Source organism: Myodes glareolus, chromosome 4 (genome assembly GCF_982192425.1).
Source record: "Myodes glareolus chromosome 4, mMyoGla1.1, whole genome shotgun sequence".
Classification (NCBI taxonomy): Eukaryota; Metazoa; Chordata; class Mammalia; order Rodentia; family Cricetidae; genus Myodes; species Myodes glareolus.
Genome location: NC_142029.1, coordinates 100882465 through 101025557, shown reverse-complemented (window position 1 = coordinate 101025557; position 143093 = coordinate 100882465). Strand labels below are relative to the sequence as shown.

The 143093-nt window shown below is 38.4% G+C and overlaps 2 protein-coding genes and 2 pseudogenes across 2 annotated transcripts; 3 read left to right on the top strand and 1 right to left on the bottom strand.

Moving 5' to 3' along the window:
* The first annotated feature begins 33603 nt into the window (after positions 1-33603).
* Septin7 (septin 7) lies at positions 33604-97451 on the top strand. Its single transcript, XM_085689799.2, has 14 exons — positions 33604-33964; positions 34697-34698; positions 53608-53710; positions 66785-66891; positions 76015-76115; positions 77483-77617; positions 79352-79469; positions 82394-82486; positions 83958-84054; positions 85608-85659; positions 90279-90404; positions 93730-93865; positions 94956-95095; positions 96386-97451. The coding sequence occupies exons 1-14, from the start codon at positions 33619-33621 to the stop codon at positions 96423-96425; spliced, it is 1596 nt and encodes a 531-aa protein (XP_085545925.1). The 5' UTR covers positions 33604-33618; the 3' UTR covers positions 96426-97451.
* A 21399-nt stretch (positions 97452-118850) lies between these two features.
* Positions 118851-119618, top strand: LOC148122411 (ubiquitin carboxyl-terminal hydrolase CYLD-like; annotated as a pseudogene).
* Positions 119619-119958: 340 nt separating this feature from the next.
* LOC148122409 (ubiquitin carboxyl-terminal hydrolase CYLD-like) lies at positions 119959-142888 on the top strand. Its single transcript, XM_087905762.1, has 16 exons — positions 119959-120056; positions 120513-120815; positions 121018-121123; positions 125363-125461; positions 129314-129430; positions 130447-130871; positions 131673-131838; positions 132633-132774; positions 133898-134020; positions 134401-134492; positions 135358-135424; positions 138172-138304; positions 139111-139219; positions 140003-140121; positions 140380-140596; positions 141938-142888. Exons 1-16 carry the CDS (start codon positions 120054-120056, stop codon positions 142120-142122), a joined length of 2406 nt encoding a protein of 801 aa, XP_087761888.1. The 5' UTR covers positions 119959-120053; the 3' UTR covers positions 142123-142888.
* LOC148122410 (small ribosomal subunit protein eS7 pseudogene) lies at positions 127088-127753 on the bottom strand (annotated as a pseudogene).
* Positions 142889-143093: the final 205 nt, after the last annotated feature.

The following is a 143093-nucleotide window of genomic DNA, read 5'->3' as shown; positions in this document are numbered from 1 at the left end:
CTCACCTCGGAGAGCTGGTCACAGCTGATTGCGTCTATGTCAGTGCTGACCTTGAAATCCTCAGAGAAGGTATTTAAGAAATAAAGATTGCGGTGAGAGTGAAAAGCCAACGCGAGGAACTCAGAGGGAGAGACCAGAATCCACATTATCTTTCTGCCCTGAGCCTACAGCTTCTAGAACCTGGTACTTTGGGGAAATGTTGGAGTCTATTAGAGTGCCTAATACATCTCTTATGGGAGGCAGAGAAGATGGAGGTGCTACCATTCCACCATAGGGTGGAGAAGGTAGACAGGTAACAGCATGAATGGGCTCCAAGAACACACGTGGCATGCACCAGCTCCCAAGAGTACAGAGAAGGCAGCTCGTTCATTGCTGTGACTGTCAAGAACTCACATGTGAAAGGTCCCATATGAAGCCCATTCCAACCCGCAGGACACAAAGAGGGGAGAGCTGGAGGCCATAACCTCAGCTGAGCTCAGCTGATACTCAAATTCACCAGGTAAGGAGTCCTTAACCTCTGATTAAGGGCCGCTGACTGCATAAACAACAACAGAGATCCACCCTGAAAGTCACACTTCGAAGTTAGGGATAAAATGTATAGCTTTGTTAAATATCATAAAAGTTCATGAAGCCTAAAATTCTGTCAGTTGGGAAGAAAAATACTTCTTTACTTCAGAGCTGTGGCAATGATTGAACTAGGGGTAGAGAAGAGGAAGCTCAGATCTTCCAGACCAAGGTGGGTGGGGGTGGCTATTAACCTCTCTAATATTCAGTTTATTCATCCATAAGAAGGACTGACAGTAACTACTGTGCAGAATTCTGTGAAGATTATATTATAATGGCACCCACGAAGTTAAAGTATACAGTGTCAGCATATCATAAGTGCCTACTAAACTATCAGAGATGTTTTATAGCTTCTCAGTTTAAAAATCGTGTTGAGACCATAGATTCGCAGAATGTTTCTGGACAACCATACCAGGCAAAGACTGGTTAAGCTAGAGGCTGGAGTTTTCAGAACCATCAGCTCAAGTCCCCTGAAACCAGAGTGACCCACGTCCTTGAGCACGAGTGGGGCACAAATCTGATCGCCCTAATTGCTTAGCTTCCAATTGATCCCAATCATCGCTGAAGGCAGAAGACAGTAGCCAATGAGAATTATGCTCCACTGCTATTGAAATTCATTGTTTCCTGAAGGCAGGTTCCTCCTTTACAGTTCTTCACGCCTGAAAGAGCTGAACTGACCTGGGAATCATGGGAGCAAATAAAGTTGTGAGGAGTGGGGAAAGGTCATTTCATTCTATCCTAATGTAATTTTTTTCTCTTCCTTCTCTTCCCTCTGCTTCCTTCCACTAATATATAACTTAAGGATCACAAATAATATTTATGGTCAAAATGCTCCTGGCTTTGAATGAATTAAAACCGCGCTTTTGACAAATACAAAACCAAGCCCAACTAGCTGTAAACGAACAGATACACAAAATAGGAGGATAGAAAGAGAGAAGATGGGAAAGCAGAAAGGAAAAAGAGGAAGAAGGAAGAGAGGTGTGAGGAGAAGAGTAGGGATTTGTTCTTTACTTGACTCAGCAATGTGTATTCTGGAGAAAACGGACTCTGGATTTTACAGATACAATACAACCTCTAGGTTCTCTCTCTATGGCCCAGACTGTCTTCAAGCTCACAACCCTCCTGTCTCATCCTCCTGAGTGTTAGGATTATAGGCATGCACCAACCATGCCTGACCAAGTCTGAAATAGATAGCCCTGGATTTTTTGTCCCTGCAGAATATGACCTCTTCTAACTGTATATACTCAATAAACAAGTAAACAAACTGTGTATCCACCGGCCCACTCCCAGCTTGCAGCACTTTCTATTACTCTTCCCTTGTCGACAAACCTCCGCGGACTCCCTCTGTCTATCATGCTTCAAAGAAAGGCTAATGATGTTCTCATCACTGGATTCTGTGAAGTACAATGGTGGCACGCACGAAATGCAATCACACAGTGTACCTGTGACACTCCGGTGCTTCCCAGATTCTGCGTTGCTGTAAAGAGATCATACAGCACACTTCTTTGCCCTACAAGTCTATCAAGTTTATTTATTTATTTTTTTTTAGAATATTTGAATGAGCGGCAGAACTGCTTTCAAAACAAAAACAGCGCTTACACTAGTTCAAGATAAAACTCTCCTCCCCTGAACGATTTAAGATAGTATCCGAGCAGCGTCTGCTGTTTCAGTCTTTAACAAAGGGTCTTTTTTTTTTTACACGGCAGCGACAGCTGGGGAAGAAAAGAGGGAGAAAGAAGCTGGCTCTGTCGTCCTCATCTACCATCCATAATGGTCTTTTCACGAGGACAGCCGATACAGAGGAGAGGGAAGACAGAGCATTCTGGACTCAGGACTGGAAGAGCAGTCCCCTCCCCAGCATTCTTGATTTAGGACTAGAAGAGCAACCCCCCCCCCCCCCAGCATTTTTGACTCCGGACTGGAAGAGCAGTCCCCTCCCCAGCATTCTTGACTTAGGACTGGAAGAGCACCCCACACACACAGCCGCCCATGTCTGGTTCAGATATGCAGAGTGGCGTTCTCAGGTCTGTGCCTCTTGTGAATTATGAGTCTCTCTTTTCCCCCCGCCCGGCTTCATATTAAAGACAAGATGCAGCTGCCAGGGCCTCCAGAGACTTCCTTGCAGTCTACTGTAATGAAATAAAATACCATGCTATGCTAGCTAGCCCTTTCTTCACAGGGACTGTGTTATCTCGAGGCTAGGACAAAAGATCCCAGGCCTTGCTTCTCTTGAGACTTGTGCCATGATCTATATACAACCCTCGTGTATTTTTAATGTGTTCCCTGATGGTTTATTTTTGAAACTGGATCTCACCATGTATACTAGGCTGGTCTTTAACTCGTTATGTAGGCAGAGCTAGCCTGGAACTTACAACCCTCCAGTATCAACCTCCCCAGTGCTGGGATTACTGGCATGCACTATCATGTCTGTCCCTGTAAGACAATGGTAATTATCTTCCAGAAAAATCGGATATACATTTGTCTGCTACATAGGTATTCCTTCTCCTTGGAATTCTGTCATGGGGGATGACAACTCTTTTATTTTCAACTGGAGAGATGTTGGGGACCCGAGTGCTCTAGCCAGTTCAGCACATCGGTAGCTTGAGAACTTCCACTTTCATCTTTTGTATCATTATTGGTAGAGGATCACGTCACATCCACGGGCTGGTGGATCTGCTTCTGCTGTTGTATGCTCAGCTCGATCCCCATCAGAGAAGAATAGACCTGGTGAAGTAGAACTGTAACACTACATGAATATCTGATGTAGTAAAATGTTGAGCATGTGTCAAATTGGGGGTGCTCTCTAGTTTAAAATGTAGTAGAGGTTGCTGTAATTCAAGTATGGAATGTTCCAATGACTTGTCCTTCACGTCAGTTCTACCAGGAGGATGAGGAAACCTCAGTAGGTGAAGAGTATGGGGAGGAAGATGATGGTTGGGGCTGTACCCCGGAGGGACTATTGGGACCCTAGCCCCCTTCTCTCTATTTCCATTCTGCCATGGTTTGAGCAGACCTTTTACCTTGCTTGCCCCCAACCATGATATTTTCCCTATCACAGACCCCACGTCATAGTCCCGAGTGACCCTTGACCAAAACCCCTGAAACCACAAGCCAGAATAAATCTTTAGTTCTTTACATTGTTTATCTCAGGATTTTGGCACGGCAACAGAGAGCTAACTAACCGAGAATGAATTAAAAGAAAATGAGATGTCCCATCCTCACATCTTAATTTCAGTCTTTGGACATACCTCTTTTAGAAATCTTTGCTAGAATACAATCGTCAGTTGCTAAGAAACAAATTATTTCTGAACTGATGACTTTGGGGATGTATTTGAGACAACTGGCAAGGGCCTAATTCATGGTACAAGACAAAATTATATGTTCATTCATATATATGAGTCTCCCCAAGCAAAATCTGAAGCAATAGAATTTATCAACTGGGGGTTGAAGGTAGATTCTTATTTTTCTTTCTTTTCTTTTCTTTTTTTTGATTTGTCAATTATCAGGGAACACATGCTTTTAATAAATACAGTAGAGTTAAAATAGTTGATTGAATATATCTATGTCCATTTTAAAGAAAATAATTCAAAAGGGAGTGACCAAATGCAACAAATTATTAATTATATCCTGAACAACTTCCTTATTTTTAATTATGGTAATTTCCAGTATCAAATATGTTCTTTAAATCCTCTGAGGTTTCTGTGGACTAGGAAACCAATCCTGTCACAGTTTGATTTGGTCCTCACAAAGATATAATTACGTAAGTATTCTTTTAATATCTTTGTACAAATAAGGAAACAGAGACCTAAAGAGGAAAGTGACCTACTTTGAATGAGAGAGCTTGAAAATGAAGATTTAAAATCAAGCCCAGCCAAGCTTGGTGGTATACTCCTGTAACCCCAGCACTCAGGAACTTGAGGCATGAGGTTGGCAAACTCTAGGCCAACTTGGGGTACAAACATAAGGAGAGACCCTGCCTTGCTCTACTGTCCCCCACACCCAGCCTCCAAATCATGTCTCTTTGAATCCCGGACAAGGTATCTTCGAGTCTTTCTCTGGCTCTTGTCACTTCCTCTCTTCTCTCTACTATTCCCTCCCTGTCCTTCTGTCTTTCTTTTCTTTTCTCCCTTCCCCTTCCTCCTTCTTCCTCCTCTTCTTCCCTGCTTCCCTTTCTTTCTCTTTTCCCTCCCTCTTTCCCTTTCTTTCTCTCTCTCTCTCTCTCTCTCTCTCTCTCTCTCTCTTTTTCCCTCTGTTTTCTCCCTCCTCTCTTTTCTGTAGCAGACATATTTATCTATGTATATTTCCCGCATATTCTCTAAGGCGTCCATGAACCAGTAAACTTCCATTGCCAGAGAGCCTTGCCAGTCCTACACAGCCAAGATAAGAAGGATGACTGAGGGTCATGCTACCAGGCAATTATAAGGTCATTATCAGCTGCTAGACTCAATCCCAAACTTAGACTGTTCAGGCTGGAGCTGTACTTGCATTTTGTTACTTGGATGTATGAATGGCAATCATTAACTTAAAGAGCAATGTTGAAATGACTGCAACTTTGACCAACTAGTTTGTATAAATGTGCTATTGCTGTAAATAATTTGCATCAGAGATTTGTTTTGATGCTTTTGTAGAAGCACTCTTTACATTCCAAGCATTATCCAGGTCACAGTTATACTTTCTCCTTGATTTAGCACAGGCATATAAACTTCTAATCACTAATACTCTTGGCTCTATAAACACACTGCTCCGTGGTTTTGCATACGTTATCTTCTTGGCTTATAGAAACCAGACAGCAGCCCCACGGTCATACAAGTCACTGGCAGAGCCAGCTCTCCAGTATAGGTTGACCTTATGTCAGTTCTAATTCTGAGTCTCCTGCTCTTAGTGCCAAGCCTGTGGCATCCTTATAGAAAATAAAAAGAAATGACTCTGTCAAGGAATGTGGAATCCAGTAGCAGATTATTTTAAATGTTCACAGATGAATTAATAAAAGGCAGAATGAAGCCTTATATTACTCTTTCCAGCCAATAGATAAGGGATTGTAATGATTTCTTAAAAAAAAATAGACATTTAATCTGTGTGCAATTTTTTTTTAAAGAACTTGGAAAAGAGGAAAGCACAGAGCATGCTCTGAGATGGGCAGCCTTCCAACATCAGAATTTCTTCTGTGGAATAGCAGAGCCAGAAGTTGGGGTGGGGTGTCCAGAAAGTCAGTGACTGGGATAGATTTAAAACTTGTACGTGCATCTGGAGATAAAGGGGTCAGAAGGGCCCAGGGAAGATTAGTGCTAATGACCCACAGGACTGAAGATGGGAAGCTGCTTCTATCAGGGTAGCACAGACAGTAAGGATTCAAGAATTAACTACTAGCATGGTAAGGCCCCCGAAGGCCAAGACCTTTTGGAGGGTCTATTTATTTTGCAATAAATAATTTACTTCATAAACCATAGTTTTCAGGACAGCACATGTTGTATTAACATATGACCATTACGGGGTTGAGAAAAAAGAAAAAGAAAAAAAAAATCTTGCAGGTTTTTTTCTCTGTATTTGTGACTTTGTGAGAGACATTAATGCCAAGAGTCATTTGTCTGAAAGGTGGGATCACTGTATCACTTGCACAACTCCCGCGGTTTCTAAAGGACCTCCCAGTCCAACTACTCTGGTGACAGACTGGCCTTCCCCTCCAAAACCACTTTTCATAAATGTCTGTGCATCTTTACCTTTGGGTGGATTAAAAAACGTTGGAGGGTACAGCTATGGAGTTCAGTAGGTGGGTGGAAGATAGGCAAGATCCTCCAGCTGCCAGCACTTTGTCATCTGGTGATTCTCCCAAAATAAGGAATGCATTCTACCATGAGCTGCTTGCAGTCTCATGGAATGGTAAAAGTGACAATGCAAGAGATCTCAGAAAAAGTAGCTCATTTGTGTCACATGAGCCCTTTAATGGTTATCAGATTTCAACTATCTTTTCCCAAAAAGTCTTGTGGGAACTTGCAGTGTACTAACAGAAATTAGTATGGAAGAGCCAAGTCCAAGAAGAGTTTGTTTTTTTTTAAAAAAAAAGGGGGGGGGGAAGAATCTTGACTTTGAAAAGTATTTACATACATTCCAGAGCATTCCAAGAACATAAAGAATAAACTCAGCAGAGAAAAGCATTCCATGCCCCAGACTTCGTCTTTGAAACTGGGATTTGTGTGGAAGAAATACATTCTGTTTCTGCTATATGGAGAGAAACAAAACAGAAGTCAAAGGCTCAAATGAAGTGTTCTTGGAAAATTCGTGAGAGAGAAGGGCAGACACCAAGGAGAAACTTCGCAGAAGGACATGCTTTGCAATTTGAGCATTTTTGAGCTTGCAGTGGAATTTTAAAGCCATCCAGAAACAACAGACGCTTGAACCCAAATGCTTCAACTTCTGGAAGCCCAAATCAAGCCTCTGACAAGGAATGTTGGAGCTATAACATAGGAAGAGTGATTCAGGCACTCTTCTCCGGGCAATCTGGTCAGACCCTTCACTCCCTGACCGGCCTGCCTCTAATCCTGTGACCTGCTGGCCCGCCCTCTCAGCAGCGCTCATCTATATTCTAAGTGATAAAAGTTTCTGACAAATGGGAATGTTAATAACTCAAATCCAACTCCTTCTTCTGGGTTCGGCTTCAATCTCCTCTCTTCTTGCTCACCCTCCCTCTTAACTGCATTGAAAGGTCAGCAGTAAGACCCCTCTGAGAATTACTAATTCCCAGGATTTTATGTGCAGAAATGCTTCACAGATTAAGGCTACATGTGCCAGAATTGCCTAGCTAATTGAATTTCCATTAGCAGCCAAGCTAGGCACTGTGAGAACGCAACCAAAACCAAACTAATGCCAACTCCTACCGGGAACTGATAAGCAAAGTCCACCCTGCAAATTTGTTTTTCCTGAGTAAATGCTATAGGTAATAGATACATGTCAAAACTGCTTTGATTTAAAAATAACATATCTTTATTATAAAACCAGATGATTATTATTTTATTAGATTGTCCAACCAACTCTGTCCTTTTATGTCTATTCAAAACAAGCGCCACGTTGACTATTGGTTCACTCAACTCTATTCGACTTCCAGAGAAATGTCTTGTATACCTCATTTACCAAATAAACTTCTCAGCGAGGTAACAAGGTTTATTTACTTCCAGAAAGACAATTGAAATAAAGATGTGTCATATTTTGCCACAGAAATACTGTCAAATAGCATCTTTGGGAGAAAGTGGCAGTATGGTCACAGTTTTAAAAGGCAGCGAGGAACTCAAATTGCGACTATACTTTAAAAATAGACAGCTAGGATTATAACTTAGCTCCCCAGCACGTAAGCATGGTCCGCACAGGAAGTGGGAGTGCATCTTCTAGCCTGATAAGAATCTCTAATGCAAGACATATGCTTGCTGCTTAGCTGGAGAGCCAGGCCTAGCCAGAGGAAGAGCAGCACATCGATTCATCTTAACCTAAAGATCAAACCGATAAATCTTGGAAGAGTTTTAAATTACTTTCGAATAAAGCTACGACATCAAGAATGTATGGCACAGGCTCAATTCTTAAAAGATTTTTATTTGGAAAAAATTAAATATTCGAAGTCATTTCCAGAGGAAAATTCATTAAGTTAGCTAGGCATTACAAACCTATGTCATCTCAGGGCAGCCTCAGCAGGGCGGGGTCGGTCCTAGAGAAAATACTGCTAATCAAGAAGGCATGCCTACTAACAACAACAGTGAACATCTCATTGTTTATAAAAAGTCAGAACTGAGCTCTCTAAGGATTTTGTGTTTCAAGAACATTTTACAATATCAATAACTATTCGTAATTCAACTTAGGCCAAGTAAAAATCTGACAGAATGCATTTTAAGTTATTCTGATGTTTTAGGAAGAAGCTGATCATTTCTAAACTTCCAAAAGAGTATTTTAGAGAAGGTAGAAAACAGAACAACTTGGTTCAGCACTGGTCACTTAATGGTACATCAGTGTATAGACAGACTAATCAAATTGTTCAGTTTTCAATTCTATATCAAAGATAATGAAAAGAAGCCAATATTTGCTGGGCAGTGGTGGCGCACGCCTTTAATCCCAGCACTCGGGAGGCAGAGGCAGGCGGATCTCTGTGAGTCTGAGGTCAGCCTGATCTACAAGAGCTAGTTCCAGGACAGGCACCAAAGCTACAGAGAAACCTTGTTGTGGAAAAAAAAAGAAGGCAATATTCAAAGCCTATCATCAAATTCAAATGGGATTCCTTAACCTGTGATACAGTTTATAATAAGAAAAGTCTGAGACATGTGGGGGGAAAAAGCAACAAAAAAGTAATTTTAATTTTAGCTTCTATTCCTTTACAAACAGAAGTTTAGGACATTTCTCTGGTTATTCAGGATAAAAAAGAGTTCATTCATTCAACAAATATCATTTCTTGTACATAAGGTTCTGTTGTACTTGCCAGGGATCAGGCAATGAGAAAGGTAGATGAGGTGACGGCATTCAAGCAGGGGTTGACAGTCAAGAAGCAAGCAAAGAAAAGGAGCTCTTCAAGTCTTCAAGAGTGAGGTGTTGAGGAAGTCAGAGAGGGGGCTGTTTAAAAGGCTGCTCAAGGAAAGCTTTGTATGAGATAAGACCTGAACACCTAGAGGAAATCAAATGACCCCCCCTCCCTCCCTGTCTCCCTCTCTCTTTTTTTCTCTCCCTTGTAGGACTCTTAAGAAGCAGGTACAGATGCACAGATCCCGAGGCTGAAGAAAAGCTAGCAAAGTTGGAACACGGTGACTGAGAGAGAGGAAGAAAGGAACCTGGAGGAGAAGGCATAGACCACATCAAATGAGAGCTAGCGTCCCTTGGTAGCATAGTTCAGATAAGCATCCCCTCAAAGGCCCATGTGTGAAGGACTAAACCCCAGCTTGTGACACTATTGGGAGTGGCAAAACCTTTATGTCTACTTTGGTGGTCTACACAGTCCACAGTGAGTGGCCCTGCTTGGGGAGGCTGAGGGGTAGCCTTGCTGAAAGGAGTATGTCAGTGGGGATGGACTTTGAGGCTTAAAGCCCTGGCCTTCTTCCAGGTCCCTCTCTCTGCTTCGTACTTGTGGTGGAGGATTTGAGCTCTCAGCATCCTCAGCTCTGGCTGTCACGTGCACCTGATACCAGCTTTCCCTGTCCTTATAGACTCTACCCCTCTGGAAATGACAACCCAAATCAACTCTTCATTCTATAATCTGCCTTGCCTTGGCCAGGATGCTTTATCACAGCAGACACACCCAGGAATGGAAGCTATGTTATTGGAGACATGCCTTGGATGGGGATATTGGGATCCTAGTCCTTTCTTGTTCCCACTGTTACTTCCTGGCAATCAAAAGGTAAGCAGCGAGCTCTGTCCACGCTCCCACCACATGTACTCTTTGGCTACAGGCCCAGGAGCAATGTATTTACCTATTACAGGCTGAAATTTCCCAGACAAGCCTTTAAGCTGACTTTTCTCAGGTAAATTTTGTCATAGATGGAAAGTTGATAAGTAAGGGAAGGTTGCACTCCTTGGAAAAGATGGCCTAATCTAAAGAGATCAAATGAGTCAGGATTGTGACATTGGACAGACACCAGTCTTCCACAATACTCTTCACTTTTCCTTAAACATCATCTTACCTATAATTTCCTATATTCTAATATCCCCCCACTTACTTCTGTGTTCCTCCTGACCCCTGTGAAATCATCAGTTCTCTCCAGGGCTTTCCTTGGTATGTATATTTTTAATATCACTTAAACATAAATTTGTTCTGGGCAGTGGTAGCGTACAACTTCAATGCCAGCACTCAGGAGGCAGAGGCAGGCAGATCTCTGTGAGTTCGAGGTCAGCCTGGTCAGCAGAGTGAGTTCCAGGGCAGTCAAAGCTACACAGAGAAACCCTGTCTCAACATCCCACCCCACCAAAAAAAGTTTGTGGGTTTCCTTCATTTAAGTATAACTACATCTAGAAAACCAGCAGTATATTTTAGTGTTTTTTGCCCTCGGAGTGCATACTATTGTGTTATATAATGTGAAGCTCAAAATAAATTACTAGGCTATTAAATTAAGGAAATAGGAAAAAGAAGTATTTTTCTTTTTCTTCCATCCTTGAAGACATGACTTGGTTATCGACTACATTTAAAAGTTTATTTTTGAGATCATTGATAAGCTCTTCCTAATGACAAATGACTTTGCTCAATGGAGATGATAGAACTAGGCAGTGATCCTTCCAAGTATTTCAGATTCATTCTTCAAATTCATTTCCTTCTTTGGGAAGTTATAATGTATTTTTCTCCCTTCAGTGGTTGACATGATAACATTTCAGTGGTGACTCCACTGCAGATATGGCTGCAGCATGTTTGTGACTCACTGTTAAGGTTATTTTCCCATTCCTGGGTGCTGACCTCTGCTCTCCACTGAAAGACTGATACAGTGGTGCCGCTTTTATCTACCAATGAGTGAGATGAGTATGTAGCAGGATCAGTGGGCCGCTTCCTGCCCACCTCCCAGCTAGCTTTACCCGAAATAATTACATGGAAACTGTATGCTTTTAAACACTGCCTGGCCCATTAGTTTCAGCCTCTTAGTTATCCACGTGGGCGCCATATGTAACATGAGGGCCGGTTTGTTGGGTTTTCTGTCCTGCCCAGTACCCCACAACCGGCAATTCCCAAGGAAAATCACACACAAGACTCCATAAGATTATAAACTGATTGGCCCATTAGGTCAGGCTTCTTATTAGCCCTTGTAACTTATATTAACCCATTATTCTGATCTATGTTAGCCATATGGTTTGGTACCTTTTCCAGCTATCAGCTCACATGTTGCTTCTTCAGTAGTTTGGACAGGAATGGCAGAGGGAGCTTCCTGCTTCCCAGAATATTCCTGTTCTCATTGCCCCGCCTCTATTTCCTGTCTGGTTGACCCACCGATACTTCCTGCCTGGCCAATCAGCGTTTTATTAAAATACATGATTGACAGAATACAGATAATTCTCCCGCACCACAAGTACAGAATGGCTGAAGATGCATACCACAGAACATAATTCCTACTGAGAGGAGAAAATGTAACCTTGCTTGGGCAATAACTTTTGGGAGTAGACTTTGCCTAGATTGAAGCACGATTAATAAAAACTTAGAGTCAGAAATTGAGTTTCTATCTGAAGATCTGAAAAAGCAAAACAGCTTCCAGGAATCTCAGAATGAGACTGTCTTTGAGAGCTGTTTCCTCCCATTTTATAGTCCTCTTTAGGGCTGGGGTTAAAGGTATGCACCACTGTGATTAAAGGCATGCACTACCCGGTTTCTAAGGCAACTAGTGTGGCTACTGGGATTAAAGGTGTGTGTTAGCATTACCTGGCCTGTAACGCTGATATCAGATCTTCAGGAAAGCTTTATTTATTAAAATACAATTGAAATGCTACTACATTAGATGAAAGTCAATCTGGTAACATGTCGCAGTTGGATTTTCTTAGAATCACCAGCTTCCAAATAATGACACGGAGACTTTGTACTAATTGTGAAAGCTTGTCCTTAGCTTAGACTTGTTCCCAACGAAATTAAAACTGAAATGAATCCATTTATATGACTCTACATTCTGTCACGTGGTTTGGTACCTCTGCACAGTACAGTATACTCCACTTCCTACAGGTCTGTCTGGCAAATCCTCTGCTTCTGAGATTCTTCCTCTGAGTTTCTTTCTCTCTACCAGGAAGTCCTGCCTGTCCTCTACTGCCTAGCTATTGGTCATTCAACTCTTTATTAAACCAATCAGAAGGTGTTTTGGCAGAGACACATCTTCTCAGTGTATAAAAAGATTACCCCACTACAGTAATGCATACTGCATTTGAAAATAGGATTCAGTATAATGGTAAATCTTAACATGGAAGTTTATGGCAAATATCTCTAAGACACTGGGCTGAAACACTGACAAATTAATACATGCAAATCAAGAATCTTTACATACAATGTAAATCAAGAATCTCCACATACACGAAATTGTTTAAAATATAAAGAAAACTACTCATAATATACAGTAATAAATATAACATATTCCTGACTCATTTTATGAAATTCATGTATCTACTACTTGACTAAACAGGCAAAGTCTGGAGATTTTTACAATACGCTGTTTTCCTGGCTTTAGGGAAACAGGTCCTCTCCAAAGGCATAAATCACCACACTCTTTATGGATGACAATTTGACAACAGTGTAAGTTGCAAATAATTTCCTCTTTAAGCAACTAGTGCACGTGAAGCACTGTCATGCTGTCATAATTTTAGTTATATGAGATGCTTGAGAAAAGTTCCTCAAGGTTTAGTTAAAAAAAAAACACAAGCAAATAAATAAAAAGCAGTCATAGATGAGGATGTTGGTCATAGTCTGAGTACTGACCTACCATGCACAAGACCTTGGGTTGCATCCCCATCCCTGGGGATGAGGAATGGGTAGGAGTTGTACAAAAATTTGACAGATCTATAAAACATTGTTTAAAATGAAAAGTAGGTATGATAATATGTTGTTTTGATGAAAGATAAGAAAGTCAACCTGTCCTGTGCCTCAGGGCAGTATTCCTTCATTGACCACTTCAGTGATAGATATAGAAGAGGCACAGAATGACAAGTCAGAAGTTACTCATGAAAACAAAGCTACAGGACAGGAACAATGGATCAATGGCTCAGCAGTTTTCAGAGTATTCACTGCTCTTGCAAATGACTCTATTTGGTTTCAAGAACCCATGTATACTGATTCACGATTGTTTGACTCTCCACTTCCAGGGGAATTAGACACTTGTGGTCTCTATGTGCACTTGCACATAAACACACAGATACATGTGCATATACATACACACAATCCTCAGTCTCTTAGCCTGGGGATCCTGTGACCTATTCATCATTGGACCATATGAGCTAGGAATTCTCCATTGTGGTTACCCTGAATGTGACCTGATATGGTAACAATGACTTTGTGTGGCAAAAGCTACTAACAACACAGACTTTTACTCTATGGAGAGAGCAAGGCCTGAATGAGAACTTCAAAATTTCAGGTTTTAGGGTTAGAGACCGTCCTCACTTTGCCCTAAGGTTGACATAACTTCAGCTATTTCTTGATAATCCAGCACCAAATGAAGGAACAGACAGTAAAGTTTTCACTAATGTAAGTTTTAGAATATTACTCTGCTCTATTAGAATTAGAGCAGAGAGGTTAAAAAGCAAACAACTGCAACAAAAGCAGGGTTTCATGAAGCCAAGGCTGACCACAAACTACATTTGTAAGAGAGTCTGTCCTTGAACTCCTGACCCTTCTGCCTCTGGAGACCTTCCAAATGCTAAGATTATAACTGTGAGAAGATATTTCTGTTAAAAGTTTGATATGTAGATACACATTTAAAATAGGGGTAGAGAGATAGCTTAGCAGTTAAGAACACATACTGCTCTTCCATTAGATCTGAGTTCAATTACTGGCAACCACATTAGACAGCTCAAAGACATTAATAATTAATTCCAGCTTCAATGTATTCATGACTCTGGCCTCTACATACACCGACATTCATGCACACAAACACATATAATTAAAAATAATAAAAATCCTGGAGTGTGGGGCATACACCTTTAATTCCATTTGAGAGGGAGGAGCAGGCAGATCTCAGTGAGCTTGAGGCCAGCCTGGTCTACAAAGTGAGTTCAGCCAGAGCTGTTACACAGGTAAACCCTGTCTCAAAAACCAAAATAAATAAATACATAAATAAAAACAAACAAACAAATAAATGCCTCCTTTAATATTTTTTTGTGATTTTACATAGTGTATGAGTTGAGAGGAAAATCTCTAAAAGGAGAGTTGGAGATAGGAAGAATAGAAAATAAGATCTAATCATCAGTTGATGCCATTCTGACCTGGATTTTAAAAATACAACATAGACAAAATGAATTTACATTAATAGACCAAGAAATTAAAGTTTTTAACAATCCTTTAAGTAAATACAGAGTTATGAATACAGCATGGAATTAGTGGGAAGTCTTCAGTCCACAGAAGAAACATGCCAACACAACATATTAGATAATGGGATAAATACAGAAATTCTATCTTTCCTTGATGGCAGCATGCACATCTGAAGCAAGCTGTCTTTAGGAAACAGTTTGCTTGAGTTGCCCAGCTTAGCAGATGTCTTTGTTAGGAATGTGACAATTACGGTCATATTTATTGCACTGAATATCAAGTGGGAGAGAGATGCCAAATCCTCATCAACAGCTCGTGATTAATCCCATCAAGCAATCCTTGCATGCTCGACTCTCTACTGCTTGTTCTAAAAATTATCATAAAATGGCATACGTGACTGACTCCAAACTAAATCTAGTTCAGAGTTCTATCAACGATCATGCAAACTATGTAGACTACATAGGGAAAAGGGAATTACTGTTCCTTTGGCGTTCCTACATAATAATGCTGAATAATATTCACCATGCATTTACTCTGCATCAAATTATGAGTAAGTACTCTGCACTCATTATCTCTTACAATTATACTCAGAGATTCTCCTGGTGTAGGAGGTTCTTCTGTTCACGTGTTACTTTCATTGGTTAATGAATAAAGAAACTGCTTTGGGACTGATAGGGCAGAACTTAGGTGGGCAGAGAAGACAGAACTAAATGCTGGGAAGAAGGGCAGAGTGAGAGACTCCATGGATCCGTGGCCAGAGGTAGATGTGGCGGTATACAGATTAATGGAGATGGGTTAAACTAATATGTAAGAGTTAGCCAATAAGAAGTTAGCGCTAATGGTCAAGCAGTGTTTAATTAATACAGTTTCTGTGTGGTTATTTTGGGTGTAAGCTAGCTGGGCGCCCGGAACAAACAGGTGCTTGGAAGAAGGAAAAGAAAATGCAGATGGATGCTTTTTTCTTTTTTTAAATTTTATTTGCTTTATTTTTAAAAATTTATCTTTTCTCATTTTCTATACCAATTCCAGTTCCCACTCCCTCCCCTCCTCCTGCTCCCTCCACCTTCTCCCCATCCCATCCCCCATCCACTCCTCAGAGAGGGTAAGGCTTCCTGTGGGGAGTCAACAAAGTCTAGCACATTGCTTTGAGGAAGGACCAAGGCTCTCCCCACTATATCTAGGTATAGTGGAGGCATCCCTCCAAAGAGAATGGGTTCCAAAAAAACAGAACAAGCAGTAGGGATAAATCCTGATCTCATTGCCAGTGACCCCTGCAATCTGCCCCAGCCATACAACTCTCACCCACATTTAGAGGGTCTAGCTTGGTCCTCTGCTGGTTCCTTTCCTGCCAGGTCAGAGTTGGTGAGCTTGCATTAGCTCAGGTAAGCTGTTTCAGTGGGTGTCCCCATCATGGTCTTGACCCCTTTGCTCGTATTCTCACTCCTACTACTCTTCGACTGGACTTTGGGAGCTCAGTCCAATGCTCTGATGTGGATCTCTGCATCTGCTTCCATCAGTTGCTGGATGAAAGTTCTATAGTATAAGTTCTATACTTAAGATAGTCACCAATCTGACTACAGGGCAAGGCAAGCTCTGGGCACCTTCTCCACTATTGCTTAGGGTCTTAGCTGGGGTCATCCTTGCGGTTTCCTGGGAATTTCTCTAGTGCCAGGTTTCTTCCTAGCCCCATAATGGCTCCCTCAATCAAGATATCTCTTTCCTTACTCTCTGTCTCTGTCCTTCACCCATCTCAACTATCCCATTTCTTCAAGTTCTCCTCCCCGCTCCCCTTCTTCCATATTCCTCTCCTTCCACCCTTCCTTTTTTTCCCCACTCCATGCTCCCAATTTTCTCAGGAGATCTTGTCTATTTCCCCTTCCTAGGAAGATCTATATATGTTTCTCTTAGGGTTCTTTTTGTTTCTTAGCTTCTCTGGGGCCATGGACTATAGGCTCCTAATCCTTTGCTTTACAACTAGTATCCACTTATGAGTGAGTACATATCATACTCATCTTTCTGGATCTAGATTACCTTACTCAAGATGTTTTCTTCTACTTCTATCCATTTGCATGCAAATTTCAAGATGTTATTGTTTCTTACCACTGAGTAGCACTCCATCGTGTAAATGTACCACATTTTCTTTATCTGTTCTTTGGTTGAGGGGCATCTAGGTTGTTTCCAGGTTCTGGCTATTACAAATAATGCTGCTATGCACATAGTTGAACAAACATCCTTGTAGCATGATTGAGCATCCTTTGGGTATATACCCAAGAGTGGTATCATTGGGTCTTGAGGTAGGTTGATTTCCAATTTTCTGAGAAATCACCATACTGATTTCCAGAGTGGTTGGACAAGTTTGCACTCCCACCAGCAATGGAGGAGTGTTTGGCAATGTTCCTTCTGTTTCTATTATGTGGAACAATTCGAGGAGCACAGGTGTTAGCTCTTCTTTGAAGTTCTGGTAGAATTCTGCGCTGAAAGCATCCAACCATGAGGGGTTTTTTTGTTTTTGTTTTTGTTTTTTTTTTTGGTAGGTTTTAGGCCTATTTAAATTGTTCGTCTGGTCTTGATCTAATTTTGGTATGTGGTACCTATCCAGAAAATTGTCCATTTCTTTGACATTTTCCAATTTTGTAGTATGATCTAATGATTCTCTGGATTTCCCTGGTATCTGTCATTATGCTTCCCTTTCCATTTCTGATTTTGTTAATTTGGATGTTCTCTCTCTGCCTTTTGATTAGTTTGGATAAGGGTTTGTCTGCCTTTTGATTTTCTCAAAGAACCAGCTTTTTGTTTCATTGATTCTTTGTATTATTTTCTTTGTTTCTATTTTATTGATTTCAGTCCTCAATTTGATTATTTAATGTCATCTACTCCTCTTGGGTGAGTGTGCTTCTTTTTGTTCTAGAGCTTTCAGGTGTGCTGTTAAGTCACTAGTGTGAGCTTTCTCCACTTTCTTTATGTAGACACTTGGTGCTATTAACTTTCCTCTTAGTGCTGCTTTCATAGGGTCCCATAGGTTTGGGTACTTTGTGCTTTTATTTTTGTTGAATTCTAGAAAGTCTTTTATTTCTTCCTTGATTCAGGGGTGGTTTAATTGAGCACTGTTCAATTTCCATGAGTTTGTTGGCTTTCTGCAATTAGTGTTGTTGAATTCTAACTTTAAACCATGGTGATCCAATAAGATATAGGAGGTCATTCCAATTTTTTTATATCTGTTAAAGTTTGCTTTGTTACTGAGTATGTGGTCAGTTTTAAAGAAGGTTCCATGAGGTGCTGAGAAGAAAGTATATTTTTTTTGTGTTTGGGTGAAATGTTCTGTAGATGTCTGTTAAGTCCATTTGGGTCATGACATCTATTAGTTTTCTTATTTCTCTGTTAAGTTTCTGTCTGGTTGGCCTGTCTGTTCATTGGGGAGAGTGGGGTGTTGACGTCTCCTACTATTAGTGTGTGGGTTTGATGTGCGATTTAAGCTTTAGTAATGTTTCTGATACATATTGGGTGCTCTTGTATTTAAGGCATAGATGTTTAAGATTGAGACTTCATCTTGATGGATTTTCCTGTGATGAGTATGAAGTGTCCTTATCCATCTCTTTTGATTGATTTTAGTTTGAAGCCTATTTTGTTAGATATTAGAATAGCTACACCCTTTTGTTTCTTAGGTCCATTTGACTGGAAAATCTTTTCCCAACCCTTTACTTGGAGGTCTATCTTTGAGGTTGAGGTGTGTTTCTTGTATACAGTAGAAGGATGGATACTGATTTTGTATCCATTCTCTTAGCCTGTGTCTTTTTATAAGTGAATTGGTTCAATTTATATTAAGAAATATTAATGACTAGTGATTGTTAATTCCTGTTATTTTTCAGTGGTTGTGTTTGTGTGTTTCCCTTCTTTGGGGTTTGCTGGTGGGAGGTTATCTGTTGCCTGTGTTTTTGTGAGTGCAGTTAGTTTCCTTGGGTTGGAGTCTTCCTTCTCATACTTTCTGTAGGGCTGGATTTGTGGAATAGGTATTGTTTAAATCTGGCTTTTGCATGGAATGTCTTGTTTTCTCCATTGATGGTGATTGAAAGCTTTGCTGGGTATAGTAGTTTAGGCTTGCATCAGTGGTCTCTTATTGCATGCAGCACAGCAGATGGATGCTTTAAGCTGTGAGGGAAATTGGCTGAAGCAGAGATTGACTTGAAATAAAAATAGTGGGTCAATGGGACTGGAGAGAGGGCTCAGTGGTGAAACATGCCTGCGGTTCTTGCAGAGGACCCAGGTCTGCTTTCCAACATGGCAGTAGAAATACAACTATCTGTAACTCTAGCTCCAGGTGATCCCACACCCTCTTCTAGCTTCCAAAGCCACTGTACTCACATGTACAAAGACATACATATGTACATATAACTAAAAACTAAAACTAAAATCTTTATTTAAAAGATAGTAAGATACCATCAGGGTGCAGTTGAAGCACAGTGGCATAAATTTTGCCTAAGATGTTCTTTTATTATGGGGGAAGGGACTTGTGGAAGCTTGCTGGATGGAGGAAGTACAAAGGTATAAGCAAGGAGTGAGACAATAAATAGCAAAAGGGAGATAAGTAGTCTAAGGTCTCCAGTATGGAGAAGTTATAGATAATAGTGAATACTAGAAATCTATTATTGGCTTGCTAGAGGGGATTTGAAGCAGAATGATGAGGAAGAGAAGGAGAACAGAGTTAAGATGATCAGGATGGATTCTGAATTCAAAGAACACTTTGAGTATAGATTTTTTTCCCAATAAAGCAAAAGCTATATTTATGTGGCATTTAAAAAGGACTTAGAAAAATATTTAGAAAGACACTCAGTCTTTTTCATTCAATAAATAATGTATATTGAGTGTTATAATGTGTCCAATGTGAAACCATACTTAAAAAGCATGCTTTATGGAAGGGTCTTTTGTACAAGATGGCTTAATTAGCATTCAGATATTAGTTCCTGATGTCTGAAGTGATGAGTGACCTTGTATTGAAAATAAAAAGTACAAAGAGGTTACTTTGAAGAATGGAAAGCAATAAAATAGGAAGGCTGTACCTAGTAATCATGAACTATCACCCTACCAAAAAAAAATAGTTAAATCAAGTAAACAATACTGATTCTTGAGAAATTGCCTGTGCTCATCGTGAAACAGTTATTTCCTTAATGTTTTCCCTTAAAGTATAAGCTTTCACATTTCATATTAATGAACCCAGAAAGGCAACTTTTCTCAGCAACACACCTCTGTGTTGTCATAAGACTCTTTTGGAGATGGCACATCTGGAGTCACTGAACACACAAACCACAACAAGCTGAGCTCACTGGCGCTTTGTACCCAGGATGGGACAGAGCCACAATTTTCTAAAGTTTGAAAAATAAATAAGTTGTTTTTGTAGAGACAAGTACAGTGACTCTATTATACGCACTCATCAGGACACTGTGCAGAGTTGGGGATGTTGTAATCATCCAACTGAAAGAGGAATTGTTAGCCTAGGGTTGAAAATATATGTAAACAGCTCTGGGAGTACACACTATCTTTGATTAAACATGGCAGCATCTCTTTACAGTTTTCAAACACTGTTTAAAGAAGATAGGGAAGTCCTATTTTTGCATTACTTGAGGTGAATATAGACAAATATGTTAATTATGAAAGTTGTGTGGCAGATAAGAAAGTTTATTGTACTTTTCTTGTATCTTTTAGATATGCTTGAAATTTCCTTTAATAAAGAGAAATGAGTAAGAGAAATCTCTTTTTTCCTCACTCTGTAGCTCACACTGCCCCCAAGCTCACAGCAATCCTCCTCTATCCAGCTTCAGGGCTGGGTTTGCATGCTGCACCTGGCTTCACGTCTATGTATTGTGCTAATGTAGCTAGAAGATGTGAAGTTCCTTCTTTGCTTTGCTCCTGCCTGTTGACATGCACTGCAATCTGAAGAGTTGCTTACCTCACTTTCTTCTTCTCTAGGACAAATTAGATGACATGAACACTAAAATTTGGATGGTGTAGTATCATTACTATTGTCCCCTCATAGCTAACTCTTGCATAGGCTATTCTTTTGTTATTTCTATGGAACTTAAGTATTCACGGGTATTCTCCCAAATAGGTGCCCTACCAGGATTCAGAGCGAATGACACAGATTTTAATTACTAACCAACCAATCTTAAGAACCTAATATACATCATTGTTTAACATTATTTTATTCTTAGTGACACACAAAATGCAAGGTAGTAAACAGTACTCAACAAACGGCCTTGAATCACTCAGTAAAATTTGATTAAAAACCTACCATCTTCAAGGCCTTGTTCACAGAGCGTGATTGGAATTTCTGCAAGGAATCAAGAATGAGTGAAGCACATACAGAGCTTCTGAGTGAGGGGTAGTGACATTTATACAATTTATAAAAATTCGAATTCCCAGACTGAAGAGAGAGAGAGGTCCCAGGAGGCCTTGGAAACTACTGTTCTATGTTATCAAGTCTCAGGGGCCAGTGAATCCCAGTCCATCCAAAGCTGGAAATGTTTTCCAGTTGGAGTATAGTTTGCAGGATATGTGTCTGAAGTCCATCCTGATGCTAGAAGGCATACCCAAAGAGAGCTAAGGCCTAGAGAAAATTCAGCAGGACCCGGGCAAGATTCAGAACTTGGAGCCCAACGGCCTGAGGATCAAACAGGCACTTTGGACCTGTTGAAGTACTAATTAGAGACTGTATAAAGATGAGTTATGCATTCTGTTATTTTTAGTGTATTAGATATAGTGCAAAGCTCTTCACTCATGTAATCTCATCCCATCTTCAAGACAATTTTATGAGACCGAAGCTGATATTTTAAGATGACCAAGGAAACAGACTCTTCAAAAATCATCAACTGCCAATAGCTCTCCAGCCAGAGAGGGGGGATTGTGAGCCCTTTCCCTCTTCATGCTGGGGTGGAGACTGTCTTGACCTTGTGCAATCTTCTCCAGCTTCACAGCTGCTGTGAGGTTTTGAGTACAACAGTCCTGCCGCATCCACGAGACGCTGATCAGCTCCAGTCCTCAACCTCTGGCTCTTACACTCTTCCTAAGCACCTCTTCCTGAATGGACCCTGAGCCCCAGGGAAGGGATTATGATGTAGATGTCCTCCCTGCAGCTGAGCACTTCATAGACATTTATTTCCTGCACTTTGGCTAGTTTTTGAGTTTCTGCATTAACTGCTGTCTGCTGCACAAAAATCTCTGGGGTCTGAGAACAACCCTCATCTGTGAGTATAGAGATATTGATTCAAAGGCAATTCGATATCATGTCCATTTAGCGAGATAGCGACAGTAAATTCAGTGCTGTGATAAATAATCTCTACTAACACAGGTTCTTGGCCAGAGTTACAGCGTTAGGTATATATTTCCTCCTGCGGATCAGGCCTTAGTCAGTGCCACTACTTCACCCATGCTGTTTTTTTCTTTTCTTTTTCGCCCATGTTATATCTTGCCAGGCTGTTTGTTACTGTAGCTGACAGGGTTCATAGATAGATAAGACATTTATGGCTTTACCTCTCAGCAGCCTGCATGGCCCTGTCCAGTATGATGAACGCTAGCTAGAATGGGGAAAACTTCTAGATCAGGACCAACTTCATGCTGGGACTGAAGTCCTGTGGCGAAAGTGCGTGATATTTTCATCCATAGAGTCTTAACATCAAGTTCTCGTGTTTAGGAAGTTTATAAAAGAGCTTCTTCAAACTTCCTAAGAGCTGGTTCTCCTCCCTGCTCCTCTATGCTAGCCTCCCCTCCACACCACTAGTTAAACCTCCCTTCCCATTATTCAGTCAGTCCCCTTCCTATCACCTAGTGCTCCTCTTACAGGAGACATCAGGCATCTGGGAATGTTCATACCACACTCACAAGCGGGCAAAATAAACTCCCATTAACTTCTAACTGCCAAGGTTCTCATTATTTCCAGACCATGGCTCAGTCAATGCTGGGGCCTTTGTCATTATGCTTGCCATAGTTATCGGTTATCTGATTCTGTTTTGCCCAGTACCCAAGTGGGGGAAGGGCTGCCTAATGATCTTCAGCTCCATTCACAAGCTATAGTGTCTGCTGACAGATTCAAGAGGGCTGTGCATTGGGAACTACTGATTCTGAATAAAGATTGGGAGCTTGAATGAGTGCAGGCCCTGTGAGGAGAGCAGATAGGATGGGCTTGAAAGGTATGCTGAATTCTGAGCTCACACACTTTTGGATAAGCTGGATGCTAAGTGCTGTCTGGAGAGACAGGATAAGATCTCAGAAGATAGAGGGATTAAGGGTTCTGCTGCTTCAGAAATTCTCTTGAAGTACTTTTCCTACCACTGCACAAGCCTGTCTGTACAAAGTCCTCATTTTCTAATGGGAACAATAAGTATGTGTATACTTTTCACAAAGACAGTCATTGGTGGCCATTTATCAAAGCCCCTTTCTTTTTGATAACTGAGGTTACAGGGCCAAACTCTGCTATATTAGTATCCTGAAGGCCAGTGCTGTCTCGCCTGCAGTAAATGGTAAAAAACAGCGTCTCTCCTGGTACCCACCCCTTATTTTAGTTCTACAGGAACTCAAGACTAATATTAAAAAAAAAAAAAATGACTGGCCTTGGGCTTTGGCACCAGATGAATGAAAAAAAGTAAAAATAAAAAGAGAAGGCTATGAATGGTCCTAGGTATTGGCACCAAATAATAAAAAAAAAAAGAAGAAAAAATAAAAAAAGAGAAAAAGTAAAAGAACATGACAAGTCCTGGAATGGTAGAGAAGAAAATTTGTTATAGATATGTGGGAGAGAATAGTCAGAGGCAGGGACATCCAGGAGAGTCCAGAGTGGACATGAGCCATGTGAGGAGAGGGCAAAGGAGAGGAAGAGAGGGGATCCAGGTTCGGCCACCAGAAGGCCCAAAAGAGAGTAGACAAAAGGACTAAATAATCAAAATGGTTAGATATACAGGGAAGGGCAGCCCAGGCCCCTGGCATGAAGTTTAGGGTAGGGGGAAAGGTTTGTCAGCCAGGAGGGCCCCACCTTAACAGGCAGGGCCTGAGGGTGCAGGAGAACCTGCTTTGAGATGTTAAATAGGCACTCTCCATTTGTCCCAGCTTTGAAACCTAACAAAGACAACAGAATTTTTTCTACTTAACAACCACTTTTGAGCTCTTCATTGCCCTAGCAAATACCTACCACATATATTTATATAATTTAGATTTAGAGGTGGTGATTTGCTTGCTGAGGAAATATAGTGGTAGCCAGTGGTATTACTGGCGGCTGCTGCTGATACTCAAGAGTTAATGCCAAATTATATGATCATTTTCTGTTTCCTGTGTATAAAACAGAAGTAATTTTACATGTCAACAGTAAGAGTTGACATTGTGATTTATTTTCTGCAAATTTTGAAAGATCACATGACTTTTCTAAGCTGTGTTTTCTACCACGATGCAGCAGAAATATTAATACTTGCCTTGAGAAGTTCTTCTAAGAATTGTACGAGGATGTACTATCTGTGAAGTGTTCAAAGATCATGTTGATGGACAGGCACTTGATGCTCAAGAGGTGAGGCTTTGGAAATGTATTGTCAAACTTCAGAGACTTTAAAATAAAACCCTCTACCTAAGTGCATAGGATAATTTAAGAATTATCAGCTTTAGTTTAATTCAAAACAAACATACTTATTGCAGAAATTCAATTATGTAGATGGAAAATAAAAGGGTGAAGGCCTCATTCCCAAGTCCATACCTTGGAGTTAGTCATTCTTGGCAGGTTGACATATATTCTTTAGACATCTTGCTAGGTATCTACAAGTATTTAATTTTAGAACACAAGTTTAACTGGGTGATGGTGGCACACACCTTTAATTCCAGCACTCGGGAGACAAGGCAGACTGATCTCCGTGAGTTTGAGGTCAGCCTGGTCTACAGGGTGAGTTCCAGGACAACCATGGCTGTAATACAGAGAAACCCTGTCTCAAAAAACAAAACAAGAACAAAAACCACAAGTTTGAATTATAAACAGTGTTCTGCAACTTGAAATTTTGATTTAACAGTGTATTTAGACCTAGAATTCTATTTGACTAATAACAGATTTATATCATCAATTCTAATTGAATTGATAAGAATTATAATTATAATTGATTATATAAATCTGTTATTAATAAATAATTGGGCTATTTATTATTTTTTGCTATTGTACTGAACATTCTTAAGTAAGCATCTTTTGGCATGTGTAGTAGGTATTTTTTCCTAGGACAAATTCCTAGAAGAAAAATTGATAAGTCAAAGAATACTCACACGGACCAGCCTTTGTTAACTTGCATGGAGAATGTTGCAGTTTGGTTGGGTCCCTCAAGAATTTACATATTGAAGCCTTTGATTTACTCAGTGTTTCAGGATGAGACTGTATTTAAAGATAGGGCCTTTAAAAGGGAGATTAATTTATTAATAAAACGAGATTGCTACAGGGGCCCTAAATCCACTGTAACTTGTACCCTAATAAGACAAAGAAGTTTGGATGTCCAAAGACATGAACAATGTGCACACAGAGGGCAAAGGCCATGCAAGGAGAGGACGAGCGTCTGGAAGTCAGGAAGGAAGCCTCAGGAGAAAACAGCTTACTAACACATTGTTTTTGGCCTTTCGGCCTCTGTGACGGTGAGAAACAGACTACAAATGACACCCAGCTTGCAGTATTTCTGTGGCGGCCCTCACAGACGAGTGTGAAAGGCTTGGAGAGCCTGCTTTGCTGGCTACTCTAGTGGTTCCCTCCGCTTCTCACTGCTGTGCCTGCTCAAGGGACCTACTGCCCCGGCGTGCTGCACTTTACCTAATCAGCTTGCTTACTATAATCTTGGGGAAACCTCAAGGATCTTTGGAGGTTAGTGAACAGAATTTCTATTTTTAGTTTTTTTTTTGCTATTATTTTTAGGGTGTATGTGTAATTAGTGTGTATGGGAACACACATCATAGCACACAGGTGCTGGCTCTCTCCTTCCACCATTTGTGTGGCCCCCAGAAATCAAACCTACATCATAGGCTTGTGTTTTTACCTGATGAGACATATCTATGGCCACATTTTTTGTTTTATTTTTGCTTTTGCTTTGTTGTACCTCATTCTGGCGAAAGATTACAGGACAAAGTAATTACAATACTTTTCTACTGAATTCTTCCTACTTTTTAATATATAATAGTAAGAACAAAAGCAATAATTTTTTCTCACAAAATCTCTTAAGTGTTTCTTCCCTGGGTTGATGGGAGTTCACGTCTCACTTCGGTGAATGACTGTAAGTTTATTGAATACACTGTTTTGCAATACAGAGGCTTAGACTTAGAGACCTCACATACTAGGCAAGCTGTTTTGTCACTAAGCCACATCACTGTCCCTTTTAAAATTTTGATTTTTATTGTTTTTGAGACAAGGTCCTGCCAAGCTGTTCAGGCATCCTCCTATGTCAGCCTCCAACGTAACTGACACTACGGGCCTGTGCTTCCAGGCCCAGATAAAGCCACCTTCTGATTCATATAGTTAAAAGAATCTGGACCAACCTCATAGCTAAAGGCAGCACCCTTTCACACAGTCCTTCTTCCTGATCACTCCACCTCCCTAACCCTTATGAAATCTGATGTGTGTGCTTCTTGGAGAAGCAGGAAGGAAATCTGAAATTACCAGAAGCTGTCCTATGGTCTACAGCCTGTCAGCAACCTTTACATACTTGACATTCCTCTCATTTCCTAAAGAAGTGACTCACCCGGAACTCACAGCCACACTACCTGGAAGACTTGCTCTCCACTTCTCCTATTAATTTTTCCCTTTTAACAATTTTTTAACCTTTGAGATAAAAGACTGCTCTCCTAGATGTGACTGCACGTTGGTTATAAAAGCAGAGGTGAGTGTCAGTGATCTAAGAGATAGTTTTTCTTTTCTGATCACTTTCTTGCTTGTTCTTTTTTCTTCCTAGAATTCATTTGGGCTGTTCAAGTACCAAAGACCTGGAAAGCCTGAGTTTATTTTTCCCTAACAGATAAGGAAGCCATGGGGGACTTGAGTCAGACCCTTCTCAGCTAACTGGTCAGGATGGCCTAGAAGCAATCTGGCTGAAGCAGGAGGTGAGCACATTGCCAATACAGTCAGCTGGGCCTTGAGAGAGGCAGGGTGGGGGTGGGGGCTGTCATGCAGAATTTACAGGAAGACTATTTAAGAAAGGATCTTTCTTACGTGCTTGTTTATTTTTGCCCTAATATATTTGCATATATGTGCAAAGGAAGTTGGGGACAAATTAAGAAACAAAGCCAAAGATAATATTCTCCCTATTTGTAATATTCACACTCTACCTTTTTATTCTTTTATTGTATTTCTTGGTATTGATTTTTTATTTTTTAGTTTATTAAGCCATATAAGAACCTCAAAATATATGCAATTATTCCCAATAAACTTAAGTAACCACAAGATGCTCAATTTATTGTGCTAAATTCTGTACCAGATAGCCCAAATGTAGTCTGCCTCAGGGCCTTTTGCTCAACACTTTACAAAGACAGCTAGATTTTACAAAAGAAAACATTTTAATTATGTGAAGGTCAGTGAAAGAATCTAAATATCACTTATATTTAGCTAAAAGTGCAATAGTATTTGAGACAAGAGCAAGCAAATAAATACTTTTTATCAGAACCTGATTTCATAAGTGTTCATTTGTGTGTGATAAATTACGAGAGGGAAAGGGAGCCCTGCCCATGCCATATGTGCACTCCAGAGCTATAGTAATATTGTCATCTGCAATACAGCTGCTTCACTTAAATTCTCACATTCACAACTTCAATAGTTTGTAGCATATGGACCATGAAAAATACTACTTGAGCCAGTTCTGATTTTGGTAGGTAGGTGATTTAGAGTATCAGGACTCCTCTAGCCTTCTAACTCTAAGACACTAAATGAAGGAGTACACAAATATAGCCTTGGAGACAAGAAATTGAGTAGAAAATAGTAGTGAGGTTTCTAATTGGTCTTAATAAAAAACCAGAGTCAGGGCCGGGCGGTGGTGGCGCACGCCTTTAATCCCAGCACTTGGGAGGCAGAGGTAGGCGGATCTCTGTGAGTTCGAGGCCAGCCTGGTCTACAAGAGCTAGTTCCAGGACAGGCACCAAAAACTACAGAGAAACCCTGTCTCAAAAATCAAAAAAAAAAAAAAAAAAAAAAGGAATTAAAAAAAACCAGAGTCAGATATTAGGGGGTGAAAGCTTAAAGACCAGAGAAGCAGAGCAGCCAGCTGCTAGTTCTTACCTCTACAAAATCCTCAGACTGAATAGGGTATCCTTTCTCTGTCTCTACACATGAATGCCTTGAGTTTATCTCCTACTGCCTTATATTCCTCTTTCTGCCCAACCTTATCCCTTCCTGTCTCCACCTCCCTAGTGCTGGGATTAAAGGTCTGTGATTCCCAAGTACTGAGATTAAAGGTGTGAGACACCATGGCCTGATTCTGTTTCTCTTTTAGTCTGAATCAATCTCGTGTAGCCCAGGGTGGCCTCGAACTCACAGAGATCCTCCTGCCTCTACCTCGTGAGTGCTGGGGTTAAAGGTGTGTTCTGCCACTGCCTGGCCTCTATGGCTGACTAGTGACTAGCTTCACACTCTGATCTTCGGGCAGGCTTTATTTGTTAGAGCACAAACACAACATCACCACAGCAAGCACTAGTGCCAACAGAGAGGTTACTATCCTTTTGGATGAAAAAGATGTCTACTATTTTCACTTCATGAAGTCTCTTCATCTGTGGATAGTATTTGACTGGCATGATGCTATTATTTACTATAAAAATTTTGGAAGTAAATAAAGAACAAGCATTAACCAAAACAAGACAAGTCATTCGGTTTCATGGAATGAAATGACATTCTGAGTAACACTCACAAATACTATCATTTGCACTCTTGTTTTTTTGTCAGGTGCTGAAGTATCTCCCTAAGATAAGGTCCAATCAATATGAAATGGTTAATGATGTAGTAAAAGAGTCTCTGAGTTGGGGATGGTAGATACTTCAGCTGGTAAAGTGCTTGTCATGCAAACTTAGGGACCCAAGTTTGATCTCTAGAACCCATGTTAAAAACTAAGTGTGGTGACAGGTGGTGGTGGCTCACGCCTTTAACCCCAGCACTCAGGAGGCAGATCTCTGTGAGTGTGAGGCCAGACTGGTCTACAGAGTGAGTTCCAGAACTTGCTCCAAAGCTACAGAGAAACCTTCTCAAAAAATCAAAATCAAAACAAACAAAACAAGCAAATAAACCTAAAACAAACAACAAAAAAACAAAAATGAGGTGTGGTGACATGTGCCTGCAATCCCAGTGCTGGAGATGCTGAGACAAGACAGTCTCTGAGGCTTGGAATAATTGCCAGGGTAGCCAAATGATTCAGTGAGAGAGTATACCTCAAGAAGGTAAGATGGAGAAGAGACTGAGGAAGATGCCTTCTGTTGACCTCTGGCCTCTGTACACACACATGCATGTGAGCTCACAGGAACACACAAATATGTAAGTGCTTGTGCGAGCACTTGAGACACAGACACACAGACAGACACAGTTTCTGAGTTGTTAGGACCCTCACAAAGGAGGGTAGCAATGACACAATATCTTAACTGTTAGTAAATTTTTTACCTGTCCCAGCCAATCTCCATGGTACTTCAATGCAACTGCTTCACTTAAAGCAGCATCAGGCTAGGACAATCGCCAAGGTATTTGCTTCCTCTTTAAGTTTCCTCTTATCCTGGATGTGAGTTCTTTGAGGTAGACTTTCAGAAAACTCATCAGTCACTAATCAAAGTCTGCTAGAAAAAGGGCACATAGGACCAGGCTAGTGCCTACTGCTTATAAAATGATGCTCATGTTCTAACCTATTACATCCATTTAAACTTAGTTAAGTTCAATTCAGTTCACCTTTGTATAGCAGGAAGTATTCAGTCATTGCCAAAGTCAATATATTAAGCCTAGTTGATGAAGGCAGCTGGTTTGTCCCTATTTCCAATTTCAGCCAATTTCTGATTCAGTAGTAGGAAATGCCAAAAGGAGTTTGCAGCAATAGCCTTTTCCACTTGTATGAACTTTGGATTTTTCTCCTGGATAGTTCTAAAATTAATGTCAAACAAAACAAAACGAAATGAAATGACAAGGTACACGGTTTCTTCTCTTTCCTGGCCCAGAGGCAAGTGTACTGCCAGTCTATTGTCAGGGATGTGGAATCCCCAGGGAGAAGAGGGGCTCTCATAAGTATGTGAAATAAGTCTGTAAGAAAGCTCTGGAATGTGAACATTCTTTCAGACTCCAAAGACAGCTTGAGATAAATTTGGACTTCTGGGACATCCTATTTCTGTTCTACGTCTTCACCCACTCCCTTGGCTTGTGGGAAAAAGAGGTAAAGAATTTAAGAATGGGAGGTATTTATTCTGATTTTTTTCTGTTTGTTTAAATCTCTGGGCTGAAGCTGCAATCTCCCTCCCTTTCTTTTCCTTTCCTTTCTCTTTTTCTGCTGTGTGTTTTAACTTTTCTTCTGAGATGTTGGATCTTTAAATAAAGTATGAAGTTTTATTTTTCTGTAGTTTTTGTTCATTAACCTTGCAAATGTCATAGTCTAGTACTTTGTAGATTCTTGATATTGATAGGGATATATCAGTATATATTCCCTTTAATTTGTCAAATATCTCAATTTAATATTTAAAAAATAAGCTTGTTTGATTTTCAGAACTTTCCTCTGGCAACTATGGTATTTAATCACGTACATTTAAATCACATGCAGATTTCATGAAAACTTAGAGACTTTGTGGATGACAGACATATTAGTTACTTTTCTGCTGCTGTGATAGAACACCATGACAAAAACAACTTAGGAAGTAATAGTTTCCTTTTAGCTTCCGAGGAACAGAGTTCACCATGGCAGAGAAACAGGGAGAGGGGAAGGACGGAGAGAATCCCTGTGCACTGGATATGGGGATGCACACCTGTAATCTCAGTGCTAGCAAGGACGGGCAGGAGGATTGCCTCATTGGTTAAGATCACTGGCTGATCTTCCAGAAGGCATAGTTTCCATTCCCAGCACCCACATGTTCATATCCATCTGTAACTCCAGTCTCAGGGCATCTGAAGCCCTCTTCTGGACTCTTTGGGCACCATGTACACACATGGTACACAAACAAGCATGCAGACAAAACACTGATACACATATAATAGATAGTATGTGTGTGTATGTATGTATACATACACACACACACACACAAGTGAGATAGGAACAAATCAGTTTGAACAACTTCTAGGCGCATCGCATTTAAGTGATGGGCAGATAATCCTAGAAGGCAAGATTAAAAAACAAGCTAGAGATCTCGGAGAAAACCAGAAAACTGTGGTTTTACAAATCAAAAGATGGAAATTTAGGAAATTATGGTTACTAATATCTAAGGCTTCAGAGAAGTTGATTAAAACAAGAAAAAGTTCTACTCTGTTGAAAAAGTAAGTACTGATGACGTTATGAAGAATTTAGGTAGCATGATAAGGGAAAAATCCTGAAGCTTATTGACTAGAATGACAAATCTATTGAGAGAAGTTCCTGAGAAGACAGAAATGTATGCTTGAGAGACGGTAGAGGGGGAAGGAAACACTTTATCCATAGCGCCAAGTCAGATGTGTGTGCAGGCAGGCTTGGGAGTGAGAAAACAATTCGTGGTTAATAATAATTTGTTTTCTGAAAATAAATGAGAGATGGCTTGACAGTAATGCAGAAAATCTGAAGATGATGTTGTTGAAAGCGGGAAGAAGAGTTAGCTAGGGTAAAAAGCATTGCTTGATGAATTAGGCAGTTTACTTGATTTGCACACTGTAAATATATAGAAAAGAACCTACACAGTAAGCCCAGGATTTTATATCAATCTTTTCAAAGCTTTTTCTGAATTAGGTTAAGATCTAGGCTTTATTTTATGAGCAAATGTAATACTGAAGACAGCACAACAGAAAGATTATAAAACGAGCACAATTCTCACCTTGTTTACTTGCTTACGTATCATTTTCAACATATACACCGTATATAACATCAGCTACTGAATCTCTTTCTAAGAAAGCTCCACATCGTATAATCTCATTTCCTGTAATCTCCCAAGAATTTTCAATGGAAAGCATTAGTTATTATATGAGGTAGACTTGGTATAGCACAACTATATCTTTGACATTATATTGAGAATTTGTCCATTTTCAGGAAATGACGCAACTCACAATTCACTAATCTCTTAATGAGAATCCGATCTTACTTTCAAAGCTCTCCCCAAGGAAAGTTACTAACAGAAACAGAGACAAATATTTTCTTCTTTATAGATTATTAAATTATATCAGTAATAGTATTTTGTTTAATTTTACACTATAACCATTATAAATTAACTAATGTAAGAAATATTAGTAAGCTTCTACTATGCACAGGACATGCATTAACTTGCCTATTGAATTCTGACAGAAACCTTGTAAGTAATATCTTCACTTCTATAGGAGGAAACTTTATCACAGAAAATTAAGAAATTTATGCTAGACCACACACCTAATATTCTAAGGTGGGATTTGAACTTAAGCAGTCTAATTTTGTAGACCCTGTCTACAGTGTCTTTTTCAGGTCAGAAATTTAATGAAGTTTCCTAAAGTAAAATGCTCACTTGAATTTTAGCAAATTTAACAGAATGAATTGATGGGCAGTTAAGGTGGTATAGACTTAAAGAGCAGTAGTAAAAATGTAGACTGAGGAACAACATGGACCAAGATACAATATAACTGCTTTTCTTAGATAAAATTTCTTTCCTTAAAAAAAGCTACTTGGAAATATGTCAAGTACACAGAAAATAGTTGCAATTGAACACTCATGTATCCTACACCTAATTTTAACATACCTTAAGTTTGAGCTACCATATTTTCTACAGATTACCTGTCTAGAAAATAGTAATAGGTACAGTGGAACGCTTCCTGTTACATTCCCTTCTCTTCCTCAGTAAAAGTGGCTATTATTTTAGATATTATATGTGTCATTTATGAGGCCTTTGCACTTTGATTCCACGGCTTCTCATTTAAAAGGCTTTATTTATAATAGAGCATCTCTGCAACTTGCTTCCCCCTCGATATTCTGTTAAAGTACGTATCTATATTAACGCTAGTGGCTTCCCCCTCGATACTGTGTTAATGTACTCATCCACATTAACGCTAGTGGCTTCAGTTCGCTGAGTGTTAAAGTGTAAACTCTTTAACAACAGTGCAACTTATCGACTTCATTAGTACTGTTTCACGGACACAACTACGCAGCTCGGAAGATTTCTTTGGTGCTCACAGTAACTTTGTATACAAAATTCTTTAACCCGCTCAGCTTTCCAGTCAGGGGAAGCCATCGATTTCAAGAAGCGAACTGAAGACAGGAGTGACTCCTAGCAAATTGCGAAAACTCTCACTAGGATGCTCGTGAGGGAAGGTTCCAAAATGACACTTCCCGCCTTCCAACAACACCCTCAACTGAGTTCCACACGTGTCCATTCATTTCCTCCCCCAGAGAGGAGCGGGGACCAAGGTGAGTCAACAGGAGTGCGGCGGTGCACAGCCCGCAGGGGAAGCCGCACAAGCCACAAGCCGGCCTCTCCGCTGTGCCAGACCACCAGAAATGACCAGAAGGAGGTGTGGGGCCAGCGGGGCCTAACCTCACAGTCCACCTAGAAGGTCCCCGACGCGAGGGGACGGGGTGGGTGGCGGGACAGACACCTGCCTCCGTCTTCTTCACAAAGACGGCAGGTCCGCAGAAGGGCCTCTGCGGGCCCCCACCCTGAGGGCACTTTTCCAATAGCTGACTCTAAGCAGCGCCTCCCTGCCTTACGCCAACTCCGTAACGAGCCGCGGAGGCCAACCCCGCGGCTCCCGCTGCTCCCAAACCTGACGTGAAATCGCGCGGGGCGGCACTGGCGGCGGCCATCTTTAGTTCGGGCAAGACCCCGCCCTCGCGCCCCAGCTCCCCCACTCCCACTTCGAAGTCCCTTGGATTTTCAGTGACAAAAGCAGCGCAGTTCATCTTGGAAGCAGTGCAGAAGAAACATACAAAAGACCACACTGTCCACGACAACGGAAGTGTCCAGGCGCGGCCAATGTAAACATGGCGGACCAGGAGGCGCAGCGAATCGGCGGCGGCGCCAGTGAAGTCATGCTCGACGCGAAGCTGGGCGGCAGGCGGCGGAGGTGGGTAGTCTCGCGAGAACGCAGCCGCCTCGGCTCGGCCCGGAAGCCTCAGGGCGGGCGAGAGCCAGTGGGGCCGTCCGCCTGCTGCCGCGTGCGTAAGTGGGGCAGCGACGCCGGGCGGCTACGCCGCGGAATCGGCGTAGGTGGCTTTGGAGAATCCGGCGGCTGCGCCGCGCCGGGGCTGGTCGCGGAGGGGGAGGGGATGTCGGTCAGTGCGAGATCCGCTGCTGCCGAGGAGAGGAGCGTCAACTGCAGCACCATGGGTGAGCCTCAGCCCCCGGCCGCCGGGCCATCCCGGCCTCGGCTCGGGACGCGCGGACCCCCGGCGGCCTCCGGCCGAGTTGGGGAACGCCCTGGGGGCCAGAGGGTCGAGCGGCGCGGCAGAGAGGCGGAGGGCCCGGGGCGCGGCGGCCGGGGGGGAGGGGAGGGGAGGCGGCCGCGGTGACAGTTTGAATTGAGCCGAGCCGAGGCGGCGGCGTTTCCTGCGCCTTGGCGAGCAGGCCGGGGGAGCGGGCGGGCGGGCGGGCTGGCGAGCCGCGGCCTCTGAGGCCGGAGCCGCCGGAGCCGCCCCGTACCAGCCCAGCCCTCGGCCGCCTCCGAGGCCACAGCCTTTCCTGCGTCTCCTCCGGTCCTCGGCCCCGCGGCCTTCCTGCCCTGATCTCCCGCCGGAGCAGTCCGACCACAGGTCCCCTTGCGGCTGTGGGGGCCAGACGAGCAGGGTGGGGATCCGTGAGCGAGCTCGGTGCCGGGTCTCCGTGGGCCAGCCGGGGAGGGAGGAAGAGGGATGCGCGGGGCTGGGGTGGAGGTGGAGGTGGCGGAGGAGGCTGCAGCAGCTCCAACAATCGTGCTGCTGCTCCCTTCCCCTTATCCGGGCACATCCAGAAAGGCTGGTGGATGGCGAGCGGGTCGGGAGAGACGCATCCCGAGCTTGGCTTGGGTTTAATTTTTAGGAAAAAGGGAAAGAGACAGTCCGGAAAGGGCGCCCCCCGGAGGAGGTGTAAAGGATGGGAATGGTGCCTGGAAAAGAGGAGGGGGTGAGCAGACACGGACTGGAGAAGTTTAAGGAAATTATTTTTTGAAAATAATTTCAGTATTCTGTTTTTCTCTTAAGCCTTTTCATTTCCTTTCCTCCCCCACATGCTGGAAAAAGAACAGGCCATTTCATTCATATTTTCCACTCCAGAGTTCCATTCCCTGCTTTTATGTAGTATGAAATAAGCAGCTGAGTTATTCTTACACATTTCTTTTTGCTGAGTTACTTTTTAGAGTACACTGTTGCAAGTCTGAGTTCTTTGAGTTGAAGGGATAGAGTCTGTGATGACCAGATGCTTGCTAAGTTACCAAAATCATTACTTAACTACTTAAATCTTGGCAAGTTTATTGCTAAATATTTCAACTTTAAGAGTTACTTATTTTAGATCTCTAATTTTGATGAAAAGGAAAACTGTCTTTCTGATGGCCTCTGAGCAATCACTCTAACCTAGAGTGACAAGCACTTTTTTTTTTAAATTTATGAGCATTCATTCAGGTTGTGAGAAGTTGACGAAGCTCTAGGTTTCATGAGTCCAGCAGAAGTACAGCCTGTGGAATCCCGGGAGACTGAAGGATGGACGTAAAAGTTCTTCCAGGAGTCTTCATTTCTCCAAACAGCACTAGAGGAAGAGTAGGGAATAATGGGAGAGTGGAGGCAGGAAACACCCTTTTATTACATCCAGTTGAATGGGACTAGAGTAGATAGGGCTTGAACGGAGCTGTAAAAGAAGTGTGGAAGCTACTTTGATAGTTTACACGATAGCAATATGTCATCAGTGATAGAGCAGTGTGATGGAGCCTAGTCCTCATTATACTGTTAATAAATTATCACAGATGCACTCAGGCTTACAGAATTAAAAACAAAGTTTCTGTGTGTTAATGGGAAGTTGATGCATGTTTTCCTAGTTTAGCAATTTATAGGTACTTGTTTTGCTTTAGAGATAAGATAATTTGTACATAACCACATGAGAAATCCTGGTATTACTTAAGAAGTTAAGTAGAAAATCTGTTATGTGGGTTTGTGTGTTGTTCCCAAAGACATATTCTATTGGCATATTTGAGCCGCTTTGGGATCTTAGGGAAGTTTAAAGGTTGATGCTTTAATAACAAAAGTGTTGAGGAGAAAATAGGAAGGAGAGCTAGATCTGTGGCTTTTGTGACCAGTTGGACTGAAGATAGTTGTAGAGCAGGTTGGTTTCTGACATATAATTATATATATGTATAGATATAGATATATTCATTCATCATGGACTGTGTATGACTGAGGCTGTCCAGTAAAGTAGTGTTGCTTGACTGAATTGTCAGTAGAAAGCCTAATTTCATATTTTGACTTTAAAAGCTGTTTTCAAGTTTTTGTTAAAGTTGAAATTTATTAATGCATTTTATCAAGCATTGAGACAGAAATGTGTAGACCTCATTCTCTGCATTGTGTTAAAAAGTCAGCGGATCAGGGGTAAGGATTTTAAATAAGGAAAATAAGACAAATAAAGGCTTTACATTCTTATTTTGGATTCAGTTATTCTGCACACCAGAAGCTAGTAGGGCTAGAAAGGCCCCACTTGTAATCTCTAGAAAAGGTCACCTAAAAACTAGAGAGAAACCAGGATGGGTCCAAAAAGAAGATAGTAAGTTGCCAATGACTGATTTAGATTTTGGGAAGAAGTAGTTTTTTGTTTTCTCTTGACCATTTTTGTCATCAGATTTCTAGGGAGTAAAGGAGGGCTCTGTCTGGTTCAAAGTCTTAATGAAAGCATACCTTTCCATGGCCAAGAACTTTGATGTCAGACATCGATTCAGATCATTTGCCCCTTCTGCTGATGTATCTGTCATATTAAGTTAGTGCTTCACAAGCAGGTGAATGGTTTTTCGCTTTTCTCCTCCCTACTTAAGTCCCTTCCTTTATTTCCACAGCACTGAAAATCCAAAGTACTGTAAATATCTTTTAAATAAAAACAGAATGAGAAAGACCGTGAAAGTTCCGACTTTATTATTAGGTCCAATATACAGAAAATGGTCCTGTTGTTAAAACAAATTTCCGAGAGAGGGGCTACAGTTTAGTTGCAAAGCATTATTAGCCTTGTGTCTGTGAGGCCCTGGGTTTGATCTCCAGCTTCAGTTCCCACAAAGTTGTCTTTCTTTGTGCTTAAAATTTCTATACTTTCTATACATAAACCTACTTTCTTTCATACACTGGTCCACCTTGCTTTCAGAATAGTTAGCTGGATTAGGGTGTTGTGTGGTAATTTCTGGGTAGCAAAAGATGGGATTTTATCAGTTGTATTAAAGATTATGTACTTGTCGCCAGTAACTTTACTATGTAAACTGAGAAGAGCAAAGTATACCTTGTGTTTGAAAGAATGGCACGAGGCTGCTGCCATTTACATTATTTTGAGGGTTTTAAGACTTGCATATTCATGTGTTTGTGTTTTAGTTTATATTTGTTTTACAGAGACTATAATAAGGAGGATGATCCTCTTCCTCATTAATCCAAAAGTTACAAGGCATCTCTTTTTTTATTTTTAAATTTTAAAAATTTGTATATGAGTGTATATGTATGCAGGGGCATGTAGAGTTCAGAGAACAGTTTGTTGGAATCAGCTGTCTCCTTTCACTGTGGATGTCACAGAATCAACCTTAGGAGGTCAGGCCCGAGAGGCAAGTAAGTGCCTTTGTACCCTCAGCATATGATGTCTGTTTCATTTTACATCTGGAGCTGTAACTGAATAATTTTGGTAGTTTTACTTGAGATGTGTCTCCATTCGGTTTCTCAACCTTAGAAATATTAACATTTAGAGTTTATTTTTGTTATGTGAGTACAACCTGTAGGTTCATGTGTGTATATGTGGTGTGTGAATGCATGCATATTATATGCTTAGTATTTCTTAAATTTGAGAATTAGGATTATCTAGGTAGCTATTTTGCTTGCTTCCTTCCTTTTTTCTTCTTTTTTTTTTTTAGTAAGTTTATTTTTGATTCACTATTTTTTTTTCTGTTTTGGTAATTAGTTTCTAGCACATGTCTGACATTGTGCTAGATCAGTCAATAGATTCAGAGTATAATTTGTGATCCTCAAATATATAGAGTCAGCTATGGCCTTGTGTTAGAAAGTGCAGATTATCTGGGTCCTAGAAATATTCCTTGACTCACAGTATCTAGGAGAGGAGCTTAGGAGCCTTCATTCCCAAGTGTTTCCCAAATTAATAACTTTTTTTTAGGTATAATTTTTATACTTTAAAATTTGTAGGTTTTAGGCACTTACTTCAAGGAACCTTGATATAAACACATATGCATCTATAACCTTACATACCAGTCAAAGTAGTGAATGTTTCTAATGTCTCGGCATTTCCTTGTGCATTTTCTCCACCCCACGCCTTAACCTTGTTGTTCCAGGTAACCACTGGTCTGATTTCTGATAGTCATTGATTAGACTTTTAAAAGTAGTTTATTTAGATACATACTTATTTTGTATTGAAATGTTTTTTTTCTGAGTGGTTTTTAAAGTTTTCTTTCCTTTTTTGTATGCGGTGTTTATATATTTACTTGTGTGCTTGTGTGCACGCATTTGTGTGTTTTGTATCCTTTTTATGTGTCTGTCCCTCCGTTCATCCAAGTATAGCAGCCAGAGAACAATATTCCTTCCTCTGTGGTCTCCACCTTAGTTTTCTTTTTGGTATGTGTTTGTTGTGCTTATGGTTTTGCACATTACTGTGGGAGCATATGCCTATTTGTTTGCTTGCAGGAGGCAAAGGAAGACATTAGGTACTTCTGAGGCTCACTGTTTTGGGATCCACTTGTCTTTCCCCTCAATGCTGGGGTTAGAAGCATATACATCAATGTCTAACTTTTTTGTGTGTGTATGTGTATGGGTGGGTGCTGGAGATGTGAATTTAGGTCCTCATACTTTTAATAAATGAGTCACCTTCCCAGCCCATTCACTTTTTTTTCTTTTCTTTTCTTTTCTTTTCTTTTTTTTTTTTTTTTTTTTTGTGGGGAGACTCTCACTGAACCTAGAGCTCATTCACTGATTGAGTAGACTGGCTAGCAAACCCCAGACATCTGTTGCCTCCATCTCCTGCCTCTCAGCACCAGGGTTGCAGATGCCTGTTGTCACATTGGGGTTTTATGGCTTATACTTGGGTATTGGGGATCCAAACGGATCCCCTTATACTTGTGTGGCAAGTACTTTACTGAATACGCTATCTCTCCAGCCCCTTTCTTTATTTTTCAAGTGCATAAAAAATTTTTTAGAAGTTCAAAGATAACTTTCTAGAATTATATAAACAGACTTGGGATGGGTCCCTGGAAATCTGATTAACTTTTTCAGGGCTATAAAAACTGTTTTTTAATAGTCTCATCTTTGTAAAATAGTCTTGTAATGGCAGTTTGATATTTTGTAAGGTTTTTTCTGTTTTATTTTGTTCTTTTGGTTTTTCCAGACAGGGTTTCTCTGTAGCTTTGGAGCCTGTCTTGGAACTAGCTCTTGTAGACCAGGCTGGTCTCAAACTCAAAGACCTGTCTCTGCCTTCTGAGTGCTGGGTTTAAAGGCATGCACCCCCATCGCCCAGCCTTTGAAAGCCGTTTTCAAAGATTTAACAAACATTGCCTTGCATATATTATTGTATTTGTATTTTTTCTTCTGGAATTGATTTTTGTTCCTCCTCATACCGTGTGTGTGTGTGGGGGGGGTGTTTCTCAATGAGTAGTCTGGGCAGACCTGGAACTCTTATGTAGACCAGGTTGGTCTAGTTCACTCAGAGATCCACTTGCCCACTTGCTCTGACTCCACCTGGGATTAAAGGTGAGCACCATCATGCCTAGCTCCTCCCCCAATCTTTAAAGTCATTCAGTTTCCTACTCTTCAGGTCACCTACTTTAAAGTTTCTTGTATGTACTCTGAAGAATTTTTAAAAATATGGAATTAAAAATCATATATACGTCCTGTCCTATGAGATCTCTTGCCTCATTTTCCCCAGCTAGTCTATTTTACATTATCAGTATGTAAAGATAATTCTTATTTTGTACTGCTGTGTAAATTTGTTATATGGTATTTTAGTCTGTCTGTGCTGTGATAAAAGCATACCTAAGATCGAAACAATTATAAAAAACAGAAACTCGGTTCTTACAGTTTTGGAGGCTGGGAAGGTCAACTTCACATGCCAACAGGTTCCTTAGCAGGTTATAGCCAACTGTGTTTCTAAGTTGGTGCCTTAGATGTGGCTTCCTAAGGAGACAAGTGCTCGTCCTGTGGTGGAAGGAGCTTAGAGTAAATAACTCTCTTGCACCTCTTCGCAGTAATACTTCTATTTTTTTTAATCCTAAGTATAAGATTTTTTTATTTTTTGAAATTATAATTACACCATTTCTCCTCTTCTCTCCAACCCTTCCCCCATGCATCCCACACACTTTCCTTCAGATTCATGGCTTCTTTTTCTTTATTGTTACAAACATACACACAGGCACATACACCCCTAAATATATAAATACAACCTGTTCTGTCTCTATAATGTTATTTCTGTGTGTGTTTTCAGGCTGGTGGCTTGTTATTGGATAACCATTTGGGGTGCTCTTCCTTCACTAAGACCATTTCTCCTGCTCTCAGCATCCCCTAGTTGCCCCATAGTTCCTCATGAGGCTTGAGACCCTATGAGTTTTCCCATTACATTAGCATGCCCACTGATGTTGTCATTGTTTAGGTCTTGTTAAGGCAACCATGTTGATGAGACATATGGGTGTAGCCTGACATTTCTAGGAGATGCAACCTCACAGCAAACTCCTTGTTACTCTGATTCTTAACAAAGTTTTTACTCTCTCCTCCAAAATGATCCCTGGGTCTTAGGTGCAGGAATTGTCTTGTAGGTGTATCAGTTTGGGCGGGGAAGTCACACAATTTTTTTGTTTTCTGCATTTTGATTGGTTATGATTTTTTTCTTTTTTTTTGGTAATCTTTGTTGCAAAGAGAGGTTTCTTTGATGAAAGATGAGAGCTACGCCTGTAGGAATAAGGGTAAATATTTAAAGTGTAGTTAAGAACTATTCTGGTTTAGTAAGAGGGCAATTTTAGGTTTTCCTCCAATATCCATGACTTTACTAGCCCTGGGGCCCTGGCTTGGTTTCCAGTGTCAGTAATGATCCCTCTTGTTAAGTGAGTCTTAAGTCCAGTTAGAGAGTGGTTGGTTTTTACCAGGTTATGCTTGCCACTACTGCTTTAGGGTTATCAGGCCAGGCTGGTCCTTGTTGTGGGTTTATAGCTGGGTAGGACTGTTGGTTGCTTCCCTTCTTTGAAAGCTGACATGGTGTCTTCTGGTACCATGAAACCTAGTTCTCATGAAGGATGCTTTCAGGTCAGATCCAGCTCAGGTTCTCTAGGTCCTGTGTCTGAAGTGAACGGTGTCTTCAGCAATAGGGACTTAACCTCAAAGGGAAGCAGCAATAGCAATATTTTGGCAGTTTCGTGGACAACCTTGATTGATAACTCAAAGGGGGCTCCTTTTGCTTGGTGTTGGGTGTTTTTAAATTTATTTATTTATTTTCAGATAGATAGCCAATGGCTCTTGGGAGGAACATTGTGAGTCCAGATGGGGAAATTTCATTTAAATAGTGTATGTCTATGTATACACGGACTTATATGTGCTGTATTTAATTTTAGATAGATAGATATGATTCCTTATGATTTTTATTCCAGATAGCTTTACTGTTAGTTTGCCCTCACCCTTTTTGGATTCATGCCCCTTCCCTTCCCTTAATTGAAGCCCCATGTTTTCCCTATTGAACTTACGTGTACTCTTCTATTCCCCTCTCTGTCCTGTCTGCCTACCCTTTTTGCTGAAGGTTTCAGGTTCTGATTTAGGTTAAGACCCCTAGTTTTTTGAATGTATTATTAAAGTGTTCTTTTGTTGTTGGGTTTTTTTTTTCTCCTCTTTGCTCTCTTGGCTTTTGGGGTGACCTGCCACCCAACTTCCAAAAAAAGACACACGGAGTCTTGTTTTTTTCTTATAAATGCCTGGCCTTGTTTCTAGCCAGCTTTTCTTAAATTATCTGGTCTGTCTTTTGTCTCTGGGCTTTTCCCTTTCTTTCTTTCTGTATGCCTTTTTTCCTTCTTTCTCTGTGTCTGACTTTGTAGCTGCGTGGCTGGCCCCTAGGATCTTCCTCTCCTTTTCTTGCTTCTTCTTCCTTTTGCTCCTCACAGATTTCTCTTCCTGTTTATTCTCTCGGCCTGCCAGCCCTGCCTATCCTTCCTCCTGCCTTACTATTGGCCATTCAGCTCTTTATTAGACTGTCAGGTGTTAGGCAAAGTAATACAGCTTTACAGAGTTAAACAAGTGTAACATCAGAGAATGCAACACATCTTTGCATCATTAAACAAATGTTCCACAGCATATAGAAATGTAACACACCTTAAAATAATATTCTACAACATTCTTTATTAAAATCTGAACTGGTACATTTCAAACTAAGGCTTACGTTAGTTTTGTTTTTTGGGGGGGTGGGAATGACTTTATATTATATACACAAATTGTCTTAAGATTATAATTAGAGTTCTTTTGAAGAAAAATTTTTCTTTTTTGTCAATTTTAGAGAATATTTTAAGTCATATTATTTGTGTAAGAGGAAAAAATTGTAATTTATCTTTATGCTTTAAATTTATGGTACTTAAAAAAATAACTAGAATTCCACACTATTTTGAAATATGAGGTGATTTCTATAAGGAAAATTCTCCAGTAACTAATGTACTTTCAATTATTGACATTCCAAGCCATTCTTAATAAGCATAAAAGTTTAACAAATAGACTTTTATAATTAGATTAAATAAATTAACTAGGAATGGGGAAATAGTAACTTCAGTCATTGTAAATTCATGTTCATTTTTAATCACTGTAATTAGTTGATTTTATGCCCTGCTTTGATGTTGGAAATATTTTCAGTGTTAGAGGTTCATTAATTTACTAGGTGAGAGAAAAGAGTCCGGAAATTTGTATTTTAAGTATCTTAGGTGATTCTGATGGAAAAACTATGGCTAAGAATCTTCCCTATGTTATGGGGCAATATATGTGAAACTATTTTTTAAATGCTTATATGAAAGTTAGGTGTTCACTTAATGTAATATTTTGGTCTCTTAAGCTATTACTAATCTATTTTAAATATATATATACATATATATAGTATCCTAGTTTTAAAATTGCTTAACTATTTTTTGACATTTCATAGCTTCAGAATTTTAAATTATAAATACCATTTTTTAAAACAGAATGTTTAACAAACCTTCCCCTCTCCCCCCAGTTATACTTGGGGTGTTTATTAGTATTTTAAGTTTGTAATTTACATTTCTTATGTTTTTGGGGAGAGTTGTTTGTTATATATAATCTGACTATTCCCTGCTTTTAGTAGACTGCACATTTAAAAGCTACTGTCTGGTATATTTGGTTTTGTGCTATGAAAATATATAGCATGAATTAGTAAATAATAAGAATTTTATAAGTATATGTATCTTTTTACATTTTCTGCTTTGTGGATATATCTGCTTACCTTTTGTTCTTATTTCCTGGTTTATTTCTTGAATAATTCCTTATTTCTTAAATAATTTCTTATTTCTAACTATTATCTATCTTTTAATTCACTGAATCCAATTACTGCTGCCCATGTGCACTCGGGTGTGCGGTTATCCACTGGCATATGGGGAAACCTTGTAGTGCGCCTTCCCCAAGTGACTTTCTCAAGCAGTCATCAGTTCTTCGTTTAGGGAGGGTCTCAGGAGTCCCTCCCCAGGAACTTCATGCTGGAATTTTTGATTCCAACTTGCTTGGTCTTGTGCAGGTAACCACAACTGCTCTGAGTTCGTGTGACCAGCCATGCCATGTCTGACGGATATCATTTCATATCTTTCCTGCCATCCTTCAGCTCTTACACCTCCACCCCCACTCCGTGGTGTTTCTTGAGCCTTAGGTGATGGTGTGTTGATCCAGGTCCACAGCTGAGCATAAAGTCACTTACTCTCAGCACCTTGAAGACTAAGGAGTGAGTGCGTGCATTAACCACTACATATTGTAATAAGAAGCTTCTTTGACCAAGTTTGGGAGCAGTACAAATTATATAAACAGAAATATTTAAAAAGGTGGTTTAACAGCATGATTATTTAGAAAAACCACATCAATAGGTTCTCCCCTAGGGCTTAGGACTTCTTTAGCCATGTTTGACCATGTTTAGTACCAGATCTGATTTTACTTGCGTAGATCGAGGCCTCAAATCCAATAAGGTCTACTCTGTGACTGTTAAGCATTGAGCTGGATTTACATGTTTGGTTCTCAGTTGTATCCTATAAAGTTGAGGTACTGGGTGAAAGGAAAATCAATTTAAATCAGAATAACTCTTGTTCTGTGGATGTATAAAATAATGTACAAATAAAAGAACTACCAAACCCTTTTAGTCTGTTGACTGAATATGCTAAATCAATTTATTTAAGTTTGGAGTAATGAAAGGTTGACATAAGTACATGGAATTAGTGAAAGCATATAGAAACAAGTCAGCCTTATCTAGGGATTTTTGTTAGAAAGCAAACGTTGGTCAAATACAGAGTAATTATGACTTGCTTCAGGGAGATGATTACATATTCTGTGACGGAAAGGTAACTACAATCTAACTACTTAGCTGGCGACTAGAATCACACACAAAAAAGCCACTTCAGTATGTGTTAGAGCATTGTGGTAAACTGCTTGGAAGCTGACTGTATAGTGATAGTCTTTTTCTTAAAACTTTGAAATAACTTTAGGTTTGCTAAAGGGAAATAGCCCCTCTAATTTGGAAAATTAAATATTTGGTTAACATGTGGAAGTAAGAACAAGGACATGCAAGCTGGGTGGTGGTGGCGCACGCCTTTAAATCCCAGCACTCAGGGAGGCAGAGACAGGCAGATCTCTGTGAGTTCGAGGCCAGTCTGGTCTACAGAGTGAGTTCCAGGACAGGCACCAAAGCTACAGAGAAACCCTGTCTCAAAAAACCAAACCAAAACAAAGCATGGACATGCACATATAGCATAAAATGATCATCTACTTTAGTATTGGCCAGGATTAAAGGGAATGCCAATTGAACCTTTGGTATTTGATAATTTTTTTAAAATACGATATTATGTAACTCAGGTTTTTCTTAAAAATACTACATAGCAGAGACTAACTTGAAGTCTGGATCATGCCCGGCAGCTTAATGCTGGGATTTCAGACATGTACCATCACCCTAGCTCAATTAATAGTATCTTTTAATCTGTTGATGAACATTTTTTAGTACAGCTGGGGAGTTTTATTGCTTGCTTGATTGAAGGGTGGGTTTTCTAAGTCTAGTTGGTTCCTGGAGATTGTATTTAACAAATTAGAATCTAGCTAAGATAAATTTGCTAAAGTGAATATACAACTAAGCAGCTGTTTATCTGCCTGACTTTACTGATATTATAACTTTTTGCCTTTTGAGACAGGGTTCTTCTGTGTGATCTTGGCTATTTTGGAACTCTCTCTGTATACCAGGCTGGCCTCAAACTCACAGAGATCGTCCTGCCTCTGCCTTCCAGTGCTGGGATAAAGGTGTGTGCCACCACCGCCCAGCCATCTGATAACTTTATTCCTCTGCTTTCCTTGTATTCTCATCATGGTTAAGCTGAAGGTTTCTTCTTCCTTTGTAGTCTAATGAGTTTGTCAAAATAAAAAAAAGTCTGATTTACCTGTTAAAAGGTAAGCTTATGGTGGTTTTTTATGTACGTGGCTTCATTTTCTTTCACCATGAATTTTTAAAAGTGGAGATGCTTCTGATTCTTTGGCAAAAACTTGGGAGATGGCAGAAAAAAGAATTGTCACTAAGTCCAGCTAGTAAAACAACACTGGTGTTAAAATTGGGGTATTTTAGATTGTTATTATTTTTTTATTTCATTTTTTATATTAGTTTATTTATTGTGCGTATAGGCATACTTGTGGGGGCCAGAGGACAGCTTGTAGGAATTGGTTCTCTTTCCACAATGTGTGTTTGGGGATTAAGTTTATTTCTTCATGCCTACCAGCAAGTACCTTTACCCACAGAGCCGTCTAGCTGGCTGGCTGTTAATTAACTTAAAAAAAAATGCCACAATGATGAATGCTTATGGTTTTGTTTCTTTGGTCTGACTCAAATATATTCACATGTGAACATACACACACATTTAATTTTTTAACTTACTACAAAACATTTCCAATTAGAAGCAGCATTTATATTCCTACCAGGAATTTATGAGAGTTAGGGTTTACTGTGTACTCACTTACAGATTTATAGAAGTAACCCTCTCCCCCCTTTTTTTTGAGGCTAGTTCTCTTTATGGAATCCTGGAACTTGCTTTGTAGACAGCGCTGGCTCCCAGCTAGTGACTCCTCTTGCCTCTGCCTTCTGAGAACAAAGTCAATCATACAATATGTGTGTAGTGGGAAACTGAGGACATCCTGTATGCTGAGCGCACACTACCACTGAGTATGTCCTCAACCTCATCTATGATTTTAGAGGCCTTATGTGTTCTGGAGCTTGTGCTTCTTTTGTTAAACCTTAAAAAGATTGTACCTTCTATAGTTTCCTCATTGCTCCATTTGTGGTCCCTTAATTCAGCTCTAAGTGCCAGTTCTCATGAGCCTTGTTCTTTTGTATGTTCTTTCCAGAGAATAGTTTCAGATAAATCCTAAATTTGTTATCTTACACTCAAGTTACAGGTTGCTATGGGGGGGGGGGGGGAAGAACACATTACTTCAAGTTCACATTCAAAGATTGTGGTCTTCAGCCTTAATTAGGTGAACAGATTGCTTTACTCTCACTAGCTGATCCTTAAAATAGGTTTTGTTTTGTTTTTGTTTATTTGTTTGCTTTGGCATTACTCAGGATTGAGCAACGGCCTTGTGCATACTAGGCTTTCCACAGCTAACTTGCATCTTATTCAGCCTTCTGAACTTTTTATTTTAAGATAAGGGTCTCACTAAGTTGCTGAATCTGTCCTTGAATTCACTTTAGCCTAGGTAGACCTTGAACCTGTATTCTTCCTGCCTTAGCCTCCTGAGTAGTTGTGCCACCAGACTGAACTCCTTATCCTTTTTCCTGTTCTTGTTTCTGTTTTCACATCTTTGTCTCTTAAAAATCTAGTCTTTCCTCTCTTAAGATTAGAAGGTGGTTTTATTCCAGGTATTAAGGAAAACCACTTCCTTCACTGTATAAACCCCTGTGTCCTTACTTAGCCTCTTCAGTCACTTATATTCTTTGTCTTTTCTGTAGCATTTAAACAGGTACAAATGATCTGCCTTTCTTTTTTGATGTCTAAAGCCCTCTCTTGACTTGGGCCATCCTGTACCTTTAGGTAATGATGGTCTGATTTTGGTATTGGTTCTTGTCTAGTTTCCCACTATATTTAGATTCATACCTTTCATACCATTTACACGATGGCTTAAAATGCTAATATTTGCCCGTTCTTTTAATTCCTAGGTGTTTTGTTTTTCAAGGCAGGGTTTCTCTGTGTTGTCCTGACTGTGCTGAAACTTGCTGTAAGCCATGCTGGCCTCAATCTCAGAGATCTGCCTGCCTCTGCCTCTTGAGTGCTGGGATTAAAGGTGCGTGCCACCAGTGGCCAGCTACAGTTTTCTCTTTTTATATAGTCCACTGCCCATCTAGAACATATGTCTTCCATATAAGGTCCAGTTGGTACATTAAATTCAAATGATTTTTGCATTTACTAATTTGTATTAGTAATGGTATTAGTATTAATAATACTACTTGTATTACTAAATGACAGCTATTTGCTCAAACCTGAAATCAGAAATCCAAGACTTAGCACTCCTCCTACAGGTTAGTTATAGAAATTCATCAGCTAGCTCCTTGGTATATAGTCCAGTATACCATCCAATAGAAATTTAATGCAAGTTGGGGCTGGGAGAGTACTCAGTGGTTAAGAGCACTTTACTGTTTTTTCAAAGGATTCTGTTTACTTTCCACACTGGGCAGTTTACAACCACCTGTAACTTCTAACTTCAGGGGATTTAAAGCCCTCTTTTGGTAGCTGTGGGCATGCATGTCCATGTGACATGTACACACAGACACACATAGGAATGAGAAGAAAAATGAATGTTAGTTCATTAATACATCAGTTATATTTGTAACCCTATCACTAGCCTAAAATGTGCAGCAGAAATGAGAGAGAACCCACGTCAGCATCATGGAAATCAAGAACTGACTCCTAAAAGTTGAATAACGTGAGAGGCATGAAATACACGTTTGTCCTCACATGCACACAATAAATTTACAGTATTTTAAAAAATTGTCCATCATAGTAAAAACTGGAGTTGGAGATATGCAAAATAGCACACAAACCCGTAAAATACTTGAGGGTAGGAGATATGCCTATATAATCCTGTAATATTTTAGTGTTTGTGTTGTTTAAGTTTAATATAGGTATTTGTAAATCATTTATATAAAAATATTTACACCATTTAAATGGTGGATGAACATTTTTTTTTTAACTTGGCTATATGACCTTAGGAATTGACTAAGCAAGTGCCTGAAAGTTGTAGTTAGATGTATTATGTAATACTAGGGGCATTAAGTAGTAGACGAGTAAATTTCTGTGGTAATATTTTTATAATCTATGATTGGTTTTCATAATTTAATTAAAGAGTTAATTATTTTTTTAGTGGAGGTTTCACTGTGTGCCTAGGCTGCCCTTGAGCCCAAGTGCTGAACTGACTGCTGCTGCTGCACTTTCCTTAGGGACTAGGACTGCAGGTGTGCTCCTTTGCCTGCCCCTTTTTTCATATTTAGAATTAATTTAAACTTTTGGAGGTAAATTTATTTAGTTTATCATCGTGTAAAACAATATGTAATACACATATATGCTAAAAATCCAAAGATTGAATTTAAAACCGTATAGGAAAGAGCAATATTGCTGTGACCTTTGCATCTTTGTAATGTGGTATTTTTTTCTTAACTGCAATTGCAAAGGGAGAAGTAGAATTCTGGGTATGTTATGATGCTTTGGGTTATACATTGTTGTTATTAAACATTTTAGGTTTTTTTTTTTAACTGAAATTCTCTCTCTCTCTCTCTTTCTTTCTCTCTCTTAGACAGGATTTCTCTGTGTAACAGTCCTGGCTGCCCTGGAATTCACTTTGTACCTCAAGGCTGGCCTTGAACTCACAGTGATATCGCCTGTCTCTATGTCCTGTCTGTTTTGTTCTTCAAGTATTTTTGATTCCTAGAAATAGAGTTAAGTAAATCCAACACAGACATATGCAGTGTTGTATTTTATTTCCATCAATAAACAGAATTGTTCATTTTCCCTTTAATAAATTTGATATAGAAATTGTATATATGAACTAAAATATTTTGAAAATACAAGCCATTAGAAGAGATCTGTGTTGCTTTTTATATAACTGGCCTGAGATCAATGAGTACCTTCATGACCCCACAGTATTTTGGTGGAAGCCTAGGTGAAAAATAATGTTTTTATATTTTCATAATTCTAAATTTCATAATTTCACTGCTCACGCGTGCATACACACCAACACCCACACCTGCCCACCCACGCACCATTTACTTGACCAGAGATTGTATTTCATTCTGGCACAGTGATTATGAAGACTTTCAGAGTTAAAAACTAGAAATTGTTTTTAAAGTTCAGGGTAAGGAAAGAGTCTTATGAGATAAAAAGTTATCTCCCTTAGTTAGCAAACAGTTATACTGTTAGCATATCCTCTAAACTGTATTTGGTGCCAGGTTTTCTGTGCTGGAGTCAGGTGCTCCAGATGGTAGCTTTTGTATTTTTCTGGGATGTTTACATGCAAATTCTGAGAAAATTTGTTTGGCAGCAAGTAGCCAGACTACTTTGTCATTTATCTTTGGACAAAATTTCTTCTGAAGAAATTTGTTTTGAAAGTGTGATCATTCACATTGTTGGAGGCTATCAGTTGTGAATTCGTATTTTGTTAGGATTGTAGAGAAAATTTGTCTCTCAGAAACTAGTCACACAGGAACTAGTAAGTTAAAGGTTCTAAATAATTTAAATTTAAAGCTAATCATATGGATAAAACGGTATACTTTAAATCAGCTTAATCACTTTCTCACTGTGTTACTAAAACTCTCCTTGTTAAAAGGTAACAGTAAAATTATTTCCAATTTTATGGACATATTTTTTCATTGGGTGCAACACAGTTAAAAGGGTCCCCCCCCTTGGAGTCATCTTAGTTTTCTTCCCATCTTCCTGGCAGATCTTTCTTCCCATCTTTCTCAGCCTTAATTGTCAGCCCAAATTGTTAATAGTGCTCCGGTTCTTTGCCCTGGATCCCCTTTGCAGACCAGACTGACCTTGGACTCACTGAGATCCACCTGCCCTCTGCTTCCCAAGTGCTGGAATTAAAGGCATGCACCACCACTGCCCTGCAGGATCCTCTTCTCTTTATTATTTATAGTTTCTTTTGGGGAATCCAATCTCTTTCCAGTGTACCTGTGCAGATAACTTATTTTCAGCACCAGCCAACCCTGGAATTTCCGTTTACTTAAAAGTTACGTTTAAGATTGTGTACTGGACCTGTCTTCTTGAATATAGTAGACAGTTCAAACTTAACATGCTTAAAGCTATTGTTGATTTTGGCTCTCACTACTCAGTCTTCCTCTTCCATTGTACGATTTTCATAATTGCCACCAATCATTGAGTCGTTCAAGGCAAAACCAATAGTTATTACTCTTGGTTTCTTTTCCTTTCACTGATGTCCAATTCATTAGCAATATTCCACCAACCCAGCTTTCAAAAATATATTTCTAGTCCTTAAAATCTCTTACTGCTTCTTAGTAGCTTAATTTACTCTTTGTGGTATTATTGCAGTAGTTTTCATAGTTCTTAAGCCACTTTACTTAACAGTGAAAGCTATCTTTAAAATGCTAATCAGGTCACTTTCTTGTGCAAAACCCTCCAGTGGTTCTGCCCCCATGTCTAAAATAATATTCAAACTTCTTACTTTGACTGAATCCCACATGGTTTGGCCCCTGCCTGCCTCTCTGACCTCATTTCCTATCCTTTTGTCTCTTTCCTGTGTTATAGATCACATATTTTCTTTTTTTGTTCCTGAAAGTGCCAGATTTATTCCTAGTTTATGATCCTTTCTGTTAGCTAGAATGCTTCCTGCCTTTTATTAATTCAACCCTAAAACAGTACTGATTATGAACCAAAGACTTGAGGAAAAGACAATGAATAAGACACAGGTACCTACTCTTAGGTGTTTTATGCCTTTTCGTCTGGTGGGTTTCTTGAAATGGCAAAAGAAAGGGATGGTTGTGAAGATTTTTCAGTTCTGCACGTGCAGTGTGTGTGTGTGTGTGTGTGTGTGTGTGTGTGTATGTGAGAGAGAGAGAGACTTTTTTTGACTGTTTTTGAAATTGTACTTTCACTTATTGCGAATACCTTACCTGCTAAAGTTGTTTGAAGTCCGCTGCGCAAGCATAAGCTTGTGTCTTTCACAGGGAGTTTACCCTACTGTTGTTTTCTTCTGCACTCTTTCAGTTTTCACAGCCTACAGTTTCTCTAATTTCCTCATATGGTATGGCATATCATTTTTTTCCCTATGGTCTACGTGTCTTTTAAGTCTGAGTTCACAGAATTTGAAATACATCATTGTATGAAAAGATTTTAACTAAAATGTTAAGCTGGGTTGTTGACTGACAACACAAAAGTTGTATGAAATTTATAGTACACCTTTCCAAACATATGTCTACTTATTTTGCGGCATTTCCTCTTAAGACAAGGTATAGTAATTGGCCTTAATTCAAAGATAGGAGGTCTTTTTATATTTCTAAGGGAAATGTAAAAACTACTAAAAATATGAGAACATTATTGGCATGCATAGGAAAGAATGTCTTCAATTTATTTTAATCTCTTTTATTAATTTACTTTTAAGTCATTGAGTTACATGTAAGTAATTTTAACTTTTTTCTCTATTTTGCTGTGTTCCAATGGATTTGTTACTCCTGCTTGAACTGAATGTGCCACTACAATTTGTGGAATTCCTCACATGCTGTCTTCTGTGAATTTGATGTGCTGGACTCTGGGACGCTGGAATGATGGACATGTTTCCATTACAAAGTAGCTGTGAGTACACCACATAATTTATACAAAACCTTGTTAATAGTCTAAATTTATCTTGAGATTAGATGAAATATGACCTTTAAGGAAACATTTAACTTACAACATTGCTTTAGCTCCACTCATAATAGGCTTTCAGATACTTGACTCTGAAATACTGTATTATGGTCAGTTTGCTAATCATGTTCAAAATTAGCTTTTAATTTAATTGGCTGGCTTGACTTACAACATTAGGCTTAAAAATTAGTTAATTTTAATGGCAAGGATGAAAGTTGTGACATAGCTATAAATGTGATATGTAGTAGGAGGAATGGGCTGCTTGTCGTCCTAGCCGGGCCCTTTGTTCTGTCCTGCCTGGCTAGTTTACACCCGAAATAATCACACAGAAACTGTATTCATTTAAACACTTCCTGGCCCATTATTTCTAGCTTCTTATTGGCTAACTCTCACATATTAGTTTAACCCATCTCCAATAATGTTTATCACCACTTGACTGTGGCTTACCGGCATGAGTCTAACCAGCATCTATCTTGGACAGGAGAATCAAGGCATCTGCCACACTGTCCTTCTTCCCAGAATTCTGTTCTGTCTTTCCGCCTACTGGAGTTCTGCCCTATAAACTAGACCAAGGCAGTTTCTTTAATAACCAATGAAAGCAACACAAATATAGAAGGGCCCCCTACACCAGTGATACCAGTGAAGAGTACAGATTCTGTTTAAACCCAGATGTGCTGGAGTAATACTCTTCTATCACAAGTTGTTTTATGACTAGGATTTAAATGTATCAGAGACTTAGGAGACATTTGTGCCTCTTGAGAGTATTTTGCCACAATATTTAAAGATGACTATTTCTAAAGTAAAATTAAGCAGTAAACCATCTTACACACATGATGTAACTGAACAGTTGTTTTCACCAGTGAGTCAATTAAGAATCAGACTAACTTTACCAATGTAGAATTAAATTTAAAAAAAAGAATTACTCTTGAAATGATTGTTTGGGTCATCAAAGAATCAGAACTCCTTGTAGAAGATGGAGGCAGTAACATCATGGTAACCTTGAAGTGATCCAAATGAGCCTGGGATTACTGCTGGAAAGACACGTGCCTACTGACATTGATTTTGAAAATCTTCAAAATTTACAGAAAAGAGCTTGAGTGGTGGTGGTGTACGCCTTTAATTCTACCCCTCAAGAGGCAGAAGCAGGCAGATTGTGTGAGTTTGAGGCCAGCCTGGTTTACAAGAGCTAGTTCCAGGACAGACACCAAAACTACACAGAGAAACCCTGTCTCGGAAAAACAAAAACACCAATAAAAAAAGATTTATAAATTTTTATTTTATGAGTCAAGATCAATTTCAAGAAGCTCGTGAGGGTGGAAATTAGTCAGTGTAAAGAAAGGTTCTTAGTGTACATTTAGGGGATTGAATTTTTCCATAGTTGGAACTTGTCATTTTGTTCCTTGTTACTAGATTACTGTCAAATGAAATCTTTGCTCTGAAACAAGTTTCATTAATTTTTCATTCTTGGGTTTTAAAAATCATTTTGTTTTCAATTCATGTTCAATTTATTCTGTACATTCTGCAATTAATGTTTTTATTGGTGACGATATAAACTTTGATTTGCTGTGAATAATAGTTTATAATTATAATTACATAATTATATAATTATTATAATTTTTAAAAATAGTTTGTATAATTAAAAATTTTTTAAAAAGAATGAGAGAATTTGAAATGTTTATTGGTACATGGTTCTTTTTACCTTCCTCAGCAACCGAAGAACCTTGAGGGCTATGTGGGATTTGCCAACCTCCCAAATCAAGTGTACAGAAAATCTGTGAAAAGAGGATTTGAATTCACACTTATGGTAGTAGGTGAGATAATTTTTACTAATCTGGAGTTTTGGTCTTTATCAACTTTGGATGAATTTAAGAAATAATATCTCAAATAACTCTAGTGAATGTATGTTGTATTTTATCTTATGTAGAAATGTTTAAAAACTTAGCTTAGTTGCATAATAGAATTTGTATCTCCTCTTTCTCCTTCCTTTTCCCCCAACACCTTTGGTAGAAACTGAAAATTGAGAAATGATGGCAGTTGTGATGGATTAGAACAACACAATGATTCTCTCCAAGTGATAATAATAAGAAAGGAAGGCATCAAATAGCTACTTATTATTACAGTATATGTTTGCTCTCTGGCTAATCACCTTCAGTGAAGTTATGTCACATGAGCATTTAAGTTAAAAGAGTATTTGCTTTGAGTTTTGCAAAGAAAGGTAGGTTAAAAGGTAATAATTCAAATGATTGCTTTTAAAATTGCACTAGTGTGTGCATGTTGCAGGGAAATGTGATTCTCCTTGTTTTCTTTGTTTATTTTAATTTTATTTATATTTTATGTATGAGTGCTCTGCATGTATGCCTCCATACCAGAAGAGGGCATCAGATCCTATTATAAATGGTTGTGAGCCACCATGTGGTTGCTGGGAATTAAACTCAGGACCTCTGGAAGAGCAGCCAGTGCTCTTCACTGCTGAACCTTATCTCTAGTCCTCTCCTTGTTTTCTAACTCATCTGTGAATACTTTGCTCTGCTCTATAATCCGTTTGAAGATATTGTTAAGGATTATTTTGCATATAGGTTGTTTAATGGCATTATTGTGTATAAAGAAACAGCTTGTACTTTTATGACCTGGGTAAGATCACTAATCTCAGTGACAGTCTTCTTCTTAAGTGATGATTTTCATTGGTTACATAGGCTGACTTTAGACTTTAGTAAAATCAGAAGTGTAAAGAAATTTTACTATATTTTCCTATTACTTGTTTTAAGAAGGTAAAAGGATAGTGAATGAACTGTTTTTGACAAAATTGAATCCATATTTAACTTACACAGTGTATATTGTTTTGCTAATCATGTTTTACAACAGTTTTTAATTTGCTATTAAGTTACTAAATAACTGAAGCACTCTTTACTGAGGGGTACAGTGTTTTTCTGTTTTGATTACCACAATGTTTTTCAATTTCCTCTTGGTTAATTTTTTTTTTATTTTGGAAGTTGCATTCATTATAACAGTTCATGTAGTTAAAGCAGTGCAGTTTGCTTGTTTGTTTTTTGAACGTAACAGTTTTTTACTCAATAATGTTGGTGTAGTGGTTTGAGTGAAAATGTCTCTCATAGGCTTATATATCTGAATAGTTGGTTCCAGGTTAGTTGTATGGTACTGTTTGGGAAGGTTTAGGAGGTGTGGTCTTACTGGAGGAAGAAGTTGTTGGGGACAGACTTTGAGAGTTTAAAGCTTCACAGTTTGCTCTGTATGCTGTGAAGCTTGTGGTTAAGGATGTGAGCTCTCAGTTTCCTGCTTCAGCTGTCAGGCCTCCCTGCCATGATGGATTCTTAGGCCTCTGGAACTGAAAGCCTTTCCTTCTGAAAGTTGCCTTAGTCGTTGTGTTTTATTACAGCAAGATCAAAGTAACTAATACAGTTTAGTTAACTTGATTGATTCTGGTTGGGTAGAAGTATTGTACATGCAGCTCTGGAGCAGAGATGAGACTAGGCAGATGGGTTGAGTCTACCTTTTCTTCTGTAGGTTGGCAACTTGATAATTATATATGAAGAAACACTACATCTTTTGTTTGAGATGTCGCTAATTTTAAAAAGGTTTTATATTAGAATTTTAGTTTAATGAATAGCTTTTGAACATGTGTTTAGTAGAATAATATTTGTGGTCATTTGAGTGAGATGTTCCTTACAGTCTCAGGCATTTGATCTCCACTTTATGGTACTGTTTGGAGGAAGTTTAGGAAGTGTAGCTCCCCTGAGGAGCTATGTCACTGGAGGCAGGCTTTGAGAGCTTAAGGTCTTACCTGCTCCTAGTTGCTTCTCTGCTTCGTATCTGTGGTTCAGAACGTGGGCTCTCAGCTTACTGTTCAACTGTGCCTGCTGCCATGATTTCCCTTTTATCGTAGACTCTAACTTTCTTTGACCAGAGCCCAATAAACTCTTTAAGTTACCTTGGTTATGGTGTTTTATCATAGCAACAGAGAAGTGACTAGTATATTCAGCTTGCTTTTGTTTTTTAAAATAAGCACCCGTCCACAGGTGGCACTGCCCACAGTGGGTTGGGCACTTCCATACCATCTGTTAATCAAGAAAGTGTCCCACAGAATGATGGCAGCCTTTTCTCAATTGAGGTTCCCTCCTCTCAGATGACCTCCCCCCAAAATGAATAAAACAAAAAAAAGCTTAACAAAATCTGATGGTGAAGGCCATATGGTTGATATAAAATTTGTGTTATTTTTCTAATTTGGGGTAGGTAGGTTGTTGGGTGGGTGAGGAGGCTAAAGTCATCTGATACTGATTTTTTTTTTTTTAGAGGAAATATGCATTCTCTTGATGCATCTTATTTATGAGCTTTTCTGATGAATCCTTTAATGAAATTTACTTTGTTTGATTTTCTTGTTATAGGGTCTCAAGTATCTGGTCATGAACTCAGTCTGTAGCTGTTCTAGTTTGTTCTCTATTGCTTTCTATAAACATCATGGTCAAAAAAGAAAAAACTTGGGGAGCAAAGGGTTTATTTTCATTTTCGCTTACAGCTTATAGCCATGAAAGGAAGTCAGGTCAGGAGTTGAAGTAGAGGCCGGGAAGGATTCCTACCTACTAGATTGCTTCTTGTGACTTGTTTAGATTGCTTTTTTCTACAATCCAAGTTCATCTGCTAGGGTTGGTATCACCCACAGTAGACTGTGTCCTATATCAATTATTAATGAAGAAACTGCTCCACAGATTTGCCTATAGGACAGTCTGATGGAGATCTTTTCCAGATTAAAATTCCTTTCTCTTCCCCAATGATTTTAACTTGTGACAAGTTGACAAAAAGTGAACTGAACAGGACAGTAACAGAGTCTGGTCTTGAGCTCATTCTCCTACTTAAGCCTGCTGAATCCTTGGGTTGGAAGTAGGGCACCTGTGCCCAGCTGGAATACAGTTTTGTTTTTCTTTTTCATAAGGTCTCTCACTTAACATGCCCAGAGCCATATCTCTTTTTTGATTTCAGATCCAATCAAATTGACATCTAAGGTTAACAGTCACACTGCCTTTTCATCATTTATGTTTCAGGCATATGTTTATTATATATGTTAAGTCATTATCCTGTAGTAACCATTGCAACTCATTTCAGGTATGAAATTAAGGCGTTAGATTAGCTTACTTGCTCATAGTTGCAAATCCAGTTTTTTCCGTAATTAATATCCATGAAGAGGCTCATATAAGAAAAAGGAGTATATTATTAATGCTCAGATGAATACACTAAAGCCAGTATAGCTGTAGAATTCTTTTTTGCAAGTCTTTGTTTAAAAATTAATTAAAAACCATTATCAGTTTTATCATTAGCTGAGTGTGGTGATACACTTGAGATACAGAGACAAGAAGATTTCTAAGTTTGAAACCAGCCCAGACTACACAGTGAGACACTGTCTCAAATAAATAGAACATAAGCAAAATACCACTACCATCAAGAATCAGTGCCAGGTTTGTCACATAATGAAGCAGTGCAGGTCAGTGTCCATTGAGATGTGTCTTGTTCTCGATGGCTGTGGGGTCAAATAAATTTATGTCTCCCTAGACAAGTGGCTGGACATAAGGGCATCCACTAAACTGAATTCTACACCTCACTAAATCATATTTAGTAGTAAATCTCATATCTGATGGAAAAAAGAAGTCCTAAAAATATATCCTATATAAAGCACATACTAGATAAAGCTATGAATTACATGTCAGTCTTAAGCCTGTGTGTGTGTCTGTGTGTGATATATATATATATATATATATATATTCCTTTTTGGTTTTTGTAGACAGGATTTTTCTGTGTAGCAGCCCTTGCTTTCTTGGAACTTGCTTTATAGACCAGTCTGGCCTCAACTACTATAGGCGTGCACCACCACGCCTGTCTTAAGCCTGTTTTTATTAGTACATTTTCATGACTTAATTTTAAGATCCAGAACTGAAGAAGGATGCTGAAAAGAAATCCCACACTAGCTCAGAATTGAGAAATAGATGGTTATTTATTTAGAGGTAGACTCACAAATCAGAATCCTCTGCTTGAATGGTGATCAGAAACTGAATATGTAGAGCTGTATCTTATTGTTTTCATTTGTATTTCCTTAATGTGAAATAGTTTGCTTTATCATATACTTTATTTGCCATTTGTATGTCGTATTTGTATCTGGTAAAGTATTTAGTCCATTTTAAATCACTTTTCCCCCATTCAGTTTTAAAATGTCCTTATATATATTTTGGATAATAGTGTTTTATCAGGTAGGTATGTATACACATGGTTTTTTTTTTTTTTGGTGTGTGTATGTGTGTGTGCATGTTGTGTGTATGTGTTTTGCTTTTTCATTCCATTTTCATTGCCTTTCACAGAGCTGAAGTGTTAGATTTGAACACAGTCTAGTTTATCAGTGATTCTTTTCATGAGCCCTAGCTTTAGTGTTCTAAGAAGTTATTGCTATATCAAGGTCGTCTAGGTTTACTATTACATTATATTATCTACCATGAGGTTTGTAGTTTTGCAATTTAAAATAGGGCTATTGTCTATTTGGGGTTAATTTTTTTTTTAATGAAATGTGTGGAGATTCACTTTTTAGTGAATTATGTATGAATAGTCAAGTATGACACATGCAGTCATTTCAGTACTATCTGCAGAATGGCTTTTTTACTTTGAAGTATGCTTTTATTCCTCTGTATAAGATTGACTGACTCTAAATTTCTTAATATTTCTGAGTTCTCTGTTCCGTTCCAGTAATCTGTTTACCTGCGTATAAGCATATATACACACATATATATGAACATAAGGTGCATACATAAACATAGAATTGATTACATTGTTGCTAAAAATATCATACGTTATATTAGGAACAAAGGAAAAAAAAAGATAAAACTAAGTTGCTGGGCCTAGTGGTATATGCCTTTGATCCCAGCATGTGGTAGGCAGAGAGAGGTGGATCTCTAAGTTCAGGGTTAGCCTGATTTGCAGAATGAGTTGGAGACTGGCTTTGACAAAAATACCACTTACCAGGGTAGGGGCATGGAGTTAGTAAAGAGTATAAAGACACGAATGAAAATAATAAAACAGAAAACATAAGATGGTACTGGGAGGGAGTGCCAGTGAATACTGAAATTGCCTGCGTTTAGTTTCCAGTTATTTAAAATACCCCTGACTCCAAAAGGTAGGTGTAAAATAAAAAATTGCATTAATATGATAGAAGGAAATGAACACAGTAATTGAAGGTTGCGGGCTGAATTCTTAGGTAAACATTTTGTTGCTAAAACAAGACAAGTAAAGCTCACACTCTAGACTAAAATATTGTTATCTCCTTAAGGGAGCAAGAGCTTAGTAGGATCCTTAGACTTTTGTTTACAGTAGAAACATATCCACTTTTCAATTCCTGAAATAGAAGGGCTGAGTATTAGCCACACCTGGAGACAATAACCTTGAGAGAGCAGAACTCTGATCTAAATCTAGGTTGGACCTTTGCATCAGGTAGAAATACTCAATAATCTTGAAGGAGTAGAGGTGAAGTTCCAACTCTCTGACTTTTGGTCAAGGTAGAAGTAAGCTCACATTTTTTGGTCTCCACAGTAAGTTCTAGGACAGGGCTCTACAGAGAAACTCTGCTTCAAAAAACAAAACAGCGAAAAAGTAAACTAAAAATTTCGTTGTTTTATTAATGTTTTCCCATTTATGTTTATGGTCCTTGTTTCTGATCTGCCTCATACATTGTAATATCCAGTTCTATGTATTTACCTAGGCATTTGCAGTTTTAAGAGTAGTAAAACAGAATGCACATGTCCTTCAGGTGTGTACATGTTGTCACAAATGACAAGATTTACTTCTCTTTTTTTTTTTAAATATTTATTTATTATGTATACAATATTCAGTCTGCATGTATGCCTGAAGGCCAGAAGAGGGCACCAGACCTCATTAGAGATGGTTGTGAGCCACCATGTGGTTGCTGGGAATTGAACTCAGGACCTTTGGAAGAGCAGGCAATGCTCTTAACCTCTGAGCCATCTCTCCAGCCCCGATTTACTTCTCTTTTAAGGCTAAACATTGTTCCATTTTTGTGCTACAGTTTCTTTAAATATCCGCTGCTTGACTATTGTGAATAATGCTGCAATAACCATGAGAGTACAGGTACCTCTTCTAATGCACAAGGGTTCATTTGTTTGGTTATATAACCATTAGTTGGGTTGCTGGGTATGTAATCATTTTAATTTTCCTTTTTGCATCTCTATATGTGTGTGATGGTGTTCTTGTATGTGTAGTTTTGTGCTCACATGTGTGTGCATGTGAAGGCCAGAAGTTGACAACCATTGTCTGTCTTCAATCACTGTCCACTTCATTTACTGAGACAGATTCTCATGCTGAACCTGAAGGTCTTGAACTTGATCCAAGGATCTTTGTCTCTGTCGCAGGATCTGGACCCACCAGAGCTTATATCTAGCCTTTCTATTTGGTCTGTAACTTATTCCAGCCTGAAGCTTCAAGATTGCTTGGCAGTTAGTTTATCCATTGAGCCATTTTTCCAATTCCTTATTTTTAACTGTTAAGTTTTTTTTTCTTTTCAATCCGTTTTCTATAATGCCTATACCAGTTTATACTTCTAGCAGTGCAGAAGGGTTTCTTTCTTCCAATTCCTGGCCAGCACTTGTTATTTCTTATGCTTTTGAGTTAAATGCATTGCAGCACGTATGGTCTGATATGTTTTTAATTTGTGTTTCCCTGCTGGTTAGTGAGACCGAATGTGTTAATCAGGGTTCTCTACCACCAGTCTCTCTCAGTTTATGAGACTGAAATGCTGAAGGTCTCGAGGATTACTGGAAAACTACTAGTTACTCTTCAGGCTATGTTGGAAGCCTCGAAGAAGTTGAGTTCTGTTATCAGTGACGAAATGTAGAAGTAGCAACAGCTGGAGCAGCAGTAGGGTAGATGATCTTTCCAACAGGATAAACAAACTCACCAATTATAATATGAAGGTACTGAGGCCTCAAACAAAGCATTTTCTCTTGGCTACCACAGGAAAGGACCATCCACAATTAGAGTGTGTCTTCCAACTTTAAATAACCTGATCAAGAAGGTCATTTGTATGTAAGTGAGTGCTGTATTTCTTCATTGAATCCAAATCCAGGACAAATTGAAAACTAAGGTTAACCATCACACCAAGCACTTTTCACATGTGTGGCCTTTTTGTAAGTCTGTTGCTTTAAGACAGGACTGCACTGTGTAACCGAGGGTGGCCTAGAACTCTATGTAGTTTAAGCTGGCCTTGAACTTAAATTTATCTTGCTTGTGCTTCCCAGTTGCTATGAGTAAAAGTCTCTGCCTGGCTTGTATGTTCTTTGAGAAATAAATGTCTGTTGTCTCTTGGTCCATTTTAAATTAGTTTGTTGTTATTTTGTTGTTGAATGGTAAGAGTCCTGCACCTATTCTGCATAGTAACCCATTATACATTGTTTCCAGATATTTTGTCCTATTTTGATCCCCACCAACCCCCCTGTGCATGCACTGTGCTATATAGACAGATTTTAGTTTGGTGTAAATCTGTAGTCCTTTTTATCTCTCTCCTCCATCCCCTGTTGATTGTGCATGCTTTGGGTGTCACATCAAAAGCCCTCTTAAACCCTAACCTGAGAAGCCAGTAATTGCTGAGATTTATTTCATTGAGCTTTTTCCTGTTTCTTCCTTAGGATTGTACAGTTTCAGGTCTTATGTTTAAATCTTTAATTCATTTGAGTTGATTTTTGTAATCTTAATGTTTTGCTTTTGGATATTCAGTATTCTTAACACTGTTCCTGGAAGAAAGCTGTTGGTTTCTCCATTGTGTGTTTTTCCCATTCCTGCTCCGTCTTGAAAACCATCAGCATGTTTCTGAGCTTTCTCTTCTATTTAGTCTGTTTTGTATCAGTACAATTGCTGTTCTCATTACAATAACTCTGTAATATATTCTGAAATTGGGAGTCTAATGCCTTACTTTCTTACTCTTTGATACTCAGAATCTTTTTCTCTTTAGATTTGTGTGTTTTCTCTCTCTCTCTCTCTCTCTCTCTCTCTCTCTCTCTGTGTGTGTGTGTGTGTGTGTGTATATCTATATCTATATCTATCTATCTATCTATATAGATATATATAATGTACCATGTCTGTGCCTGGTGTCCATACAGGCTAGAAGAAGGTTTTAGATCCCTTGGACAAATTGGAGTTATGAATGACTGTGAGTCATCATAGGGGTACTGGGTCCTCTGTAAAAGCAACAGGGCACTTAACCACTAAACTGTGTCTCAGCCCTCATATTCAAGAGTCTTTTTGTGGTTCCCTGGGAACTTGAACATTTTTTTGCATCGGTCAAAAATGTTGTTGGAATTCTTATCTTTTGAATAATATGGACATTTATCAATGTTGATTTTGTTTCAGTTCATAAACATAGTCTTTTTTTTTATTTGTATTGTCTTCCATTTCTCTTATTTGATAACTCACTGTGTAGACCAGGCTGGCCTCAGACTCTGAGATCTGCCTGCCTCTTCCTGCTGAGTGCCTGAGTACTGGGATTAAAGGTGTATACCTCCACTGCCTGGTTTGTTATTCATATTTTTGGGTGGCTATTGTCAGTGGATTTCTTTTCCCTCCTCCCTTTGATTTATTTTCTGTATAGTTTTTATTAGTGTATGGGAACAGTTTTTTCGGGGGGGGGACAGCAGGATTGGGGGTATAGACCTTAGAGTTTTCTAAATATAAATATAAAATTCTTGTCTGAAACAAGCAGTTTTCTATTTTAGACCCCTTCTCTCCTTTTTGCGCATGATTGTTCTGACTTGGAGTGCTATGCTCTCTACAAATGGCATGTATTATCCAGTTTATTGGCATATTAATATTAGTCTTTTTCTTACTGTGCAATTAAGAATAATAATAATCCCATTTTTATTTCTAATTTCATTAATTTGAATTTTTCTTTCTTATTCCTGGTGTAGTTGATGGCCTGTTAATTTTGAAGGCCCCTTTGGGCAGCTCACTTAGTTCTGTTAATTTTTTTTCTTTTTTTTTGGATGGGGTGAGATCCTGATATAGCCATTATTTTGTTTTGTGTTTAGTTTACTCTTTTCTAGATCATATGCTGATCTAGAAAAAGGTCATTTTTTGAATCTGATCATCATTTTTATGTGAGCATTTATGACTGACAATTCCCTAGCACTGACTTTCTCAGTGCCATAAGGTTGACACGCTGTGTTGTCATTTTTGTTTTTCTCTGTATGTAGTTTACTCTCCCTTATAGTTTCCTTTTTGATCCGTTGGTTACATGAGAGAGTACGTTGATTAATTTCTAAATATCTGTAAATTTTTCACTTTTTATTTTAATTTTATGTGTTGTACTCAGACTCATGTGACCATGCATGTGGAGGCCAGCAGTTGACCCCCAGTGTCAACCTAGACTCACTGATTGGCTAGACTACCTGGTGATCCCCAGGGACACTCATGTCTCTGCCTCCCCAGTATCACATCCTGCTTTTACATGGTTCCTGGGGATCACACTCTTGTCTTTGCGTTTTCACTGCGAAGTACTTTGCTCATTGAGCTGTCTCCACAGCCTCAGTTTTAATTAATTGTAATGAGAACTATGTTTTCATTTCAGTTTTTTTTTTTCAAAGTCTGGACTCAGATTTAGAAGTAGATGCTCTTAACAAGGACAGTTTATGTCTCTTGGCAGTGTGTTCCTGGCTTCCTTCATTCTCTTAGCCAAAAATTAGCATATTTTACATGCTTAGTGTGTTGTTTCTTCAGGGCAGTATGTCGATGTTTCTGTTGCAGGACACGTGGAATAACAAGACGCTAAATCTTGGGTGTTTTGTTCCTGGACTTTTTAACTTCTTTGCATAAGGGCTTTCTGATAATATTTTGGTGAACATCAGCTTTAGAGAGATTGAAAAGCTTTTGGATTCTGCCAGCTTTTTTAGTTCTCAACGAATGACACACAGAAGTATCTGTCAGGCCAGCTATATCTTTTTTTTTTTTTTTTAAATAACTAAGTTGAAAATACTTATAAAATCCGCAAACAGACTTGTGCTTCATCCCTCCAGTTCTTCATGGCTTGTAAGGAGATTGTCCCTTACTCAACAGCAGAAGCACTCTGCCATGGATCAGGGCACCTTGTTCATGGTTAAACCTTGTTTCTCATACCCACCACCGATTCAGACCAACACAATCCTTCCACTCTTCACGCAGAGCATCAGCAGCCACTTCTGTGGCCATGTACTCCTCAGAAATTACGGAGCTTGCGCATTGCCCATGTGAGTGAGTTTCTTACAGCAGGTGGCTTCATCTCAACACAGCCAGACACCTAGGAGGCACCACAAAGAAATTACTTTAGTATTTTTAAAGGCATATGAAGACTTTTAGTCATTCCTGGAAAATGTTTACTTTACACTTGAGCAAAATGTCTATTAGTCACCTGGATTCAGTGTTTTGTCTATATTGTTAGGTCTGCTTTCTTTACAGTATAGCTCAGATCTTATTGTACTTTAGATTATTGCCCATCTAGTTGTTCTGTTATGGGATCTGTTTGGAGCCAACGCAACTCACACCAAGTCTATACAGATAACAAAAACTTACTGTAATCAAGTTGCTACTGATTGATCAGGGGTGCAGGATAGACTCAGGAGCTGAACTGTGACCCCAAGCCACAATGTTAGAGTTTTTAAACCTGAAAGCCACAAACATCTGTGCCAAGTTACACGTTTTCCACCAATCAGGATTCAGGAATTAGGGACTGTCCTATGAACATTTCTCTATATGGTTTACTTACCTTGTTCTCATTGGTTGGTTTACTTAAATGTCTTGCCCACAATTCATGTCTCACTTTGTCAGCCAAGATGCCAGTTATCCAGGGAGGTCTGGGGAGGTCTTGGGAACTTAAACCTTATTGATCCTTATTCAAAATGGAAGTTCTATCCAAAATGACTTCAGTTTGGTTCCTTCTTACAGTTCTGTTTATGATTGAAGTGTCCAACTATAATTATAGAACTATTCACTTTTAACAGTTTACATGCTTTGAAATTTTGCTATTTGGTATCTGTATGTTTATAAGTGTTTGTGAATTGATACTTTTTAAACATACAAGTTTTTTTTTTTTTACTGTACTAACAGTTTTGACTTAGGTATTTTGTGTGATACTAGCATGGTCTACCTCTTTTGCATGAGTGTCTTTCCAGCCTGTTTGTGTTTTTAGTTCTAAAGTAACTCCTTTATAGCTCCCATGCAATTGTACAGTACTTTATCCATTTGAGTCTAGAAAATTCAAATGTAAATATCAGTGAAGAACTTGCACCATTCTGCTGTTTGTTTTCTGGATTTCTTACATCTGTAAGAGTCTTACCTCTTTTGTGAACTTTTATAAACAGAACCCAGTCTGCATATGTAAATGTTATTGTTTTCAAAGCATGCCTGTTATTGTGCATTCATTAGTAAAGATAAATGCATGAACTGTTACATCAATCATCATTATATTTTATAACATATTTAACCTTGTATAATGTGTACCTTAAAGCTATATATGTTTTAGAAAAACTAGTATGGTTGGTACTATATACTAAGCATAAAAAAAATAAAGATACCACAGTAGAAATCATGCCCTAGCCTTTTCTCTTCTTTGTTAGGCATGTGCATGGAAGTGCAAGTACCCTTGAGGCTAAAGGCATTGGATCCCCTTGAACTGAAGTTACAGACAGTTTTAGACTACCTGACATGGGTATAGGGCACCTGTTTGGTTCCTTTGCAAGAGCAGTATGTGCTTTTAACCACTACTAAGGTATCTTTCTAGTCCCAGATTTCCATTTTTTAATGTCTTTAGTCATTCACTATTGTCTATACTAAAGATTAGTACTTATACTTTTTCACGGAAGCAGTGATATATAAACTACTTTTTTTCTTAATGTGACTGTCTTTGGTCACTAAAACACATTTTTGTTAAAGTGTCAGTTGCAGTATTAGATGTTACTTTTTTTTTTTAAAAAAAGGATAGGTGTAAATTATTAAACATTTTAAAACCCTTTGACAGTGTGGAATTTATTTGGTCAATGTCTCTTCCTGTGGCTGTGGTAAATTCCCTGACAGAGCCAGGCAGTGGTGGTGCATGCCTTTAATCCCAACACTCGGTAGGCAGAGGCAGGCGGATCTCTGTGAGTTTGAGGCCAGCCTGGTCTACACGAACTAGTTCCAGGACAATCCTGTCTCAAAAAAGCAAGGAAAAAAAAATCTGACAGATCAACAATAAGAAGTGTTTATTTGGGGTCACAGTCCATTGGAGCAGGGAAGGCCTGGTGTCAGAAGCTTCAGGCAGCTGGTCACACTGCAGCCAAGCAGGAAACAGAGAAAGTTGATTGCTTCCTCTCACCTAGCTTCCTTTTATATTCCTTTAAGGTTCTTTACATCTCTGTTATTCAAATCAAATAATCCTTCACAGACATGCCCAGAGGCTAACCTAATCTAAGTAAACTGAAAGTTTGTCTTGTAGGTGATTCCAGGTCCTAGTAGGGTGATTACCCTCGCCCAGCTTAGTGTGAAACTGAGGACAAACATATTTTTTCCGGCCTGCTCTTTTCTGAAGGGAAATAAATGTAGGAGCAGTGGATCTGTAGAGGAGAGGTGGTGCGCAGAACTGGGAGGAGTAGATGTATTGTATAAGAGAAGAATAAATAAAGAGGGAAAAAAGTTATTTTCTTACATAAAGTTTTGATATTTTTGATTGTGAGCCTATCCCTTAATGGTTGAACCATCTTTCCAGCCCTAATATGGAGTTTTTGTAGTATATTTGAATGTTACTAACTAGTGAAACACTAGCATTATTATATTTGTTGTATAATTTGGCTTAGTTTGACAGATTTTTCTTCTTTTTCTTTTAGGTGAATCTGGACTAGGAAAGTCAACATTAATCAACTCATTGTTCCTCACAGATTTATATTCTCCAGAATATCCAGGGCCTTCTCATAGAATAAAAAAGACTGTACAGGTATGTTTGTTATTGTTGTTAATTAATAACAGTCATGTTATCACACAATACATTCATTTTATTTGGTGTCTAGAAGTAGATTTATGTTTGACTTTTAGTGGAAAGTGTTAAACATGACTTGATTAAACTAAAACAAAAACATATATACATAATCAGAGGTCTTATCCTGACTAGAACTTTCCATAAGTGATCTGATGACCCTCCTAGAAATTGCATTGTGATGTAGGAGTGACTCTGGAGTTGTGTTGTCCATTATGATTCACTCTTTGCACATATGACTTAGGTCAGAACAATAAATTACATAAAATTTAGAATGTAATTTCTCAGTTACATCATACACATCTCAAGTGCTCTGTAGCTCCATGTGCTAACTGGTTTTTTTTTTTTTTTTTTTTTTGGGGACAGCCATATATAAAACATTTCCTCTATTGGCAATGAGTTAATACCATATAATAACTAAATGGCAGTGGTAATTATGTAAGACTGCCAAACTATATATGATCCAATTTTCATCTCCTGGTCTTATGATACATGCTGATGAGCTGAGATCTTACTAAATTTAGTTCCTGGTCTTGTATGTGTGAGGTCAGACTGGACTTCCGCATTTCTAACAAGATCCCAAGTAGTGTGGATGCTGCTGGTTGGTGGAACACACTTTATAAACAAGGTCTAGACTCTAGAGCAGTGGTTCTCAACCTTCCTAATGCTGTGACCCTTTAATATAGCTTCTCATGTTGTGGTGACCCCCAAACATAAAATTATTTTGTTGCTATTTTATAACTATAACTTTCCTACTATTCTGTATTCTAATGTAAATATTTGAAGTGCAGGATATCTGATATATGACTCCAAAAGGGGTTGTAACCACAGGTTGGGAACCAGTGCTCTAGACTTTAAATCTGTACTTTGCAACACAATAGCTTATAGCTACCTGTTGCTCCTTAGCTTTTGTAGTAAGTGTATTCCCTATTGAGATATTCTACAAGTGTAAAATGTACTTCATGATTTTCAGCACTTGGCATGCAGAAAAAAGAATCTAACTTCTCATTGGTTTTTGTCTATTTGCTTGTTTTGTTTTGTTTGTTTGAAACAGAGTTTCTCTGGGTAGTCCTGGACTGTCCTCTAACTCAGAGATCCACCTGCCTTTGCATTTACTCCCAGTGCTTGGATTAAAGGTGTGCAATACCACCATCCTGCTCTTTCATAGCTTTTGTATCAACTATATTTAAAGTGGCTACTGAAAAATTTAAATCTGCTTATGTGGATCACCGTATACTTTTCTTTGGTAGCCCTGCTCCAAATGCTGGTTCAAAGCTTATTGGTGGACTGATAAAGTAAGATATGGCGCATTGTTGAGGCATGTGGGTTTAGAGCTGGATTTGAAGTAGTGATTTATACCACTGTACAAGATGGAAGGGCAGAAACATGCATATTATACTGCCTGTTGCATTTGATTAAGGAGTGTTTTTGCGAAGAAAATAGTTTCTCATTTAGCTTAGAGAGGGAATAAAATGTAACATTTAAATTACCTACAGAAAAATGTTCCTAAGAATGTGAGCCTACATGGCTTATTTTCTGGTTAATGTTGAAGATTTTAATCTTAAAGAAAAAAACTTACCTTCGAAACGTAGATCTTAATATTGAACATCAGAAAACTTGGAAATTTATAGCGTCTAAGTTTAGATGTATTTGGTATAAAATAATCTGCTAGATATTGTCATGGACTTACAAAAACTGTTCCTTGGTTAGGTAATTTTTTGAGTTCTCATTGTTATTCTAACTTGTAGATAGCTAATTCCAAATCTACATCAGTAATGATTTTTGAGACAGACTATGCTGTGCCCTGAGATCATGCATTCAATAAATGAAAGACAAGTTTCAAATCTGAACTGTTTGTACACACACACACACTTTGTAGGTGTTTAATGACTGTTAGTTGAATAGACTAATCAGTTCTTTAAAAAAAAGATTAGCTTTTCTTTTCCTCCTACTTTATGAATAACGATGCACTATCAGTATTACAAGTTAGCACTTCTGATTTATTTTGCTAAATGGCAGTCTTAAGGTGGTCGAGTCATGTCTTCCACTGGCTGGAAGTTTGCTTAGGCTATGTTGTCTGTCCGGTGAACCGTAGGTATATTCCTGTCTCCACCTTTCAGCATTGACATTGCAAATACACACTGCTGCACCTGAGTGGCTTTTTTACATGTATTTTGGAGAATCAAATTAAAGTCCTTTCACTCCTGTGGCAAGTACTTTACTGACAGTTTTCTCCCCACCCCTAGAAATGAGGAATACACTAGCAAAAGTTACTGTGTCTTTTAATAAATAAAAATATTAACATGTAATTTGGGAATTTAAGACAAAGAAATATATTTGACAAAACATTCAGTGAGATATTATAGTTATGGTTATTTTGTTATTCTACAAATTTTAGAAGCATCTTTTAAGTAGGATTCATAAGACATAGCTGTCATTGGTTTTCTATAATAGTTCTGATATTTTTTCCTTTGTCCTTTTTATTTAGTTTTGTTCTGAAAATCATTCCCTCCCCAAAGATAAGCACCTTCCCTCTCTAGATTGATTAGTTTGGATGTCCTTGAACTTCATGTAGGTTTATTCTTGAAGCTGATTTCTTTCACTGAGAATTATTTTTCTCACTTGGTCATGCTTGTACTTGTTCTTTCTCATTACTGGGTAGTATTGTGGGAGCTCGACCCCTTTAGCCAATGACATTTGGGGTGACTAGCCCTATGGGTCTGGTTTTCTCTGAATGCATGACTAGATAAAATTGAGGAGGGGTTAGCATGCTCTTTCTTGGGTGGTCAGAGCAGGGGCAAGCCTTGTGGTCTGCATCACTCTTGAGAAAAACAGCATGACAACAGCAGCTGGATCAGTAGCAGCTTATACCTTGTTCTGTATTCATGAGTCTGTTTTTCCATTAATAAATTATTAACTAGACTTTTGTGAATTCTCACTTCACCTGGCACCCCATGTGGGAATAGAGAATAGGGAGATAGATAGGTAGGTAGGTAGGTAGGTAGGTAGATAGATAGATAGATAGATAGGGTAATAATTGTATCTACTTGTAAACTAAAATATTAGCTATCAGTTTTAGATAATTTACATTGGTATGGATTCTTGTATATTGATACAAATATAAAATTATTTTTCTATTCCTGTCTAAGATAATTTGTGTACTGATAAATTGAAAATTGTATTTGTCATATTGAATATAATGTTCCTACTTCTGTCTAAAATATTTATATATTAATGCAAATGTAAAGTTTTTGTCATACTATATGTATGTTTCTACTTCTGTTTAGGATATTTTATATTTTGATGAAAATTAAGGATATTTTTGTCATTGCATTATACATTCCTCTTTGATTAAGATACTTTGATATATTGTCACAATTTTGAGGTCACTGTTCTTACGTTGTACATCTGTTTAAAGACTGCTTAGTTTTATAATATGAAACTTTATTCTTTAAGCTATATAGGATATTAAGAATTATAAGTTAATAGTTACTCATGTTTGTCATACTTACGTTATATCAGTTTTTCTAGATGCACAAAGATGTATTCCATAAAGCTAGGTAATCTCCAAATGCTTCGAAGGCCTGTAGAATATGTCATTTAAATGTTTTAATAACTTAGAATTCTGTTGATGTGAGGCTCAACTGCTTCTGGCAGCACTGATCTACTCTTGAGAGAATGGTAGGCACTGAAGACACTCCATATGGAGCTTGTTTTCTTCTTGGCAAAACTGGCCTATTGGGCAGAAAACTGCCCTTGCCTCGACTGCTAACAGCATGCTATCCAGTCCGACAAGCATGATACAAGGAAAAGCAATTGTTGAACAATGCCAAAACAGGGTAGGACAGTCTTTCAAATTTTCCTGCTTCTAAAAATGGTCTTGTCAGATATTCTAGGCCCGTAACCAAAATTGGATGCCCCAACATTGCAGAGAAACGTTGGGTGACTGTCCAAGCAGCCAGCTGTTTCTTGCATTTCTTGCGTTTTTTGGAAATCACTTGCTTGAACTTCCTACTTTCCTTCTCAGGTCTTTGATGAGGTTGAAGACTAGATAGTTACAGTTTTTTGTAGAAATATATCACAGCATGTCCTTTTTGTTTTGGATAAACATTTGGGTTTCTGTGCTTTATTGATGTAAATATTCTGTTGTATATGTATGTGTAAAGACAAAGACATTTCACTTTTTTCATCTGTTTCCATTTGTAGTTCAGTTGAGCAGGTCTGCTTTACTCATTGGCTACTTAGGTTTCATTGAACTGCTTTTTCTTTCTTATTTCCAGGAGTTCTTTATCTAGATATGAATCTCTGACATTTTAAACATTTCAGTGTTTTATTTCCAACTATGATCTATTTAGAAAGCTGAAACTTTTATTCATTTACTCTCAGGGAAGAACATGACATACCGTAGATAAAAGTCAAGAGGCCTGAATGTTGTTAGAATGTGATCATCCTTTGTAGCCTCTTGGCTCCCTCATCCTCAGCCCAGCAGTCTAGCAGATAATCTGTCCTTGATGTAATAAATTGCCTCAGTAGAGGGTTTGATCTACCATTATTGTATCCCATTTTATAAATATAGACCAATATAGGCATACTCTCTGGAGTTTTGAAAGACAAATGTCTGTGGCTTTTGTGATCTGAAGGATTTTTATAACATTTCCAGTTGTCAGAAAATGATGTGACCAAAGAGTAAAACTCTAATAAATAATACCACAATATCAGTCTCCTTCCTAAGTGTTATATTTATAGGAAATTGTGTTTTCAGGGAAAGAGTTCTTGACATTTATGGTCTTGGAAGATTACTAAGTATTTAAACTAATAGAGAACTGATTCTGAGATCTCTGTTCCTCAAAGAAGGTCTTACTTGACCTCTTGAGGTTAATTCTTAATCTGCTGTGTTTGCTTGAGGACCTCTACGGAGCATTTCCAGATGTGAGCAGACTGTGGTCTCGCTTTCTCTATACTGTTGTTCTAAGTGTGAGTGTACATCAGATGAGGCAAAACCCAAATAATTTGCATTTCTTTTAAATTCTCAAGTTGTTGTAGTCACAAAGTTGAGTATTTACATATTCCTGGACTGTTGTAAACTGCTTTCAGTTTATTTCAGGGAGAAGTCAGAGAGGGAAATGTTTCTTTTTAGTACTTTTAAGGATATTACAGAGTGAATGCAGTAGTGCCTAATTACTTCTCTCTTGGTTGATATGTTTTTTCCCAGTAGATTATTAAAATTAAAGAAAAGGGAAGAATACGTAGTTGTGCTTTTCTTGTTCTTATTTCAAGTATAGATCTCAATATTGACAAATTTTAACAAACTATATCATAGTATATGTATATAGTTACTACATTTTATTTAATATTATTGTGTTTGTAAAATGGTATTTTTTGTCACTGTAAGATTGTGAACTATCTTTCCTTCATGGGGGAACTATCTTTTATTTGAGATTTGGTTAATTTAAATTTTTAATTTATTGATTGGCAAATTTATCTTGATATTCTGTAGAATGTTTTCTTGGTGTGAAGTTTTGAATATCACTTTAGTCGTCATTTTATATTGAAACAGGTGAAATAGCTGTGCAATTTCTGGAGGTGAGAAAAATTGAAAGCAATAAGTTGTACTCTTAAATAAAATTCTTCAGATTTGTGGACTTCTTGAAAAGTTTTCATAGAGCACAGTGAAATGTTCCTGTAGATAATACTCCTTTTTTGGTTTTTTAGCCAGTTGTTTGCATGAACATTTTAGTGCTTTGCCTACTAGGTTTGGCTGTACAATAATGAAGGACACAGCATTTTCAAGAATCTCTAGTGGGAAAATATAGAAAATACAAAATCACATGATGCTACTGTTAGTAAAGTGCCTTTCAGAATTGGTGAAGTGGTGTGATGGCAGCAGGCAGTGGCAGTGAGGAGTGGCGATAGCTGTGCAGAAAAGGGCAAGGGCTGATACTTACAAATGCATAGTCCCAGGGTCCCTGTGCCAGCCTGGAATTTACTTCCTGGGTGCTCAGATTACAATGTTATGCTGTCACACCCAGATCTTTTTCACTTTATGTTTTCTAAAGAAACATTTGAGGTATTATTAAATGGAATATTCCCTGTCTTTGAGCCAAGTAAATGCATCAGGCTGTCTGTTCAGTGCTTTGGCCTTGCTGCTACTTCTTAAGGAAGTATGAGTAAATAATTTACAAGGTGTAAATCCTTGACAGAAATTTTTAACCTTTTCTTCAGTATGGTTTTCAGTTAATTAAATAACACATTTATTTATGTTAATAAATACTTTGTGAACATGAGATTAAAAAGTTTAATGTACTTGGTAGTCCTTTCAGTTTTAAAACTGAGTAATAAACATTGAAAGGTTTGACTTGCTTCTAGATTGAAAAGCTACAATTTTAAAATAGTGATATCTTTTTGTTGGATGTAGAAAATCAAACATGCCTCAATAAACCAACAACACACATAAACAATATGAGATCTAGTTTTACTTAGTTTCTAGAGAAAACCATAGCAGAAAATGCCCTTGCTTTATTTCTTTGTATCACTTCATTCCATTGGCATTAAGTTATACATTTAATCTTAGACAACTCTTGAGATGCTTTAGAATATGCTGATGTGACCTGCTTAAGAAGCGTGCGTGGGAAAGTGACCATTTGGAACAGATTGTTTAAAAGCTTTGAAATTCCTGGGCTTGTATTAGTTTGTTTTTCCATGGATCCCATGAGGATACTTGCAAAATCAGATGATATGATAAAATTGGATACTGTGAATGGCATTAGATTTTTTTTAATCTTTTCCATTTGTTGCTGACTTTCTTGTATTTGATCATTTATAGATACAGCAAATTTCATAGGCCAGAAACAGAAAATATCTTTATAAACAGACTCATCAAAGTACCTAAAAGCTTCATTTTTCAACAAATAGAACTTTTTTTGAAAATGGTACTGAGGCTTTGAAAATGCTACATAATCACTTTGTCACTTTACTTACAGACTCCGTGCCTAATCTTTGTTAATACAAAACCAGTCTTAGAATACAAGCAAATTAGGATATGTTATTAATATATGCTGTTACTGAAAGAGTAATAGGACTTATTAATAAGAAAACCAGAAATTGTTTGGAGTACATTTATTTTATTATATGTGTGTGATGTGTATGTCCACATGTACACGGTGCCTTCAGAGGTTTAGAAGAGGTTGTCAGGTCTCTTGGAACTGGAGTTAGTTGCAAACTTCAATGTGACTGGTAGTAACCAAACTTGGTTCTTTGGCAACAAGTAACTCTTAACTGCTGAGCCATCCATTTCTCTAGGCTCTGTTAATTTCTTTTAATTACATATTTCATTAACGAATAACTCTGATGAAAGAACTGGGAATGAATTCAAGATATTTTGAGATATAGATTTGATCAGATTATCCTTTGACTAAAGAACCATAAGAAAATTAAAGTGTGAACTTCTTGATAATCTAACATTGACGAATAGTTAAAACTTTGTTTATTGGTATTTAGTTTTTAATCTATATAGACTTCATACTTAGTAATATTTAATTAATACTTTCAAATATTTAGATTGCCTGTAGATAAATATACTTATGTTTGGGATACTCAGTTTCACTGATAACATAAACCAAGATCAAAACAGTTTGGAGAATATTGATTTGAGGAGAAGTCCAAGACTTTTCTGAGAATTAGGAAGCATGCCTTCCATAGATGTGCATGTCTGAATTACTGGCTTTCTTTCCCCCAATTTCAGTAGCTTCTATCTGAAGCTACTATCTTCTATCTTCTATCTGAGTTTTTTATCAAAAAACTCTTGATTGCAGTAAATATAAAATGTTCAGTTTGGCAGCTGCATGTGAGCTGTTTAAGTTTATTCACATGAAATAAAACTGAATATTCAATTTCTTGATTGCATGCATCAACATTCCAAGAGGTAAGTAACCACATAACTGTACAGCAGTTGCTGTACTGGATGGTAGAGTTGAAGGTCAATTTTGTCACCTCAGAAGTGCTATTTTTGGACATGGTTGCAAATGACTCTTGCCCAAACACCCTAGCCTCAGCTTCACAGACTCGTTATTGACCAGCAAATGTCTGTTAAAATGCCAGAATGCAGTGGAAAGCCATCCTCATTTGCATAGTCCTTAGAAGTATATCACATTTTCTCCACACAAATTGCTGAAACTGCTTTTCATGTTTCCTTGATCACATTTTCCCCTTACATCTGATAGTGTTAATGTTATTTTTGACATTTGACTTTCAAAGTTTGAGTACAAATCTTGTCTTCTTTAAGTTAGATTATCAATACATCTACAGCCCCTGGGGAAAGTATTTCTTCTCCTAGAAACAGTGATTGATTTCTCTTAGATGCCTGTAAGTTGATAGTTTGTAGTTATCACAACAGCATATGCTTTGGACAGATAATATATACCTTTGAACATACAGTTGGGGCTTCCAGAAAAAAACTGTAAATTCTGTCAGGAACCAACGCTGTTGTTTAAGGCAAACTTCTGAAGACACTTGAAGTATGAGTTTGCCATACTATTTACATGTGTTTTTCTTTGAAATAGCTAGACTCTAATGGCCACAGTCATTTTCAGGAAAATATAGGGGCTGGAAAGATGGCTCAATGGTTAAAAGTGCTTTTAGTCTTAGTGTGAGGACTGGTGTTGTGTTCTGCATCCAAAACGGTTGTCAAGACCTAGTGAGTGTGACAGAGACAAAGAAACCCAAGAGCAGAGTGATTAGCCAGACTAGTGATGCCAGAGGGTTCTGGGTTCAATTGAGAGGCCCTGCCTCAGTGCATAAGATGAAGAACAATTGATAAAAGACTCCCACATCAACCTTGGGCTTCTACAGCCATGCACACATAAGTACATCTGCATTTGCACACACGGGTACATATATGCACACACCATGCACATTTGCATATGCACACACAGACACAGACAGGCAGACAGAAAATTTGTAGGTGGTTAGATTTAATTCGTAAACAGCTTCCAAATTGGTTTTGAGAAACTTGAATGTCCTTGCCTCTTGTTATAGGAAATAACTCACATAATATATAATTAACATGTACACCAATGACTCTTACAGGTGGAGCAATCCAAAGTTTTAATCAAAGAAGGTGGTGTTCAGTTGCTGTTGACGATAGTTGATACTCCAGGATTTGGAGATGCAGTGGATAATAGTAATTGGTAAGAAATGTTTGTCCCCATTGTTTCCCAGGTCATTTCAAATACTAGTGTAGTTACTTAGCCTATGATGGCACATTTCTTTAATCACATGAGTTGGGTAGCAGAGGCAGGCATATCTTTGAGTTCAAGGCTAGCCTAGTCTATATTGCTAGTTCTAGGCTAGAACTGCACAGTGAGACCCTGCATTATAAACAGAAACACAAACCTAGAACAACAAAAACTTAATAGTGAGAATCATTACGTTTTAAATGATTAGGACTTGGGTTCATATAACAACTTTGCTATATCTCTTACTTGAAAACATTTCTTCCTGGACTGTTTTTTTTTGTTTCTGTCTTTTTTTTCTATTTTGGTGTTTTGAGATATGATCTCTTTGGTTCCAAAGATGGTTGAGAACTTAAATCCTCTTGCTTTAGCCTCTGATTTCTCTCTTTAAGCAGTGGAGTTAACTACTTCTTATACTAATATATGTGTGTGTGTGGGATAGATAGATAGATAGATAGATAGATAGATAGATAGATAGATAGATAGATAGATAGATAGATAGATAAAGACTCATGGAACTCTAGTCCAAAATAATTTTATATTAGTATTTACAAACTGTTTCCTCTTGGAGTTTCACATTGATGTTGAGTTGTAAAAAATTAACATTTTTCTTCAACTCTTTTTTTCTAAACTCTTAAAATATCCAGTAGGCTAATCATGAGGATTTTGTATTCTTTAATCTTTGTTGAACATTTAAAACTGTAGATGTAATTGTTTTCAGATTATAAAATATTATCAATGAAAATAGTTATACTAATTAATTACCAGAACTTTGTTTTAACAAAGGACAAGTCATTTTTTAAAAATTAATGAATCAAGATGTATTTCATGTAGTTTTTAAAGCTATTGTGTGTGTGTGTGTCTGTGTGCGCGTGTGTGTTTTCATACATGTATGTATGTAGTGTATGTACATTCAGATACGGTTAGTGTCTTCTTAATTGCTTCCCACCTTTAATTTTTGAGACAGGGTAAAGCTTATCAGTTTACCTAGACTGATTGCTCAGTGCTCTTGAGAGATGTATGTGTCTCTGCCCCATTCTTTTCTGTAAGCTTGGTGTCAGAGGCACATGCCACTATGCCTGGCTGTTTACACGGGTTCTAGAGATTGGAACACAGGTCCTCATGCCTTCAAAGCAGGTACTTTACTGATTGAGCCATCTCCCCAGTCCTAATTTTTAGGATCAGTGTGCAGAACAATTCAAGATGTTGTCAACTGGTGAATTAATATTTTAATCAAATTAAACTACTATTCCTTAATTGTTGAACAGTTCATTCCTTTGTAGGTTTGCAACTTAATTGTTCTGTTTTTCTACATTGTACAGCTGGCAGCCTGTTATCGACTACATTGATAGTAAATTTGAGGATTACTTAAATGCAGAATCTCGAGTGAACCGACGTCAGATGCCCGATAACAGGGTGCAGTGTTGTTTATACTTCATTGCTCCTTCAGGACATGGGTCAGTACCTTGATGCTTTGCTGTTTTATTGTTTGTGTTGTGTATATTACTCATCTTGTGTGAATATTTTAGAAACATTGTGTCTGTGGAGTACATATAACTAGATCATTTTTAACAGAACCTAATACCATGTTAAAGTGGATTGGAACAACTGGTTTAAGACCTAGGTAGTCATTTTCATCTGCTTCATAAAAAGAAGTGCCAGTCAGATTTTTGAGTTTAAAAAAAACTAAGTTTTTTTTTTTAAGTTTTTCTTTTAGCCATGGTTTTGTAAGAGGTCAAATAATTATCACATTAAAAAGACAGCCATAGATGTTGAGATTGTGGAGATCCTAAGAAACTCCAAGGTAACAACCTTTAAACAAGGAAACTTACCATAATCCTAACAGAAAAAGTGATGATAATAATAAAAACAAAGTGTAAGTGCTAGGTACTTTCTTGGGCTGTTTCTTTCTAAGTTTTTTTTGTTACACTTTAATGTGAAGATTACTGTGTTTAGGTCAGTATTATCATCTTTAAGTAGTTCACACTGATCTTTATGATATTAGTTAACAGTTAACCTCTTTAAAAAGAAAATTAAAAACTATACTCTTGTATTTTGGGTAGATGGTGTCATTATTAGCTATTAATATTTCCATTACTCTTCAGTCTTTTGGGGGGGGATAAATCACAACATAATCTAGTTACCTAATCATTGTCTTTCTACCCACTCTTTTCCAAAAGGAACTAGACTATTATACGACATAAACTAAGTAGTGTTGTCGCCCACTACTCAAATTAGAGTAGTATAAATTCATTCTCCTCTGGTTTTGGTCTCTTCTGCTTAGTGTGATGCCCATTTTTCACTCTGGTAGAACAAGGAGCTATATGTAATTACTATTTTTTGTAAGATTTAAAAGGTTTCTTTTATGTTTAATATTGTGTAGAATTGTCAGAAGTTTATGCATTTATATCACTAAGCTAGCACATCTATTTTACAGGACTAAAAAAAATAATAAAAATTTAGAAATGCGATGTGCCGGCAGGCTTCGATGGCACATATCTGCAGTCTCAGTATAGATAGCTGAAGCTAGGAGATGGCAAATTGAAGATCAGTCTAGACTATGTCTTTTTTTGATAGCAAGGCCCTACCAAAAGAAAATAAATAAATAAATAAAGGAAAAAAAATGGCAAAGAGAGTCCTAAGGATTCTAGAAGAACTGGTGAGGCAATCATATTTTAGATGCTGCATTCTGGGCAAATTAGTGATGATAGGTACCATAGTGAAAGTCTTTGGTCTTGAAAGTATAGTACCAGAGCCAAATTATAATAACAGAGAGTCATGTTGAAAATTGACTTTTTAACATTTTGTCTAAGAAAGATAATTGACAGCAAGAATTGCATATATTGAAAGAGGACTACTATTTTTCATGGGAAAAAACCCCAACTACCTTGTTAACCTTAATAAGTAAATATAAAGTTGATTCTAGGAAATTCTACTAGGAACCTTTGTAGTTTTTCCAATTCCTCTTTTAGGGGCATAACCCAAAATGACCAGGGTGTTTCAAAGGCGAGAGTCAAAAAGCCTTCTTAACCACTCCATCGCTTCCTAAAGTCCTTCTTGTTCTGCCTGTTGGCTGCCCCAGTACATCTTCAAAGTGTTTCTGATAAGTAAAGTAGCTTATTGCATTTAATGTGAAGAATCTATTCCTCCAAACAGATGTGTTCAGTCATATTAAATACTGTATATTTCAGGCTTAAACCATTGGATATTGAATTTATGAAACGTTTGCATGAAAAAGTGAATATCATCCCACTAATTGCCAAAGCAGACACACTCACACCAGAGGAATGCCAACAGTTTAAAAAGCAGTAAGGAAGAATGGATTAACTTTTGGATTTTCTAGCCATTTTAATTAATATGTTATTTTTAGTCTATTTTTTTGTGTTTTTTTTTTAAATTTTTTTTTATTTTTTTTATTTTTAGTCTATCTTCTATCTTTTCTATTTTCTCTTGAATCTTTTGTTTGTATTACTTAATAAAATAAATGTTTAGAAAATAATACATATAAATGTGTATATATACACACACACACACAAATATGAATTTAAGCTTCCTTCCCCAAAACTCATGCCCTGTTATTGCAATAGCAATCCCCCCATCCCACCCCTTTTTTTGTTTTAGTTTTGGTTTGTTTTTTGAGGTTTTTTTTTTCCTTTTGAGACAGTTTCTCTGTGTAGTCCTGGCTATCCTGGAACTCTTAAACCAGGCTGACCTCAAACTCACAGAGATCCACCTACCTTTCCTTCCCAAGTGCTGAGATTAAAGACATATGCCACCACTGCCAGGCTGTAATAATTCTTAATAATACTTTTTTTTCATTTTGTTGTATTTGGCTTGTTATATATGAAATTTATGAAATCTAAGTTAAATTTTTGAAAGTCTGTCTATTCCAGTAGTCTTTTTAAATTTTAGATCAATTTTTAAAAAATATTTTTGTATTATATTCAAAATAAGCCTTACATTTTTGTTATCTTATTATCTTTCTAAGCTTCTGTGTAACAAATACCTTTTAAAACCCTTTAAATATGAATTTTAGAATACCTTAAAACTTGTTACAAAATGAAAAACGTTCTTGAAGTAGTGTTAAATTCGTACAAATTTTGGCATCTTTAGACAGCTTTTACTACCAATATTTTCAGCACAGGTATGTTTTTCTTCTTCCTTTCTTTTTCTCCATCTTCTTTCTATTCATTCTCTTCCTTTCCATCTGTCCTTTCATCTTTCCTCATTTATTTCTTTGCCCCTTTTCCTCCTTCTTTCCTTCCTTTGTCTTATTTCTCTATTGTTGTAATTTGAGATGGGGTCACTATAATCAGACTGGACTCCACGTTGAGGCAATCCTCCTGTCTTTGCCTTGAATAGTCTGTATCTCTATATTGATACTGATTTATTCTGAGAAGTTAGATGTTGAAAGGATACATTAGTATTGGTAATGATTTCTTTAAGATTGGTCTCATGCCTACTCCTGCGCCCCTTCCCCCTCCCCAACTCGGTCCCCTTTCTTTTGTTTCACCCAGCATTGAACTCAAGGCCTTTGGTATATGTATTGTGCTTCTAGGCTCAAGTTTCTTTTCTTTATGCTTAGAGCCATATTTCTTACTCAGGAAATCATTTGAAATTTTTTCAAAATAATTGTTAGACATTAGTTATATAGAGGAAATTGGGGCTTTAGCATTTATTTTGAAAATGCTCATTTACATAATTTTAGTGTGTAACTTTTGACCAAGGATCACTGCTGTTTAAACTAGCAGTTTTTCATAGTTGGACTTTCTTTGGGCCACTTTGTCCCAAATAATGAAATGGACACCTATTATTAAGTATGAAAGCTTGACCTTAGGCTTGTTTCCAACTAGCTCTTAAAACTTAAATTAACTCGTTGATATTAATCTCCGTTCTGCCACATGGCTTGTTACCTCTCCTCAGCAGAGCCCATCCTACTTCTTTGTTGTCTGTGGCCAACGGCATTTTCATTTTCATTTTTGTTCTACAAGGCAGGAGTCTCACTGTGTAGCTCTTGGCTTGGAAATATGTAGATCAAGATGACCTCATGAACTCACAGAGATCAACCTGCCTTCTGAGTGCTGAGGTTAATGGTTTGTGCCACCTTGCCCAGCCATTGATTTGTTTTTAGGGTAGATAGATGCCCAATTTTAAAGGCATGTCCTATTGATGGCCATTGATAACTTGTTCTTTTTTGAGCTAGGCCTTCACTCTTCAGCCTAGGCTAGCAAAGAACTCTCAGTCCTCTGGCCTCAGCTTTCCAAGTGTTCAGATTATAGGTGTGTACTACTATGCAGGGATTACTCCTGTTTATTTCTGTTAAGCATAGTAATCATAGAACTCATTTTATTTATAGCCTCTATATGGCTGTTGGAGACTTTTGTTTTGAGCACTGTAGTAAAAGTACAAGGGGTTGTTTTTGGAGTTTGAATTATATAGGTAGATGACTGTTAGTTGGATGTCTGTATTTTCCTTTGTGAATTTGAAATCTTCTTAGACAAGGTAATTTAATTTGAAATAGATAATTTCTGTTATTATTAAGTCTTGAGGTTCTTTACTTCTAGTGTCTATTTTCTCCTAACTTGCTTGTCTAGCCTTTGATGTATGCTTGTTCATGTAATAACTTTTTCTGTTAGCGTGTATACCTTTCTCCTAGGACTAATGTTGTATTTTTTTTTTTACTTATCGTTTTCTATTATTTTTAGGTGACTTTAAGCTATGTTGCTTAGGTTTTATAGTAAGTTATATCAAGAGAAAGAATCACATTCATTTTAAATGAATGATCAAAAACCATTATAGTAGATAGAGGCCACCTGGATAAATGCCATTCTAGAATATTCTTTCATTTGTAGAATTATTTTTGGATGATAACCATAAGATTGACACTTCCAAAGTAACTGAATTTAAACTTATTTTAAATTTCATTTTGCTGTGTGTGTGCATGAGAGTGAAGGGAGGATTGTGCACATGCCACGTCATACTTGTAGATGTTGGAGGATAATTTTGTGGAATTGGCTTGTTTTCTTTTTTTTTTTCTTTCTCCTTCTACGTTTATAAATCTCCCAGACTTTCATCTTTACCTTCTCACCCTGTTCTCCAGAAATAGGTTTTGGTATTTAAATACGAACAACAAAGGACCAGAAACTGAGATGTCTCATGAAAATCCAAGAAAAGGAAAAATAGCTGCTAATGTCATAATTATATGTGGTGTCCTTTCCCTGCTTCTGTTGTAGATAATGAAAGAAATCCAAGAACATAAAATTAAAATATATGAATTTCCAGAAACAGATGATGAAGAAGAGAATAAGCTGGTTAAGAAGATAAAGGTATGCTTGTTTCTGTGCAAAGTGAAGTATTTGGGCCTTCTAATTGTACTCTAATATGAAAGAACAGAAGCGTCACTTTTAAAGTAGTTGGCTTACAAAACCAAATACGGATATTTCTTAATGTTCATCAACTTTACAGTTACTTTTGAATAGCAACATATAGCATAGGGCATTGCATGGAGTAGGTGGGTGACTACCATCACATTCAGTTATCTGGTTTCAAGTTTATGGTTTCTTTCCTCCTTAAGAAACAAATATGAAGCTGGGCGGTGGTGGCGCATGCCTTTAATCCCATCTCTCAGGAGGCAGAGGCAGACCTGGTCTACAAGGGCTAGTTTCAGGACAGACTCCAAAGCTACAGAGAAACCTTGTCTTTAAAAAACAACAACAACAAAACAAAGCAAAGACACAAATATGAGCAGAAAAGAGATTTTTGTGTGTTTTGATCTTTCAGGAGCCTGATAAAACTGTTGTCTCATTTGTCTTTTTATAAAGGTCAACAAAAACTCTACATCATTTTAATTTTTTTATTGTTGTTGTGCGTTTTCCTGTGTGTGTGCCCTTCCCCCCCTGCAAGGTTTCTCTGTGAAGCCCTGGCTGTCCTGGAATTTGCTTTGTAGACGAAGGTGGCCTCAACCCACCTGCCTCTTGTCTCCCAGGTGCTGAGATTAAAGGTGTGCGCCATCATGCATGGCATTAAAGTTTGTGTGCTTTAATTTAATTTAAAATAGTTTTTGAGTACCTGGAGCTAAAGTAGTTTAGTCTATATAATATGCTATATAAAATACTGGTCTAATTACTGTATAATTGATAAAATATTCATATCTGACATATTTTAGAGGTTTCACAAAATAGCTTATTGAAAAATTAAACTCTGCATTAAAAATAAGTGAATACAGATCCAAAAGTGGGTTTGGGGTTCTGAAGTTATAGTTTAGAAAACAGAATATTTCCTGCACCTCATATTGTTAAGGTTAATGATCAGATGGATTCATGGCCTTTTTTTTTTTGGTCTTCTAAATATCAATGTATTTTTTCTTCTATGTCTCCCCATACAGGAAAGTTTTTAGAGTAATTTTTAACAACTAATTTGACCAGTGCATATGATATTATTCTGAATTTAACAAAAATGAAATTTTTTTCATTGTTTACCTTGGTGTAGTATACCTTTTGAATAACAATTTCTAGGCCAGATGTGGTACTACACACCTTTAATCGCAGCACTTGAGAGACTGTGGCAGAGACTATATGAGTTCAACACAAGCCTAGTCTACAGCCAGTGCTACACAGAAAAACCCTATCTTGAAAAACTCAGAACCAAAAAATAAAATTTCCTGAATATTTATTGCTTGACTGATAATATTAGAAACTATCCAAGCAAATTTTTGTAATATGTTGACTCTCGTAAATTATTTCTAATTGAGTCATGAGTACTGTAGAGATCTGTTTACAGTAACACTTTATTTTATAGGATCGTTTACCTCTTGCTGTGGTAGGTAGTAATACTATCATCGAAGTTAATGGCAAAAGAGTCAGAGGAAGACAGTATCCTTGGGGTGTGGCTGAAGGTAAGGTTCTTTTCAGTGGATAACTTAATGTAAGGTCTCATAAAGGTGCTAAAATGTGTACTATAAGTAGTATAAAATATGCGGTGTATGGTACACTCTGGGTTTTCAAAAATAGCTTTTATTTCATTTTCCTAGTCTTTGTTTTCTTCTTAAAGATAAAGATATTTCTGTTTTTCAGATGTGTTACCTAAATCAGACCAAATCCTCAAGTTGTCATTCTTCATAGTCAGTTGCCATTGACCACTTGCCTGTGCCTGCACCACTCTCAAGCCTGTATCTGTCTCTTTTGAAAACGAGCTTTGTAGTTCAGGGGTTTCCCCCTGGCTTAAGGCCTTTTTAGTTAATTTACGAATTTGTTGGTTTTCAATGCCAATAAATTCTTAGTGGTGACACCAAACTTCAGATACCATATTAGCAATAGAAATATTTCTATGAGTTTGTATTCATTATATTAGTTTACTCTAATATTTAATCTATATTGTACTAAGTTGGAGTTGCTGTTTGTTCTTTGTGTTGATGTAATTGCACACTTTTTATAAAATCGTGCCAACTTACTGTCTTTATCTATGGTTTTTTGCCCAAGGACCATCAACTTCGTTCCCAGGAAGCCTGCAATTACCAACTTAGGGCTTTAGAACTTTATGTCCTTTAGAAATATGCTCTGAAGCAATTACTTTATTTATTTATTTATTTATTATCATTATTATTATTATTCCCACTTCCTTGCTATCCCCATTTAGTAGGTTTTTTTTGTTTTGTTTTTTGTATTTTTTTTAAATAGTCTTAGAGCTCTTGATTAGCATTTCATTTTGATTGTCCTAAGGAGGTTTTTAATATTTTCAACATGAAGATTTTTTGTTTTTGTTTTATTGTTTTGGTGCTTTTGTTTTTGAGGCAGGTGTCTGTGTGTATCCTTTGCTGTCCTGGAACTCGCTTTGTAGACCAGTCTGGCCTCCAACTCATGCCTTGCCTCTGCCTCCTGAGTGCTGGGGTTAAAGGCATGTGCCACTGTCACTTCCCAGCTAAGGTTTTTTTATTGTTTGTTTGTTTTGTTTTTTAAAATATATCATATAATAGATGTGTTCTGTACTAATAAACAGAAAGTGCCTCTTTCTTCTTTCAAATTGCCAGTATTTATTTCCAGAGAGTTCATTTATTATATGGCTGTCATCTAGGATTAAGCTACATAAAGAAGGGCTGAGGAGGTGGCTTAGTGGATAAAATGTTCAGTGAGAGATCCTGCCTCTGTAAATAAATTGAGAGTGGGGGAAATAGCTGTTGTCAACCTTTCCTTCACAGATACGTGCACATGTACCCACATATATATGACACACACATACAAAGAAAAGTAATGTGTTTAAAATGCCACAGTATTAATATTAGGGTACATTTGCCTATTGTTCCTTGGGGTCTGTGTTAGTATTAAACCTTAATAAAATTCTCATGTAGGCACTTTAAATATTTTCTCCTTGGTATTATTTCCTTATTTCTATGAAAAGAAAAATTTTTTTAAAGTTAAGATGTGTGCTCTATTTTCTCTTCCTTTTCTATAGTTGAAAATGGTGAACATTGTGATTTTACAATTCTAAGAAATATGTTGATAAGGTAAGTGTGAGCAACAATGAAAAGAGCAAAGTTTTTTTTTTAATCACCTAAAGAAAGTTACTTTGGAAGACTTATTTTGTGCCTCTGTAAGTGGAGCTACTATATATTGACATCTTCAGTCTCCTGTTCAAGTATAATAATGCATGACAGTGATTTATATTGTTTATCCAAGATTTTGAAGTCATTAGCAAAAATATAAAGCGAGGAATACAAAGAAATACTAGTCTTATACTTTTTTGTCAACAGTCCTTTTTGAAAAAGCTTTTGTTTATTCTTCTCTCGTACAATACATTCCTACTGCACCTTCCTCTCCTCCACTCCTCCCCGTTTCCTTCCAAGTCCACTTTTCCCCCATTTACTCCCATCACTCCACTCTTCCCCCAGACAAGAGCAGACTTCCCAGAGACATCAATTGAACATGGCACAAGATATAATAATACTAGTTCCAAAAATTCACATTAAGGCAAGGCCAAAGGCCGCCCAGTAGGAGGAAACAGGTCCCCAAAGCAAGTAAATAGTCAGAGATACTCCCACTGTCCGAGGCCCCCCCCCCCAAAAAAAAAGCACCAAGCCAACAACCATGACATATGCAGAGGACCTAGCTCAGATCCATGGAGGCTCTGTGATTACCATTTCAATCTCTGTGATCTCTCATGAGCCCTCCTTATTTGCTTTCATGGCCTGTGCTCTCCTGGGGTTCTCTACCCTCTGGTTCCCACAGTTTCTCATCCCCCTTTCTGTGGTGTTCCCCTGAGCCTCAAGGGGAGGGTCCCAGTGCAGACCTCCAGCTTGGGATCTCTCTCCACCTAGTGTTTGACTGTGGGTATCTGCATCCGATCCCATCAGCTACTGGAGGCAACCTCTCTGATTGCAACTGTAGTTTTTTTATATTTTCATCAGTATACTTCATGTTGGGTTTAATTCGGTAATAGATTTGGAAAATAGGTTAGAAAAGGCTCTAGTCAAAAGAATTAGTTTTGAGTGTTTAAGGTACACAGGTTAGTAGCTGGTAAATGGAGCAGTTTAACATAGTGGAACTTCATAAGCAAAACCAATCTTCCTGCTAGTTCTTTAAACTACTTTTCCTGGTACTGAAAGAAAAGGAAAGTTAAGAGAGTAGGATTGAGAATATTTTGATTAGAGAAACCCAAGAACTTGAATTAGAATAGTAGCCACATAGAGGAAATTGCGAAAAATTATAGTGGAACTAGAGAAAATAGGAACAGAGAGGTGATCAAAATGAGCTGGAGTGTTTTCATGTTAATCTGTATTACATCTCCTCCTTTTCCTTCTGTTCCTAGTTTTCTTCTTTTATCTTGTTTTCCCCAAGCCTTTGCCATATACTGTCTTCAAGCCTTGGTTTGGGATGTAACCTGAAGTTGATATATTCATATTCACAGTACTGTTCGTTTTCTCAGTACACAGGAATCTCATTTGCACTATAGAAATTGTAACATATTTATGAATGCTAATTGGAAATCATGGAATAGCAAGGTAATTATCATAATGAAGAGGGGCATGATTCACAAAACTCAAAGTGCTCCTTTAGAAGCTATATAATCAGTTAAAGTTTGACATCAAAGACTTCAGCATCTTTTCCAAGAGAACACATGTCCAGGTTTCTCTGGCAGGAAGTAGATGATAGAGTGAAGATAGTAAATGGGCTTACTTCACTTCATTGTAAGAGCATATCAAGTGTGTGAGAATGGAAAGCCTTCACAGCAGTTTCGAGAATACGTGCTTTTAGGTTCTGTTGCCAATTGTTCTCTTTCATTTTGATCCTCATAGAGAAATTTCAAAAGAGTATAGTACCTCAGGAGGGCATGGTGGTACACTACCTTTTATCTCAGTGCTAGGTAGGCAGAGGCAGATGGACATCTGTGAGTTGGAGGACAACCTAGTCTTACGTGAAGAGTTCCAAACCACCCAAGGCTACATCCTGTGATGCTGTCTCAAAACAAACAAACAAACAAACACAATGTTCATGACAGCATATAAGGACTATTTAAATACATCATTGTGCTCCATCTGGATTTTAAATCTATGCTTCTCACTGTCATATCACTTTTTCTTATGTATTTTTTATATACTGGTATATATATATATACCACACACACACACCAGTAATTACCTACATATCTAAAACATTGTAGAAGACTTTGAATGTACATAGCCTCACAACAGGTAAGGAGGACTTCCTAGTATAAGTATTGCAGAGGAAATTGACCAACTTGCAGGAGGATTTAAGAAGTGTATCAGCAAGACATCTCATGCTTGTCTGAAAATATAAATTCTAGCATTTGGCTCAAGAGATGACTCAGTGATCTAGAGCATTGGCTGATCTTCCCAAGGACGTGGGTTCCGTTCTTAGCACCCACATGATGGCTCACAACTCTCTAACTCCAGTGCCAGGGAATCCAGTACACTGCTCTGCCTGCCACAGGTAATGGCCACACAAGTGATACACAGTCACACATGTGGAGAACACACCCATATACATAAAATAAAAATAAAATTTCTAGTTTTATTTGCTGTAAGGATAAGTATTTCGTGTAACTTCTGTCTAAGATAAAGGCACCTACTGGTTGTCTAATATTTGAAGGAAGGAAATGTCAAATGTCAGTCTAAATCTCAAGTAATTATCTTAGAGGGAAATGTTAAGACTTACACTTTCTTCTAGGAAAGGTAAATTCAAAGAATGTCATTATGCTAAGAACTGGCTGCTATTGGCAAACCAAGGAAAGCAGCTGAAGAAAAAAGATGAAGCACTGTTTTGAAGGTGTGGGAATGGATGGTACAGAAATCACGTAGGAAAAAAGAAAAGGAGAGAAGAGAGCAGTGATCAGCAGTGAAAACCTAGAAACTAGAGAAAATTTCTACTGAGTTTTCAGATGGAGGAGTGGATTAAAAAAAGAAAACACAAATAGAAGTAAATGCATCTTTTATACTCAGCCTCTAAACAGGAATAAGACTCACAGAGTAGTAGTTTAGCGAAGTAGGTGATCGCTATGCTAAATGACACTTTAAATACATGGAGTTTAGCAATATCTTAGTTCTACTTATAAATTTACTTTGCTATAATGTTTCTTAATGATGTAGTGATTAAATGAGTATTAAATTATATAAAATAATGGTTTTTTTTCCCTTTGGTTTTTAATTTTGGTGTAGTTTTAGGTAATGTCTTTGAACTCTGGCCTGACTTTGAACTCTCTGTGTAGCTAAGGCTGGCCTGTTGATCTCATCCTGCTGCTTCTATTTCCCAAGTGTTTGAAGTACAGGTGTGCAACACCACATCCTGCTAACAATACTGTTTCATGTTAGCATTGTCTTTAGTCTCCATCTGAAAAATTTCATACAATGATTCATTCTTAAATACTGTTTATCTTATTTTCTGTATACAATTGTTACATTATTTAAAGTTCCTATTATCTGGTTTTTATCTGTATAAAGAATACGATGAAATACATGTTTATGTTACAATATAGTTAAAGACATAATTTATTATCACTTATAACTTAATGCCGGTTCCAAAAGATTTAACAAATTAGTATGAGCTGTTCCATTTCACCTGTGAGGTGTTCTAAGAATTGGGAACTACCCAACTTGACTAAAGTAGAGCTGTAGAAACTTAGGTATAACTGTTGAGGCTGGAAGAGAAAGTGAGTGTAGTGGTAGACAGGGTTTAAAAGGAGAGGAGACTGGAAAACCCAAACTTAGTACTAAGATAAGTAAACTTTTAGAGAACTGTGTAGAAATGTCAGATAGTAAAAGATAACCAGATAATTAAGTTACTTTGTGTTTATGATATGGAGTGAGGTACTTCATAATGATGGATGGGATTTGGGTGTAAGGAAGGACAAGACACTATCTTTATTTTTGTCTTCCAAAGGAAGTTGTGGTAAATTGGTAAAGATTGTATATACAGGAAGTTCAGAGTGTAATGGGGAACGAAAAAAGGGAGGATTATTACTCAGTCTTTATCATCTCTAATCATTAAAGGATTAAGTCATCATATCCTTTATCCATATTGTATACTTTATCCCCTGTGTGTTGATGTTAGATAACAGAAAGTTATCTAAATTAAGATACCCTGGTTAGAGGTGGGTGGCCTTTAGTTCCAGCACCCAAGAGGCAGAGGCAGGCAGATCTCTGTGAGTGAGGCCAGCCTGGTCTACAGAGTGAATTCCAGGAGAGCCAGAGCTACATGGAAAAAACAGGCTAAAGATTTTTTTAGTTGGTTCTATAGTTGATAAACAACTTAATCTGTTGTTTTAAAGGTCATTATATAAATTAACCTGTGAAAACTCAGTATTACCTTGTTAATAATTGTACAAGGGAAAACAATTTCTGCTAGATTATGAGCTTCAATAGTAATCCACTTTCCATTCTCAATTAAAGTTAAACTAGTGGCAGTGACTATCTCTTTGGTAGAAAGTTTATTCTTCAGTAGTTTGAGTGATTCAGGGCTCTTGAATTTGGAACCTAAACCTGTTTTAATCTGCTTTGTTTGTAAATGAAGACATATAAATGACTAGTATTTTGTCTGAAATTTTGTCTTGGTGAAGTTTTTAATTGTGCCAAAGCCTTTAACATGAGCAAACTCTTGCTGTTTATAACAGAACACACATGCAGGATTTGAAAGATGTTACTAATAATGTACACTATGAGAACTACAGAAGCAGAAAGCTAGCCGCAGTGACTTACAATGGAGTGGATAACAACAAGAATAAAGGGCAACTTACTAAGTACGTATATATGTACCTGAGTATGTATATATTTCTCTACAGAAAAAGATGTTTACATGATAAATATTCCATTTCCTATCTTGAAATTCTTGTTACATTAGGAGATTTGAGTTATATTCTCTGTAACAGCAGAAAATTTCACTGTTAAGTTTTGTCTTGATAGTTTTATGCCTTACCTGTAATTGTTGGAATGGATATTTTTCTGTTGTTCTTTTAAATAAAGAACTGTATGCTTCTTGTCTTTTGTCAGTCATATTTATAATTCATACAGCACAAAACAAAACAGATAAATATATATTTTGAAGAGAAAGTTACAAGTCATTTCTTGGGCTAACAAGATGGCTCAACTGGTAAGGGCACTTTGGGATGCCTTTTGGTATGTGGTTGATTTATTATTGTTGCTTGGAGGGTTTGATTGATGACTTTTCTCCTGATAGCATGTATTTTGTCTTAATGGGGATTAAACATCCAAATCGAGTGCCATCTAGATTTTTCCATGTTCTGTGACTCAAGTATGTGATGTCTTCAGCAATAGGGTCTTACTGACAGATCTGGAGAGTGTGTAATAACATTGTCACTGTCCTGTTATTTGGGGATTTAGAGAATTTTTTAGGCCCCATTTGCCAACAACTCAAAAGGAGCTAATCTATTTCTGGCACTAGGGGTGGTTATTTGATATCATGTGGTGTCTAGTTGAAGTATTGTCCTGTTATAGGGTAACCATTTAAAATCCTTTATATAAAAAAGTGTATATTTTATATGTATATATTTTAGAAACTAGTAGATTTCTTTATGACTTTTCCGGCCTTTAGTGTTACCTTACTTCCCTTACTTCCTCCTATCCTGCCCTCCCATACCCTTCTTTAATCCTTCTATTGGATTTCTCTTTATAACATTGCATTTTTTTCCTTCCTTGGAAGATCACCTCCCTCCCATTTATCTTTGTGTATACTTTATATGAAACACATCTCTAAAGCTTAAAAGCTAGCATCCACATGTGAGAGAAAACATGCCTTGTTTGTCTTTCTGCGTCTGGATTACCTCACTCAGGACAATTTTGCTAGTTCCATTCACTTGTTTGCAGATATCATTGTTCTTAAAAGCTGGATAATATTCCATAGTGTAAATCAGATAATGGAGAACTAGGCTGTTTCCATTTCCTGGCTATTGTACACAGAATAGCAATGAACAAAGATAAGCAATTACCTCTGTAGTAAGATGTCCTTTAGGCAAATATCCAAGAGGATTTAGTTAAACAGCAGTATTTACTTTTAGGATCTACTTTCATCTTTTTGAGAGCCTCCACACTGATTTCCATAGTGACTGCCAGTTTGTACTCCTACCAGCAGTGACTTAAGTGTTCCCTTTCCCCCTTATTCACACCCGAATCTGCTGTCATTTGTTGTTTTGCCATCATGACTGGGATACGATGATTTCTGCTTATTGACACAGAGTCTTTACTCAAAGTTAGGATGTCTGGTTTAGTTCTGTAAAACATACTGCAGGATTATACATAGAAATAAGGAGTTTTTCCTGTGTGTTAGGAAATATCCTTCAGTTCAATATTCTTTTCTAATTTATTCTATATACTAATTACAAATAAAAGTCCTCTAAATCACAGCAGTACATCATTACATCCTTCTTGTTCCTTGTTTTTTGCTATGTTTCCTGTCTATCCTTTCTGTCTAGCTACTTGTCCACTTGAATAGGGATAGAGTTACTGTGATGGTCAGAAATACTTGGTGTTAATGAAAGAAGTCAACCTAAGAATGGGTCACGCCTGAGTTAAAGGGACTAGTCCTTTTAAATTATGGGTGAAAATCAAAGTCTGGTTTTTGCCTTTAAACTATGAATTAGTGCTTTTTTTAAGCTATAAAGAAAAAAGTTATTCTTTACTAACATAAAATCCATTTAAAATGTGCAACTAAATAGTCAGAATCTGTCTTTATCGTCAGAATAAATGCACTTTATCACAAAGTCAGGGAAAGCTGCTACTTCTTACGTAGTCTTAGTATACTCAGGGTTTTCCCTAAAACTAGAGTCCGTTTTCTTTCTATCCTATGGTTTTAAATATGGTAAAATCCTGATACTTTTATCTTTATACTCTGTCTATATGTCTATATGAACTTTATTGTAAAAACTTTGGTGTAAATACTTTTCAATATGAATTTTTTTTGTTCAAAGAATCACTGTTTAATAATACCTGTACATAAATTGTCTTGATGTTTTAATCTTATCACAGTTTTTTTTCTTCTAGTTTTGAGATTATAATATAATTATACCATGTCTTTCTTCCCTTGCTTCCATCTAGACCAGTAGTTCTCAATCTGTGGACCACAACCTCTTTGGGTTTCTCAGGGCTTGCCTAAGACTGTTGGAAAACAGATATTTACATTACAGTTCATAACAGTAGCAAAATTACAGTTGTGAAGTAGTGAAAATAATTTTATGGTGGGGGTACCACAACATGAGGGACTGTATTAAAAGGTCACAACATGAGGAAGGTTGAGAACCACTGCTCTAGACCCTCCCATTTACCAGCTTCCTTGGTGTCTTTCAAATTCATGATCTCATTTTTCATTGCTGTTACATGCATGTACCAGGCTTTTTCTTTTGGGCCACCAACCAGCTCCCAAATTATGACATATAGATTTATTATTAGTTTTGAATGCTCTGCCTAGTTTAGGCACATTTTTGGTTAGCTCTTTTAATTTAATCTGTTTCTCTTTATCTACCTATTGCCTTAGGGCTTTTTACCTTTTCTTATTTTCTTCTTGTTTCTGTGTCTGGCTGGCTAATGGCTGCCTCGGGTGTCACTGCCCACAGTGGGTTGGGCTTCCTTTATCAATCACTAATTAAGAAAATGACTTACAGACTTGCTTACTGCCCAGTCTTAAGTAGACATTTTCTCAACTGAGGCTTCCTCCTCTCAGGTAGCTCTAACTTGTATCTAGTTAGATAAAAAACTAGACAGGGCAATGGTCTTTAGGACTGAGGTACACAAAATTTAGAGAAGCGCCTTCCTAACAGTCTTATTTTAGGTTCTGCTTCTTAGCAATCATCTGTTGAGATTGATATTTAGATGAACACCTGTTAACCTCTATGGTTATGAACACATTTATATATTTTACAGTTTCTAAAGGATTCTTTACCCATCTGTGTTACATAAGATTTGGAATTTATATCAAAATGATGCAAATATTTTTATGCAGCCTAATGTTAATGGCATCTATAGTGTCTCATTTGTTTATCAGCTCATTCAGAATGTAGTATTACAATTTTCTTTTATAGACCTTAATGTTTTTTTCTTAATTGTTGGTAACAGGAGCCCTCTGGCACAGATGGAAGAAGAAAGAAGGGAACATGTAGCCAAGATGAAGAAGATGGAGATGGAAATGGAACAGGTGTTTGAGATGAAGGTCAAAGAAAAAGTTCAAAAACTGAAGGACTCTGAAGCGGAGGTAATCAGTTGTATTAACAAGCTGTCAGTATTTCTTTTAAATAGTATGCTTATTGAAATGCAAATTACATTTATACATTTTCAAAGATAGTTTAATATACTAGTAAAATAAAGTAGAGGAATAAAAGTACTATTTTTATTATAAAATTACATATTTCAGTATATAAGGGCTTAGATACAGTATACTGAGTAGGAAGACAAAATATAAAATAGTTAAAATACCTACAATAAATTACTAGTTATAACGAACAATAAGAAACAAAATTATAAGTCTCAATCTGCTTCCCCCCTCCCTTTTTTTCTCTTATTTTGTTCTCTTTAATAGTTGATTGTTTTCTTCAGGAACAGATTGGCTAGTGCTGCAATGGAGTTATTTCTGATTATCTATTAGATGTAAGATTTTTGTTTCTGTAATTAACACCTATCAGCCAGCAATTCTTTACAGCATTAGTTCTTAGCCATGGAAGGATCATGAGCATAGAATCACTGGGACCTGCCTCTTGAAAGCCATGATCTCTCCATGTAACTTCTCAAGGTTCTAATCCAGTAGATCTAGATTATGCCTTAGGATTCTGTATTTTTAGCAAGCACCACAGGTAAAATTTGTATGAAGAACAATGTTTGGGAGCCACTCCTTTCCAGGAATTATAGGACATTATTCACTACCAGGATCCATTAGATCTTACAGGTCCTTCATTAACTACTTCCTCTAGCTGCTGGTTTAGACCCATGAACCTGGAATTAGGAGATTTGGGATTATGTACTTCATATTGTCACCCTCTGGTCTGTAGTCCACAGCTCTTTCCTCGTCTGTTCAACCTCCTTTACACCTGTGAATTCGGAAAAATGATGAGAAAGCAGTCATCTGTTATAAAATATACACAAATATAAGGTTGTTACATTTATTTTAAAAAGTGGTTATTTTCTGTTTTCTTTTCTGGAGACGCTTGGGGGTGGCAGATTCTGCAATGGGAGGAATCTCAGCAGTGCTTGCTAAGTGGCACCCTGGCACTGTGACACTGGTCCACACACTTGGCACTAGACTGTCCTAAATTTATTAAGCAGTTGTTTCATCTATGATTCCAATTTAGCTCCAGCGGCGTCATGAACAAATGAAGAAGAATTTAGAAGCACAACACAAAGAATTAGAGGAAAAACGTCGCCAGTTTGAAGAAGAGAAAGCAAACTGGGAAGCTCAACAACGCATTTTAGAGCAGCAAAACTCATCAAGGTAACTAATAATCAGGATGTCTGAGAATTGGGTGTATTGATATTTTAAAGAACTTTTATCTATTTTTGAAATTAAAAGTCCATAGGCTATTATACATCTTTGTCTTAGTTAGGCTTCTATTCATGTAGTAAAGCATTATGACCAACTTTGAAGAGAAGAAGTTTATTTTGGGGCTTACAGTTTTAAAGTGCTAGTTAGGGCCCATGACCCTCATGACAAGAGCATGGATGGCAGCAGGCAGTATGGCGCTGGAGCAGTAGCTGAGAGCAGAGGGCATCATATCTCATAGTTGCTTGTGAGCTACCCTGTAGGTGCTGGGAATTTAACTCAGGGCCTCTGGAAGAGCAGCCAGTGTTCTTTACCTCTGAGCCATCTCTCCAGCCCAATACACCTCTTTTTAACAAGGCCACATCACCTAATCCTTCTCAAGTAGTTCACCAACTGGGTGCCAACTATTCAAATAAAAATGTGAGCTTCTAAGGGCATTCTCATTAAAACCATTACAATCCTCAAGCAGAGCTGTTTTCGTGGATAAATGTTTTTAAATGAATAGGTTTATTTAGTGTACTGTAATAGTATTTTCACCTCCTCAACTCGAGTGTTGGATATGATGTTTTCAGGTGTTGGGATTAAACCTGATGTCTTGCACATACTAGGCAGAATCTGTGCTTCTTATCCCTTAGGAGATGCTTCAGTTATATCTGTAGAATAAATTCTTTAAGGTAAATATGACACATATAATTTGTAATACTGCTAATTATCTCTTCTTGATATGTATAAAACTCAATATTGTTTAGACATTAGTTTTCTTTTTTTGATTAGTATCATATAAAATTGAAAATGTGACGTCCCTTTGAGGAGTCTCTGATTCACTTTCCTAGTGAGGCCCTTTCACACTTAACCATTGTTGTAGTACCTTCCTATGAACTTTCAGTCCAAAGAAGAAAACATGTTTGTCAAAGCAGATATAATTAAGAATGCAGCTGACAGTAAAAAAGGCACCAGAGTTGATCTTTTAAATTTTCTACAATTGAATTTTAGAAAAAAAAATTTTGTAAATTAAAATGAGTAAAATGGAGCTACATTTGATTGTCTAAGAAAATACTTTCTATGTGTTAACAGTGGTTCACTGTTTATTTCTAAATGTTTTAGATTTTTTTTTTACAATGAAAATGTATTGTTTGAAATTCCAACATAGTTGTATTTGAATTAGCTGTTTCTGCCATTTGTTACTTTTGGCTTTTATAATATAGTGTAACTTATCTTCGTTATTTTCTTTTTTTCATTTAGAACCTTGGAAAAGAACAAGAAGAAAGGCAAGATCTTTTAAACCCTATTGACCACCAGTTATGTATTAGTTGCCAATATGCCAGCTTGGACATCAGTGTTTGTTGGATCCGTTTGACCAATTTGCACCAATTTTATCCATAATGATGGATTTAACAGCATGAAAAAAATTATGTTTTTGTTGTTCTCGAAGGAGATTAAGATGCCTTGAATTGTCTAGGATTTTGTGTACTTAGAAATTAACAGCTCTGAGTACCTTTCTACATTTTCTTTTTTTCTTTTTTTAAATTAAAAAGATGTCTTCAGTTTAATGCAAGAAAACATTTTACTGTTGTACAATCATGTTCTGGTGGGTTGATTGTTTACAGAATATTCTAAAATAAAAGGACTCTGGAAGGTTTTCATTGAGGATAAATTGCCATAATATGATGCAAACTATGCTTCTCTATGATAATTATAATACAGAGGTTCCATTCGATGCAGCCTATACAATAATGTATTTAGTCTAACACAGTGGACCCTATTTTTTGACACTTCCATTGTTTAAAAGTACACATGGAAAAAACCTATATGCTTACAGTGCACCTAGAGCTTTTTATAACAGTCTTTTTTGTTGTTTGTTTGTTTTGGATTCTTTAAATATATATATATATATATTATTCTCATTTAGTGCCCCTTTAGCCAGACTCTCATTACTGCTTCATTTTTGTAATAACATTTAATTTAGATATTTTCCACATATTGGCCCTGCTAAAATAGAATATAGCATCTTTCATATGGTAGGAACCAACGAGGAAACTTTCCTTTAACTTCCTTTTTACACTTTCTGGTAAGTAGCAGGAGGAAAAATGCATTTGTAGATCATTTCTAGGCAAATTGTGAAGCTAACGACCAACCTGTTTCTACCTATACTCAGTCTTTTGTTTTACTAGAAATGGGAATCATGGCCTCTCGAAGAGAAAAAAAGTCACCATTCTGCATTTAGCTGTATCCATATATTGCATACATGTATTTTTTGTTTGTATTGTAAAAAAAATTCACATAATAAACAATGTTGTGATGTAACAAAGTGCAGTGTCTTGCATATTCTGTAGTACACTGACAGGTTGGGAAGAACCTTGAATTCCCTCTCAGGGTCTGCTGTATGACCAGTTCTCGTGTGCCAGCATCTGCCGCTGTTACTGCTGTGCATTAGTAAGTTACCTCTGAAAGTGTTTTCCCACTTGGGTTTGGACTGTGTGTAGTCTGGGAACTTCTGGAAACCATTGGATTTTTTTCTTTTTTTAAAGGAGTATAGTGTAGTTTTTTATTAAAGTCAAAATAGCTTTTTAAATTAATGACCAAAGCCTAAGTAAATGATCATTCTAATTAGCTAGTGGTTTTTACTTAATTCAGGGCCGAAAAGACTGGTCAGAATGTTTGAAAGATGCTTACTGCTTTTCAGAAATACTTAGTTCTGAATTTTAAAATAATAATTAGAAATAGGTGGCTATTTTAAAAGTAGAACTTTAAAAGCATTTAACCACTATTTAGGAAAACCCAATTGTCATTTACTCTTAGGAGATGGCCTTCGTTGATTGAAATTACCTTACATGCTTTGTTTTAATACTAAAATACCATCTGCTTTTGGAAAACTAGCTTTTTAAAAATGTAATGATATCTGTCCCTGGTGATGCAGATCTGTATCCCAGCTTTGAGGAAGAGGCAGGGTTACTGCTGCAAGTGTGAGGTTAGCCTGGGCTACATGATGAGTTCCAGGTCAACCTGGGCTAAGAGTGAGACTTTGTGTCCAAAATAAGTAAATAAGTTTAAAAGAAATTGCAGTATGTGTTATAAAGTAGAATAACTATGGTAAGGAAATTTTTTGGATGTCTTTTGGTTGATTGCCTTTTTCCTAGTGCTGTGTTAAGAGACTAATTTCTTTGCAGAAAGGTTTAATTTATTTAAGAAATTAATAAATTTGAAGAATGGGCAATGAAAATATTGAGGTCTCCTGCCTAAATACTGTTGTTTTTGCAAGCAGTTGTCATGTAGTCTGTGTGTTATTGATAGGACTTCCTTCAGTTTACCACTTTTAATGATAAGCAACTGAAAGTCTTTTTCATGTCCAGCCTTTCACCGAGTTGTATAAAGTAGCAGTGGAGGTTTACTGGGTTTTTTGAACTTTAACTTTTGAATTTTAAGCACAGTGACTATTGTTTTGCCATGTGATTTGTGTTTGTCTGATTTCTGACTTTCTGCTTGCTATCAAGTGGGCTTGACCAGGCTGGTGCACACACATGGGAGTGCCTAAACTTCTGATAGTAGGATTTTACTGCCACCTAGTGGAGGTGGATCTAATTGATTCTCTTTCCAGTTTTGCATTTAACAGATTGAATTGTACATGCTACTTCTCTGTAGCTCAGATTGCAGTCCTAAAAGCTGAAAAGGGCTGGGGTTTTGCCTCTCAGGCTCATCTAGAAGTGAAAGTCAGCTGGAGAAAGGAAAAACACATGATTGCTATTAATTCTGCAAGAACACTGTTGACTTAGAAAGTTGCCTAGGTCCCCGGCTTTAAACCAGAGCCTACTTCCTTAGCATTTTGGAGAATACATCCATAGCCCTGTGTTTATATATAAAGCTATAAAATGTACTACCAAATTGCTGTGAACATTGAAGTCATTGAAATGTAAGTTTAGCATTTAGTATGCTACTTGGGAGCCATCGATCTAGGTCTTACATTGACAGTAGTGTGTAGAGACTCGTTATTACTCAGTACTGCTCTAAGCAAACACAGTTGACACTGTCTTCTGTTTGATTTGAAATCAACACTTGTTTGATACTCAGATTGGCATTCAAATAAAAGCCTTGATAAACAAGCAGAAGTCCCTGCACTTCAAGTTTTCTTTCATGGCTCACTTATGAACTGTTTTAGAAAGTAAGCCCAGTTTTTTTGGTTTTGTATCTCATGTTTAGCCTTTCATGCTAACAGAATTGTTTGCAGATATAAAAACGGGTTGGAGGCTTTTACTCACCTCAGATGTAATACCTGACGGGGATGGGTGAACATCCTTGTGTGACAGCATGTGAATGGGTTTCAGGGTATCACTGGGTTTCGTCTGTCAGGCTGGCTGTTCTCCAGTTTAGTAACTGATGCTCCTTGGTGCTTTGTGACTTCAACCCTCAACTCTAAACTGGACACCATTAGTCAGTGTTTCCTCAACTATAAAATTGAGTCTTTGCATGTTCTGGGATTAACTGTGTGACTTAATGAGATGTCCAAATTTTGGGGTTAGAGTGTCTGCTGCTGTACTTATCTATACCTACTTATTTGCTTTTTGCTTGTTTTTTAGACATTTTGTTTTGCTTTATGTGTATGTGTCTGTGTGTTTGTATGCTCTGTGTATTTAGGTGTCCTTGGAGGCCAGAAGGTGTCAGGCCCCCTGAAGTTTTCAGTCAGGAGCCACTGGTAGTTGACCTGATGTGGGTGCTGGGAACCAAAGCTGGTCCTCTATGAATGTTAGCAAGCACTCTGAACTGACGTTTTTCGAGTCATTGAACTCTGGTTTTGAAAGTAGGACACTCTAGAAATCTGGTAACTATCCCAAAGAGGTTAAGAATGTGAGTCAGAATGACCTCTTGTGTAAGAAATGGCAGTTTACTAGCTAGCTCTGGCAGGCATGTTACAGTGTATGACGCCAGTAGTGTTGGCTTTTGTATAAATGGTTTTCACCAAATGTGAGGGCCAAGGATTTTCTGTATTTCTTAGATTTTGAGAGCTTCATGGAAAGAATGAGGAATAATATTGGCCTGGGCAAAGGACAGTTGGGTCTGTCTGGCTCACAAGGAATAGCAGGAAACCCAATTGGCCATGCAAAACCTCTGGGTTCGGTGCAGTTTACAGACCCCCTGAGATCTAATAGCACTTGGTCTTCCTGAATCCTTTGTCGTAGTGAGAGTAGGATAGGTGGCACTTCTGTGCATCTGTGGGTGTGTGCTATGAAATTGTGGGGAGTTAGGTGCTGCTAATAAATCTTCTACGGTGGAGCCCACATAGGTCCCTGACTTCCAGGCATGACAAGGGCCAGTTTTCATATTTATAAGTAAATGGAGCACCGAATTCCTGATTGTTGGGCTACTTGGCTACCTTTGAACTTCACCTGTTTTATATGAAAATGGAGTGCAAGTATAGTGATATTTATGTTTTAATAAATCTTACTAAAGATCAGAAGACTAAGCCACTAGAGGTCAGGCAGTGGTGGCACACATCTTTGATCCCAGGATTTGGGAGACAGAGGCAAATGGATGTCTGAGTTCAAGGCCACCCTGAGCTACCTACACAAGATCAATTCTGAAACAAATCCAGGTGGTGGTGGCTCACACCTTTATTCCCAGTATAGGGAGTAATGCCGTTAATCCCAGCATTAGAGGGGATATAAAATGGGAGGAGAGAGAGGCTCTGGCTGTTTAATCTGTGGTCACCCAGCCTTAGTAGAGGTTAAGACTTCTCTAGTGGCTTGACTGTTTGCTTCTCTGACTGTTTGCTTCTCTGACTGTTTGCTTCTCTGTTTGCTTCTCTGACTGTTTGCTTCTCTGACTGTTTGCTTCTCTGACTGTTTGCTTCTCTAGCTTTCTTGCTGAGCCCCAGTAGCTGTCTCAGGTTTTTACTATTCATGCCACATGCAAGCACAGAAAAGTTCCAGTGTTCTTGGATACACCAGCATAAGCAGCTTGACAGATGCTGGGTGCCTGGCGCTGTGTGAGCCCATGCTTGTCCTAAGGGAGAGATTATAGCATTTCAGGTGGGAGTAGACGTTACCAGGTTTCTTCCCCCCGGGATCAATCTCAGTGTAGTCAAAGGATGCACAGCTACAGCTCTTGCTCTGGAGGGAGACGCGGATGGTTTATTCTGAGTCACCTATGAACAACCACGCACTAACTAGGACATATATTCAGATTGCTTCAAATGGCGCGCTCCAGGATGGAAGTGGTTTCATGAGCTTTTAGAGCCATGTGTTTACCAAACACTTGTGGGCATATCAGGACTACATACAGCAAAAGGAAATCTCGGGCCACAGGTTTTAGATATCTCTAGGACACTCGTAGCTCGTAGCTTTCATGTTGGTGGAAGCTAATGAATAGTCTGCTAAGAATACATTCTAAAGGTTTTATTGGTCAAGTCAGATACAGAAGTAGAAGGTAAATGGCTGTGAAGAGGCCTAAATACAGCCCAAGGTAGTGTTGTCTCTTGACCTATATAACATTCCAGCTCTTACAATAAAACTTCAGTTGGTCAATTTGTAGACTTTGGAAAATTTTTAAAACATGTATTTGTGGGAGTAGAGTGTGCATGTACCACAGCCCACATGTGGAGGTTGACGAACAGCTTGTAAGATTTGGTTCTCTCCTTCCATCATATATTTTCTGGAGATGAAGCTCACATCACTGAGCTTGGTGGCAAGTGCCTTAACCCTTAGAGCCATCCATCGCTCTCTTCTACAGAGGTGTAGCTTTCCAGGAAACTCCAGCTCGTGTTTCCCTATTGGCAGACATACTTTGTGTAAGCAGAAGCCACATGTTTTACATTACATGGTGCCAGAAAGGCTTATTCCTAATGGATAAACTGAGTTCAGTGTATCCTAAAGAAAGTAATGTATCAGATGAGGTAATCCTGCTCCTAACCAACCAGAAATTCTACTGTGTCATCTAACCAGAGTGACTGTTTACCTCCCTGTCTGCAGTCAATTTTATTCTGACTTCTACTTGGAGTATTTGAAATGATTCACTAATCTGCCCATCTCAGTTTTGCTTCAGTTTGATTTTCTTGTGATAATTTGGCTTGACTATTTCTAAATCTCGGAAAGATTGGTCTCCAATGTTGAAATTGTTCTAGTTCTTATTTGTGACTGATAAAATAGTTTGTCCTATTAATTTGAACTTTCACTATATTGCAGTTGGGGGAGTAAGTGGGGATTAAGCTACTTTGCCAGAATAATTATTCTTTATAAACAGTGAGTGGCAGGGACAAAGACAAGAGACTAGACCTGTGAGAGATCAGGGCTCCATAGATTTTTGTGGGCATAACCAAATTGTATCACTTGTTTCACAGTAAGAGAGGGAAATGGAGTTTCATGATGTCACCAATTTCTCATTGGCAGAAATCAGTTTAGGTGGTGTTTTTTCCAATCTTTTGCTGATTGCTACAAAATAGATAGAGGACCCAGTGAGGGAACATGAGTCCTAAGGTAATGCCTTAGGTCATAAGTTTGCCATATATGTTTATTTTTATAATTGAGGGTTTTTAATATTTTTATGTATTTTCTTTCCACTGCCCTATATATAAACATGAGGCTTTCTAAAAATACAAAGTTAAACATTTTCTAAAATTTAATATTTTACATCCTGACCACAGCCTCCCTCCCTCCTCTCCTTCTACTCCTTCTCCCCACCAATCCACCCTTCCTCCATTTTACTCCGAAAGGTCAGGCCTCATATGGGCATCAGCAAAACATGGTATATCAAGCTGTGATAAGACCAAGTACCCCTCTCCACCACACACACACCTGTATTCAGCCTGGGCAAGGCAATCCAGCATGTGGAATGGGGTCCCAAGAGCCAGTCAAAACACCAGGGACAGCCCCTGATCCCATTGCCAGGAGTCCCACATCTATGCAGAGGGCCTAAGTCAGTCCATGCAGGATCCCTGGTTGTTGGTTGAGATTCTGAAGGCCTAAGTCACAAAACAATCCCACACCATCAGAATTATGAATAATAAAAGGGTTATTTATTTAAGGGGAAAACTTACAGATCACTGTCCTAGACGCAAGCCCTCTGAGCAATGAGGAAAAGAGTCTAGCAGCCAGAAGCAGGAGCTGGAAGCCAGAGAGCTACCACTGCTTTTTTAAGCAAAAGAGACCACGCCCAAGTGGCCTAGTATCTTAAAGGCTATTGGCTGAAGGAGTGGAAAGAGCTCCCACAGCAGGACTCTGAGTTCCCGTGAGCCAGGCTAGCTGTATCTGTAGGTTTTCCTGTGATGCCTCTGATCCCTTGACTCCTATAATCTCTACTCCTTTTCCTCAGAAGGACTCTCTGAACACAGGCTCAGCCCAGTGTTTGGCCATGGGTCTCTGGAATCTGCCTCCATCAGTCCCTGGATGAAGACTCTCCCATGGAAACCAGGGTAGTCACCAATCCAATCACGGGATGGCCAGTTAAAGCTATGCATTCACTGCTTCCAGGAGTCTTAGCTGGGACCGTTCTTGTAGACTTGTGGAAATCTCCCTCATATCAGACTTCTACCCTACCCCGTAAAGCCTCCTTTTCTAGTCATCTCTCTCAGCACTCCCCCTCTCCTCCCACCCCAACCAGATCCCTCCAGTCCACCCGAAAAATCTCTATTTCCTCTTCCTAGGGAGATCTGTGCATTTGCCCCGCTCCCCCGCCAATCCCTGCCCTGGGCCTTCCTTTTTACCTTGGCTCTCTGAGTCTGTGGATTATAGCATGGTTATCCTTTATAGCTAATAGCCACTTATGAGTGAGTACATACCATGTTTGTCTTTCTGGGTCTAGGTTACCTCACTCAGGATGGCTTTTTTCTAGTTCCATCCTTTTGCCTTGAAATTTCCTGATGTCATTATATTTAACAGCTGAGTAATGCTCTGTTGTGTAAATGTAAACATTTTCGTTATCTATTTTTCAGTTGAGGAGCACCTAGGTTGTTTCCAGGTTCTGTCTATTATAAATAAAGCGCAATGAGCAAGTGGTATAATTGTGGTATAATTGAACATCCTTTGCATATATTCCCAAGAATAGTATTAATTCCCAATTAGAAACCAATATGATGATTTCTAAAGAGGCTATACGAGTTTGCACTCCAACTAGCATTGGAGGAATGCTCCCCTTGCTCCACATCCTCTCCAGCATAAGCTGTCATTTGTGTTTTTTGATCTTAGCCATTCTGACAAGTGTAAGATGGAATCTCAGGGCCATTTTAGTGTGCATTTCTGTGATAGCTGAAGATAGTGAACATTTCTTTAAGTGTTTCTCTGCCATTTGAGATTCTTCTGTTGAGAATTCTCTATTTAGGTCTATACCCCATTTTTAAATTGGATTATTTGCGGGTTTTTTGATGTCTAGTTTCTTGAGTTCTTTTTATATTTTAGAGAGCAGCCCTCTGTCAGATGTAGGTTTGTTAAAGATCTCTTCCCATTCTGTGGACTGCCGTTTTGTCCTGTTGATGGTGTCCTTTATCTTTACAGAACCTTTTCAGCTTCATGAAGTCCTATTTATTGTCAGTCGTAGTTTCTGTGCCACTGGTGTTCTAGTCAGGAAGTTGTCTCCTATGGCAAATGTAGTCAAGGCTGTTTCCCACTTTCTCTGCTATCAGGTTCAGTGTAACTGGATTTATGTTGAAGTCTTTGATCCACACAGGCTTGAGTTTTGTGCAGGTTGATAGACAGGGATCTATTTGTGTTCTCCTACATGCTGACATCTGGTTATGCCCGCACTGTTTGTTGAAGATGCTTTCTTTTCTTCATTGTATAGTTGTTATAGAATATTATTTTAACTAGGCAAAGATGTGTTACATTTGTTTATGCTGCAGAATGTTACTCTAACTGTGTGAAGGTGTGGTAGTTTTTTTTATGCTGCATTTGTTTAATGTAAGGATGTGTGTTCATTGGTGAGACTGGGTGTTGTAGTCAAGGGGTCAGGGGTCTGAAGCTCCCAACAGATCCCTCTTTCCTATATAATTAGACCAGGCCTGTCTTGGGTTGTAGAAACACATGACAGGCTCCTTTCTTACCCATCTCTGGATCACTGGTCTTTCCATAGCCTGCGAGCCCATTCTGCTCTTGGAGGAAGCCCACTTTCTTGGGTAAATAGTGATTTACATCACTGCAGCTGCAGCTGGTGCCTGTTGTAGAAGCAGAGCAACAGAAACCCTCTGGCTACAGGAGTTCCTAAGGCCCGCTGTTCAGCTTCAGCAAGCCTAGGCCTAGGCTGTATGAAATGGGCTGGACTGGCATGGGCGGGGCACAAATATAATGAAAGGAAAGGGAGCAGCCAACCACATGCTCTGACTGTTCTATAGGTCAAACCAAAAAAAAAAAATGTCCCGGCAAAAATTATATAGGGAATTCTGGATCCAGTTGTCTCAGAGGCTGCAGCGGTGGCAATAGCAGCCACCCACGGTGATCCCGAAGTCTTGGCCAGGACAGCTCAGCACCAGTTGACTCACTGGAACAGGCACCACGTCTGGAACCCAGCCCACAGTGACAGTCATCTCATTAGCCCAACAGCTGTTCAATAGACATAAAAGTTGAGAACAGTTAAGGGCAGGATCATTCAAGGTATAATTAGCCACAGACAACCACATGAAAAGCCCTATTTTGGCTCTAGTTTTCCATCTTGCTGTGCTGTTAAACAAGGTAGACTCCTGCACAGCCAAGGGTCCAAAATATAAACAGGCACAAAGTCCACAGAGATAGCACCCTGTGAAGGTAGACATTATACCACATTGGGCTGGATTCTGCAAAAGAAACTTCTGAAAATAGTATGCTCTCTGGTCACAAATCATAATACCATGCCAACATTCAGCACAAAGAGAAGGAATATTCAGCAAAAATAAAACATAAACTTCCAGATACCCAGGGAGTACTATATTCCCTCTTTTTTGTTTTGTGAATATAGACTTTGAGAGTTCGGTGAGCCCGTTCCACTATGGCCTCTCCTTGGGGATTGTAAGGTATTCCTGTCTTATGAAGGATGTCATAACTGTCACAGAATAATTGAAAGCCTTTGCTGATATCCGTTTTCATCAATTTTGGTACCCCCCCAAGTAGGCAAAAGCTTGGAGGCAATGAATTTTTACATCCTTCACCGTTTCCCCTGAGTGGGTGGCTGCAAAGAGCATGCCAGAATAAGTATCCACAGAAACATGTACAAATTCTAATTTACCAAAAATGCCACATGAGTAATATTCATCTGCCAGATATGACTGGGCAAAAGACACTGAGGATTAACTTCTAGATGAGAAACAGGAGCAAGTTCTGCACACAAAGGACATGCTTTGACAATCTTAAGAGCTTGCTCCTTAGAAATTTTATACGTGAGCCTTAAAGAAGTAACATTGAGATGGGATTTTTCATGAGCCTTCTGGGCAGAGGAAGGAATCCTGGGGCAGAGAGATTAAGAGAGCATGGGTCACTTGATTAACTGTGCATTGCTTTCACTAAAAGCGCCAGGTAAGCCAGAATGTGCCCGAAGGTGGCCAATATACATCTTATCAGTAAAAAGATTAATAGGTTCAGCTGGAAAGGTAGCTAAAGCTAAATGAATGGCAGCCAGTTCTACTATTTGTGCAGACGTGTAGGGTACTTTCATCCTAACAGTCTTCTGGGCTGTGACTATGGCAGCTGTGCCATTGGAGAATCCATCTGTAAGTACATTAAGGGCGCAATCTCGGGGAGCTAGCAAAATAAATTTAGGAAAGCAAATATTCCTAATTTATTAGGGGGGTAATGATCGTCAAATTCAGCAGACTGAGTAGTTAAAAAGATGGTTCATTCTGGGCTAAATAACTGGAACCAGTTAAGCTGCTCCTTATTGGACAGAACAATCACTTTATGAGGGATTTTGCCAAATGTCCTAAGACTTTCCAGGTAGGCAGTGTGCAAATGATAGGGCTGCACAACCTTTTGGGAGAGGTTCATCCGTGCACCCAGAGAATAGGTCCCTCCTGCCGAAAGAATGCAGTGGGCTGTGACGCTGTGCAAAAGACCAGCAGAACAAAGCCTGGCGATAATCAATATTATTTAGATGGGCTTTGGCTAACCGCTGTTTGACTAATCTAAGACATTTACAACCTTTAAGTGTCAGTAGCCTGGGAGACATGGGGTTTGAATCACCCCCCCCCAAGATCCCAAATAAGGGTTTTCCTTTTTTAAAAATCTTTTTTTTATTGATATTCATTGAGCTCTACATTTTTCTCTGCTCCCCTCCCTGCCTTTCTCCTCCCCGCTTCAACCCTACTCCAAGGTTCCTATGCTCTCAATTTACTCAGGAGACCTTGTCTTTTTCTACTTTCTCTTCCCATGTAGATTATATCTATGTGAATCTCTCTTAGTTTCCTCATTGTTGTCTAAGTTCTCTGGGATTGTGGTTTGTAGGCTAGTTTTCTTTGCTTTATGTTTAAAAGCCACTTATGAGTGAGAACATGTGATAATTGTCTTTCTGGGTCTGGGTTACCTCACTCAAAATAATGTTTTCTAGTTCCATCCATTTTCCTGCAAAATTCAAGTTGTCGTTATTTTTTCTGCTGTGTAGTACTCCATTGTGTAAATGTACTACATCTTCCTTATCCATTCTTTGGTCGAGGGGCATTTAGGTTGTTTCCAGGTTATGGCTATGGCAAACAAAGCTGCTGTGAACATAGTTGAGTACATGTCCTTGTGGCACAATTGAGCATTCTTTGTATATATACCCAAAAGTGCTTTTACTGGGTCTTGAGGAATGTTGTTTCCTAATTTTCTGAGAAATCGCCACACTGACATCCAAAGGGGTTATACCAACTTGCACTCTCATCAGCAATGCAGGAGTGTTCCCTTTACCCCACAACCTCTCCAGCATAAGTTGTCATCAGTGTTTTTGATCTTGGCCATTCTTTCAGGTGTAAGGTGGAATCTCAGAGTTGTTTTGATTTGCATTTCTCTGATGACTAAGGCTATTGAACATTTCCTTAACTGTCTTTCAGCCATTTTAGATTCCTCTCTTGAGAGTTCTCTGTTTAGATCTGTACTTTATTTTTTTTTATTGGATTATGTGTTCTTTTGATGCAGGTCAGCCTTCTTTTCCATAGCCAGAGAGTGGAAAGATCCTCATCTGTCAGCTGAGATGTAGAGCAGCCACCCAGGAGAATGCTGCTTGCTAGAGAAAAGAACAAGGTACTGGGCCATGCTACCGCCTGATGAACATTAAGCTACATGAAAGAAGCGCTTGAAGATACAGGTGATGAAAAATGTCCTAATTTTGGACTGAGGATGTAGCTAAGTGATAGAGCATTTGTTTCACATGTGTGTGAGCCTGTGGGGTCAATTTCTAGAATGGTGGGGAAAAGGGAAAAAGACAATGGTCACACAACTTTGAATATCTTGAACATTGTTGACTTAACATGCTTTAGATGGGTAAATACAAGGGAGTATGTCAGCAAAGTTGTTACAAATACTTAGTGATGATTACTTTTAAAGAGTCTTACACAGGCTGGGGAATGGCTGCCAGTACTATGGTGGTAGCGCAGGCACGGGGATCTAAACTGGATCAGTCAGAACCCACACTAAAATGTCAGAGCTGTGGTGTGCGCCCGCAATTCCAGCATGAGAGATGTGGAGATAACGGAGTTCCTGGGACTTGCTAGGCAGGCAGTCTAGCTGAGCCACAAGCTTGAGATTCAGTGAGAGAGCCTTCCTCAAAAAGTGGTGGGAAGTGTCAGAGGAAGGCATCGATGTCCACTTCTGGCCTCCATATGCATGCACACATATGCGTGATCACCTGTGTGCACATATGTGAATATATTCATACATGAATACGGATACCTTTGTTTAAACTAATTCATAGTGTAATTGCTTTTACAATAAAAGCTTAATAGATAAATTAAAAAATATGGCTGAATTCCCATGCATTTAAGCATGAATTGCTCCAAAAAGTGTGAACCAATTTTACTTACTCTGTGTAGACCACCTGTGGGAAAAAAGTTAATTCTTTAATTCAGTCACTCTCCCATGTACGAAGACGAATAAAAACTTACTTCCCAAAGGCTGTCTTCTAAGATGTCTGTTGTAAAAGGAGCTATGGGCTGCGTTCCTGCCTGGATCCCGGCTAGCTTACCCCCGTAATAATTAACACGGAAACTGTATTCTTTTAAACACTGCCTGGCCCATTACCTCCAGCCTCTTATTGGCTCTCACATATTAATTCAACCCATTTCTAATAATCTGTGTCTCACCACGAGCTCGTGGCTTACTGGGAAAGATTCAGCATGTCTGACCCTGCAGCTTCATGGTGGCAGCTCTCTGCTTCTGCTTTCTTCCTCCCAGAATTCAGTTCTGTCTTCCCCATCTACCTATGTTCTGACCTATCAGGCCAAGCAGTTTTCTTTATTAATTAATCAATGAAAGCAACAGATAAGATAGAAGACTCTCCTACATCAGATGTCAGGTAAAAGGTAATGACTTTATATAAAAGTAGACCTACAATGCACATATGAAAGTAGACCTACAGTGTGTATGTAAAACTAGACCTATGATGTACATGTAAAAGTAGGCTACCATGTGCATGTAAACGTAGACCTATGATGAGCTTCTCAGTGCAGCTTCTCCAGTAGAAGCTTTGCTTTTGGTAAAAGAATCTTCCTCCTGCCATGTCTTGGGCAGGACACAGGACCTCGTTGAGTTCAGGGACTGAATTGAATGGTAGCTGAGACCTCAACCTGGGAACAAGTGGAGTCAGGCAAATGACCCAGCTTGAAGCTCTTGTGAACAAACATTCCACTTCATGCCTCTCCCGAGACATTAGTTGCAACTTCCCCAAAGTAAACACAGTTGTACAGAGTGGAGGGAGGAGATGAAGCCCAGGGCTGTCTGCCTTGGAGTCCACAACACAAGCAGAGACCAGAAGTATGGGATGGGTAGATGGGAGGGAAATGAGCCACTGGGATACCTCCACAGGCCCTGCTTCCTGCCTGTACACACATGCAGCATGCAGGTCTGCTCCCTGCCTGCACACACATGCAGCATGCAGGGATGCTCACTTCCTGCACACACATGCAGCATGCAGGACTGCTCACTGCCTGCACACACATGCAGCATGTAGGACTGCTCACTGCCTGCATACACATACAGCATGCAGGACTGCTCACTACCTGCACACACATGCAGCATGAAGGACTGCTCACTGCCTGCACACACATGCAGCATACAGGACTGCTCACTGCCTGCACACACATGCAGCATACAGGACTGCTCACTGCCTGCACACACATGCAGCATACAGGACTGCTCACTTCCTACACACACATGCAGCATGCAGGGATGATCCCTGCCTGCACACACATGCAGCATGTAGGACTGCTCACTGCCTGCATACACATACAGCATGCAGGACTGCTCACTACCTGCACACACATGCAGCATGAAGGACTGCTCACTGCCTGCACACATATGCAGGGTTTCTTGCCAAGTAGCTTTGGTTCCAAACAACAGAGGCAATACGGAAGCTTCCATTCACCATCCTCAGGACCTCAATGGGTTTTGCTTATTTGTGCTTTTTATAAAAGAACAATATTGCTTAATTTGCCTTAAAATTAGCCTTCCAATATGTTTAGGCTTGGCTTCTGGTGAAGAACTTTTTCCAAGAACTCTCTGAATCCATGAAGACTATATCTGACTTGCCATTCACTGAGTGACCTTCAGCAGGGTCTCTCCTTGGCTCGGAGTTCAGAGAGGTACTTAAGAGCACAGAGGATCCAGACCATTGGGCTGATCTGAATGCAGACTCAGGCAGCCTTGACAAGCTACACCTAGGAGCATTCAGGAGGCCTGGATTCTCAAACCACCACCCTATTTCCCAGAAACCAGACTCAGCTTTGCCACCTGTTAAACACAGATGGCCCTACCTGCCCAGACTCCATGATGTGGGCAAGTCATGGGTGTTAAAGTGTTCTGTGAGTGACACAGACCAGCCTGGCTTTGAACTAGCTTTCTACCGTTTACTGACTACAGAAGAATTGTTTGACTTAATTGAACCTTGAGTCTCTTATCTTCGTTACAGGGAAAAGGCACCGCTGTCTTTCCGTGATAGGCTTTCAGGATTAAGTGGGATGTAGAGCCTGTAAGCACATAGCTGATAGTAAGTGCTACATATCATGGCTGCTCATCCTGGTGGTTAACCAACTCATAGCAGGTGGACTACCCTCTCCAGTAGGCTCACCACCATCTTCTGTCTTAGAAAGGTGACAGATATTTGGGGGGTAGAGGATGGGGAAGGAAAGCTGCAGTGTGCTCAACAGAAGAGAAAACTTCATCAGTGTGAGGGAAAAATAGTCTTTCTCCAGGGAAGGGTTGTGGTACCATGGAAAACAGTCAAGAACTCTAAAAGAGCCAGACTGGATGCTTGACTGAGACCTTTGGTCTTATTTTGAATGTGCCTTTGAAACTGTTTTCAGTGCTGGCCAGAGTGACCGGAGCCTTCCCTGTTGACCCGCAGCAGTGGGAGAACTTCAGAGCCCAGTGGGTGGGGCTCTGGTCGCCTCCCTTCGCCCTGGCTTCTCCTGGTCAGCTCCAGGGGCCATTGGCTCGCTGGACATGGCACCAGCTCTCCTCACTCTCCTATTTGTTGATTGGTGGCCCCTCCTCCTGAGGAGGCCTGACACAGTGGGATCACACAGTCTGCAGACATGGGCCGAGACCCTGGCCATGTATTATTTTTAGACAGGCTTGTAAAAAAAAAGTAATAAATGATAGTAATGGAAAGAATTTAGAAAATTCTTCAGATCACAAACAGTAATTCCGTGTTTTAATCACATTTGGTTATAGCTAGTTTTGTAACATGTGTTTTTTTTCTTCCCACAATAGATCACCTGCTCTGGAGTCATGCAAGCATTTTGCAGGCGTTTTGCAAGGATCGCACACTGCAATCTTTCACATAGAGTTCAGACACAGGGTAACATGGGTGAGCACTCCAACACCTCCACAATGAATAAATATATAACAGCTGGATTTGTGATATAAGCTGCTTTTTATCATTGGATTCGAAGGTGCTTTTCACTAGGATAGGTATGTCCCAGTGTGTACCTGTGAAAAAAAATGTGCACATGTCTCTACGTTAGAACGGCTGAGTCGCAGCATTGTGTATGTAGTCACAATCAGTGCAAGTTCCTAAGTATCTTCATCTACATGGATGTCATAAGTGTGTGTGTTCTCACATGCATGTAGAAAGCTTGCATGCAGGATATGTTGGTGTCTTCCTCTATTATTCTTCATATTACTGCCTTGAGACAGGGTCTCTCACCGAAATGGAAGCTCATTATTTTAGCTAGGCCGACTGACCAGGGAAGTCTCAGGATCCACCTTTTTTTGTCCCTGCAAATCTGGGGTCCCATGCTTGATGAAGTCATGTCTAACTTTTCCATGTGGGTGGTAGAGATTTGGACGCAGACTTGGGTGCTTGCAGAGCAACCATGCCTACTTAGAGTCATCTCCCTAGTCCTTAAATCACTTTGAAGGAATTCCTTTTTAGATGAGATTGTAGTTGGAGCTAGTTTCTCTCTTGGGTGTGAGACAAGGCTCTCACTACCCATTTTATGACAGCATCTGGGAGGTATGGCCCGAGAGCCTTCAAGCAAGATGCTCTGCCATGCATCTCTGTATGAAGCTCGCGGAAAGGGACCGGATGTCTCTGTGTCTGGATTTCTTGACCTGTGAAATGATTATTGACATCCACAGAGTAAGGTCTCATATAGTTGCTAGGCTTAGTACAACTGGTGTTGGATAGCAGCCAGAACAGAAACATGCAGCCCCACCCTGTGGTTTCCTCTTTCCCTGCGTCAGCCCCACAGAGACAAATGGTGTGCAGTGGGCTGGCTGCCCCTTCAAGGAATCTGGACTAGACTAGATGTCTTCATTTTCACCTACTGCTAACCGAAGCGGGGGACTCCAGGATAACACAGATTTACCCATTCTCATCAGAAAGCAAGCTGATCAAATGGAAGAAGGCCAGACCTGCTCATGGGACTGCTCCTGGCTGAATGGATCTTTCAGGGGCAGCCAGATACAATCAGATGGGGTTGACCCGTTTGAAGGTAGCTAAGTACCTACAGTGGGCAGAACATGCAGGACGACGGTCTGTTTCAAGAAAGGAGAGGTAGAGGCTTGTTTGGTGTAGTTGGGTTGAGAAGGACTCATTCTTTTCAGGATCTGTATTATGTCAAATGCAGCAAAGCCAAACCACTTTTAAAAAAGATGTCCATTTCTTACATAAATATCATCCAGGCTAGTATGAAATAAGTTTATTGTTATTTTTTCAATGAATTGGTATCTTTTTTAAAAATACAAATCTCCATTTTAACTTAGCATAGAGAACAGATTATTTAACACAGAGAATCTCTTTAGGATCCTTCAATTTTTAGTTTACGTATGTGGGCTGAGGCCAGATGTTTAAGGACCACACAAATGTGGCATATTCCTTAGCCTATTTAGACTGTTAGTAGGTTCAGTAAAGCTTTACCCAATCGCCAGGCAGATCTCTCACATCACTCATTAAATTTATTTCTGGGCACTGGAAAATACTTCGATGCTGTTATGAATGCTGTATTTAATCTTGTGTTTTAAACATTGTTCAGCGAATGAATACAAATGGTTTATTGTCCTGTTTTATATATGGCAAGTTTACTAAACATCCTTACATTTCTGCATACCCTCTGGGTTTTTAAAAGTAGAAAACCTAATAAGGGAAGAAAATCCAATTTTTTCTTCCTCTTCTTCCTCTTCTTCTTCTCCACTTTGGACCTCCAAATATGCAAACTGACGCACATGTTGCATGTGTTGTGCGTTGCTGAGCTTTCTGTAATAGTGACAACAGCAAGAACATCTTAATTCAGCAGTAACTGCAGGCTGCTCTGCAAAGTCCATTTCCGCTGTGCTGGTTTGGGAAGATAGTTTGAGGCTGTGCACCCTCCAGAATTCTTTTCTCACTTTTACTTATCAAACTGGGCATCTGCTAACGACTGTAGGCAAAGTCAGCTGTGTGGATCATGCTTCCATTACTCCTGCCTTGGTTAACTGAAGTGAGTCCCCTCGAGACCAAGTTATTTGCTGTCTCTGAAAAACTAATATTGTCTTGGTCACTGTCCTATTGCTGAGAAGAGACACCATGACCATGACAACTCTTCTAGAAGAAAGCATTTAATTGGGGCTGGCTTACAGTTTCAGAGGGTGAGTCCTGCATCATCATGCTTGGTGCTGAAGCAGTAGCTGAGAGCTTTACATCCTGATTCACAGGCAGGCGAGCAGGCAGGCAGGCTGAGACACGCTGGACCTGGAGTGTGTGTGTATGTGTGTGTGTGTGTGTGTGTGTGTGTGTGAGAGAGAGAGAGAGAGAGAGAGAGAGAGAGAGAGAGAGAGAGAGAGCGCACGCACGTGCCCATGCTGTATAGTGAGTGTGGAGGTCAGAGGAGCCAAACTGGGGAGCCAGTTCTCTGATTTCACCACATAGATCATACATAGATCACACATAGATCACAAGGGTCAAAGTTAGATTGTGGTGCTTGGTGGCAAGTGCCTGTACCCATTGAACTGGTTCATTGACTCCAAGATTTGTTTTTTTTTACCTTGGTTTTTGTATTTGTTGTATTGTTTTACTTTTTATTTGAAGTACAGGGTACCAGACTTAAGGCCTTGTTTTAGCTATGCAAGTGTGCTATCACTGAGCTATACCATCAAGGTTGATAAAATTATCAAATTGTAGATTCATTTTAAGCAGGTGTTAAACTGGCGGAATTGTCTTTGTTGATATATCTCTTAGTTTCTTAGTCAGTTTCCTTTTTCGTTTTCTGTTATATTTTATTCATTGAAAAATCCTTCTCTGTCCTATAGAACTTTCCAATTCTGGATTTTCCTGTTGGCATCATCTGTTATGTTTAATTTATTTCTGGCTGTGTAGTATTTCTTATGATCTGACAATTGGCTTTAGGGGTTTTATTTTATTGGATTCCAGTTAAGTTCTTCGCAAACATATTTCCTAGTGTTAAGTACTTATACATGCTCACACCAGGTACACATAATTATGAAGTAGTTATACTTTGTGTTAAATTTGAGCAGATCATACATGTATAATCAACTTGCCCCTCTGCTATAAAATTCTGATGTTGAATATGGTGGTTTGAATGAGAATGGCCCATAGGCTCACATGTTTGAATACTTGGTCCCCAGTTGGTGGAACTGTTTGGAAAGGCTAATGTTGTTATTAAAACGGTGCCCTATTTTCATAGGTTTTGCTTCACAGATACAAGATTGTTGCTTAGTTCCTGGCATTACATATTTGGCTAAGATAGAAAGAGAGATGTCTGTTTGGTTCTGTCCTTTATATGGGGATTGTTAAAACATTTATTGAAATCATTTTTGATCTTAAGAAAGACAATGAAAGTGAGTTTGTAGATTTTGCAGTCCTCATAAAGAAAGGAAAGAGAAGGGACATGGGGGTAGATGTTGGGCCCGTGAGGCATGTCGCACACTGCAATTACTGGATAAAGTCTTAATCTTGTTAACCTATCAGGCACAGACTCTCTTCTGTAGAAAGTGGGGAAACATCACTTTGGTCTAAGGGTCAACATCTCCCAAATAGGTGTCATTCCTTGATGGACTTGTAGTGCTGCGACAATGTTGGGAGGTGGTAGAAAATGGGAGGCAGAACCTTGCGGAAGGAAGCTGGCCATTGGGAGATGTGTCATGCTAACTACTCAGTTCTAGCCCCTTCCTGTGTCCACTCTCTGGCCACCGTGAGCTGAGCAGTTATCCGCCATGAACCTTTCTGGTGTGTATTTGAGCCCTGAGTCAGGCACACAGATGAACTGGAGACCTTAGCAAACAAGCATTTCTGCCTCTTAAGGTGCTTCTTTCGGGCTCCTCTCACAACACGAAAGGCCTCACAACAATACCCAGAAGGGACAAAGCAGGCACTGGACCAGTGGGGGCAGGGACAGAGAAGACAAATGGGTTGGGGAGTTCTGCCTTAGGAATATTACAAAACAACTCTTTCTGTTTGTTTTCAGAAAAAGAAAAAATGACGACCGCTGATGGCCATATTTTGCATGGCTTTTACTTTAAATCCATTAAATCATTAAAGCGGTGTGTGTAGGGGTGCGGCCACGAGGTTAATTTCTTTTTTTTTATTTTTTTATTTTTTTTTAGTAAATTTTATTAAATTATAAAAGTTTCCATTTCTGCCCCCCTCCCAACACCCTCCCACTCCCCCCACTCCCCCTCTCCTTTCCCTCCGTCCCCCAGGGCAGTCAGGGTTTCCTGCCCTGTGGGAAGCTCCAGCTCCCTCCCCCTCCCTCCAGGTCCAGGAAGGCGAGCGTCCAAACAGACTGGATCCCCAAAATCCAGCATATGCAGAGGAAACAGGTCCCAGTGTCATAGTCAATGGCTTTTCAGAAAGACCCCGGGCCAGCCACAGTCAGAGAATCCGGCCAAGTTCCGAGAATCTGGCTAGATCACGTCCTCGTTCAGTCCCAGTCCAACTGGCCCTGGTAAACTCTCATCAGATCCGTTCCCTTGTATCAGTGGGTGATAGCATCCCTCGCAGTACTGATATCGTCTTTCATGTTCCTCCTCCTTCCGCTCCCCCTCCGGACCTCGGGGGGCTCAATCCGGTGCTCCAATGTGGGCCTCCGACTGCATAGCCGTCCTTCGCCAGACGAAGGATCTATGGTGATAAGCAAAATATACATCAGTATGGTCATGGGCCACGGCCGATTCAGGCACCCTCTCCTCTGTCCAGAGAGCAATCTGGGGGATTTCTCCTTGGACCTGGGATCCCATATATAATCAAGTCTCCTGTAAACCCTAAAATGGCTCCCTTAGTTGAAATATATTGTTCCCTGATCCCATATTCATCCTACCTCCCTCCCCCCCTCATCCCCGGCCACCAAGCTTTCCCCGTTCCTCCCCTACTCCCTTCTCTCTAGCCCTCTCCCCCTCCATCGACCCTCCCACCCCCCCCCATGCACCCGAGGTTACCTGGGACTCTTGTCTATTTCCTACCTCCTGGTGGATAGCTAAATAATCTTCATCAGGTTCATCTTCTTATTTAGCTTCTCTAGGATCACGAATAATAGGCTCAAAGACCTTTAATTATGGTTAGAATCCACTTATGAGACGAGGTTAATTTCTAAATTGGCTTATGAAATAGTATATGTTTGACTGGAAAAATGGCTTAGCAGGTAAAGGCGCTTGCTGCCAAGCCTGATGACCTGAATTCGATTCCTGGAGCCTACATGGTGGACAGAGAGAACCAATTCCTGTGTTGTCCTTGTCCCTTTACATGTGAGCTGTGGTATTTGTGTGTAACAAGAGTGGACAACTTTGCCTTGCTCCTGATTCTAGTGGGATAGCTTCAAACTTTTCTTCATTTAGCCTGGCGTTGACAATGGGCATGTCATTTACAGCATTTGAAGTTATGTTGTTTTAAGTCATTAGTTAAAGTTGTCTTTAAAAATGAGGCTACAAATTGTAAAATTATTTTTGTAACAGTTTTAAATGCAAGTTAAATCTGGAAAGTAATCATTTGTATATTCTTTCCTTTTTACATAGTTAAAATTGTGGTATAAAGCCCACAATTTATAGATATAAGCATCTATAATTCAGTATAATTTATAGACCTTAACATCAAAATCAGATGGGCTAAAAATCTTAGAACAATGTAATATAGTCATATATCATTATTGCATTGTCCAAATTTTGATGCTACAAATAATTTCCTAACATATATGTGTATATATACTCAAGTTTATAATATTAAATGCTTGTGATTGTAAGAAATTAAATCGTAGTTATAATTAGTATAGTTAATATCTCCTTGTCTAAGCACAAAAGGTATATGAAAATGAAATTGAGGGGCTAAAGAGGTTGGTCAGCAGTTACTGCTCTTCCAGAGGACCTGAATTCCATGGTGGGTGGCTCACAACTGCCTGTAACACCAGCTGCTGAGGATCTAACCGCCCCCTTTCGGCCTCTTGGAGTACACACATGTGCCATACAATCACAGAGATACAACATATATATGTAAATAAAGATAAAATATATAAAAAATTGAGTGAGATAATGTTCCATTACCAAAATGAAGCTTATAGATAAATGAATTTTGGATAAAGTTTCAGAATGTAATATTGTCATATTTTTAACTGATAAAAGATGTTTGATACTGTAATATGTTACTTTCTAAGTTACACGTTTAGAAATAGCCTTTTTAATTGATAAGATTATGTGTGTTTTCTCAAATATTGTATCTTATTCATTCAAGTTAGACAGAAATGCTACTTTGTAAAGTTTAGAAAAAGTCTCAGGGTCTGCATATTAGGATAATCTTAAAGTTTTTGTTAGATTCTAATTTTAGAATTTTGGAAAAGTTGTTATTGTTTCTATGGATGCTTTGTTGCTGGAGTTCTTTAAAAATGCAGTTACAGTGGACACAAGTCATATGGGTCTTTTAGCTCATTGAGATATTAAAATAGTCAAATGAGATTTTAAAAAATCTTTAGTTTTATTTTAAGGTTGTATTGAATAGAGTCTAAAGTTTGTTTTGCTTGTTTGCCAGGCACTTTGAATTGCTGTCTTTTTACAGCATGGACACCAGGTTGTTAACAGCTTGCTTTGGGACTTCCAGTAACTTCATTTTTGGGGATTTTATGACAGATTTGCTAGTGGCTCCTTTTTGTGAGTTGATGTTCTGAAGTTACTGTCACAATGAGCTCAGGCCTATGGAGCCAAGAGAAGGTTACTTCACCTTCCTGGGAAGAACAGATTTCTTATCTGCTTCTTCAAGAATGCAGTGTAACAGACAAACAGACACAGAAACTCCTAAAAGTACCCAAAGGAAGTATAGGACAGTACATCCAAGACCGTTCTGTGGGGCATTCAAGAATTCCTTCTGCAAAAGGCAAGAAAAGTCAGATTGGATTACAAACCTTAGAGCAACCGCACGCAGTTCTCTTTGATGATGAAAAGGATGTTGTAGAAATCAATGAGAAATTTACAGAGTTACTGTTGGCAATTACCAACTGTGAGGAGAGGCTCAGCCTATTTAGAAACAGAATTCGACTAAGTCAAGGCCTCCAGGTAGACGTGGGCAGCCCTGTGAAAGTACAGCTGTGATCTGGGGAAGAGAAATTTCCAGGAGTTGTACGCTTCAGAGGACCTTTATTAGCGGAGAGGACAGTTTTGGGGATTTTCTTTGGAGTAGAATTGCTGGTAAGTTTGATAGGACATTTGAGAGAGAGAGAGGGAGAGAGGGAGAGCACATGAGAAAGCGAGCGCACGTGAGCGAGAGACCACGAGCACATATTTTCCCCTTTATAAGATTTATGTTTTCTGTTTGTTTTTAGTACAATTCTCAGGATGGACCTCAGGGCCCTCTGCCACTGAGCTACATAGTTCAGCCTCAAAATTTATTTAATGATAAATTGAGAGGATATAAAGACAATTCTTGAAAAATTTAAAAAATTATCTCTTACAGTAGAAATTTACAAGTCATTATTCTGGACTTCATATCTTAGAAGTTTTTAAGTTACTTATATTAAAAATTAACACTACCAATTGTAATTATAAACACTTAAAAAATTGTGAACTATCTTGTGATAGTACCTACAGGATTCCCAGTTCTTAGTGTATGCTACTAAGTATAACAGTTTAGAGGTAAGATTTTGAAGTGTGTTTCAACAATTTCAGTTTGCTCATGCTTATCCCTGGAATGTATAACCTGCCTTGGAACTTATTTGCCTTGGCAACATATCTAAGAATTCTATATTCCGAACTGACTGTTGGTTCACATTTGGACACTCTCACGAGTAGAGAGAGGTCGTACTTTGCTTGCTTCTTGATTTGGCTTTTCAAGCAGTGAAATAATTAGGCTTCGACTGCCAGTTATGGTATGTACTAGCAGGGTTGCCAGGGTGCTTAATTAACCTACATCAAGTTCTCCTAATCTGTTTGTTCCTCATCTGTGAAGTGCTTAGAGCACACATGACTTATAGTAGTTGTCTGGTGGATGGCTGTAGATGGTTACAGTTTGTTCTCAGTAAATGGATGGAGCTGATGCTGCGGTTTGGTTAAAGCTGAATGTCTGTTCATAACAAAAGTCATGGTAGAACTATGTTGTAAATTTAATCCTCACTCTTTCTCAAAAGAATTATGATCTGAAATACTGAGTTAGTTTCATCATCAGAAACACCTTCTTTATTCTTTAGACACCCTAAACCCAACAGCAGCTGCTTGTCATATTTCATATTATGGGTGTAATTTAGAGTTTTTTCAAAGTAATTTCCTGAAGTCCCTTTAATGGATAATCTTTTTATATCTCTTTTTAAAAAAATGTTGAAAACTAGGCAGAAGATCGTGGCCAAGGTTTCACTGATGGGGTATATCAAGGGAAACAGCTTTTTCAGTGTGATGAAGACTGTGACGTGTTTGTGGCATCGGACAAGCTGGAGCCCATAGAAGATGATGACAATGAATTGGAAAGTGATTCTGCAGCTCCGGGGGATAAAATGCAGACTGAACCTCCCCCTTTAGAAATAAAGTCAAGAGTCTCTGTGGAGGTTGGAGCAAGTGTGGAATCTGGAACAGTAATATTCTGCGATGTTTTGCCAGGACTAGAGAGTCTAGGATATTTTGTTGGTGTGGACATGGTAAGGATTTTTTGAGTTTTATTATTGTGAATATATATATATATATATATATATTAATTTCTAATACAGCCTTTCTTTTGGGAAAAATAGTTAACATTTCTCTCTGAAAGATATTTTAGGTAATACTTTTGTATGAAATGTTAGTGTTCATATTTATATTTTATTGACAAAGGTATAAAGGTTTACTTTTTGGCATTTCAAGGATAACCCTATTGGCAACTGGGATGGAAGGTTTGATGAAGTACAACTTTGCAGTTTTGCAAATGTTGAAAGAACAATTCTTCTGCACATCAATGATATCATTCCAGGTATGTCTCCTCTATGTACTCAGAAGATAGTTTCTCATGTATTTTGTTATGAGAATGCAAATTTATACTAAAGATGGATCTTTTGAAGTTGGCTTTATATTGTAGAATTGTCATTAATAGACTATTCTTTCTTTTCTCCCGAACCAAGGCAATAAAGGTTATTTCTAAAAAGTCTGTAAGTATAGTGAAGTTTATACATTATCTCTTACATTGTCTTCTCCAAGACATTCTAATAAAGAAAGAAATCCTGTCTTGCAATTGGAGGGTTCAAAAATACAAAAAATGTTGTCTCTTGGAGTAAGAGATGAAGCTAGAAGCTTTTAAAAAAATTGGTTATCTCATCTAAACTCCACAGAGGATTCAGGATTCTTATTAAATGATGGCTGAAGTTCCTTTTTGTTGTTTTTAATTATTTTTTCATTTATTTTACATTCTGATCTGAGTTTTCCCTCCCTTCTCTCCTCTTGTTCTCCCCACCCCCTCGGCCCTGGTTACCTCCCCTCTGTTTCTGTTCAGAGAGCTTATTTTAGTCCCTGAATTTCTTATTTCATAGAAACGGAAACTGAAGGCTCCTAACTTGCATTCTGCCCTTCCTGTCTACCTGTTGGTATCAAGTCATAAATTAATTGTTCTACAGTTTGAACATGCTTCCCACGCAGCTTTTAATTTTGTAGCAAGAGGCATGAGGTTCATATGACAGCTTTACTTCAGTTCTGCTCTGAAAAAGTCTGACATACTTTACTTTTGATTTCTCTTAAGATATATTTGTTATTGAGAATTTTTATGCATGCATATAATATATTTTGATTATAATACCCCCCAACTCCTCTTGGGTCTCCCACTCCTAATTCTTTTTCTTACTTTTTGGAAACAAATGATTTATATTCAGGGAAAACATATGTGTCCTTATTTTATTTAGTTGTGTTTACTTTTTCATCTATGTTTTATAGACAGCACAGTTTGGGATGTTTGTGAATTAAAATGTTTTTTTAATGTCACGATGAGTGCTTATTGTTTAAAATACAGCAGTGTAAAAGCACCATTCATTCAGATAGTAGAAAGCCCTCACATAGACTTCTTTAGATGTGGATATTTAGGAGGCAAAGCACATAGGCATTCTTGGGGTTGAGACTGTAGCTCCATGGTTAGAATACTTGAGTGAAGCTGTAAGTTAAAGTCTCAGCACTGAACAAAAGGGATGATTAGGGCTAGCAAGATGGCTCAGTGGGTAAGGGCACTTACCCTCAAGACTGATTCCAGGAACTCACATGGTAGTAGCAGAGAATGACTCCTGCAGATTGTCATCAGATCTCTACATGCATGCTATGGCCCATGGGTGCACACACACACACACACACACAGAGTGATAAATTAACTAAAAAAATTTTAAAATAAAGTAATACCTATGTAGAACTTTCATTTAATAAGTTGAGATAGATGGTAAATGAACAGAATTATGTAGATAGTAAATGGACAGAATCTGTGGTCAGTAAGATGGTGATGAGGCTGGAGAACGGTCAAACAAGGGGTAAAGAAGATGGGGTGCTGCCCTGTCACATTCGTGTGCTCCCACAGACCTCTGCAGGAGACATTTGAGCAGCACACACAAGAAATTATTTGGAGCTGAATTAAGAGGGCCTGTTCTAAAAGTTGGAGAGTTATGCTGATTTTATAATGCTAACTTGCTGAATGACTGGGAAGAAGCCTTTGTAATACCTTTTTTTAATTATGAATTTTTTCACAGGAGCCAATTCAGGGTAATACTGCTTCTCTATAGTCATATCTCACTGATTTCACAATATCCCACAAATTCCACTTTAATTAGCAAACAAGTATGTTTGAGCATTTTTTTAAGGATTTTTTTTCAGGGAACTGTCCAGTGGTGCTTTTGAAAGCTTAAAACCTGCGACATTTTTGTTTGAATATAATTATCAACTTTTAGCTATCTTAATTGCATTGTTTTGTGTTTTACATATTATAGTTGAATGAAGTATGTTGTGGGATTGGGAAAATCATTGTTAGTAAAACCATTCAAGAAGGAAGAAGAGGGGCTGGAGAGATGGTTCAAGGTTCAGAGCACTGCCTACTCGTCCAAAGGTCCTGAGTTCAATTCCCAACAACCATATGGTGGCTCACAACCATCTGAAATGAGATCTGATGCCCTTTTCTGGCCTGCAGGCAGACACACAGACAGAATACTGTATACATAATAAATAAATAAAATATTAAAAAATAAAAAGAAGGAAGAAGATTCCTGAGCTGTGGAGCTCAGAGATGCAAAGTTGGTGTCGTGTTTTCAATCTTCTGTAAATTAAACATTGATGTGTTCCCTCCCCCAAATTTACAGCTTTCTTTCTTTATATATGTATGCATATGACTAATATATGTTTATATTCCAACTCTAAATTTGTTTGAACTGTAAATTGTCTTAGATTCTGCAGTAGCACATAATAAATAGAAAGAAGAAAAGTGAAACTCTTTTGGAATTGGGCTGTAACCTTACAAGGATATTTTTTAGCAGTACCCACCTTAAAAATATTTTAATTATCTTCTATTTCAACAGTGGTATAGAATTAAAATAGCAAAAAACAAAACAAAACAAAACTTGAGTTTTATGACTTGGGAGTCCCTTGTCAAGATCTTCAAGATTCCTGCTTGTCCTTGATATTATTGCTGGGTTAGAGCAGTGGTAAGAAAGGAAGAGAATGCTTTTTCTCTTTCATAGTTATTGATATTCATAAACCTTGAATAGTAGATAATTAGGAATGATACTGCTTTTATACACACAAATTACATGTATTTGCCAACAAAATAAAGCTTGCAATAGACTTTGAAAAAGTAAAATTATTTCAATGAAAATTAATTTGGTATATTTGAATAAGCCTTCATCTATATTTTGTATCATTAACATTCTTTTCTTGAGGGGAAAAAACGTGACAGTGTCTCCTTTAGTTCCTTAGTTTGTTTATTTTTTCTTGCCCAATTACATCCATTTGTGGGACAGAATTAACATTTCTAGCACGTAGGAAAGATTGTTTTTGGAGCAGCTGAACAGTTGGTGAGATCTGGGAAGAATTCTCCCCAGTGAAATATTTCTCACTGTTGGTATCTGGAAACCTTTGCTTCACCCTACTGTAAAAGTGTCCCTCTGTGCACTGCTGTTCCTAATGTTCCAAAGCCTTAATGCTGCTGTGACAGCACATCCAGGTTTGTAAAGTTGTGATGAAGTATGCCAATTTGTGACACTCCTAAAGTATGCGTTTCTTTGAGTAGTGCATTAAAAGTAATACATTGAGCTGTGTCTGTCATTGTGAAAGTTAAGAGTATAATGCAACTATCAACAACAACTCAGACTACACTGTATGTGCACATTCACAGAAATTTGAAAAGGAAGTCATTTAGTGGGACCCTTTCCTCTTTAGGAAAATCTTTGAATTTAAAAGAAGTTTGCCAGAATTTTTTGTTACCTGTGCTTTGAAGTGAAACTTGGAATGCTTTCTTCAAAAAATTTAGTTCTGTATCTCTGGCTTTCTGCATCATTGATTGGTGTGTAATTCTCTGCTTTTCCTGTTTGCATTTGTTTGTATACTTATCTGTGTTATTCTTGGTGCATGATGTGTTTAAAGGTGGATACATACTTAGTATTGAGTGCATTCCTAACTCTGATTTGTCTCCTACCCAGGTTTTTATCAAGCTGTGTTGTGTGAAATACACTGATCCAGCATACTTACTTGGGTGGCTGAGAAAGTTTTATGAAGTCAGTTTAGTGCATCACATTGTTTAGAGGTTATCCAGGCACGTGGGCATGTAAAGGCTCCAGTTCTTACAGCAAATAAATTGTCCATGTTTATCTTGGCACGGTCCATAAATGCTTGAGTGTAAAACACTGTAATGTGTAGGGTTGTGCTGGGCATGCTGATCTGGAAAATGTATCAAAAATTATGAATAAGGTTTTCTTTAAAGCTTTTTAAAACTTCATATAAAATTGACTGCATCCGAATAACTTTTCAAAAATTAAAGCATTTTGATAACTGATGATTATATTTTCTTACAGAAATTACATTTTTAAGTACAGTGTTGATGTTTTTTTCACCTGAGTAATTACTTTTCAGTTGTGGAGTCTTTAAAGAGAATCTGTAAGACTATAATGATTGTGCTTTTTTTGTTAGAAAAGATTTCTTTTTTATGCTAAACTATTTTTCTTCCATATATATTTAAAAAGTATGTTTACTGTTTCAGAGAGCATGACACCAGAAAGGAGGCCTCCCAAACTTGCCTTTATATCAAGAGGTGTTGGTGACAAAGTCTCGTCTAGTCATAATAAACCAAAGGTTACAGGTATGGAGGACATTCTTGATAGTATACATGATAATCTGATTCTCCAAGATGTTAAATAAGCTATATAAGCTATATATACATTCATACATACATATAATTTGTTCCTACACTTTATGTAAACTAAAATTTTATGTACATGATTTTAAGTGAGGATGTAGTAGAGAAACCACCGAAATGGCCAGCCTAGGAGTTGTGGAGGGAGATTTTTATTTGGATAACAGAGAGACAGAACAGCCTGCGGTGTTACACGCCTTCAGTCCCAGCACTAAGGAGGCAAAGGTAGGTGCATCTCTGTGTTCGAGGCCAGTCTGGTTGACAGAGCAAGTTACAAGGGAAAAACCCTAGAGAGAGGGAGGGAGGGAGGGGGAGGGAGAATGTACTTTGCTAATGCTAATAGATGCTACAGATAATCATGTCTCTTCTGCCAGTGGTTAGGGAAATGATTCCTTTTGGTAGAGAGGAATTGACTTCACAGGTTCCTAAGGAATGCTTTTTGTCTAACCACCAGCAATCCTCCTATAGTCCTTTGGGGTTGGAGGAAATAGAGTTTTCTTTGGATCTGATACTAGGGACATGGAGACATGGAAAGTACTGAGATTTGCTAGCTATTACTAGCTGGCCAGCATGCCTATCTTAATTGGCAAATTTCAGGCTAATGGAGAACCTCTTCAAAACAAAGCAAAAATCAACAAGATGGCTCTTGAGGACTAACACACACACACACACACACACACACACACACACACACCTGCAGACAAACCCACATGTCACACACACAGAAAAGATACCATAAGATCACTACTCTCAGATATAAAGATCACTACTCTTGTTTGTGGTTGAGCGCCTTGCTAAGTTTCCTGTGCTGACTTTAAACTTCTGGACTCTGGTGATCAGCTTTCTGAGTAGCTGGCTACAGGTGTCCCACATAAAGTATGAGTTAAGTTCTGGGGTACAGAGCTTTTTGCTTTACATTAAAAAACAATTGGCTTCACCATGTGCTGTCGAATTCCTACTGATCACCATGAAGTGTCCTTGTAGTTAATACAGAGGCAGGGAAGTGTCTGTAACTGTTTGTGATGCAGGTATAATTTCTCCTTATTTATCAGTCACCCTATAAACCAATGGTTCTCAACTTTCCTAATGTTGTGACCCTTTAATACAGTTCCTCATGTTGTGGTGATTCCCCAAACATTGTTGCTACTTCATAACTGTATTTTGCTACTGTTATGATCGTAATGTAAATATCTGATATGCAGGATGTCTGACATGTGACCCCCAAAGGGGTCGCTACCTACAGGTTAAGGACTACAGCTATAAACCTATGAGGTATGTGGAAGCTAACAGAATGAGAATTACATGTTCTCTACTGGTGTCATGGGGAAGTTTCTGGAAGAGAAATAAGTTTTACTTAGCGTTTTGGACTTCAACTTGTATTACATCTAGTTATCAAGACCCACATAATTAGTCTCTAGTATAATTTGTTCTGCAATAAATATAATTTGTGAGAAATTATGGTGTTTTGTTTTTTCAGACATGGAAAAATTAGAACTTTTATTACTATTTTTGACTATGAATGACACTTAATTCATTTATTTTCTTTATTACTGAAACTCTGGGAATTCCAGATTAACATCCTTGCCCGTGGGCTTCTAATACATACCAGAAAAAGTTTCGACCTGTGTTCTGCTTGTTCTGCTGAGCTCTGTCTAAATGAACCTTTTGGAGCTGACTGCCATCCATTCACACGGAGTATCCACAGTTTCACTTGGGAAGAACAAGTCCCCAAGGATGGCGTCATGTACAGATGCCAGGGTGCCGCTTTTGGGTGCTTTTTTGCTTATTTTTTTGTACAGTTTTTCTGAGTTGGTTTGGGCAGAATCTTCCTCGAGCAGTGAAGACTGCATGCTTGCCACTAAACTTTTTCTCTAATTCATGACCCAGCCAGACTTAGATTTTCTGGAAAGATTTCTGCTGAGAAACTGGTGCTAAAATAAGGATTGCTTTCTGACCATCACCAGCTTCAGTTTCCTTGGCTTTGGTGGATGATACTGAGTTTCCAAGCTGTGCCTTGAGATCTGAGTTCATCTCCAGCTCGAGCAGTGCTTGAGAGATGCTAGACTCGAAGTCATATGTCTTCTTGTCATTGGGCTTCATAGTCTTGGTGCTTGAGCTGATCATGGCCTTCTCCTGAAAGGAGGAAAGTACCACTGGTCATGTGGGTTGTGGGTTGCATTGTCAGACCATTGACAGGCACAGGCCAAATATTCCACCACATCCCTACCGAGGGCACAGGGTAAACTGCAAAGAACAAGGAATTGTGTTAATAAAATTCTAAGATGTTTATATTGTAAGTCTAAAAAAAGTTAAATTATTTCTTTTGTAATGTTGGGGATCAAAGTCAGCAAAACCTTATAATCTAGGCAAGTACTTTATTACTCAGGTATTGTTCCAGACACTGAAATTACTTTTTTATTTTTTATTTATTTTTTTTTTTGATGCTTGCATCAAATCTAGCATCTTACACAAACTAATATAGAACTCTACTACTGAGCCACATACCCACCCTAAACCTGAATGTTTTTTAACTTAATTTGTTCATCAATTTGTATTGTCACATTTGAAGTTTATGAAGGGAAATTATAATCATGAGTCACTTATTAATGGGATGAGTTCTGAGAAGTGCATCATTCGACAGTTTTTTTTTTTTGTGACTATTGTATGAGACCTCTTGTTTGTTCCCAGCTGCTCAGCCCCAAAATAATCACACAGAAACCATATTATTTGCAATACTGTTTGGCCAATAGCTTAAGTTTATTTCTGGCTAACTCAACTTAAATTAACCCATCTCCATTAATCTATGTATTGCCACGAGGCTGTGGCTTACCCGGTAAAGCTCCAGTGTCTCCAGTGGGGCTACATGGCTTCTCTCTGACTCTGTCCTTCTTTCTCCCAGCATTCAGTTTAGTTTTCCCCACCTAGTTCTCTTCTACTCTTATCAGGCCAAGCCAATTTCTTTATTAACTCATGGTATTCACAGCATGCAGAGGGGAATCCCACATCATGTGACCATCGTAGAATGCACTTCACAAACCTTGGTGAAAGAACTTTGTGTATGTCTAGGCTCTATAACACTGCTGGATGTTCTTTTGTTGACTGCAATGGGGTTTCATCCTGTGGGTCGTGACCTCTTTGGGGTTTGAATGACCCTTTTATTGGGGTCGTTTAAGACCATTGGAAAACAAAGATATTTATATTACAATTCATAACAGTGGCAAAATTGAAGTTATGAAGTAACAATGAAAATAATTTTCTGGATGGGGTTTTCTACAGCATGAGGTATTGTGTTAAAGGGTGGCAGAATTAGGAAGGTGGAAAACCACTGTTATATGGTTAAATTTGATAGAGGTTAAATTTGTGAGCCAGTAATTTCATCAAATTAAAGTAGAGGTGACATTGAAAAATAGACTACGTGGAATGATTTTTTTTTTTGAGTCCAGGTTTCTTTAGATAGTCTGTAGTCCTGAACTTGCTCAATAGACCAGGATGGCCTCAAACTCAGATATGCCTGCCTCTACTAAGTGCTGGGATTAAAGGCTTGTGTCACCACTGACTACCAGAATGGTTTCTTAGAGCTTTAATATCAATGGCTAATTTTTATATTAATTTTATAACTCCTACTCTCTTCTGTGTTGACTAATTACCAAACTTTTAAAGCCGAAGACAATACAATACTATGTATGTGTATATTAGTTGTGTGAACAGTTGTTATACCATACACATGTTAATTTATTTATAAAATTTCTTTTTGTAACATATTGGCTTTTTTAAAAAGGAACTTTTCTTGTTCCATAGGATCTACCTCAGACCCTGGAAGTAGAAGCAGATCTGAATTCTTTTACACCTTAAATGGATCATCTGTTGACTCACAACAACAATCCAAATCCAAAAATCAATGGTACATTGATGAAGGTAATCTATAATTTTAGTTCTCTTTCTAATGATACCCTCTGTTTAATATGTAAGGGGAAATGACTTTTTCATCAATATTTGTTAATTTTGGAAACAGTGAATAGATCATTGCTAATATGACAATATTGCTGAACTAAAATATTAAACATAGTTTGAACTACACTGTTATTAGGGTCGAGGATACATTTGAAATGTTAGTAGTCTGGGTTTTGTTTTGCTTTGGTTTTTTTTTTTTTTTTTTTTTTTTTTTTTTTTTTTTTTTTTTTACCTGAGACAGGGTTTCTCTGTATAATAGTCCTGGCTGTCCTAGAACTTGTTCTGTTGACCAGACTGGCCTCGAACTCACAGAGACTCACCTGCCTCTGGTTCCCTAGTGTTGAGATTAAAAGTGTACACCACTATGCCCAGCAGTCTGTCCTTATGTCTTAATACATTTACTTAGGATCAATTGTTTCTAGAAATGAAGTGACTCATTTAAAGACTTGCCTATCTTTCTTTCTTTAAAGCATCCTACCTTTCCTTGTTTCTTAGATATCATTCTCCTTTCATGTATTTATTTCCTTCATCTGTTCAGCAAATAGTTATTGAGACATTCTCAGGCTACAATGACAAAGAATAAAACAGATATAGCTCCTTGCCTGTTTGAAGTTGTAGTCAGAGTGCTTTAAATGTGTTTTTTTTATTTAAAGATTTATTTATTATGTATTCAGTATTCTGTCTGTGTGCAAGCCTGCAGGCCAGAAGAGGGCACCAGACCCCATTACAGATGGTTGTTAGCCACCATGTGGTTGCTGGAAATTGAACTCAGGACCTTTGGAAGAGCAGGCAATGCTCTTAACCTCTGAGCCATCTCTCCAGCCCCCAGAGTGTTAAGATAGAAATTTTACAGTGCTTTCAAGCAGACTTGCAAAGGGATCATGTGATCAGTTAGACTAGAATTTTGTATTGTTTTTAGAGATGCCGTTATCTTTAATGTTCTTGAACAGCCTTTTCTAATTAAGGACAATTTTTCATAGTTGCAGAAGACCCTGCAAAGTCACTTCCAGAGCTGTCTCCAGACTTTGAACATTCATCACCTCCACCAAAACCTCCTTCCATGAATTCCTCATCTAGCGAGAACAGATTTTACTCTCTACCGTCCATGAATTCCTTATCCAGCGAGAACACATTTTACTCTCTACCGTCCAGCCTGACCAAGATGCCCAATACTAATGGCAGCATTGCTCACAGCCCTCTCTCGTTGTCAGTGCAGTCTGTGATGGGCGAGCTGAACAGTACATCTGTCCAGGAGAGCCCTCCCTTGCCCATCTCTTCTGGTAATGCATACGGCCTAGAGGTGGGCTCACTGGCTGAAGTGAAAAAGAATTCCCCAATCTATGGGGTTATCCGTTGGATTGGCCAGCCGCCTGGGTTCAGTGACGTGCTAGCTGGACTGGAACTGGTAATTTATTTTGGCTTGAAATCTACAACTTTTCTTCATGAGGTTTTAAAACTAGGTTTTCCTCTATTAGATAATTTCTTGGGAAGTTATTTTTTCTCAAAAAAAAGAAGCCAGTAGTAGAGGAAATATTATAGTATTGCTTACCTTTACCCTTTGCCATTCCTCAGGCTCTCGCCCACTCATTCCTCATGTTTGTTTGTGATCAAGGAATAGATTGATTTTTAGGTTAGAACATGTGGTCTCCACATACAAACAGAATGCAGCAAAAAAAACAGTCCAGTGACCAGCTTTCCTCCTCCCATTGTAGTCAGTTCAGGGATGTGACTGACTTTAAAATTAATCATCCTGTTTGGAGTCTTTGGGAGAGGGGAAGGTTTTATTTTTGGGTCTTAAAAAAGCATATTGTGTGATATTTCACAACCAGGAGGGAGAACTTGAATAAATTTAGCTATTACCTAAATATAGTTTTTAATTTTTTTTCACTTGTCTACTTTCTGGTGAGGAACTAGTTAATTTATTTACTCCTGCCCCTTGATTTTAATACTTTTGAAATGGCTCAGGGAAACTCAGTAAACCAGGGAAGTTCTAAGCATGTATTTTGAAAAGAAATGCATCAAATACTTCCCAGAGGGCTAAAGAATTAGTTTCTTAAACCACCAGCTGAGGGCCAAAGCACCAGTTAGTCAGTCCCTTTTCCTTGGTGCTGTTCTGTTCAGAAAAGATTTGAAAAAGAAATTCAGAAAAGGTGAAAACTCCATAGCTCTTCCCGGTGTAACACATACCAAAACCTTTCTTTTTCAGGAAGAGAAATGTTCAGGCTGCACAGATGGCACGTTCAAGGGCAGGCGCTACTTCACCTGCGCCCGGAAGAAGGCCCTGTTCGTGAAGCTGAAGAGCTGCAGGCCTGACTCTAGGTTTGCGTCTTTGCAGCCTGTCTCTAATCAAATTGAAAGATGTAATTCTTTAGGTAATTGGATACTTTTCATTTATTTACCCATCTGGAATGACTGTTTCTGGCTACTGTTCAGTACCTGAGGTGACAGTGTTAAATGATTCGTTTACTTTCAAAGTTGGTAAAGATTCTTACTTGGTGCATAAGAGAGTTGTTCTAAGAGGAGATATGTTGAAAGAAGAGTTAGGAAAAGTGTTTAGGATCTAAAGAGTGAAAGGCAGTGTTTTTTCTTCTCTTTCACTGATTATAGACATTAAATTTTTGGCAGTATGGGTGGTAGAAATGAAAATGTGGTCCCTTTAGCAAAACTTCTCCTCCGCGTCTATTTAAGTCCCTCATTCAGGATGTCCTCATGAAGAAATCTGATACGGTCTGGGGATGCAGTTGGCTTGACAGATGGAGGACAATTCTTCTCATTGTCACTAGCTTGCTGATGCTGGCCTTTCCCTTAACCATAGTGAGAGTCAAGCAGGAGGGAAATAGGGAAACCATCTTTATGAAAAACATTTTTCTTAATGTTGAAGAGTATTTTGGAAACTTGTTTCTTTTTATCCTTGAAAATGAAATATTGTGGACTAGTAACAAAATATTCTTTGACAGATGCTTAATTGACTTAATTTTCTAAACTCTATGACAGGAATGATGTTGAAAGTGAATATCGCATTTTTATAAGTCCAGATAAATATCAGTTAACTGAAGTAAAAAATGCAGAGGATGTCAAAATATACTTTAAATAATATATATGTACATGCATATGAATATATACTGTCGTGATTTAAAAGAATTATTTTTATTTTTTATCTTTTCAGCATTTGCAGGCTACTTAAGTAAAGTAGTGGAAGAAAATACTCCACCAAATATGGGAAAAAAAGGATTAAAAATAATGACTGGAAAGAAGAAAGGCATCCAGGGCTATTACAATTCTTGTTACTTAGACTCAACTTTATTCTCGTAAGTTCCTATTTTCTGCAGTAAGTGTATGTAGTGCTGTGTGGGGTAGAAGGGAGACAGGTATGTATGTGTGTGTGTGAAAGAAGGTGCCAGATGCCTTTAAGTAGAGAAACTGACAGAGTTAGGAAAGATCATGAGATTTGGTCCTTAGTGACTAAAGAATTTCATATCCTATTCCTAGATCCAAAGCACTAATCTAAAAATACTGCAATGAATAATGAGTGAACAGATACTCTGAGGACATCTGCCTCCAATGTAGATGATTGCACGTATGCCAAGTAACCTCCAGCAAGCTATTGGCATTGCGTGCTGCGTGTGTTCTGGAATATTGAGATGATCATAAAAATTCTTAATATTAAAAATTACTTTCCATGGGATCACTGTTGCCCTCCTTTGTGTAGTTTTCCCTAAAGTGCATCAAGTTGAACAGCAAGGATCATTAGGCTATAAAGATTAAATCTGTAGCAGTAAGGGTTGTGCATTGCCAGTTAAATTAAGTGGATCTGCCACTCTGTAGGCTGTGCCACAAGAGTTAGGAAGTTAGTATGGATGTTAGAATTTTAAAAGTAGACAGCAGAATAAAGGTGGGGCTTTTCGTTGGTGGAATACTTTTGATTAAACAAACAAGCAAGCATTACTATAATATTCCTTAGATTTACTGATAAAAATTAATTTTAACTAAATTTATTTTCTTTGATGCCAGCAAATTTTTATTGCTAATCACTCACAAGTTATTTTAAGGAAATGCCTATCTTATGATAATGAGATGAATGTGTCCTGACTAGTCTGATCTGGTCTTGACCAGTCTCTGCCTTTCTCCCTATGTTGTCTGTGTGTGTGTGTGACCGATTTCCAGGCCCCTCTTGGCTTATGTAAACAAGCTTCTTTCCTAATGTTCTCTGGCGCGTTTTCAACCTTCACGTGTATGGTGCAGTCTTGGTGTTTCTGGTCTGGATCTGCAGGGTCTCTGGGTGCTGAGCACAGGGCCTGTGCTGTCTGTTCATGAGTTCTTATACCAGTGGTTCCCTACACTTTATCCCTTTGCCTCTTCCTACTCCTTTAAGAATCTTTCTCAAATATGATTGTTTTTATAACATGAGGAAAATATTCTTTTCTTTTGCAGCTTATTTGCTTTTAGTTCTGTCCTGGATACTGTGTTACTTCGACCCAAAGAAAAGAATGATGTAGAGTATTATAATGAGACCCAAGAGATACTAAGGACAGAAATAGTCAATCCTCTGAGAATGTAAGTAGAAGACATGTGTTTTGTCTTTAGTTGGTGTTCTGTTTACTGTTTTATTGTATATCCTATTTTATAAACTAAGTGTTTTAATATAATAAGCAAATGCCATTTAAAAATCGCTTCACCCAGGCTTCATAAAAAGTTCAGAATTGTATTAGTACATGGTAGTTATTTTTAAGGTGTTTAATAGTATCTGGGAACAACTCCAATTCTCAGACTTTCACTTTTCAAACTTCTGTAAGAAGCCTACAGTTGTTTCTTAAAAATAAATGCCTTGTCTATTGTTTTTTTAACATGTTAGAATTGTATGAAAAGTATTTGGTTATTAAGATGTGTCATATAACTCACTGTGCCAGTGTCAGTTAATTCACTTTTATCAACAGATATGGATATGTGTGTGCTACAAAAACTATGAAACTGAGGAAAATACTTGAAAGAGTTGACGCTGGATCAGGATTTACATCTGAAGAGAAAGGTGACCCTTTTAATTTATAATATATGCACTGAAAATAACTTGAAAGATAATTATTTCCTGAAATATACCTATTTTAGTTTAGAGGATTAAATTTAAGTTAGAATTATTTGAGAGGGCTTGGAGTATACTCATTGGTAGAGTATGTAAGAGGCCTTAAGTTTGATTCCCAGCACTGCAAAAATATGAAAAAAGTTTCTTTTCTATGTGACATGCATATTTCTCCTGATTTTGTGATTCTTCTAAAGTGATGTGATGTGAAAGAAGTCTTTAATAGGCCAGCCAACTGGCTCTCCAGAAGATGACCAAGTAAAGAGCTGTCCTTGTCCCCAGCAGTGCTGTTTGGAGCTGCTTCTCTTCCTGTGATAGGGAGTGTCCCCAGCGCTCAGTTTCTCACTGTGCTCCCTGTTGAAAGGGGCTCTGGAACAGCTGGCCAGCACTTCTGTCTACTCACAACTGAAGAATTTGCTCAGATTCAACTCCTGAATTTAAGTTTGTTAACAGTACACTATAATCAGCTGTGGCATTTATACACATGGCTAGTACTTAAATAGAAGAAAAAATAGGGCATATATCAGGTATTATTCTACTGAACCCCCAAATGACATAAAAATGATTTCACTGTGTGTGAATGAGTATATTCTGTTAATATATGACAACGTGACAACAAATGAAAAGGTAATGTTTACTATAAGTTTTTTCTTGCCAGAAGAACCCGAACTAAGTAAACTTTTATTTAAAATAATATTACACGAATGAAATTAATTTCATTGTAGAAATATGTCTCTCCTAAAGAATAGAATGGTTTTTAAATTTTCTCTGTGATTCACTTAGGTTTTTTGTTTTGTTTTGTTTTGTTTTCTCCTAGACCCTGAAGAATTTCTAAGTGTCCTGTTTCATGATATTTTAAGGGTTGAACCATTGTTAAAAATAAGGTAGGTCTCAAGCTGTCTAGAAGTACCTTCAGAAGTAGACCTTCTTTTTCACTGCCATTGCAGTGTGGGCCTTAGTTTTTTTAGTGGCTGAACTCTCTGTCTCTTAGGCCCCAAGTTTTTTGAGACTGGCTTTCTTTGTGTAACAGTCTTGGCTCCTGGCTGTCTTGGAATTCACTTTGTAGACCAGACTGACCTCAAACTCACAGAGATCTGCCTGCCTCTGTCTCCTGAGTGCTGAAATGAAATGTATGCTTCACCACACCCGACTTAAGCATACGATTTTAAAGCTATTACTTTCTACTCTTTGTCCCGATATGTTCTTGGTCATCTTTAATGCAGAATACATTCATTGTAACTTCAGAAGCTTCCATAATTTTTAATGTTTCAACACTGTTCAAAAATAGTCTTTTTAACCATGAGTTCCTGAAAAACCAATAAGCAAGTTTTATACTTCCAGCTTACAGTGGCACAGGGTTGGCTTCTCATCCTAAAAGGAAGGAGTTGGGGGCAGAGCAAGAAAGAAAGGTCAGACCAAAGCAAGAGTAACAAGAATATCAAGGCAGGGCGACCCAGGCTCCTTGTAACTGGGCAGTGACGTCACAAGCCTCACATGTTCATCGTAGAGCTACAGGATTTTGTGATGAGTGTAGGACCTCAGGACCCACCTATTATGGTCTGCACCACAAAGACAGGTCCAAACCATACCAATCCATGAATGTTTTTATATTAATGTTTGTAAAATGTCAATATCCACTTTTTTAAAGTTACCAAATTTGTATTCTTGTGCCCTTGGATTGTCCCTAGTGGAAAATACAACCCAACTAGCATGGCTTGGTACAGTTTCACAACTTGGTTTTGATTCTGTAGGTTTCCAGACTTCTAAAACACTAGCTGTGGTGGTTTTTTAAAATTATTTTTATCATTTTCTAAAATTTTCATAAACTCCATATTGTATACTGAGCATTTTTCCCCTGTACCTCCATCGCTTCTGTCCCTTTCCCTGTCTCCCTCCTCATAGTTCCTTTGTTCCTTAGACAACATCATGTCTACTTTCGTGTCATATACAAATTAATGCTTTTTATCTATCTGTAGAAAATCTAGGAATCATAAATGAAAGAAAACATACATTGTTTCTCTTTATGGGACTGGTTTAATTTGTTTAGTATGTTTCTTTCCAGTTGTATCCATTTTTTGTGACTGACATACTTTGTTCTTTATGGTTAAAAAACTTCCCTGTGCATATGATTTTAGGAGTGATTTTTGTTGTTTTGTTTTTTGTTTTAGGTTTGGTTTGATTTTTTGAGACAGGTTTCTCTATATAGCCCTGACCGTGCTGGAACTTGCTTTGTAGATCAGGCTTGCCTCGAACTTACAGAGATCCACCTGCCTCTGTCTCCTGATTGCTAGGATTAAAGGTGTGCACCACCATGCCTGGCCCTGGAAGTGAGTTCTGAGTGGCTGTTGTTCCTCCCAGTTTTCTGCTACAGTGTTAGGGCACTATGCATCTCTTCCTCCATTCACTAGCTGCCATGCCTCTCCTGGCCATCCTTGATATTTCTGGGTGTGATTTTTTTACCTCCATTATTTTTGTTTTTTCTTCTATGCTGTTTTTAACTATGAATTTTTCTATGATTTTTTGTAGTCATCAACAACCAATTGAAATGTTATTCTAGAATAACTGCTAGTTTCTTAGATTATAATCTGTTTTTGTTAGCTTTGAGTCCTCAAGGGTGCTCTAACTAGTTACCAGATTTTATGTTTTGTAAATTCAGGACATAATTTGCTTGGGGCAGCTGAAGATCACAATGGGCTGCTCCCTGAATTACAGAAGTTTTGTGATAAAAACTGCTGATAGTTTTTTTGTTAAACTCTTTAAATCTAGACATACATTTAAATAATCTGATTCTAAACCCAGACAGCTGGCTAAAAAAGATAAGCGGTAAGCTGAAAGATGAAAAACAGTTTTCTCAGTAGAGTTAGTTTTAATGGTTACTAGTAAGCTGGTAAGGGAAGGGAGATGTTGGACCCTCATGTTTCATCGTGACCATTTACCTGGTGTTTGTCAAGTTGGTGGGTGACCATCTAAAGAGCTGCTGGTAGCTAAAAGCCTAGAGGATATTTGTTAGGGTTCTTGAGAGTCACACCTTGCCCTGCTTTGACTTGCTAGGAAAATATCCCTCCCTCCTGCCCTCTTCCTCCCTCCCCCTCCCTCCCTCCCTCCCTCCCTTCGTTCCTCCCTCTCCCTCCCTCCCAGGGCTTTTATTTTAGGAAGTAAAGACATTTGATTTAGAAGGTCTAAGAGTCTGTCGCTGAGACATTGTAGCATCTGTTCTAGTCAGTAAAATCAGTGCTCACAACTGTCTATAACTTCAGTGGAAAACACATCCGTGGAAAAACACCAATGGACATAAAATAATTTTTTTTTTTTAGAAAAAGCAGTTGCTACGTTCTAAATTTGGAGGGAGAAGGACTGATTATTGTTCATATAGTGTTTCTTGATTGGAATATTATTCTACATTTTTCTTGTGATGGCAAGAGAACTTTTGAATAATTTATAAATAAGGCAGAAGAAATAATTTATGAGGTCTTCTGCATAAGCACATTTAATTATCTCATCCAAATCATTGTCTTTCACCTGGTGTGTGGACGATCCAAAGCTCGACATGAGCATTTGATGTTGTGGCCTCAGGTCCATCAGACGGCGTTTGATAGCTGGCTTATGTGCATTTCCTTCTGTGTGTTTCCAGATCAGCAGGTCAGGAAGTTCAGGATTGCGATGTCTATCAGATTTTTGTAGAAAAAACCAAAGAAATTGGAGTTCCTACAACTGAGCAGCTGCTACAGTGGTCTTTCATCAACAGCAACCTGAAATTTGCAGAGGTTAGTGATTGTTACTGGACTTGTATTGCTACTTTATTTTGTTTCTTATCAGTGCTAGAGGCCTTTTGTACACACTATCCCAAGTGCTGCCCCACTGAACCACACCTAGCTATCACTGTGCTTTAAGCAAGAATAGTTTGAAGAAACAGTTAAGAAGACACATTTTCTTTTTAAATGGTATTCTAACTTTGTTCTTTTTAAAGACAGCCGCTTAGCTTAAGTTGGAATGTTTTGGATTTGCAAAGGGAACAAAAGCTAATTTTTAAGTTTCAAGTAGCTGAATGACAAAGATATGTGTGCATACATGTTTATGTGTTCAGCTGTCATTTTACCCATGCATAGTATCTAAACATGTCAAAGGTAATGTTATTTTTTTCTCCCTCTGTTAAGAGATAAAATGCCAATAAATTCTTGTGTATGGGTTTGCTGATGAATGCAATAGAAACGTCTCTGACTGTCAGAACGTGTGATCTCTGCAGTGCATGCTGTGGTCTGTTTTGTCATGTTCGTCTCCGGGGATGTCCGGAAAACCTGTAGCTTATTGCTGCTCTGCGTCCACACTGTACATTCACAAGTGGGCTCTGCTTCACGGGCCAACAGCACTGCTGACACCACTACTGGGTTTCACAGCTATGACTATTTCAGTTCCATAGGGAAACTTTTTCTTTTACACGTTTCCTCCATTAGTACAGGGGTTAGGACTCAAGGCTTGGGACATGCTAAGTAAGCACTATAATGAGCAAAGTGCCCAGTTCCTCAGGACTTTGGTTTCTAAAACTATGTGTCTTTTTTTTTTTTCTTTTAAGGAACCATCATGCTTGATTATTCAGATGCCTCGGTTTGGAAGAGACTTCAAACTGTTTGAAAAAATTTTTCCTTCCCTAGAATTAAATATAACGGATTTGCTTGAAGACAGTAAGAATATAGTCCTTTCTTTGTTTTTTTTGTTTTGTTTTAGAGATAGTTGACCTGGACTTTTCATTAGTTATGGGTATAATACTTCTGACAGGTAATTCAGTATTTGAAGAGCTTAGACATACTAACTCAATAATTTGACTGCTAGAATTTATTCTAAAAAAAGGAGGTAAAAATAAATCATTTAAATGGAAATTTACTTACTATCTGACAAGAAATTAGAGACAAGTCTAAACAATAGACCTGTGGGAAAACGGTGTGTGGTAGTTATGGTGGAAGGGAAAGCATCGAGAGGCTAGACGAGAGAAGCTTGAGGTACACATGCACCTGGGTGCACATACTTATATAAATATTCATACGTAAAATTGTTAGAGAAAGTTCACAATAGCAGTGATTGTTACTTACTGACTTAAGATCATATATGCTATTAGTCTTTAATACTTACTTTATATCTTTGAACATTTCATGACCAGAAGAACAATTCTAGAATAGGTTAACAAAATGGTTATATATATATATATATATATGTGTGTGTGTGTGTGTGTGTGTGTGTGTATGTGTATGTATGTGTGTGTGTGTGTGTGTGTGTGTGTATGTGTGTGTGTGTGTGTAGTCCTTAAAATACTACAGATACAAAAAAATTCAAATGAAATTTTAAGAGGGTTAGAGAGGACTAGGCCTTTCTTCTCCCCAGCCCTCAAGCATCCTTGTTTTCAAAGTATAGCTTTTATTTTTAATGACAGAATGTCTTTTTAAAAGCTTCTCCCTTCCCTCTTTGCGTAGCTCCGAGGGAGTGCCGCATCTGCGGAGGACTTGCCATGTTCGAGTGCAGAGAATGCTATGATGACCCCGACATCACACCTGGGAAGATCAAGCAGTTCTGTCAGACCTGCTGCACTCAGGTGATCCACACGCCCTGCACCAGTCAGATACTGATGGTCCAGAAGGCAGAGTTTGAGAGCCTTTCAGAGTCAAAGGGCATTTTAAACATTCACAGGAAATGTTCATGTCTCTTCTGCCAGTGTGTGTGTGTGTGTGTATGTGTGTGTGCCTGTGTGTGTATAGAACTTGATTGTGGTGGTCAGTGAAAGCGATTAGAGTCTGCCCTTGAAACATGGCATTTAGCTCAGTTGTGGTATTTTCTTCATGATCCATTTTAGGTTCACCTCCATCCCAAGAGAAAGAATCATACGTATCACCCAGTAACACTTCCCAAAGACTTGCCTGACCGGGACTGGAGACACAGCTGCATCCCCTCTCAGAAGATGGAATTGTTTGCTGTTCTTTGCATAGAAACGAACCACTATGTTGCATTTGTGAAGTATGGGAAGGATGATTCTGCATGGCTCTTTTTTGACAGCATGGCTGATCGAGATGGTATTAAAACTTTTCTTTTGGAGTGAGATGCTTCCTAGTGAGAGCACGTGTTCGTAGTAATAGGGTATTTTGTGAGCAAATTCTCTAAAGGATACCGCAGTGTGACAGACTTTAATCTTCAAAGGGTATTACTTATTCTATACTCAAACTAAGGAGCAATAATGTTGTGGCATCTTGGTCCTTACATGGATTTGTTAAAGAATCCTAGCCATAATCCCAGACTTGGGAAGTAGAGAATTGTGAATCAGAGGTCAGTTTGTATTACATAGTGAGAACCTGTTTCAATTTGTCCCACCTCAAAAGAAAAAAAAATCCTAAAGTTTATTTAGGGCTGATTTTACCATCTGCTTCCTTTCATTTTTATGTACAGTAGAGTAGCCATTTATTGAGGACATAAATGCCAAACTCTGTGGGAATACTTTGGTCATGGAAATCATGCCTGTTTTCCTATTGTCTAAGCTAACGTTAAAGGTGGTGAAGGTTGCATGGTTTGTATTTAACTCAGTCTTTCTGATCTCATGCATTTTATTTCAGGAAGAAATCTTCACTCATTGAGATGTTTTTAGGGAGCTTAGTCATGACTTAGTACACACTTGAGTGACAGGGATCTTGGTAGTAAGGTACTTGTCCCAGTACCTGTACATACCCCGTTTACTCCACATCTCTTCTCCCAAGCCCTAGTTCCCCAGGTCTTCAGGTGTGACTCCGAGTGACAGCTTCTTGACCAGAGGCCCAAGCTGTAGACCAACAGGTCTCCATTTCTCCGTATGCTCTCAGATACCTGAGGGTACAGCCCACCCCTGTGTGTGTGCTTCACTCAGTTAGCATTAGCAGCATGACATTTGGGAAAGCACCTGGGAGATCAAACCCGACCATAGAGCGCATTCTGATAATCAGTATCTAAATCAGCCGTGCTAGAGGTATGCAAGTATGTTCTTAAAACGTAGGGAAACAGTAGCACTCAAAACTGGCTTTTTGTGGAAAAGAATCAGGCTGCTAGTGTCTGGGAGGAACAGAAAAGTCTGAGGGGCCTAGAGTAGCAGCCTGCAAATCAGGACTGCAGCTTTTCCTAAGTGCGTGTCCTTTTACCAGGTTGGGTTTTGTTTTTGTTTTTCACTTTTCTCTGCTGAACCCTCTCAGAAGCCAAAGGAGACTGTAATTCTAGAAACTGAAAGTCAAACAAAGTTTTTTTTGGTGTTTGTTTTGTTTTGTTTTGTTTTGTTTTTGATTCTGGGAGTCAGTCTTTACTAAATTTTAGGATAGTAAAATTGTTCTGGTGGGACAGGCTGCCAAGAGGACTTAGAAGTTTGCTGCCCTAATGAGAGCTCTCTTTCTCCCTAGGGGGTGAGAATGGCTTTAACATTCCACAAGTGACACCCTGCCCTGAAGTGGGAGAGTACTTGAAGATGTCTCTGGAGGAATTGCACTCCTTGGATTCCAGAAGGATTCGAGGCTGTGCACGCAGACTTCTTTGTGATGCGTACATATGCATGTACCAGAGTCCAACCATGAGCTTATACAAATAATAGGTCATCTGAAATGGGCAGAGGCCAAGCACAAAGCTTACCACCAGGTTTCTTTCATCTGGCAGTTTAGTCCAACACCCATTGCCGGCAGTGGGTGTCTTTTGTGTTGATGGCCCTTCAGCAAAGGATTCTTGTGTTTTTAAACAAATTACTTTTGTGTTCTTGAAGTATTTAATAAGCATTTTGCACTTTAGGAAGTATATTTGTGTTGGTTTTTTAAGAAGTTTAATTTAAATGAAGTTTAGTTTAAATGAAGTTAAGTTTAGTTTTCTTTAAGTTTATTGAGTTTATTGCATTGATAACATATTTTTGGAAACATACAATTTTAATTGTGACGTCTAAAATCTCTTTTAGTCCATTGAGGATGTAAGTAAATATTTATTCTTATGGACCAAGGTTATTAAATCATTTTTCTTTTGTAGCCTTAAGGAAGAAATAATATGGTTTTATTAAGAGTCTACCTTTATTCTAGCTATTGAAGGTGTGCTGAGTTTGTTAATTTTCCTATATAGTGCTGATTTCCTGCATGTCTGTATTTTGCCGAGTTCTGTGTCCTGCAGCAGTGGGCAGAACATGCTCAAATTCCTTTCATGGTGTTATTTTCTATTTGTTCTGGTTTTGAGATAAATGAATAACTTTGTTATAAAATGTCAATTTTTAATGTCAACTTCGAAGATTAAGGGTACAGAACAATTGGAACATCGCAGTCATAACAACTGTCACCAGGCAGGTTTCCTATAGGAGCTCTTAAGTATTTATGGAGCAAGGCACGGACTTGAAATGACTTATGAAATGACTAGAGTGGTAATAGATAATGTATTCTTATACAGATCACAGTACAGAGAAAATAAAGTTGGTTTAGAGGTATTCCTACCATTTTCCTGAAGAGATCTATTAGGTTTGAAGGCTTCAAAAACACCTTCTCTTTGTGTTACTGTGGATCAAACAATGCTATTGTCTGTAGCAGTCAT

Coding starts and splice junctions, on each gene's coding strand:
- LOC148122409 (XM_087905762.1), top strand. Junction 131,839..132,632: donor TGAAAGATGTAATTCTTTAG/GTAATTGGATAC, acceptor TTATCTTTTCAG/CATTTGCAGGCTACTTAAGT. Junction 140,122..140,379: donor GTCAGACCTGCTGCACTCAG/GTGATCCACACG, acceptor GATCCATTTTAG/GTTCACCTCCATCCCAAGAG.
- Septin7 (XM_085689799.2), top strand. CDS start 33,619: ATGGCGGACCAGGAGGCGCAGCGAATCGGCGGCGGCGCCAGTGAAGTC. Junction 66,892..76,014: donor GAATAAAAAAGACTGTACAG/GTATGTTTGTTA, acceptor TGACTCTTACAG/GTGGAGCAATCCAAAGTTTT. Junction 84,055..85,607: donor TCCTTGGGGTGTGGCTGAAG/GTAAGGTTCTTT, acceptor CCTTTTCTATAG/TTGAAAATGGTGAACATTGT.